General features: G+C 40.4%; 1 protein-coding gene across 2 annotated transcripts; it reads right to left on the minus strand.

Annotated features, from left to right (window-relative positions):
* Positions 1–7,247: 7,247 nt before the first annotated feature.
* PMEPA1 (prostate transmembrane protein, androgen induced 1) lies at positions 7,248–92,344 on the minus strand. Of its 2 annotated transcripts, none has more exons than XM_023494500.2 (4): positions 91,725–92,344; positions 22,136–22,290; positions 12,128–12,181; positions 7,248–12,011 (listed from the first exon to the last, which is right to left on the minus strand). In XM_023494500.2, the coding sequence occupies exons 1-4, from the start codon at positions 91,825–91,827 to the stop codon at positions 11,475–11,477; spliced, it is 849 nt and encodes a 282-aa protein (XP_023350268.1). In that variant the 5' UTR covers positions 91,828–92,344; the 3' UTR covers positions 7,248–11,474. The 2 variants fall into 2 exon arrangements, with proteins under 2 accessions (XP_023350268.1, XP_003757711.1); XM_003757663.4 differs by having other exon boundaries at positions 7,248–12,014; positions 91,725–91,827.
* Positions 92,345–144,179: the final 51,835 nt, after the last annotated feature.

Raw genomic sequence — 144,179 nt, forward strand, 5'->3', positions numbered from 1 at the left:
GGGATTCTTTGAGATTGAGGAAAGGAGCCAGTGTATTCCAGAGATGGATATCACCCAGTTCACAGACATAGAGATAGAAGTTGGAGTTTTATTTTGTTGAAAGAATTAGACACCCACCCCCTGGGCCTTGTATAAAAGGAAATGGAGTCATAAGTCACATTAAGTCACAAGACCTCAGATTTAGATCTCAAAGGAGCCTTACAACCTTGAAGCCCAATCTCTGCTTCTACAAATCAGGGAAACAGAGACCTCAAAAGGACTCACGCAGGGTTGCATAACTGTGAGTGTCTGAGGCAGCATTTGAATTCAGGTCTTCTTAACTCCCTGAACTATCCACTGCTTCACCTACCAAGGTAGGTCATCCCTTGTTCTATGCTGACTAGAGTCTTTTAAAACTGGAACCAAAGTATCAATGACTGAACATTGCAGTGGGATAAGGCAAAAAGGTACTGGGCTGGGAGTCTGAGAAAAGGAGGCTGAGAAGGCTTAAGCCTTGTCCTAAGGCAGATCAATTATTGTTCCAAAATGGACAGCCTTAGAAAATTGCCATTTCAAATAGACTTATGATGGAAAGAGCTACCCTCATCTAGAGAGACTATGGAGACTATGGAATCAAAGCATAGTACTTTCACCTTTTGTTATTGTTGTTGTTTGTTTGCTTGTTTGTTTCTTTCTCATTTTACCCCCTTTTGATTTGATTTTTCCTGCACAGCATGATAAATATGCAAAAATGTTTAGAAGAATTGCAGGTGTTTAACCTATATCACATTGCTTGCTGTGCAGGGGAGTAAAGAGGGAGAGAAAAAATTGGAACACAAGATTTTGCAAAGGTGAATGTTGATAACTATCTTTGCAAGTATTTGAAAAATAAAATATTATTAAAGAAAAAAAACAAAAAAAAGAAGAAGAAAATTTCCAGGAGTATTGTTGAATATTAAGTGATTTGCAAATGGTTACACGCTACTAAGGGGCAGAACTGGGAATCAACCCCAGAATCTCTGTATAAAAACGTTAGAAGCCTGGTGTAATGGGAAAGATCTAGATTTGGGATGCCAAAGTCGAACTTTGGGCCTTGATTTCCTCTTCAGTAAAATGGAGAAAAGATGATTAGATGAGAAAGTAGAGTCTGAGGTTTCTTCATTCTATGATCCAAAGGCCAGATCATAACAAACACCAAGAGCAGCCTAGGTGGAGAAGTAGGGTAGGGCTGAGGAGAAGTCCTCAAAGGAGAGCTTGAATAAAGAAAGGGGAACATTAGTCTTAGTGGATTTGTCTAGATGGGTAAGGACAATTCATGGGGCCGATGGGTGCTCCTTGGAGAAGCCTTGAGATACTGATACTGTTCAGGTATCCTGAGCTGTGAGCTCTGTTTCAAGGTCAATTTGATAACTATAAAGACCTTAGTAGCATCCCCACTCCACAAAATGTAATAGTTGGGGGAGAGGAAAGGAGGAAATTCAAAACTTCTGAATTATCCTGTCAAATTAAGACCAGGATAAAGGCCCAAAGTCCCTTTTCTGAAGGGGAGTTTGGGTAACAACTAACAGCCAATTCTTGAGGACTTTTTTTGTGCCCCAAACATTTTGTTCCTCCATGGATCAATATCAGTCCCTGGGCCAGAGCTCCTTTCCCTAATGCCCAGAACTTTCAAGACCTAGATAAAAACTTTGCAAAAATCCACCAAACTTATTTGGTTTGGAGTGGCTACTTCCACCCGGGTCCCGAAAATCTAACCTGTTTCCATCCTTTCTGACTGCCTTTATTATTGGTATGCCCCCTCAATAAAGCTGGCTTGCTTTACTGTCTTATGTGCTTTTTCATTGTATTAAACTTTGATAGTCTGAACCTTAAGAAAACAAACGATTTGTATTGAGACAATATCATCACGGATTTCTGGCAGTATGGTAAATAAAGTGGCAATAACATTAGACTCGGAGTTAGGAGATCAGGATTTAAAGCTTGGCTTTTTAAATAGCTTTGGGAAGATGGGCAAAGCCCTTTAATCTCTCTGAGACTCAATTTCTTCATCTGTAAAGTGATAAGAAGAATAGCTGGGTTTCATGTAGTGCTTTCAAATTTTGCAAACCACTTTACATAAGTTAATTGAATTTATCCTCACAACTTTTGGAGGTAGGAGCTATTGTTATAATGCCCATTTTACAAATGAGGAAACTGGGGCTGGTCAAAATAATTTGCCTGGGGTCATATTACAGTATTTGAATTCAGGTCTTTCTGACTCTAAGTTCAGTAAGTACTCTTCTCCCAAAACACCCAACAATCCTGTTAATGATCCATTCCGTAACTCTCCAGGTAGTGATGAAAAAGGTGCTCTAAAAACCCCAAAGTGCTATAAAAATATGAATGGCTAATATTTCTGGTTTTTGTCACCACTTCCTTCCTTTTCTCCTCCCCTACTGCCCAGAGTCATCCCAGAGGTTCTAGTAGGAACCCAGTGGTATAGTAAGAATACTGGTCTAGAATTAGAGGATTTGTTTGGGTTCAAATTCAAATGATGGGCTTGTAATAAAGAGAGTCATCAGCATCCAGAGAGAAGACTGTGAGAACTGAGTGTGGATCACAACATAGCATTTTCACTCTTTTTGTTGTTTGCTTGCATTTTGTTTTCTCATTTTTTTCCTTTTTGATCTGATTCTTCTTGTGCAGCATAATTGTGGAAATATGTCTAGAAGAATTGCACATGTTTAATATATATTGGATTATTTGGTGTCTAAGGGAGGGTGTGGGGGGGGAAGGGAGGGAAAAATTTGGAACACAAGATTTGTAAGAGTGAATGTTGAAAATTATCTATCCATATGTTTTGAAAATAAAAAAAGCTTTAATTAAAAAAAAAACAAATTGAGTTTCTGCTACTTACTACCTATGTAACCATGGGCAAATCACCACCTGTTGGGGCCTGTTTCTTCATTTGTAAAACCAGGGTTTGGACTGGATGATTTCTGTGACTCTGGAGTCTGTAAGAATGGGTGGGAGGTGGGGAGAGGAGAGGGAGGCAAGCTCTCTTTTCTGGGGTCTGTCCTCCTGATGGATGCAGGATAGTCTACATGCTCAGCCGGCTCTTCACTACAACTATGGCTGCTTTAGCCTCATTTCTCTTAGGTTAGTAGAGCCTGCTGAGATGACCTACTTCCCCAATTTAGAGATGTGGAGTAATTTGTCTTCTTCCTGGTAATTTCAAGCAATGTATCACTTCCCTGGCAAGGTGGATTTCCTTCCAAGATGCTTATAGAACAGACAGCCCATTTGTTGGCAAGTCCCAGGGCCCGCCTGGGCATGGGGAAATCATCTCTTTCCTTAAAGACTGGGATGGGGAGCCAACTCATGGGGGTGTGAGCAAATTATGATATAGTTCTGTTTTTAAGCCTACAGCAATTAGCAGTTCATGATTGTTAGTGTTCTTACTATTATGAGTAGGGATAGAGAATAAGGGCTGGACCTGTGATGGCATTGGTACAGAGAACTCCCAGGTGAGGGGAGCCCATCTACCAGTGAAGGTGAGCCCCTCCTCCTTCCCTTTTAAGTTCCAGCTAAACTCTCCCCAGGACGGCTAGATGGATTCAATAAATAGGGCAGTCAGCCTGAAGTTCTCTGGACTTTTTGAGCCCAAAGATGGTCTCAGACCTTCCTAACTGGGTGGACGTGGGCAAGTCACTCAACCCTGTTTGCCCAGCATTCTATCCACCGGGCCACCTAACTGCCATAGTCAGGCAGGCTTTAGTTCCAATCTCATTGACCCATATTGACTGCCTGAGCCTTGGCAAGCTACTTAACCACTCCTGGTTCTGTTCTGAGTAGTTGACTGTAAGGTTGTCAACTTGCATTGGTAGGGGGAGTTTCATCCTCTAAGTTTTTTTATATCAATAACCTCTTGGGTTTAGTCCTTATTCTTTGTGAGGAAATTGGGGTTAAGGGATTTGTCAGTAAGTGTCAAAAGTCTGAGGCTGGATTTGAACTCCTGACTTCAGGGCTGGTGCTCTATCCACCACACCACACACTCCCTCCTTATTCCTAATAAACATTTGTTTAAAGACTTCTATGCAAAAGAATTTCTTACTATAAAGCCTAATCTCCAAGACCTGCCAGTCTACTAGGGGAGGGTCAGACACATACAGACATAAATATGCTACAAAGTAGAATTTGATCAACAGTAGGTCCAGGAAAATGGGTTCATCATTGTTCTGGGCCAACAATCCCCTTTGGATTCGTTGTAGCTTGACCCATAGCAAGAACTAGAAAAAGACAACAGAGTTTGGGTTTTAGAATATCAGAATTTTTGAGTTGGAAAGGACCTCAGACTCCTTCCAAACACCTGCTTTGTTGGCAAATCCCAGTACTCAGGACTCAGGGAAGTTCTCTGAGAAGTTTGAGACAGGGAGCCAGGATATAGGAGTATGAGAAAATTATCAGAGATGTTTTCAAACCCATGGTAATTACCAATTTGTTGTTGTTTAATTTTCCCTCTGGCCAAACTATCCTGTATTAAATAATTCCCTCCCTACTAGCAAGTAGTTAGTTATCTGGCCTCTGCTTAAAGTCTGAGGGGGGACCCCAGCATCTCTGGGGCAGCCCTCTCTTTGGTCATCCTACCTACAAATGATGCTATGTTAAGGACTCTCTGGAAGCTGTAGGGCAGGGGACGAGCTCTGTGGGGATGAATTCTTCTCTGTGAAGGGGACAATTTCAACGGGGAGATTTGCTGGAGTGGTATGTTAAAGCTGGAGGCTCCTGAGAGTGTGAGAGAATATGAGCTAAGAGGCAGGTGAGCTGAGAGAGGTTCACTGAGTGATGGCACCCGATATCTTGGAACTCCTGGAGTTTGATTGTGTCTTGGCTGAAGTGTGTCTGGGACATTTATGGGGGGCTGTGATCTAGTCTGGTCCAGAACTTCAACATACACCAGAGTAAGGGGAGAAAATAATGAGAGAACTGTTCATTCTATAGTCGGCCATAACGTCTGAACAAACCCGAGATCACACAGGTTATCCTGTTCCTAAGTAGAAAAGACCCCTTTAACTTCCCTAGCTAGATGGTTGGTTATATAAATATGAAATGAAAGACTTCCATTGATAGGGAGCTAACTCCTGAGTGTTCTAGCTAAACTTACTCCTTCATGTAGAGAAAGACTAGTAACAGGTAGTAAGTAAGGTGTTTTAGGTCCTCCATTGCTCCCCATCTTCAGATAATGAGTGGCTTTTGGATAATTGTCAAAGAACCCCCCCCCAATCAACTTAACTAACCTCATCCATGGCTACATGAGCTTAAGGACAAACAAATTATTAAAAGAGCTACTTGACTGTGTTGGTTTTTCCCATCCCCCAGGTCAGGGGTCAGGATAAAGCATTTTCTTTGAAGGGTTTATTCAAAGGACTATCACCAGCAGTCTGGGCAACTGAAGGATCTAGGTAGAGAGCAAGACTACAGGGTTGAGCCCTGTACCCCAGGGAATAGCGGAAAGGGAGAAAAGAGAGAGAAGGAATTTGGGGGAAAAAGAGAAAGGAAGTCATCAAAAAGAATGACATTGGGGGGGTCTTGAAGAAGTAACATGCCCCCAAAGGAACGTGTTTCTATGGAAGCAGTGAGAAATAAGGTTTACCAGATCAGCTGGAGCCAAATTTTGGGAGGCCTCGAATGCCAAGGAATCTCAACAAATAGGCTTCTCTGCCTAGGAGAACTGTGTAGAATCTGAGTCACCCCATGCAATTAAGTCTGTTTTTTTTTTTTTTTTTTTTGAAATTCAAGAAAGGGCAAAATTAAGTCAAATTGCAAAGAGAGAAGTTTTAAAATACCAGAAGTTGGGCCAGAGTCAGAAGCTCTGACTAGACCATGCTTGTAAGATTCTTTTGGACTGAGTTCTTTGTGTCTAGGAGGCAGCTGAGCGGTGCGTCTTTACTGATGGTGATAGATTTTAAGCCATGGGGTCTTGACTTTGTAGAGCCACAGAGAAGGACCTATGATCAGACCCTGTGCCAGCAAATAAAGAATGCTTCCTTCTAAACTAAACTAAAATAACATGCCTCCAATAGTGCCAGACAGCATGGAAACCCTTCGAGTACAAATGCTGGAGTGGAATATGGTGCATTTTCTACTGAAATCATCTCCCCTCTGGTTATATACTTTGTCTCATCATGTTATCCCATCTGAGAAGGTCAGGATATGGAAATAATAAGTCACAGAAGACAAAAAGGATCCCTTTTGCAAATTCAGGAAAGCCGTTTGAAATGAATAATGTGGGGTTCTGATCCTGGGAACTTCAGAGCTCAAATCACAGCCTTACTAAGTACCCAGTTCATAAAGGTAGTTCTCATTTGTCCTATTTGCACGGATGAATAAGTTATGTAAAGCACTGAAATTATTTTATCTAAGTCTCTCAGACATCCTCTTTGAGTAATAGGGTGGAGCCTCATGAAAAAAAAAAATTAGTCAGCACATAAGAAGCACAGCCAGGACAGCCTGTCCTACCTTTATCATCACATATCTGCCTATACTGGAAATCTAAACACCTGCCCCTGGGGACAGTCCTAAGAAGTGCTGTGGCGCATAGGATGCTCGGAAATGAGAAATACGGTGACAATATTCCTGCGACTGCTGGAGGTGCAAAGAGATCATTCAGTGTGGCTGATTATTGCATGGGTGACAGACTCCTAAGCTATTCCCCTCCTGGGCTTGATTCCCATTCTTTGAACAACTCAGTTTACCTAGTATAGGGTAACCTGTTTTTAATGGGAGTCTGAGACTCCCAGAGAGTTTATGTATGAATCAGAGATTCATAAACTTGGAACTTTAAATATCACTATATTTCAATTTAATTGGTTTCTTTTGTAATTATATACATCTTATTTTATGCATTTAAGGACATTATTTTCATCAGACTGCCACAGTGGTCCTTGATCTGCAAAAGATTAAAAATCCCTAAACTAGAGACAAGGTTTTATGAACAATCTGTCTGTCTGTAATTAGCAACTTACCCTTCCTCCTCGGCTACCATCCTCTCCACTTTGTGTAGCCAGCTCAGTTGCTCAAAATGTTTTTCACCTGTTTTTCCTGGTCTCTGCTGGGCCCTAATTAGAGTACTATCAACAAGAAACATAAAGAGTTTGGGCACCTGGCCCAGGGTCACACGGAGTCAACAAGGTCTCCCAGAGCCCCTTGAGTACCTAATCCCTCAACCCCCACCTGAATTAATTTTACATCAATGAGTCTGAGGAATAGAGTCCAAAGAAGAGCCTCACTCCAAAGAATTGTAAAATTTATTGTATAAGTAGTGCAGTGTTTCTGAATGTCACCACTGCTGCTATTGATTACTGTTACACAATAAGCGTTTACAACAGATTTTTGTAAATTGGCATCAGAGTACATATTTATACTAAAACAGCAAAATATAGATTAGGTACTGCATTGAATGTGCTGCCAATAGTTTACAGAAGTTTACCTTGAACAGAACTCAGGATACAGGTCTGCCTATAGCTGAAGCAACATAATTGGAAGTTTCAGAAAATATTAATACAGTGAAATGTGATTATAAGGCAGGCAAATGAGGACCGTAATGTCGTCCTTCTGAGCTCTATAGTACAGCAAAGTCTGAAGCGCGGTTTCTGGAAAACATGGTTTGGTTTGGTTTTTTTTTAAATTTTTGTATCTGAGATGCACGTATAAAAATCTCCGAAATGTACAATTCACGGGGAGTAGAAATGATTTCGGTTCTTGCCTAGCACAGTTTTAGGCTACACGTCTGGATTCTGTCAATTTTAACCCTTTGTGGAAATGGGGGGGGGGCGTTTAAAAAAAATATGGTGATTAGTGCAATTTCAATATGTCCATCCAACGAGCAAAGGGGGTTTGCTGAGGAAACCCGCTCGTTCATTACCCTTCCTCCCATTTAAATAACGTGATGGACTTGGAAGGAAGTAGACTGTTCACTAGGTTAGGAAAATGTCTACTTGCCCTTGAACTCGCCAAGGAGCAGCTGAATTTCACCAGTCTCTACACCCAAAGGAATGACCCAGACTGTCCTCCTTCATCAGTCACATTCACCTTCAACACCACTAGGCTTGGGTGAGATCACCATCCCTATTTGGTCTACGAGGCAAGACCCCTCCCCATTTTACCTTATTTAAAGTGAGTGTGTTTTTCTCTAGCCCACCGTCGGATGAGGGGGAGGGCCTGTGGAGAAATAGCCGCTTTCAAGGAAAGCAGGCCCAAGATCCAAGGCAGGGGGTCCCTGCCCTCTGTCAGGGTGGCTGGATGGGTGGGAAGAGGGAGTGTTCTATGGAGACATGCTAAAGGAAACGAGAGCTATGACACACTGTGATTTGTGGGCAAAGCGCCATCCTGGGGAGATTGGGAGATTGGCTATTAGCATTTTGATTTCAAGTGCCCCATGCATGACTGCCCTGCTGTTTGCCAAGGCCAGGAGTGAGGACCGGGAGCGTTTGGATGGCATCTGTCTTCAGTTCAACTGGGAAAAAAGGGACTTTTCTTCTGTCATTTCACAAGCCCTGCTTCCTGGGTAAAGGCTCATCAGAAGGACACTAGGCGGGCAGATGGAAAATGGCCCTGAAGCCAGCTTCCTGGGGTGGTCCCAGAGATGGGGCCGGCTTTCGGTCAGCATCCTCCTCACAGACCAGCTTGCTCCCCTGTTCCCATACCCCTCTTACCCCTAGGAGTGACTCCCTCCCCCCAGGCCAGGCCCAAGGGATCCCACTTGGGCTACTGCAGAGGGGCCCGTTTTCCTTCCTTTTTTATCTCTGTGACTGTGGAATGAAAGCCCGCTGGCCAAGGAGGGCAGGGAGTCTGTGTCAGTCTTTTTGGTTGGTGTTGGGGAGGCCCGATCCGCCGGGGCTTCTCAGCAGCATGGCACCCGAGCAACAGCCCGCGGACAGAAGGGCGCACCTTGCAGGGCCAGGCACATGGCACGGGGGCTCGTGGTCGAAGGGGATGGTTTAAAGAAGCAGTATCCCTTGTCATGGGGCGGAACAAACGCCAGTCCCTCTGGTGCTTGTGACAGGAATCTTACTTCCTTGCCCCGCTTTGCTAGAGAGGGTTACTGTTTCTTTAATAAGGCACTAGATAGACATGTCACATAAAAGGAAAGATACATTTTTAAAACCTCTACAAATGCGTCCGTGTACCTTTCAGAACAAATTGGATTGGTTTCTCTACGCGATTTTTTTTTTCTGAGAGAGAAAGAGAGAGAGAGAGAGAGAGGGAGGCAGGGAGGGGAGCAAAATTTAGGTGATGGGACTAAAGTTCTGGGGATCTGAAGACATCATCGAGGGGCAGATTCAAAGATTAGGAAGGTAAAGTATTGCCAGGCAAACCAGCCGAGTGGGGAAACTTCAAGTTTGTCTATTCGTCATCTTAAAATATATGTCTGTGTGTGTATGTGTGTATATAAATATTGTTCAAATGGTCAGAACTTCAAAACTGTTCTCAAGTTTTCAAGTAATAGAAAAAAGTTGCTTAAAAACAATAGTTATTGCCTTTTTTTTTTTTTAAATATCTTTCATTTATGTTATTCTACCAGTTAGCAGAAAATGAAACACACCTCCATAGGAATAGAACTCTTCAGCCTTGGGGTTCACCCAGCTAACGCTACCTCCCAGTCCAAGGAAGCCCAGTCCTGAGCAGTCAGGACCAGTGTGGCAAAGTTAATTACCCCTGCTCAGCAGACAGCAGGAAGCTGGGCTCCTCTCTTCCCACCTCCTGGTCTCTCTGGCTCTCCCACTCGCTTTCCCTCTGGCTCCCACTCGCTCGCTCTCTCTCTGACATACAAGTACACCGCAAGGGTATCACATCTGTCTGAAATAATCAACACAATATAAAAATGTAAACAATAGCATAGTAAGACAAAAATGCGTATGTAACACAGATAAATAAACATATCAAAACGATTGTGGGGTGGGGGGCTGGGGGAGTGGGGGATGATGCTGCCTAGTGAAAACATCTCAGAAGAGGTAAAGAGTTTTGCTTCTTAAGCATCAAGCATGACTTTTTTAATTTTGTAAGCCTTAAACACATCACAGGAGCCAACCTCAGTTCTTTTTTTTTTTTTTCCCATTTGTGGTCTTTTTGTTTGTTTGTTGCTTAAGTATGGAATTCATTCACAGGGATGCAATCAGCTCCCAATCATTTTGACTGCACTAACCCTTCATGGAAGTTTTGGAATTCACCGAATCACTCTGAAGACATTTTGCACAATGACCAAAACCATCATTTGAGTCTTCAAAGTAACACCAGAGTTCTCAAAGGCAGACTAGCTATATGCAATTGACTCCTGTGGACTTTTTGGAACATTCCCAACAGGGACCTTCATCAATCTGATTAGAGAAGAAAAAAAAGGGGGTGGGAGAGGGGAGGGATGGAGAAGAGAAACTAGATTCCTTCAGTAACAGAAGTTTATTCTTAACACGGAAAAAAGGTATAGCTCATAACAGGTAATTTGGACTTCTGACAACTTTCTGAGTTTCCTTGGTAATTCAGAAGCATCTGAATTTTGTTTACTCCAATAGTCATAACTGGCCCAGAGGAGAATTTCCGTGCTCAGTATGGAATGTAAAGAACAGTAATTGTCTATCACTAAAGTATACCTTACTAGGTTGGGACATCCTAGGCCCATGCTTGGGGACCCTAGAGATGACTGTTTTATCTGGAATGCAGTCTCCTTGACTGTGCTCTTATAGAGGGGTGTTGTTTCTTCAAAGTTTGGATTTTCTACCCCTTCGGCTAGTTTAAATTCCGTTGAACATTTATCCCCTACGATTTGTGGTAGATGTGACAGAGGCTGCCATAAACACAAGCACTGACATATTTATATTAAAAAATAGTGCAAAATTTCAACATTTATATAAATAACTCTAAACCCCTGCTTTGTAGGTTTTTTTTTTACAATGTAATTAATACACACTTTTTGAGTTGGCACTCAAAAAAATTGCCATTTTTTCTTCTAGTCAGAAAACAACAAAACTTTTTTTTTAATAGGCCTCTTCTAATACAAAAATACTCCTGCTGCCGCACATACAGTTTCTCATATTTTATATATATTTATATATATATATATTGCAGATCTTTAAACAAATGTTTTTGTGCAAATATGTCTTTAAAGTTAAGTGAAATCATCATAAACAAAAAAAAAAAGCATTCACGCACACAGCTCAACTAGAAACAAAAACAAAGACTACTGTCAATTTTTTTTTCTTTTGACTTCAAGACACAGCTAACAAAGAAACGTTTTTGCAAGCTTTCTTGGCTTGAGCATTCAGACCAGACATAACAAGTAAATATTTATACACAGAGAGGTGGAGACGGGTCGGTTTTGCTCTCGCTTCCCCATCCCTCCCGTCGCCCTCCCCATCCCACCCCACCCCTGTCCATCTCTTGCTTTTTCTTTAAGAAGTGCAGAGTGTTTAATTTACTTTTTTCCGAGTGTGTGCACGCGTGTGTGTTCTCTTCTCCCGGGCTCAGAAGGGGTGCCCTTTCTGCTTCTCTTTGTCTTTGTTCCACGCGATTGTGCTCTCGAGGTGGGCCGGGTGGAGTCTGCTGCTCTCCAGGAGGGCGGGCGTGCCGGCGTGCTGTTGGTGCTGGTAAAACGCCGAGCCCGGGTAGTGGCCGATCACCTCGCTGTACGTGGGCGGCGGGCCCTCCATCCTCCCGCTGCTCCCGTAGCACGTTGCACTAATGCCAGAGTTACTGCTTGGGGGGCACGGGCCGCCGTACAGGGAATTGTCTATGAGGTCACTGTCAAAGATGGTTCTGTTGGGGGGCGCGCGCACCGACTCCCGGTTGAGCTCCATCTGCTGCTCGGGGTCCCGCAGCTGGAGGGTGCACGGGCCCTGGTAGGGGGGCGGCTCCTCCCCGTCTGAGAGGGATATGGTGGGCGGGAGGTCGATCTCGTGCTGCAGGTAGGGGTAGGTGGGCTGGAAGCGGTTGAAGCGGTCCCTCTGCAGGAAGGACGGCACCGTCAGGCGGTCTGCGGAGCGAGGGGGTGCATAGATTTGCTGCTGGAAGGAGACAAGGCAGGTCAGTGGGGCTGGCGGAGGGAGGCCAGACTTTGGGGGACGGGGCGGGAGAGAGGGGTCGGGGTGGGAGCCGAGCGAGCGGGCTCCATTCTTACCTCGGTGAGGCCGTTGCCCGACACTGTGCTTTCTGAAGGCCAGAGACTTCCTTCCTAAAGGGAGGGAAACAAAGAAAGGGATAAGTCACTGACGGAGCGGGGGCTTTATTTCTGCTAGTCCCCCTGAGTCTGGAATAACAGAAAAGCAGGAGCTTTGCTCGGCTCCCTGGGCTAGCTGTACCACCTTCAAGAAATCACTTTCCTCTCCGGGTCTCAGTTTCCTCATCTGAAAAATGGGAGGATTGGCTCCGAGTTCCCTGACCTCTTTGAAAGAAGTTTATTCCTGGGTTCTGAGGACTGAGGGATGGGATTCTGACCAAGATTCCTTCTAGCTCTGATGGTCTATAATCTGTTTTAAAGATTTTTTCCATCTGGTTATTCAAAGATTAATAAAGTTCCCAGGGGTTAGGGTCTATGGGCGTCTCTGGGAAACCTTACAGAGTAGATTCCTGCGCTGCCCCCCAGACCATCCTCCCTGTTAACCATCAAAGACAGTACTCGAGGCTTTGGAGGGGGAAACGGGGAGAGTGGCTCCCTGGTTTACAGGAGATAGCCCCAGAACACCCCGTGGAGTGTCCAAACCACACAAACCACTCTCACTCATCACAGCCAGGCAAGGTTGAGACATTCCAAACCAGATTTCATTAGGGCCCCATGGCTGCCAGAAGCGGGCCCACCCAGCCAGGCCTCTCGGGCCTAAAAGGGTGGTGTTCTTTCCTGCGGAGACCTCACATTTCCACCAATTCCCTGGGGGGACCAGCCCCCTTCCATTGGCTAATAAGGAGTAAAACCTTAGCCAATTCTCTATTAGCTGCATGTTTTTCCCCCCTACTCTATGTTAACTAAAGCAAATTTTAAACCCTCTTCTTGATCCAAACAAATATCCACTTCTAGTTATCAGCCAAGTCTTTCTACACAGAATACAAACTGATTTTAATGTTAGTCCATTATGCTTCCTTCCCCCAAACACAATAATACGAGGCATCCGATGGCAAACAGAAATGGATTTTGAATCATTTGATGTTGAGAAGGAGATAGGAGATATGATTTGTGCCCTTACTTTCCTCTCCTTCCCTCATTCCTTGCTCCCTTATAATACATTTGATTTTAAATATATTATATTAGTTTTTTCTGTTTTTATATCACCTAGATTTCTCCCAGTACCCTTTCTTTTCCCCTTCCCCAAGAGTCAGCCCTATAATAAAAAATTCACAATGCATATAATTGAATTACTCTCACTGGTTTCAGGCAGGTTCAGCCTGGGATATAGATATGTTATTACTGTTGTTTAGTCATGTCCCACTCTTGGTGACTCTGTCGACCATACTCCTTAGTATTTTTGCCAGGAAACCTCCATGGAGTGGTTTGCCATTTCCTTCTCCAGCTTATTTTACAGGTGAGCAAACTAAGGCAAACAGAAGTTAAATGTCTTTGCAAGATCAAAAACTAGTAAGTGTCTGAACAGATTGGATCTCAGGTCTTCCCAACTTCAGGTCCAGAGCTCTACCTACGGCACTCCTGATACAGGTGTGGATGCCAGCAAAGAAAGGCTACTCTGCCCCCAGTGGGGTTCTTAGAGGAGGAACACTGGGGTACATCAGAAAAATGACTGCTTTTTGGATCAGGAGACCTAGTTTCACACCCTAGCTCTGTTGCTTCCTCGCTGGCTGACCTCCAGGCTGTCACTTATTTACATGCTGAGCCTTAGTTTCCATAACTGGGCCTAGATCCTCTTTGAGGGCCTCTCCAGCTCTACAAATGTTGGAGGAACAGGATGATAATCCCTTTAGACTTTTCAAAACATTTCCAAATTCTTCCTGTGAACCCACCTTTAAGATGGGCCGGGCATTTAACAGAGTTTGCCTTTTAGCGGCAGGATACCCTAGGCCTAGGGGCATGTGGCATATAAATGGTTCATGTAGGACTATAATTTTTAAGTGGTGGGTAGGAGCCCTCTTGCCTGAAAAACAGCTCCCCCATCCTGCTCCCGAATACCTGCAACTGCTTTACCCGGTGACAGAGCCTTGAGAGATGAAACTTGACTTGCAAATGATCCTCGGAGAGGGAACTTAGTGACTGACATAATGATGGCATAAATGATGGCTCTCAGAATCTTTACTAAAAACAGATTTTCATCGAGGGGTTAGAAGCATGGAGGGTCTTAGTGCAAAAATAGTGACAAAGGGAAAGAGGGCACCTCAGGGTGAGACTTCGCCTAATTTACAGTTCAGGCAGCTAGGAGGGCAAGGATAGTGTGTGGGGCCTGGAGTCAGGAAGGCACTCATCTTCCCAAGTTCAATGGCCTCAGATACTTACTAGTGTGACCCTGGGCACTAAGTCACTTTATCCTGTTTGTCTCAATTTCCTCATCGGTAAAATGAGCTGGAGAAGGAAATGGCAAAACACTCCAGTATCTTTGCCAAGAAAACCCCAGAGAGGGTCATGATTTGGAATCAGAAGGTCTGGGTTCGAATTTGTATCTGTGTAACACTGATCCAGTCACTTAATTCCCTGGGCGTCAGTCTTTCCGGAATAATTAGAAAATGGGCCTTGTTGATCTCTAAGGTATAAAACGAATGAATACAATTATAATTCACACTTTCATAGTGCTTAATAAACTACAAACTGCTTTCCAGGCACTAATTCTTTTGCTCTACATCAGCTTTATATGGAAAGCAGGAAGCATGTTATCATCTCCTTTTTACAAAGCACTAAAACAAAAATAAACAATTTTATTTCAATCATATGAATTTTTATTTTGGTAAAAAAAATAATTAAGAACAAAGATGCAAATGCACCGGGGTAGATGGAGGGAAATCTCCACATGAAATCACTTTTATTTGTTTAAAATTAAAATATCCTATCTCCAGTGAATATACAGGTTCATTAAAGGTGAGTAGTTTTGCTTTTTGAATGATAAGACCCTCTTCCTAATTGTAGAAGCTTTTCAGGAATTATATCACTCTTGTGATACTTCATTAATCTCTATCATATATGCCAAACATGACATATTTGACAGTGAGAATAATATGACTTGCTCTTTTTAAAATCTACATAAAATACATGTTTCACGTGTACTACATAAAATATACGTACACGTAATAACATTTGACAAAAACAAAACAACAACAAAACCCAGAGGCTGGTTGACTAGCCCTACATCAAGGGTTCAGGTTCAGAATATAGCACTTCAGTCACCCGTGGACCCCGGGGGTCTGGGAAGGCCAGCAGCCAAAAAGCAGGTCTCAAAGCCCAGGAAGCTTCAAAGGCATCCCAGACAGATAGCCAGGGCTGTCATTCCCTGCTGACCCACTAGAGGGGACTTTCAAGTTACACGAGCCAATGTGGGGCAATGCAGGCTCTGCTGCAGAAAGCTGGACCGCTCCCCACTCCCCTTCCAAGGGATCCCCAGAGCTTCTCCATCACACAGGCCAGAAAAGGAGCGGCCTTTTGGCTGGGCTACGTGCTATGTGTACAGGCCCTGGCAACGGGCAGACACTGAGGTGGAGGGAAAACGTGCAGTCAGGAGTTCCTGACCTCTGTTTGCTCCCAGCTAAAGGAAGGGGGGACAGGAGAGGTTCTTCCTTTCCACAGCATCCTGTGGGATTCCTGTGTAGACAATCCTGAGGGATTCCTGGGAACTCAGAGTTCCTGCCACCTGGATCAGTTTTCTGATGACTCTCTGGATTAGGGAGAAGAGTCCATTCTTCACCTCCCAGTGGTCACCGCAGGGAATGGGGTTAGTGGGAAGAGCACTAGGATTGGGAATCAGAAACTCTGCCTCTGCCACTCTGTATCTACATATTTTGGGGCCAGTCACTTACCATGCTGGGCTTCAGTCTGATCTGAATAACTAGAAAGTCGGCCTTATTTATCTTGAAAGTTCTTTTCAGCTCTAGATTTCATGACCCCAAGCTAACTTGGAGCTGTTTAGTCACTTTTCAGTTGTGTTCCACTCTTAGTGACTCCTTTTGGGGTTTCTTGGAAGAAGATACTGAACTGGTTTCCCATCTCTTTCTAAAGCTTATTTTACAGATAAGGAAATTTAGGCAAACAGGATTCATGGACTTGCCCAGGGTCACACAGCTAATAAGTGTCTAAGACTGGATTTGAACTCACAAAGACAGATCTTTCTGGTTCCAAGTCCAGTGCTCTATGCACTGTGCCATCTATCTGCTCTAGGAATTGCTCTTAAGACTGGGAAAAGTCCTGAGGATGGTATGTTAGAAAGTACTGAACTGAGAGTCAGTGACTAGTTAAATAAACTAGGTTAAGCATAAGTCACTCAACTTAGTCAGTCCTTAGCTTCCGCATCTTTAAGATGTAGCTAATTATAACCTCTCTGCTTCTGCAGGGTCATGATGGCCAAAAACTGATGGTGAATACTATGTAATAGCTTAAAATAGCCCTGCACTTAAAGCCAGGGGTCCTGAGTTCGAGTTCTGATCCATCTACTTATTAGCTGTGTGACCTCAGCCAAGCCACTGGTGTGGGTTTTTCCAGCTCACATAGTGAGGGGCCATGAGTGATCCAGAACTTCTCACATTTCTAAGACAGGAAGAAGGAAGCGGGTATGATCGGGGCCCTTTAGTCTCTGCTCCATGGGACAATCCAGAAGAACATCAAGGACAATTTCATTTTTCTCTCTGTATCCCCCTCCACTGCCCAGCACAGTCCCTAGCACAAAGTAAGTAAAGTGCTTAATATAAATGCTTGTTGAATTGAATGTAACTGGCTCTTCCTTGGGGAAGATCATCCTACTTTGTCCTGTCTTTCCTGCCTGTCTGGGGAGGGGATGAGGAGAACACTTCTCCCTCAGGCTCAGACTTTTTATCTGAAAGCTGGGGGAATGGCTAGCTTGGGTTCCTTCCCCAGGACAATCTGTATTTACAAGGACAAGCGATTTCAGAGACAGGCGCTGATGGGGGCAGCTGTCTTGGCTTGAGACCATGCTCATGTCAGAGGCCAGACCTTAACCTCCAGGCCCCAGATTCCCAATATCCGCCGACAGGTGGGCATGAGTTATGCTCGGAAGCAGAAGGCGGCTTTTGCCATCCTCCCCAGGTCTGATCAAAAACCCAGCGTATTCCAAGGGAATCACTGATGAAGTGGCTATCATCATTCAAGATGCATAAACATTTGCAAAAAAATAATTAAAGGTTGCATAAGGAGAGGAAATTAAAAATAGGAATGATTTGGCTAAATTGTTTCATGAAAGCAAAGCTCGGAGCTTCAGCAACGGCACAGAAACAAACATGGGGCTTCCCTGGCAAAATATCCCCCCAAGCTGTGGCAATCGGACGGCTCCTCTCCCCATCCCCGACATGCGTCGTCTGAGTTTCCAAGTTGAACCTTTGCTCAGGCCATGAAAATGGGCACCCCTCTCTCCTCCTTGGCTCCCCTGAGCATTCATTATCCCTAAAGACCCATCTCAAATCTCCTCTCCTTCATAAATCCTTCCCCTATTCCTAACTACTCCAGTCACCCACCTACAGTATTTATTTTCTATTTAATCTATTATTTCTTTGGGCTGTTCATTGACTTTCCTGCTGGAAGAGATGTCAGAAAGGGTAGGTCTTAATGCTGGTTCTGTCACTCATTAGCTGTGTGACCTTGGGCAAATAATTTAAATTTTTCTGGATCTCAGCCTGTTTTTCAATAAAATGGGCTTGGATTAGATAAGTTTCTAAGGTCGAATGTAACTTTAAAATTCTGTGAACCTTTGTAGGTTATATTGTGTCTCCCTTTTTGAAGACCCAATCCTTGGCTTTAAATCAAGCAACAAGTTTTCATTTGGCATTTGTCATGTTAAGGCAGTAATGGGGGTAATGGACTCTAAGTTAAGAAAAGCAGACTTTAAATCCCACCTCAAATACTTACTAACTATATGATTATGACTTAACCTCACCATGCTTCTGTTGCCTTATCTGTAAAATGAAGGAATTAGACATAAATGGCCTCTAAAGTCCTCCTAGTTCTAAATCCATGACTCTCTACCTGACCCTATGCTCAGTGTTGTGAGGGATAACAGAATAAGTGTAAGGACCTTTAAGGAGATCACATTCTAACGGACAAAATAAGATATTCAAAAGGAAACAATAATGAACCATATAAAACAATGTAAAATTAGGGTTCAATTATGTGACCAAGATTATAAATAGGCTAGGAGGTGAGCTGTCTGAATCAGCCAGTCAATATATTCCTACAAAATGTCAGTTATGGGCCAGGCACTGTGCTAAGCTCTGGGGAGACTAAAAAGGGACAAAGAAATTCCCTGTCCTTAGGGAGCACACAGACTAACGAAGGAGACAACAAGCAAACAAATAAGTACAAATAAACTATATACAAGAATACTGGAAATAATTAACTGAGGGAAGGCAGTGAAAGATGATTCTGGCAGTGCACACAGGACTGTCTGGAAAAGGACTAACTGGCAGCAGGGGGAATAGGCAGAAGCTATTATAGAAGACTAGTGTAGGAGGGCATGACAGGTGTGCTAGAGGGGAAGGGATAGGGTATGGGGACCTGTCAGTCAGGAGGATCATGAAGAGGAAGGAAAATGCTTTCAGGTCTGGGGTCCGGGGCGATAGCAGGGCAGTAACCAAGGACCGAGGTGAGGTGATGGGGGGCTAGCTCAGGAGGTAACTAAGAACAAGACAAGGAAGCGGAAATGAGAGACACCTTGACGAGAAACTGATAGGAGAAGCTGGTGACTGATTGGACGTGGCGGGTAAAAGGTAGTCTCAGAGTTGTGAGGCTGGCTGGAGGCTGGGAAGGTGAAGGAGAGGTAACATGATACAATTAACTTTAGTGTCTGACACTCACCACCTGTATGCCCCAGGGCAAGGTTCCGGTGGGCTTCACTTTGCTCCAGGATGGGGGATGGATATGAAGGCCTCTGGGGTGGCCAAGGGCGACAGACAGGGAAGATCCTCCAGTTAGAGAACAAGGCAGGGCATCTGAGCAGAGATGTCCACCAAGAGGAAGGAGGTAGAAGATGGCAGGATTGGGGATGGGCATTGGTCTTGGAGTTCACAGGAACAGGGCAGCTTCTCCACGGCCAGCCAGGGCGACCTTGTTTAGGGAGATCCCTGGGTTTGTGAGGGCCTAAGTCTGCTCACTTTCTGGGGGCTTCTCATGCTGGGAAGATGCCCCCCCATCCTCCTTCCCTGCCCTCCTGCCACAGGCGCCTGATTTAATGAGGCTCCATGTTTACACAATGGTGGCCCTCCCCCGGGGCCAGGGGCTGGCTCAGCTTTGGCAGGAACCTGGGTAAAGGGACTCCTAAACTGACTTATTATCATAATAATGATAATGAAGGAGGGAAAGCAGAGACCACAGGAGAAGGATACCCCTCATGGCCTAGTCTTAGGCTCAACCTCAGAAATCATAGCACAACCCATGCATTTTGCAGACGGGGAAACTGAAGCCCAGAAGAAAGAAGCAATTTACTCAGCTAGAACATAACCGAGACAGATTAGACCACAATCCTCTGAGCCCTGATCTAGTTCCTTGTTTCTTCTTTAAAAAATTTTTTTTTCTTTTTTAGTATAAGCTGAAAAATCATTAAGGATACGTTTAAATTCACAGATAATAACAAATAGGAGGATTCTAAGTAAAATAGTGCATTGTTTAAGCAGTTTGTTTTTTAAAGGAGCATATTAAATTTAACAAGGTAGTTAACAAAATTGCTCTGGCTGTGCCTCTTTTTGAACTTTGTTTCCTTTTGTGTGTATTTTAGAAAATGCTTTATTGATGCTCTTCTCTTCCTTATTTTGTACCTCTATCTAGTGTTCTTCTTACCCCTGCAACTTACTTCCTACTTGCTCCCTTATCTTCCCACTTCCAAACTCTGCCAAGTTACAGGGAGGAGACACTCTGAGTTTCTCTCCTGGTGGCAGACAGGAGAGTCAGGCTGGGTTTCTGCAAGTTTTCTTTTCACATGTGGTAAATCCTGGCTAGATTCTTTGCTCTCTCCGTGCCTCATTTTTTCTCATCCATTAAATGGGAAGGACACTATGAAAATGGACAGTGCTACTGGTCACTCTAGTGGGGAATGGGTTTCCTTCCCCCCACCAGAATGAGTTAAGCCATAACATAAAAGAGAATGAGTTTTTTTTTTTTTTAGTCTGGGAGACACAGGGTACATAACAATGTATGTCAGCTGCACCTTCTCCTGGAAGAATAACCACTTTGTGGGAGGGAGAGTCAAAGAAAGAACTACCCAAAGCTCAGGAACTTCAAAGCAGAATATGGCTTTTTCCTAAGTAGCACAAAAAGCTGATTCTGAATTCCAGAAGAATGACAGGGCCAGGGATTTCAAAGTGTCTTTTGCTCTTCTGCCTAGACACTAACTACTCCCATTTTCAATGAGGGCACCTTCTTCCCTGCCAATCTCTGCCTGGCCCCTCAGTGCTGACGTAGTAGCCTCCAGGTCTGGAGGTGCCCCAACCTGCCAGGAGAAAGCCTGTTTGCTCAGTGCCCTTTGCCAAATGAACCTTATACCCGCTGCCATCGACTCCTCTCCTGCCTGGAACCCCAGCTTGTATGGACCTCTCTGGGAAGGGGCTTTCCTAGAACAATCCAATTTAGAAATTTGTGAGGTCACTCAGCACAAGAATCCCTTACAGAAAGATAATACGAAACCTGCTCTTTCCTCCAAAACGCTCTTGTGTGCTCTTCTCTTAGATGCGGTGTGTGTTTGTGTGTGTGTCTTTAGGGACAGGGGGTTAAAGTTCTGCCTTATTGTACTCTAAGCAATCTGAAGCAAGGGCTGTGTCTTGTCTAAATTTTTGTATCTCCCTTTGTCCCTGGTACAGTGATTTGCACACAGCAAGTGCTCATTTGTTGAATAATAATAACTCATAATTATATGATGCCTTAAGGTTTACAAAATGCTTTTCTCACACAACCTTGAGAACAGAGTAATATGAACATTATTATCTCCATTTTACAGATAAAGAAACTGAGGATGAGAGAGATTAAACCCTTTGCCTCCAGTCACACAGGGAGTACATGTCAAAATTGAGATTCTCTCCTAATTCCAAGATCCATGTTCTTTCTCATCCTATGTCACTCTACTAGTCCTTGCCTGCCAGCCTGCCTGAATGGCCTGGTGTTAATTTTGGTAATTTAGCTGAGCTGCTGTATGATTAGCTACTGAACACCCAGGAGTGTGTACTTCACCAAGGTGTTCAGCTCAGACAAGGACATGGCTCTTGCCCCTAGGACCTAAGGTCCTTCTCAATTCTCCTCTATAATTTCAATTAGACACATTATACAGCAGCACTTCCTGCCTTAAATTATTAAATTACAGATCACAGAGACTTAAGAGGGAAGAGATCTAGGAATTTGTCTGGTTATACCCTCTTTTCTTTCCAGTCTCCCAGCTCCCCACTGAGTGCCAACAGTTAGGTGGGGCAAAGGATAAAGGACATGGGATAAAGCAACTATGAATTTGCTTTTCAAAGAAGCCAAGGACATACCATCCTCCCTGGAGGGAGTGCTTCCTGAAGAAGCTGAGGACATCCCATCCTACCTGGAGGGAGTACTTCCTGAAGAAGCTGAGGTATCCTATCCTACCTGAAAGGAGTACTTCCTGAAGAAGCTGAGGGCATGCCATCCTCCCTGGAGGGAGTGCTTCCTGAAGAAGCTGAGGGCATCCCACTTTGACCTGGAGGGAGTGCTTTCTGAAGAAGCTAAAGATATCCCATCCTACCTGGTAGATGGTATATTTCCAACACTAGGCAAAAGCTGATTCATCCTGCCCTGCCTGTGTCTACATTACTCTGGGAGGCATTTTAAGAAAATATAGAGAAGAGAAAAATACTCTAAGAATCCCTTATACCTGGATGTCTCTTCATTCCTTTCAGTATGCTTCTCTGTTATCTCACTGGGTCCACCATAGGGGATGGGTAGATTGAATCTGCCCAGTGTGAGAAAGTAACATGCCCCCAAAGTCCCAACAGCTGAGGGCTGGGGAAGAGATGAACAAAGAAAATTGCTTACCGAAGAGAGATTTTCTTCTCTTCGCCGCCCTTGGCTGTGCCGGTGGATGAAGGAACGGGCAGAGAGCTTATAGTGATTCAACAGGCATGTAATCACTACCACCATCACCATCATGACCACCACAATGATGATTATCTGCACGAACTCCAATTCCGCTGTCAAGACAGAAACAAAGAAGGGCTGAGACCTTGGGGATGCAAAAGATGGATTACAATATAGTAGAAATTTTATTGGAATGGGAATGAGAGGGCCTGGGTTTGAAATCTATCATTGCCACTTTACCCCCTGTGTTTCAATCTGTAACAGGAAGAAATGTGACCTATATTAACAAAAAGATACCCCTTTAATTCTTAGGGCAAAGATGGGAGACAGGTACTGAGTCTTGCTTTTCTTTATGGGTATTCAAATATTTTCTGACTTGTTCTTTGTTTCACTAAAGAATGAGAAAAATATTGTACCAATTAATGCTATTATACTAGTAAAAATAATTATAATAACACATAATGAAGTTGAAAGAGGGCTGACTTTTGAGTTAAAGGAATTGGGTTCGGTATCCATCTCTATCACAAACTGCCTTCTGTGACTTTGAACAAGTCTTTTTGTGCTTTTGGGAAGGCATTTTTAATTTCTGCAGTTAGAGACGTGGTAAAGGATGGAATACCACTGATCTCATAGATGCATGTATATATGTACATTCATATTTATATTTTTTGTGAGTTTTTTCCTAAGATCCAGGACCCTTAAAAAAAGAAACTTGGAAGAGGGATGAGTCAGATCCATTTTAAATGGACCCAGCTGGGTGGGAGGGGTAAAGAGTTACTAAGGAACAGGCAGTGATTCAAATGGGAGAAGAGAAGTCTATTTCTTGCTGCTATCTAGGCAAACCTGCCTTAATCAAAAGACCCAGAGAAAAAGGAGATCAGGAGGGAATGAGACCTTATCCCCTTGGCTTTCCCTTTTAGACTATCAAAAAATTAAATCAAAAATGGAAAAGGAGAAGAGATGGTTTCAGAGTCATCTAACAAGAAAAATGATGGAGCCACCTACTCATTGGTAAATGATAGAGCCTCTTTTCTCTGTACAAACTTAATGAGCTTAATTCAACAAATATTTTAGATAAAACTGTTCTCCAAAGGCCGCCCCAAATGGCACTCTTTCTATGAAATCTTAATGCCTGCCACAAGGATCCCTCATTTCTCAAATCTTTTATATCATCTCTCCAGTCAGAATGGAAGTTCCCCAAGGGCAGGAATCAGAATGTATTAGTCCAGCCACTTTTGCAGTATGATGCTCATTTACTGAGTATTCCTGTTAGAGGAAAACTGACAATAATGAAGAAGACAATTGGGTTGGTTCAAATGCCTCCTTGTCATGTCATTAATGCTGTAAGAGAGTCAGATGAAAGAAGTATATTTGTTTATTCTAGTGAAAAAAGACGCAAGGGAGATATCATCATCACAATCAACCATCACTTACATAGCACTTTATAGTTTGCAATGTGATACACATATATGTATATATATACATGTGTGTGTATTAAATTATTTGATCCTCACAATAACCCTGGGAAATAGATGCTTTTATTATCCCCATTTTATAGATGAGTAAAATTAAAGAAAATCTTGAAAAAAGTTAAATGATTTATTCAGGATCACATAGCTAGTATGTATCTAAAGTAGGATTTGAACTGAGATCTACCTGACTTTAAGCCTTTTCCCTGATTTCCTGACACTCATACTGGTTTTTTCCATTACACTACACTATGTTTCTCCCATTCTGTGAATGATCAATAAATATTTGTTGGGAAGAAGGAGCAGGGTTCTTTCTCTATTTGGAGCTTCAGACTTGCCTTTGAATTAGACACAAAATCTTTGGAAGGAACCTCAAAGGTCATTTGGCCTGATCTGTATTTGAACAAAAATCCCCTCTACAAAATACCCAATGAGCAGTCATCTAGCCTCTACTTGACCCATCCTTTCCACCCCCATTTTCCCTGATGAAAATCATAACACTTTTCAAGGCAGCCAATTTCATATTTAGACAGTTCTAATTGCTAGGAATTTTTTTCCCCTTACGTTGAGCCAAAATCTGTTTCTCTGCAACTTGCCCCCATTGTTTTTAGTTGTGTCCTCTGAGGCCAAAAGAAACCCCCCAAAACCAAATCAAATCCCCCTTTCCAATGACAGCTATTCAAATGGATGTCTTTATTAAGTCTTCTTCAGGCTAAACACCCCAATTTCCTTCAACCATTTTTCCCATTGCAATACTTACGATCCCTTCACTATAGGACAGCTCTGTAGCTGGTCAAGATCATTTCTAAAATATGATGTAGATGGTATATAGAAGGCACCTCAGTGAAATTATTACCGCCATCATTCTGGATACTATGACTGTCAATGCAGCCCAAAATTGCATTATCATGTTTGAGTGCCATGTGTGCTCTCTCTCTCTCTTTCTCTCTCTCTCTCTCATACATTAATGAGCACTCTTTGGAATTAGTTGCTCAGGAAGTTTTGAATCCCACCTAACTGTACTATTAAATACCCCACACTTTTCAAAACTTCGGTATGAACATTTACATCTTAGGAATGGACAAATATCACAAATCAAGTCTTAATTTACTGTGTTGTTGATTTTATAGTCTTAAGAAAATGATGGTGAAAATGTTAATAACGCAGATTAAACTTAAAAGTGGGTCACACAGATTTCTGAGTCATATGAGCAACAATATGGAAGATTAGACCTTTTCTCTAATCCCTATGACCTTGAAAACTCTTCAAATATCATGCACCAAAGATAAAGTAATTTGCACTATCTCCATGATCTAATATCTCCAGAATCCAAAAGAAAGTTATCCACACAAACCTGAACTGAAAAAACCTGAACTAAAAATCTGAAAAAAAAAATGCAAGAAATAATTCCAAAGAGCAATAGAACATAGAATGCAGTTTGGGGTGACCAATCCTACAAATCTGAGCTTAATCATAAATGGGAAAAAAAAAGATGTTCAATAATAAAGAAACCTTCAAAACATTTTTGGAAAGAAAATCAGAACTTAAGAGAGATTGTTTGCTTCCAGAAAAATGGGTTGCATGACACTTTTCTCCCAAAAAAGCAGATTGTTAAACATTTACTAGCGGAACACTGAGTCTCCGCTTTTCTATCTTGCCCAAGGGAATACCTTGAGAGAATTAAGTCAAAGACTGTTGAAATTTAGTTATACTATGGCTCAACCATATTCCTGACTTACCAGTCAAGGAATCCTGTTAACAGAAGGAAATGAAACAAGGAAATGAGTTTAGGTGTCTCCCCATATCGGAAGGGCTGTATCATGTGCATGACGGATTAGATTTGATCTGCATAAACTTCAGAGTTTAGACCTAGGACCAGTGGGTAAGACTGCTGGATAGAGCAGAAACACAGCTAGATCGTAAATGTTTGATTTGTGTCCCTATTTTGATATACCTATATACTGAGGGTCAAGTAAAAAATTCTCAGTAGAAACGGGGTCCTGAGTGCAAAAAGTTTCAGACTAGAAACTAGTCTGAACTAGATGAATGAAAAGCATTTGTTAAGCAATATTCAGAGCATCATGTTATATGCTATGAAATGGAAAGGCAAGACAGTGGCTATCTTTAAGGACCTCATTTTTCTAAGGAGGAAGGAAATACAGGGTAGAAGGGAGTTTGGGTCTGGAAGTCACAGAGTGAATGGAGGGAAAGGTCAGCTGATTAGGGCTCTTCCAGAAGTGATGGCAGTGTTACTTACTGTCACCAGAGCCAGAATCAGGGAAAAAGAAAATCTAAACAGGAAAAGAGATACGTATCAGTACAGAGTATGGCAAAAAGATGGCAGAGGTTGATCCTTGGGTGGGATGTAAAGTGGGGCATGATCTGGGACAAGCTGTACAGATTTGGGCTTACCTACGACCTGTAACTCAGGAGGGGCAGGGGGAGGGGAGAGGCAGAGCCAGCTCCCTTGATTGGTGAGTGAGCAAGCATAAATCTAACTGTTTTACACCCTATCAGCTGCTGCTCAGCTGTCCATTTTGTCTTCTAGCCTTAGAACTATGGTTCTTGCCCCTACCCCAGGGCCTGGCCATTTTTAAGCCCTCAATGAGCTTTCTTTAAGAAATCCTAGGTCACTCTCAGACACCCAAACGGAACTGGCTTCTGGAACCACAAGCATTTCCTAACAGGGGCAAAAAATATCAGAAAATTGAAAAAGGTGGAAGGGAAGGGAGGGGGGCCTCCCTAACTTAAAAAAAAAAAAAGACAAACGAGGCGAAAGCTTGTGAGAAATGGGAACTAAACTCCGAGGAAGCATGTCCTTCTCCCTTCCCGGCTCCAACCACAGCTGGCAGGAGATGAATGGAGTTTCACACTGGAGATGGCCCATCATAGTTTGATAAATATTTCCGCGCCTTCTTTGGGCCCAAGGATGTCTTCAGCATTCAGGAAGAGGCTGGAAGCCACCCCTTATGCCTCGGCTTCCTGTCAGCTGGCCAAGAAATGCTGTGTAATTTGTCTGTGAGGAGAGACAGAAGGCTTTCTCACCTGTCTGGAGAGGACTGAGGAAGGAGGGGCGGTGGGGAGAGAGGAAACAATTCCTTTGTGTGTGAGAGGAGATAGTGGTGGAAGGGAAGGGGGAAGGGCTGGCAGTGCCGCTGGTGTCTCCATTCAGTCAAAAGGGCCTCTCATGAGTTGGGAGCCTTCCAAGAGGAAAAAAAAAGGGGGAAGTACATACACACACACACGGCAGGTTGGTGATTTATAAGTAACCAGCTTTCCACCGAGGAGGCCGCAGAAACCACGCTCAGAGAGGCCGGCTTCTCAAATAACGCAGATGTTGCAATTTCCATTAAAAAAAATATCCAGGGGGAAAAAAGGGAAGAATGTTATTTTGATCCTGCATGAGATGGGACAGTTTTTGCTGACTAAGGCGGGTTTTCAACTGCGAGATCTCCTGACAGCTGGTAGTTGTTAAGTGCCAGTAAACGCATAAGACGGTTCCGGATGGCGGTTCCTGCCAGTTACCTTGGAGTTAATTCTGCTAAACAGCCACCACCCTGCAAAGACCCAAAGGGGAACCGCCAAGGTTCCTAAAGGCCCATTCTTCAGAGCCGAGGTATCCAAAGGAGAAGGGGAGCCCATCTAGCAGATCTGGCAGGACAGTGAGCCCACTTTGTTCTCCCCCCTACGCCCACCAAGGAAGGAAGCAGAAATGTCTAGTCAGGCTCTCCTCCTTAATTGCTGCTTAAAGGGACTGGCTCACATGATCTGGGAGACTTGGGGCTCTGGGACTCCCCAGAGTCACAAGTTCAAGTCTCAGCTCTATTGACTCAGCTCCTCACCCTCCCAAGATGGAAAAGCCCAATGAGGAATAGACAGTTTTCAGGAGGGAACTAGATGCAAGGAAAACGGGACCATAAAAACTGAAATCCAAGGATCTTCCAGCTCACAAGAATGCCCAGCAATTATGCCCAAGAGACAGCAGGCTAGGCTTTTAGTACAATAGAACACCCCCTTGGGCAAGTCCTTTTCCTTCCTGATAGGCTTTCTCATCTGTCAAATAAAGGGATAGACTAGGTGGTATCTAAGGGGGGGGGGGGGGGCTTTTTGATTTCTATTCATTCAAACCTCCTCCAAGGTATATTCTATACTATTAAAGCCTTATTATTTAGTAAGTTCTTCAGGGTGTCTCACCTGAAACTCTCTTTCTACAATAAAACTCTTGCCCTAATTTTTAAAAAATAAAAACAAAGTGTTAGTTCAATGGAACAATGTTAATAATCCCACACAGGTTTAGGTGCCTAATGATCTTGAGGGTGCCTTTGTATGTTTTTTCTCTCCACTTCCCACCATCAACAGTCATCCTGTGAGGTAGACAACATTTTCCTTATTTTCCAGATGAAAGATTTTTCCCTGGGATTGAAATGAGATCCAAGACTCAGGAACCCTTACGGTCTATTCTCTAGACAGACGATGGTCAAACTTTCTGAAATAGCACACCAAGTGGCCAATCATCCATGTTCTTATAGATGTGTGTGTGTGGAATTGCTGAAATATATGTAAAAATTACTACATGTCAGGTACCAGGCTACTATACAATTATAATTTCATTTGATCTTCACAACAATCCTGTAAGGTAGGGGCTGTTTTTATTCACATTTTACAGATGAGGAAACTGAGGGAAACAGAGGTTTAAGTCATTTCCTAAGGTCTGAAGCAAGATTTGAATTCAGTCTCCCCGACTCCAAGCTCAACAATGTTGTTGTTACTAATTTGGGCCTAGAGTATACTTGAGAACAGCCATTCTATGGCCAAGTGCCAGTACTTAGAGCACTTAGCACTTTGAGTTCTTCAGTGGTATAAAAACAATCAAACTTAAAACCCGGGGAGGGTTAGGGACTATTATTTTTGACTTCATAAGTGGAGGACACTCCCAGCCGTGGTAACTCCTCTATGAATCAAGTTGGCATCTTCTGGGGAAATTATAATCTTCAACTATGGCCTATGGCACAGAGAGGTCATGACTTGCGTGGGTCCCACAGCCAGTCTGGATTAGAGGCAAGATTGGACACAGGTCTCTTGGCTCCCAGGGTCAGCTCTATCCCTATGCAATGATAATTCTCCACTAAAAATAATTAATGAGTTGAGGGCACGTTTTATGTCATTCACCCTGGGCACAGAAATGTTTAATTACTCCTCTCCTCTCCAGGTCTGAGACTGGCAAAGCCAGCCTCCCACAACCTGTATGGCAACGGTTGGGTATTTGACACTTCAACATGTGCCATTTCAGACTTTCTTCTATCTTCTCTTTTGTTTATCTTTTCCTAGTATTAGGTATTAGTCATGTCTCCCAAAAAGAGTGTAAGCTTCTTGAGGTCAGGAATCATGTCTAATATTACACTACACCCTGGATCTCTTAGTTTCAAAGTATTAGAGCTGGCAGGTGTTTTGGAAATAATTTCATTTAACTGCCACATTTTATAGTGGAGGAAATTGAAGCTTGGAAGGGTTGAAGTCCTGGGTCTTGGGTCCTGGGTTGGATATATATTCTTCCCCTGTAACACTGCAGGGTGACCTTAGATGATCCCTAAGGCTTTTTTTCTAGTTCTAAATCCCATGATACTGGACTAGAAAATCCTCCTGGGAGTTATCAGCAGAGTCAGGAGGAGAAGCTACATCTCTTAACTCCCAATCTGATTATCTCCCCACTAAATGATCTTGATTCTTTGATTAATGATAATAATGATAGTTGACACACTGTGTACCTTATTTCATTGGACTTGCAAACCCATGAAGCATAAATTACAGACAGGTTTTTCCCCTCCATTTTATAGATGAGGAAACCCAAATTTTAAAAGTTCAATTGACTTTCCCAGGATGATACAGTTTATAAGAATGAAAGGGAGCATCTAGCTGGCTCTCTCCTAACTCCAAATCTAAAGCTCTTTCCACTACATGGTGCTCAGCAGTAGATATTCGAAAAGATTTGTAGAACTCAATGAGTAGGTAGAGCCTGGGTTCTTCATAACTCCTTTCCTTATCACTGATCCTGGGACCTCAGTCTTGAAACTAAACTCCAAATTCCCTCTATTCAACAAATCCTTCTTCCTTGGGAGGGGGGGTTAATTTAATCAGGGATGGAAGGACTTAGAAATGATTAATTGCATTAATGTTCCTGTTATGATTATTCAGGGAGGACTTGGTAAAAAGCCTCCAAGGGAACAACTCCACCCCACTGTAAAACACTATTTATTTTCTTTTGAAACTACCTGGGAAACAGTTCTGGCAGAAGCAGATGCCAGGGATCAAGAGTTTGCTCCTGCAAGGGCCTGAGATTCAGGTCACAGACAAGATACCACCAGTCCCTCTGTCCTTATGTAACAAAGACCTATGGGGTCCCAGAACTGGGGGGCACAGGAATTGGGATGGGAGAGAGTAAGTTAAATTTTGAAAGCTAAAACCATTCCATAGCCATAGAAGCAGACACACAAAATTTGCCCAGCAACAGCAAGGTGGGGGGGCTTATTTCTGTCCCCTGGATGGTTCTTTCAACATCTCAAATAATACACTCCATTCAGTGGGTGTCATACAGTATGTATATTGTTCCTAACACCCACAGCCTCTGTCTCAGACTGTCTCAGGGGAAGGTGGGGGGTGGGGGGGCCTCTCTAAACAGGGGCTTTTAAACTGACTTGGAAAAAAAAGGGAGGGGGAGAGGGAGGGAATAGTGGGCGAGGGTGCACTTTTCACCTCAATGAGGAGGGATAGAGGCCCTCAGACATTCACAGGCCTTGGCCCTTATTTAAATGGATGTGTGTGTGTGTGTGTTTCTCCATTCCATTTAGGACTCAAGGCTCTTTGTGGAAAGTTTTTGCCTTGGTGACCAAGAAGGCGAGCTTTGAACCCATTGCTGAGGCCTGGGAGTGAGTGGATGGGTGGGTCTGTTTTTCTCCTTTTCTCTAGGCTGGGAAAGTTAAAGGTAGCAGGAGTTGGACCACACTTGGCTGCTTCCCTAGACTTGTTTGGGCCAGGCTAGGCAGCTGAGGTTATGGGGCGGAGCTTGGGAGGACTGGACATTTGGCAGTCCCCTCATGGACACCGCAAGCCTTTGGATGGGGGTGGGGGGAGAAGCTGGGGAATGAGGAATGAGGGATGAGGGCAGGAATGGAGGCTAGGGAGGAGAGCCAAGAACACAGGAAGACATGGATTTTGCTAGTTGAATTTCCAGCTAGCTGTGTGCACTGGGAGACACTGACCCTCTATTGTCTTATCCTGGGCAAGGATGACTATAGTTTTCTCTGTGTGTGTAAGGGGAGAGGGGAATGGCAGGAAGGGGAGATGGACAAAGGCATGGGTTTCTCACGGACCACAGGGATTTGAAGCCATATTGTTCATTTTCTAGAGTGGAAAAGGGCCTCTTAGAGTGGTTAAATGACTTATCCAAAGTCACATAGCTAGGAAATAGCAAAGCTGGGATATGAATGGGAACTGGATGATGGTAAAAGGGAAATGAATGTAATGCTTCATAGAGTGTTAGAATGTGAGCTATTATTATGATAAAAGATATTATCATATATCTTATTCACTGGGAAACTGACCCCATTAAGAAACTACCCTGAGAAATTCAGATTCAAGGAGGCAGGCAGGAAGAGAGAAAGGAAGAGTAAATTAGTAAGTAATTTACTAAGTAAATTAGTCCCTATTCTTTCCTGAAAGCTGTTGAAAGCTTTTTGCTGGGCTCTCCCAACACACAGCATTATATGCTTGAAACATTCTATGAGCCAGAAAACTTGGGTCACAGGTCTTCGCCTTGTGGGTCCCCTTGACAAATCCCTTTCTCTCTCTTGCCCTTAGTTTCCTCCGCTGTAAAATGAGAGGGTGAGACTCCATGCTCCTTTAAGTTCTTTGTCAGCTCCAGCAAGGGCTGCTTTAGGTTTTAATGTCCCTGCTTGTTCCAACATTCTAGACCTCTCTGAGTCCTTCAGCCACTGTGCGAGTTCTGACATAGTGGTCCCCTCAGAACCTTTGCCTCTAATTCCATCACCCCTTGTTGTTCGTGATCTAGCAGAAACCCCCTTCCACGGCTTGACACTGTGAGCAGGTCACGCGGGATCCCGGGATGCTACTGTGACATTTGTAGCACGTGTGGGTAATGTTAAAGGTTGTCCTACTTCTCTGGGTTTGATGGCATCGGCCCAAAAGGGAATTATGGCATTGGAGGCTTAGCCACGGCAAAGCTTACTCTGCTGCAGGCAGGGTGAGACCCCGGCCCGCATTTTACAATGCAGTCTGGATTCGCTTTCCAAGGTCGCATTGAACTTCCCTTATAGTCCCCCCTTGTCTCCTGTGACTGCTCCCCCTCCCCAAATGCTATTGAGCATAAACAGTTAAGTGTTTATTCTGTAACTAACACTTGGCACGGGCTGACTAGTGCACTGATGAAGTACATTCCAGTTCTAATTACTCTGCCCTTGTCAAGATGCCCAAATTACTCAATGATTCCATTTTGGCAGATGCAATGAGCAGCCCTTTAAAACATGGCGCAGGGATCTCTGATTCTGATAATAATGTCCTTTCTGAAACCCATGCACTCAGATTCCCTTTGCTAAATGCCTACTGTGTGCAGGGCCCCTCCAAACCACACTGTCTTATCCTTAAGATGTTATAAAATAGCATATTCTGACTTCTGAAAAAGCTCAGCCCTCTGGGCTACTGAAGTGACTATTCAGAGGAGGACCCTACCCCAGAAATCCTGGGCCCTGATTTCCTCAGTTTGGTCTCTAAGGTCCTTGTAGCTCTAACATCCCAGGGACGCTTCCATAGAACCTGGCTTGTTCTAGATACAGTGGGAGAAATATAAGACATAATATCCAAGTGTTCTCAATTTGCTTAGTTTCATAATTGGGGATAAGTAAAACTATCAAGGATGAAATTCAGAACATATAAGATGGTTTAGGATCAAGACTGTCAATAATAGAAGGCCAGAGGGACCACTGGGGATGGGTAATTCCTGCAAGAAAGCTTGGATGGGGGAAGAAGGGAAGGGACATGACGCTACTTCTCCACCTGCTATTCTAATGTGACCCCTTTCTGTTCAGGAACTTTTAATCCTGCTTATGAGAGAAGCAGGGCTCTGATGAAGGAGGAAACAAATTCATTCAAGAATTGAAAAGTCAACTTTGTTGGTCCAAAAGTGAGCGGAGAGACATACTAGAATATTTGGTCAAATTGGTTTAAATTTCCTCTCTTTCAGAGAGGGCCATTCTTAACCACTGGTACCTACCCTTCAGCCTCATATTTAAGACAATGTGATGAAACTTGGAGTCAGAAGAGACTTGGGTTCAAATTCTGGCCTGAACACCTAATAGTTATGTGACACTGGGCAAGACTCTTCACCCCATTTTCAAGTCTTTAAGGCAGTAGAACTCCCAAGAGTTGTTCTATGGATCAGATGGAATCATAAATATAAAAAGCATTTTGCAAAACTCAAAAATGCTAAATAAAAGTCAGCTTTGATTGTTATTCTCTGTTTCAATAATCTGTAATCTCAACCATGGACAATCCCTCCACCAGTTCAGACTGATAACTTATACCTTGTCCCTTTTTTCTCTGTCATTTTTATCCACCTCTTTCCATAAATTCTCTGTAGAGAAGACCTAGACTAACGTGCATGGGAAATGCTGCAGCTGAACTAAGCTATTAAATAAGAGTAACAAATGTTCTCCTGGAAATAAGCTTTCCCACAATCTTGTTGCTGGGTCCTTGTTTTGAAGGAAATAGCATACAGTGGGCCAGGGAAATTAGAGCAGCATCCACCAACCAATAGTGCAAACTCTGGAGCTCTTGGTCCCAAGGCCCATCTGTGCAAACAGGAGTCTTTTAAAAAATGAAATTTCATTTTCACATTTGGGTATTCTGGATTCAGATATTTGTCACTTTTAAGCTGGGTAATAAGTAAGCAGTAGGCAGGAAGAGGGAAAAAAAAATCCTTATTTAACTTCTCCCTAAGGAATTTGACTTTTATGAGATAGCCAAGCTCCTTTTTCTCAAATACAAAGTAAGGTCACACTAATTTAATTTGGCGTCATTTTTACTCATGAATAATTTCAAATTAACAGGTTCATATGTCACATTTGAATAGCTTAATACTGCCTCCCCCACCCCTAAGTTCACATTTTTCTCCTAAAAAAAACCCAAAAAAACAATTAGTTCTAGATATGTGTTAATCTCACTGTTCATTCCCAGGATGCATTCTGAACAAATATACCAAAGACTGCCCACTGTACTTCTTAGCTAATGAATTGGTGCAACGACCAGAAAGCTGGATTTGGAGAAAGTGACTGGAAAATTTTTAAATTCTTTTGTTGATCAAGGAAAGTTTTAATGCAGACCTAAAATGAGAGTTGGGTTCAACAAGAGATGCTCCAAACCTTCCCACAGCCCCTTGCTTTTGCAATATATGATTACCCTGCAAATGCAAAGTGAGTCACTTCTTCACTTAGTTTTTCATTAGTAAAATAAGGTGGGCAGGGGGCTTGGGCAAGGGGTATAATGCTTAAATTATCTTTTCATGTTCATTTCAGTAGACAGAGTACTAAGCTTGGAATCAGGAAAAATCATCTTCATGAGTTGAAATCTGATGTGAGATCTAGCTGTGTGATCCTGGGTAAGTCACTTAACTGTTAAGTGTTATGTATTTCCCTGTTAAGAAAATGGCAAGTCATTCCTTGTCTCTGCCAAGAAAATCCCCAAATGCAGAATAAGATACAGCTGAAACAACTAAACAACAATCAGATCTAATGCAATGAAAACAGATGATTGGGAATGGCCTGTAATGATAAATGAATTGAAGGCAATTCCTGGTTACCAATTTGGGCAAGAATCAAGGAATCAACAATAGGCTATTCTTTTTCACATGTAATTTTAGATTTCAAAACCATGTCAAATGTACAGCCAGGTTGGCCACTGCCGCCTGGCTCTGGTGAATTGATCAAGACCCAAGGGGTCCCAGGATTTCCCTCCCAGCTCCTTTTGTCTCCTTCATCCCACAAAGCCCCAACTGCAAAACCAGCCTCCCTTAGTGGAAATTAGAAAGAGTCAGAGAGGGGCAAAGCAAGTCCTTTCTGGTTAACAAGCAAAACGCACGCATTTAGCCTTGTCTGGACCTCCGGCTGCCCACTAAGGTATTAGGAATTGGAACTGTCTGAAATTTATGAAAATCTAATCTTGTTAGCTGCTGTTGGGATGTGACAAGGCAGGGGGAAGGCTCATTGTCATTCCAACTAGCCAGGCCCCTGGTGAATGACTTTCAACTTGCTTGCCATTTCATTTATCTGGATTGGGGAAAGCAGCAGAGCTCTGCTAGGCCCCTCATTTGAATGAGAACCTGGCTCTTTAGAATTTTAAATCAAATTGAACCAGACGTCAAAGGAATAACTTCTTGATCGCTCCTACAGCAATTTCAAATGCTCAGCCTTTGGAGCATTTATTTCCTTCAGTGAAAACTTGCCTGGGTAAGAAGTTGGTGTGTATGTTCCTCCAGGCTTTTTTGGGCGAGGGGGGGATTTTGGGAAGGGGGCAGGTTTGTAAGCAAACCCTTGACAGCTTCCCTCAGAGGGCATTACCCATTTCAAACAGATGCTACAAGCTTTTCAGCCTGAGAAATCATTCAGCTAGAAAACCTAGGATCTGGAGAAAATCTGCAGCAAAGAGAGCTCGCTCCCCAATCTTTACTGGTTAGTAGTTATCATGTAAAGGGGTCTTCATTTGGGACTTTAGCTTGTTGCCTACCATTCTGACCCCTGTGTACATGCAGACCAGATCCCATAGCTAGTCTAGAGTCATGGGGACTTCTGAGATTAGGGAAGGAAGTTTAGAGTTTAGGTGAACACTATTGGTAGAAAGGTTTCTTAAAGATCACCTGATCCTACAGTCATCAAATCTAAGAACTCTCTGATTATTTCTTAATGAATTAGCAAAACTCTGCCTATATCATGACCACCCTATATGTTTTTAAGGGGTTCTTCACCTTCTGGACTCCTATCTTGTGCAGAGAATACTGCATAACTACTAATTAAAGCATGACCACGATTGCCCTTAAATTTACTCTTGGAAAGGTGTATGAAACACAGCTACTCTTTTCTCTGCCCTGACCTCATTCAGAAATAAGTACTGGACTGCAGGGAGAACTTTCAAGGCAGGGCTTATGAAATCATTCTTCAAGTCCCAAGGAGCCCGGAGCTTGCTGATTGCCATGGCTGCAGTTTTTGTACCTCTCCCTCCCACCCAACTTTTCTTTTCTCTCCCTTCAGTGGTATCCAGAAACCCAGAGGTCAGACTGCTCTGTTATCCTCACCTACCCACGACCTTCAATCATGACACAGAATGAAATTACATTGATACAATAGAAGAAAATGACAGTGGCAAGCAGATCACTCAAAGAGATAATGATGTCATTAGATTTGATTCTGCTGTCATTAGTCCCCACTGGAAATAAAGAGATGGTTTTGACGGGAGTGTACCACTGGTGTCCTGCAAAGTGTGCTGTATTTAGAATCAGAGGAACTGAATTCAAGCCCTGGCTCTTACTACATGTATGACCTAGGGCAAGGCCTGAAATGTCTCAGGACATCAGTTTTTCCATCTATAAAATAAGAGAATCAGGATAGCTGATATTCTCCATTCCTTCTAACTATATTCTATACAGGTGGGGGGGCAATCATACTTCTAACAAAGAGAGAAGAAAGGAAGGAAGGAAGGAAGGGAAGGAGGAAGGAAGGAAAAGAGGGAAGGGAGAGAAGAAGGGAGGGAGGAAAGGGAGGGAGGGAGGGAGGGAAAAAGGAAGAGAGGGAAGGGAGAGAAGAAGGAAGGAAGGAAGGGAGGAAGGGAGGGAGGAAGAGAGGGAGGGAACGAAGGAGGGGGAGGGAGGGAAGAACATTTCCCAAATAAGGGGCTATTTTTTGCCTCTATTGCTACCTAGCTTTAATCACTGAATGGACAGGGGCCTCAGTCAGACCTATTAAAGATCTTAGCTTAAAATGATCAAGGTCTCTCACTGTACCTAGGTCTATCTCCAGTAGTCCTGATCTATATCAGGACCCAGACAACTCTAGAGGAGAAAGTGAGGCAGGTGATATAATAGTAATAGAGCTAGAATTTGAAGTCAAGAACCCAGCAAGTTCAATGCTTTTTCCTACTAGGCAAACTGCCTCTCTGAAACTCAATTTCCTTATTAACAAACTGGAAATAATACTGCTATTCCCTCTCTCAACTATTTCCTTTTTTTTTTTTGTACACAATGTGTATGATTATGAGCTCCCTGTTTTTTGCCTTTTTCCCTATCCTTAACACTCAGCACATTGCCTGGCACATAAGTGATTGATAAATTCATACTGATCGATTGACTGACAATGAGATAATGGATATGAAGATACTTATTACAAAACCATACCCAAACATTAGGGGTTCATTAGCATATCACATAACATTTCTACATTTGGAATGTCCCATTCCTAGGGATGCACAAAACAAGTTCTCCACTACCCAGCCACTCCAAGTGGAGTTACTTGATTCCACAGCAACTCCTTCTTCCACTGGTAAGTACACATACAGCTGGATATCTCTTAAAGGGAAAAGGTTGTTGAAATATACAAACTCCTGGGGACGGCATAATTGGGCTAGACTTTAATGATTAAATGCTCCTTCAATAAGGAAAGACAAAGAAGGGGCTTTTATCTTTCCCTCTATTATCCAAATGGAGAGGACTAATGGTTTTTTGGCATATTTTTTTCTTCCCTCTGTCACCAGCAGTGAACATCTTTAAATACACTGTCGGCAAAATATCAATCTTCACTCAATAGCTATTGGCAGAATGAAGTGAATTCTCTGTATGAAATCAGCTAGCTTGTGGTCAATGGACAGCTAGACCAGTCACAGAAAATTATTGAAAAGAATGCACTTTATTAATTGAGGAAAGTAATAGGCAAGCTAAGTGTAGGGCTTTGATTTTACTTTATACTAACATGGTATTGTAAGTTTGGCTTTAGAAAGTCAATTTTAATGTGTCCTTTTTGGTCTACATGGAAGGTGGCTTTGTACTCTCTTCCCCAATAGCTGAGTGAGATGTTCTTAAGTGAAAGAATTTTTAAGAGGTGAGTTTCTTGAAAGAGAACACAATTGGGTCTATCTTAGAGAAACAGCACAAGGTTATATTTCTAAGACATTGAGAATCTATGAAGGTGGGGAAGGATGAGATCTCTCTCTCTCTCTATGTATGTATGTGTGTGTGTATATGTGTATATATATATATACATACACACACATACACACACACACACATACACACACATATATATATATATATATATACACACACACACATAGGCAGCATTTAGGTGTTTCTCTGTCAATTCAGTTCAATAGTTTCTGAAAACCTGTCAGCTGTGTCAACATTCAAAGGAAGATGGGATTTAGTTATTAGGAGAGACCTTATAAATCATCCATTCTAACTCTTTTTAAAAAGTAGGGAAACTGAGGCCTAAAGATGAGATGATTTGCCTGCACACATTGAGAAGTGAGAGAGCTGGGATACGAACTCATCTCCAGATACAAAACTCTTTCCAAAATATACTCATTGATCCACTTAACAACAATTTGACTATATCTATTCAATCTTAAAAGTTCACATGTTCTAGGACTTTATAAAGCTATGTGATCCAAAATTTGGCCCAATGTGAGGGAAACAAACTCCTAACAACTAGAGCTATCCATCAATGGAATGAGCTGCCCCTGGTTAGATAATGAACAGGTTAGATAGTGAATTTCCCGTTACTGGAGTAATATAAGCAAAGGCGAGGTGACTCTTTGTCAGAGGTATTGCAGATGTGATTTAAATATGAAATGAACCTAATGAACCTTTAAGGTCCCTTCCAAATCTGAGATTCTGCTTTAATTCTCCTAAAATATAACGGTCAGCTCATAGTTGCTCAATAAATACCTTTTAATTTTAAATTTACAACTGCATTACAAATCTCCATTTACAGATGCAGACAAGAAATAGAAATGAGTGAAATCCTCAGGATCCTGACTGCGTTGTGTATATTCACAGGTTAAACATACCATGCCTATCATCAGAGTTTAGTAAAGAGCACTCCATTCCATTATAGAACTGGAAGGGATCTTAGAAATCATTTAGGACAATCTGCTCAGATTTTGGAGAAGGAACATTAGACTGTAAGCTCCTTAAGGACAAGGACTGTCTTTTGTCTCTTCTTATATTCTTGGACTTAGCAATACCTGGCTTGTAGTAAGGGCTTAATAAATATTTATTGAAAAAAAAAAAGAATGAATGAAACTGAGGTTTAAAAAGAGAAAGCAATGGATGATATTGTCAGTATATAGAATATATTGAGTATTTACCAAATATCTTGCTGAAGGGACATGCACAGGGTCACACAGCTCAATCATATGAGCACTAATAGTGACTGAGGCAGGTCTCCTGACTTCCAGTTTAGTTCCCTGTCCACTGCACTAACATTACCAATAAAAGGAAGAGTGAGCTTGAATGTTAAGACTTCATAAATGACAGGAAGTTTATCCTGTGAAGAAAAGTGAAGCAGCATGTGTACACAGAGTTCTGAATCCTTTAAAAATGTCAATTGTCCTGACAATTAAAGTACAGACATCCATTCACTAGCTTGTGGAAAAAAACTATGGTTATTCCAAGTCCCATAATTCAGAGATATCACTGTCATATGAGAGCCCAAAAGGCTGCCAGGATCTTGGAAATTCGCAGACCATCATAATGAGGGAAGGGAGGGTCCCACCGTATCCTGCCTTAGTTAAAACAGACTTAGAGTGCTGTGTTTGGTTCTGGACGCCACATTTTAGGAAAGACATCAGCAAGCTGATGGAAGTATAGAGGAGCCAAACAGAACAATGAGAGAACTGGATAAAATATCACACAAAGTTTGATGGAGGTTCTGAGAATGTTTAGCCTGGAGAGAAAACTCAGGTGGGCCATGCACGATTGCCGATTAGACTTGTCTGTTTACCCACTAAAGGTCAAAACTAGGACCAATGAGGAAAAGCTGAAGAGGAACAGATTTTGGCTCAAAAGAAGAAAAATCAAACTTGCCAAGAATAGAGAAAGTTCCCCATCTAACAAATGCTACATAATTATTTTTCAGGGCTGCTTCACATGCATAGAATCCTAGCATCCTTCTAGTCTCTCTACAGGTGCCACGGCCAACAAAAAGCCTATCTTGATATTTCCAGGTGCTGGTACATTCCCCCAGGATATATTTTGTACTGAATTTTCGATGTCCATGTTGTTTTCTCCTGATGGAACGTGAGCTTCTTGAGGGCAGGTACTACCTTTTTGCTTTGTCTTGTATCTATACTGCCTGGCACAGTGCACAGCACAATATAGACACTTATACATGCTTCTTGGTGAATGAATAAATAATGTAAGGGAAATTTCCTGTACAGAAGAAACTAGATCCCATTGAAATTCTAACAAGAATCTATAAATCAGAATAAATCTATTGAAACATTCTGTACAACTCTGATGTCTTTAAAAAACAACAACAACAACATGTATTTCCTTGTCTGCAAACCTAACCCTTTCTTTCCAGGTATTTTGAAATCCTGGGCAAACTATCCTTTTTAGAGCGTAGGATATGTATTTATTTTGCATTTTGCATTCTGTAGTTTAGAGACATTGAAGATAAAAATCTGGCTTGAAAAGCAGGAAGAAACCGGGTTCAAATCCTGCTCATGTGATCTTTGGCAAATCCCTTAACTTCTCAGGGCTTCTAATCAACACTCTGGGATGAATCATTTGCAGAGCTGTTGAATCAGTTGTCAGTCTGCACTTGTAGAGGACATTTCCTCACTTGGGATTTCCCTCTCTCCTGGAAACACAAATCTAATCCTACTTCCTAGGTTGCCAGGGCATAAATTTCACTTGGATTCCATCTGCATTCAGTCCTAAAGGCCACCAGAGTCTTTCTGAATGCCCATCCCAACATCTGAATACTTACTAGTTCTCATAATTAGACTGAAGAGCAAACCAACCAACCCTTGAACCTCTATTTGCAGCCCTAATTTCTAATCCCATATTGATCTTTCTTTTTCTTTTCCTGCTTCCTCTGATCCCTGGCTCGCAGCCTCTTTACCAAGGAGAGCTGACTGTTAAAGGAAACAGCTGTATGGGAAAGGAAGTCAGACAGGAGTGGCTCTCCCATGTCTAAGAAGCACTCAATTTGCTTAAGATCCAGGCTCTGGCAACTGCGTATCTGAATGAATCTGTGTCGAGCAGAAGTGGTTTTGTTCAGGGCACAGGCGATAATCAGGTTTACATGTGACTTTGGACCAAATCCTGAAGAACAGGATTGTTATGTATATTAGGCATTTCTTGCTGTGAGTTTGTTTTGTAATCTCTCTGAAGAAAGGCAATTCAGAAGGAAGAACAAGTGACACATTTGCATTCGTCTCCAAAATCGGGCCCCACAACAAGGCTAAGCGCAGAAGATGTTTAGTCATGGCAAAGGGGAGGCTCAGGTGGCCTCCTGAAGATGATCTCATTACTGCTATTGTCTTGAAGAGCTTCTCAACCTCACTAAGCTGGTCATGAGTGCTAACTTCTAGCAGCTTCCCTGTTGCACTGCCAGGGTAATCTCTCTTACCCACAGATTTGTTCAGGCCATTCACTCTAACTCTCAAAGAAATTTAGTCGCTCCCTGTTTCTCCAATGAGAAATTCCAACTCCTTTTTGTAATCTTCCAGGGCCTCTGTAATTTGGAACTATGCACATTTTCAATCTTATCTCACATTTCCCCTCTTTGTGCATTATAAGCTATAAACAAATCAGAGTTCTCACAGTAAATTGGAAAGAATACCTTTGGAATCAGAAAATATGGGTTCAAATCCCAGCACTATAAATGAAGTTATCAGATTCCCCAAAACTGCTTCTTTCTACTGTTTAAATGAGTTTTTTTTTTTTTTTAAGTCCTTAAGTTCTTATGATCCAGGAAAAAAAAGTAATTTATAAACTCTAATCAAAGTTTGAAAATTGTGCCATCTCTGTGTTACTGTTGACCCTGTTATTCTATGGACAGGTGCCTAAAAGTTTTCACTCTTAACACATACAACCTGATTGGTTTCTTACAAAATAATAGCAATAATAATAATAATAGCCCATGCTTTTAAAGAAGGAATTTTTCAAGAATTAAATTATGTAATTTATTTTTTAAAAAGATTTGTCCCTTTTATAATATATATATATATATATATATATAAAGTTGTCCCTTTTATACTCTGATTCCTCCTAAACATTGTGCCCTAATAACTACCTCCCTTGCCCATTGCTAGTTCTGGATTGTAGTTTTCAAATTATTTCTCTCTTGAAATAGCCTCTTCTTTAGGAATACCAAAGGGTAAAAACCTCGCATTTGGCAAAGAAGCTGAACCATAAAGGGCTGATGAAAAAGCCAAGAATCTGATGGGATAAGCCTATAGTTTGACTATGTAAACAAAGCTGGAAATGGTGATTGTTGGGTCATTGCTTTTCATGTTCGTTGGCACTTCGTGGATATCACAGTGAGTGCCAACCATTTCAGACATAGATGGGTAAAGACCAATCCACTAAACATCTGATATAGGAAATATATCAATATGGGGTGATACCAACATTCTGTGAGCTCTAGATTGCCTCTCAAAGGGCAGCGAGGGATAAAAGATGGGTATGATGGGCTCACAATCACAGAAATATAATCCTGATAAATCCTAAGCAATTGCTACCAAGTGATCCATTTATTAGATAAACATACCCCCTCCCCCCCACATCAGGGCTGCCTGCTTATTGGAAGATTAAGTTGTACCTGAGTGGAGCTGGGGATTGTCAAAATCAAGGGGAAGACCATGGGAACTAGGAATGGACCTCATTACCATATTTTACTTAATTATAACTTCAAATAATATGAATTTGAAAGCATGTATGCATTTATAGCATTCGTTATTTGTACAAATTGGGACCTGGCTATAGGCATTTGAGTATTAAAGATTTGGATCCACATCTCTTGACTTTGATTCCTTTCACTTCACCCTTATGACCACAATCATTTTGTCCTTAGAATGTGCAATAAATTTCAAGACACTTCCATGCCCTTTATCTCATCTGATCCATGTGGTAGGTAGAGCAAAAATTGTTGTCCCTATTTTACAGATGAGAAAATCGAGTCAGTTGGAGATAAAGTGGCTTAATCCCAAAACAATATATAATAGATAGATTAAAAGAAACAGAGAGGGAGAGAGGGAGAGGGAGAGAGAATGAGAATGGCTTTTTGGTATGGACTGCTATTAAGGACTGAGATGTCTTCAAACCCACTTTCTTCAGAGTTCCTCTAACTCCCAAAGGATTCAATTCATTCATCTCAGTCTAACACTGACTGCTGTTGCTAGTCTCATGTTTAAACACTGACAGTGCTTGCTAGAAGGGAGTCCCTTTCAGCTGTCTTCAAGATTATTGTTAATTTTGTGGTGTTTCTACCCTTCCACTATATCCATTGTCCCAAGTTGGTGCAGTATGATATCTGCCTTTCCTAACCCTGAGGATAGGAGGGTGAATGCAATACTGGATGGGAAAGAGAGAAATTTTATAAAAAGAAACAGAGGGAAACAGAGGTAAAAAGGAAGTAATATGGGAAGGGAAGGGAAGGGAAGGAGAGTACATGTGCTAGGAAGCTGAGGAAGTCTGTTTACTCCTCTTCTTCCTGAGATAACCCTCATTGCTTTCAGAAATACCCTACTTGGGGCTCATCCAAAAATAAGGTTTTTCCTAGGAAAGATTCCTTAGTATGGCTTCATGGCACAAGAAAAAGGAGAAAAGTCATCTCCCTTCTCTCTCTTTCCCTCACTCTCTCTGCATTTACCATCTGGCTATCAATTCCAGCCAAAAAATATTAGTCACTCTTTCTGCTGTCATCCTTCGTCTTTTATAGTGGCTCACTTTACACACAAGTTAGGGTTTGGGCAATGAAATTCTAAACTTCCCCTTTGAAAAGAATAACAATAAACCAAAAACATTTGAATTGGACTCCACTATATTCCCTCCTTTCCCCATCTCCCTATCGATCATTCTTAAAGAAAACCATATACCTTCCTCAGGATAGCTGTACAAGAAGGGAATGTTCAGAGAACCTGGTCAGACAATTTCCCATCTCCGTTTGGAGTGGCAATTCTAAGTCACAGAAAGGGCTGAAGCACTTCGGAGATGTCTTTGAACAACACTAAGCTCTCTTCCAAGACTCGAGACTCCTTTAAGTCAAATAGCATCTATCGGGAGTCGGAGGATAAGACATGAGAATTAGGACTTAGTCTCACACCCAACAGTACTTTGGTGGTAACAAATACTGCCCCTTCACAGGGTGGAGATACTGAGGCAGGTGTTTAAACACTAAATTTGGGAAATTTGTGAAGAATCTAACAAAAACCTGAATTCCTTGGGAAACATTCTCTTCATTTCCCACACAATTATATTACTCTGAATTCTGCTATTATGTCTCCATGGCTGGACAACTCTACCCATCCCCTATCACCTCTTGTTTTCTTTTTGTATTGTCTTTCTACATTACATTATAAGGTCAGGAACTGTTCTTTCTTTTCTTCTTTTCCTTGTTCTTTTCCTTCCTCCTTTCTTTCTTCCTTTCTATCCTTCCATCCCTCCTTCCCTTCCTCCATTCTTATTAATGTGTAGCAAAGCTCCTACCACATAGTAAGTGCTTAACAAATGTTGACTGACTGTCCAACTGAATAAACAATGTCTAGTTCGCTGTTTAGTGGCAACACAGGCATTTCTGAGCCTACTACAACTGATAGAGACAGCATGGTCCAGTTGGAAAACTTGGATTTGAATCCCAGCTCTATTATTTATGAGCTTGGACAAATCAAATCTCCCTAGTTCTTAGTGCCCTTATCTCCAAAATAAGAAGAATGGAATGGATCATTTCTAAGATTCCTTCTCACTCCAAATTTATGATCCTATGAATGATAGAATTAGAAAAAAATCTTAAGAGCCTTTTAGATCTTATATTGGAGCTGGAAAGGACCATAGACATTTCCTAGGTCTATTTCCTTCATTTTAGAGATAATTGCTCCAAGTCATACACTTAGTAAGTTTCAATAGAAACACCCAAACTCTGGTTTTCTGTCCCTATAATCAGTCAAGTAACAAGTTGGGGAGCAACACAGCCTAGTGAAAAATATAGCAGAATGGATGTCAAAATCTCAACGCCGCCACCTAAGTGACTGTGTAAATTATTTCTCTTCTCTGATTTTTTTTTTCATCTGATTGGATTTGTTGGTTTTGAAAGTCTCTTTAAGCTCTAAATCTTGTGATCATAAAAGTACTGAAATCTGAAATCATTTAGAGGTAAACACTGTGGTTACATGAAGATGAGTCCTGGTGAGGCTTCCTTTACAATATTCTTCACACCCATTCTCTACTCTACCACCCTGAATAATCCATTATTACCACCCACTTGGACAATGGCAATAGGATATTCCTGCTTCTTCTCTCTTCCTTCTAACCATCCTTCACAATACTAACAGAATGCTCTTTCTTTTAAATAGCCCTGGTCATGTCATTCTTCTGAAAAATATTCATCGGATTTTTACCACCTGCTAACTCAGACTCCTTTCCATGGCATTCAAGGCCCTCAGCTCTACCTTTCTAGTCTTTCCTCACATTACTTTCCTCCATACACTTTGTCCTCCAAATAAATTGGACTGCTCTCTATCCCCACAAAGTCATCTATACTCTAATTTTTTAGCCTATTTCCAAACATTCACTATGCTTGGAATATTCTCCCTTCCCTACCTCACTTACACTTTATGGATCAATTCAAATGTTATTTTCTCTACCTTCTCCAGAAAACTTTTTCTTGATTTTTCACAGTGAACAATCTTTCCCCTTGGTTACTTTACCAACCTTCTAAGGAAGTTATTAATGGCATGATGTAATAGACCAAATTATCATGTATTATTGTGTATCAGTTACCTTTCTGATCCTTCTACTAGATTGTAAGTTTTTTGAGGACAAGGATGGCCTCTTTCTTCAACTTATTATATTCTTTCAGAGCCTAGAAATGCTTTGCATACGGTAAGTATCTAACAAATCACAGATGAATGAATGGGTATAAGATATGAGAAGATACCTCCACAGGTATGATGATAACAGATACCTTCCAATATCCCTTTTTGAATGGGAGATGTAAGAGCCAGTCAACTTGATCAAGACAATTCTGGAAATTTGGGGGCTATTCTGAACTGGATCATGAGTTCTAAAGAGGAACCTGGCTCCTGTTCCATCATTTACCCTAAATCAGACATCTTTGAACCTATCAGAGAAAAAAAAAAGATCCAGAGATAATGGTGAATAAAAGATGCTGTTGACAAGGAATTGTTTTCATAATGGCTAAAGTTCCTCCAAAGGAAAGTCTAAGAGTTAGAAAACTCTATATCCCTAGTAGTTAACATAGTAATTAGCACACAGTAAGCACTTAATAAATGTTTATTGTTTATTGACTGCCTAGAGGAAATAGAACATATAGATCAATGTGAAGCAGCAGCGTCTTTAGGCATTCTCCTATTCTGCTCAGGTATTAGCTCAGGTAGTATAGGGAATTTTGAATAAATGGGGAATGTGTATGTATACACAAACACACACACACACACACACATATATATATATATATATTTATACCATATCACTAAAGGTCCCCCCAAATTGTCTTCAACTTCCCTTAAAGATTCATTAACCCAGCTTTTTAAGCAGTGATTGTCAGAGTTGAGTGAAGTATACAGGTTCAACTCAAATCTCACTTCTCCTAAGGAAGTGATCTTTAACCTAGTCAGTCCACCGTGATCTCCCTTTTCTCCAAATTCTGATCATACTTCTAGTCAAGATTATAGTTTAGCACCAAAATAGCCTCTAACAGCTTCATCTGCCTTGGTCTTAATTAGCCAGCAAGGCAAGGACTGTGAGTCCTTGGAGGACACAGCACGTGGCTGTGTCAGATCCCCTGACGTAGTGGAAAGAGCACTGGACTTGAGAAGCAGGTGATCTGGGTTCTAAGGTAATCTCAATTTCACATTCAGTTTCTGGGTGACCTCAGGCAATCACTTTTGATTTTTTCATCTGTAGAATGATGAGAGTTGAATTAGATCAGCAGTCCACACCAAAAAAAAAAGGGTTCAGTTCCCCATGTTTAATTCAACCCCTCACTGTACACATCAGAAAAGTAAGACCCTTAAAAGATATGTGATTAACTGATTATCCAGAAAGTGGCAAAACCACCCCTGTAGAAATATGGTAAGGTCTATGGTAAGTATGTATCTTTTGGACACAAAAGGAAGTCAATTATATTAAAATACAATTAAATTATCAAAATATTTTCTAAAACCCAAGTTTACCGATTTTGAATTAAGAATCTGGACTGGATGAACTATAAGGTCCTTTTGAGTGAAAGACAAAATATAATGCTAACTTCCTTTGGATCCCTCATAGAGCTGAGCCCAAGGCTGGACTCCCAGGTTGTATCTGCTTTGGCCCAGACATGATTTTGAGGATGTTAATTGAAATGAAATTTGGCCTTGAATGCCCACACATACTGCCTGGTGCCCTGTACTCCTTCCTCTTCCCCATCTCACTGGCGCATCAATTTGGGCTGGGTCACAGGTCTGTCAGCCAAGTGGTCTTTTTCTCTGTTGGTTACTATGAAACATGACAAGTCCAAGCCTCAGGTGTCAACAGTCCAGACAACCAACCAATCAGCCTGTCACATCAGACAAAGTCTTCCGGCCAAAGAAGGGAAGTCATTGGAGAGAAAGGAAATAATAATTAAAAAAAAAAAAAAAAAAAAAAGCTCTCACTATATTTATTCTCAACAGAACAAATCTCCTAGTCGAGGCTGCTGCAGTGTCCCAGATAGCAGTGAGTGGACTATGGAAATGAGATTTGAAAAATAATCACTGACTCCAAGAATCACCCGAAATAAAACCGTTCTTTCTTTTTTAAATGTCAACCTTACAAGTGGGAAAGGAGTCCACTATGGTCACGCATTCAGTCCTGTACACAGAGGGAAGGCAAGAATGAAAGATCACTCATTAATGTACCAGCCCTGTGCCAGTCTGGATGATATTCCTGCTAGGTTTGAAATCAAAGACATATGTGGAGACATAGTTTCACATTTCCAAAGTGCTTTTCTGACAATAACTCTGTAAGATAAGCAGTGTAAAAATTAGTAGCTCCATTTTACAGATTAAGAAATCAAATTACTCCCTCATGGTCACAATTAATCAACAAGCATTGATTAAATATCTCATATTTCTCATAGCACAGAACTAGTGTCTGAGTTGGGTCTCAAATTCATCTTTCCTATCTCCTTGGCCACTGCTTTTGCTAATCAATTCAATCAACTGATAAACATTTGTCAAGTACCTACTATGTACCAGACACTGTGCTAAATGCTGGAGATACACAAAGAAGCAAAAAAAAAAAACCAAAAACAAAACACCATTCTTTGATCTCAAGACCCTATCTAGAAAATCTGATGGGTACAAACAAATAAATTAGAGGGTAATAATTTATATTATAGAGAAATTGTTTTTATTCCAAAAAGGATTACTCAGTGTCTTATACTGGGGACCCAGGTTTAAGTCTCAGCTTTTTCATTATCTAACAGTGTAATTCTGGGTAAGTCAATCTCCCTCCTGGGCCAGCCTCTTTTAGAAAAGCAATAAATTAGAAAAGTTCGTAGTTAGAGCTTGAAGGGATTTCAGAGGAGGTCTTTTAGTCCATTTTTCTCATTTTATAGTAGACTGGGGCTGACTTAAATGATTTGGCCTAGCTCATAAAAGTAAATAGGAAGGAAGGAAAGCCAGAATTTGAACCCAAGTTCTCTTATTCCAGCTCTATAAGGGTGGCTCTAGCTCTAACCTGGCGAAGATTACTTTAAAGTAACATCTAAGCTTCCCCTTACAAGTCGTTTCTTGGAGAAAAGAGAGAAAGATGTGAAGTTCTAGTAATCTTCAAAGAAAAATCAATCAGGGACAAAAAAATCTTCCCACAGGTCTAGAGCTGGAAGAGAACCTAATCAATCTGTCTGGTTCAACTCTTATTTTATAGAGAAGGAAACTGAAACTCTGAGGGGTTAAAAGACTTGCTGGAAGCTACACAAAGAATAAGTAGCTGAGCCACGTTCTCAACTCTAAATTTAGTATTCCTCTCATTGTACCATGCTGTCTGAGTCCTCAAAAAACTCTAGTCATAGACACCAAGGGGAAACTATAATTTATCAATAACTTTCCGGAAAAATGCCTATTCTAGCATCAGTATCTGACAGAGAAACAATTAAAACATTCATTCCACAATCATTTATTAAGCACTTACTGTATGATGTTTTGGGCTAAATTCTGCCTTCCTTATTGTTTTTTGACTTCAGACCCTTTCACTGTTCGTCCCCCATGTTTGGAATGCTGTCCCTCTGCACCTGCACCTCTTGGCTTTCCTGACTTCCTTCAAGTCTCAGTTAAAATACCATCTTCTGAAATATGTCTTTCTCGATTCTTCTTAATTCTAGTGACTTCTCTCCAATAAGGGAATTTATTAAAAAGTTTGAGGTCATTGTTCCAGAAGAAAATGACAAAAACATTTACTGGCCGGAAAATTGAAATATTATTAGCCTCCAAATCTGTTTTTGAAGAACCTTTGCAAAGAACCTTGTTGCTAATGGTCAATATTGTTCACCTTGACAATGAATGACTGGGTAACTTTGGGTGAATCTCTTTATCTCTTTGTATCATGCACTTCCTTGTTTCTAAAGTGAGGATATAAGGCATATAAAAAATGTTCTAAATCATTATTGATCAGAGAAATGCAAATTAAGACAATTTTGAGGTACCACTACACACCTCTCAGATTGGCTAAGATGACAGGAAAAGATGATGAATGTTGGAGGGGATGTGGGAAAACTGGGACACTGATCCATTGTTGGTGGAGTTGTGAATGGATCCAACCATTCTGGAAAGCAGTTTGGCACTATGCCCGAAGGGCTATTTGGAATTATGCCCAAAGAGCTTTGATCCTTCAGTGTCTCTACTGAACCTGTATCCCAAAGAGATCATTAAAAACGGGAATTTGTGATGGAGAGCCATCTGCATCCAGAGAAAAGACTATGGGGATAGAATATGGATCACAACATACTATTTTCATTTTTTTGCTTGCTTTTTATTTTTCCCCTCCTTTTGATCTGATTTTTCTTGTATAGATTGGTAAATGTGGAAATATGTTTAGGAAAAAAAAATAAAATGAGACTGGATTGGAAGTCAGGCCACTTGAGTTCTCAGCTGGTGAGAAACTCCTGGCCCATCCACTACACCAATTAGTGAAACCTTCACTAGGTTGCAGGATGGAAAGAACATTGGCTCTGGAGCAGATTTCCTTGAGTCTGAATTCTTGCTCAACTGTTGGGATTTGAGTTTATCCATCTCTAAAAGCAGAAATTAAAATACTTAATAGCCTAAGTATCTTCTATCCCTCAATCATGGGGGTAAAGGGGGTTGAGTAGACCAGATGACTTTCCAGATTTCTTTTGGCTGGGTTTGCTTTATTTTGTGTTATGTTTTTCTTTAAGGTCCTTTTCAGTATTCTAGGGAATCTATGAGATATTCAGAGTGGACTTGGATTTGGATTTGGAATCAAAAGACCTCAGTTCCAATGTTAGCTCTTGTGCAAGTTACATAATCTCCTTCAACCTCACTTTCCCCATCTATAAAAGGAGACAGTTAGACTAAATAGATAAAGATACCTTCCAGATCTAGATTCTGAACTTATGATTCCCCAAGAGTCTAGGTGATCAGTTTAGGAGCAGTTAAGTGGCTCAGGGGTAGAATTCTGGGCCTGGAATCAATTAGATTCATCTTCCTGAATTCAAATCTGACTTCAGACACCTCCTAGCTGTGTGATCCTGAGCAAGAAACTTAGCTCTCTTTGCCTTAGTTTCTATAAAATGAGCTGGAGAAGGAAATGGCAAACCAATCCTGCATTTTTGCCAAGAAAACCCCAAATGGGGTTATGCCATTCAACAACAACAAAGAGCAACCCATTTAGGTTTCCTCAGACTCATTAAGATTTTTCTAAATTTAGATAAAAAGAAAGGACACTAGCCTCCCCCTTCTGATTGAATAATGATCAAATGAATGGATGTACCTCCCCCCCCCCAAATCCTGAATCTGATCTCCTAACCTATATATTGACACTAACAGGGCATGTACAGTATGTCTTATTATCCCAAAGTAGCCTGAAAGGTCCCTAAGAACCAGGACTTGATTTTATTCATCCTTCTAGTGCACCCCAGCACCTGGCCCACTGTTCTTCTCACAATAGGCACTTAATAAATGTTCATTCAATTGAATGGAATTAAGCAAATACATCACTTCTTGAGGGAGCTCCCCAAGGACTCTATACAATCCACAACCAGGAAGGTGAAAAACATCTGCTTTTCCTGCCCAGATAATGGGGCAAAGGCTTTGTTTGGCCACAAAGACTTTTTCCGTTTCTATTTTTAAAACAGTCCAGTCTAGCCTCCAACAACTCTCCATAAACAAAGCGTCTGTATTCAGAGCCTTTTCCCACCAGAAGAAACCAACTCATGAGAGAAGAAAACATGTTCAACAGAGGAGCTATAAATATTTTTTGCTAAATGCTGTTTTGGAGTTTACTTTCTGCATGAACAGGCCCTGCTGAAAAGAAGGCACTAACCAAATTTGTTTCGAATTATGAAAATAGATGTTGTTGCTGCCCACATCTGCTTTGCCTGACAAATGATCAGCTTTTCGCCTCCTAAATAAGGCAACACTGAAAAGTAAACTTCTTCAAATTCCAGCTTCTCTAACTTCTCAGGGGAAAAAAAAAGAGGAAGAAAAAAAAAGGGGGGGGGGAAGAAGGTGGGGAAGAGACCCAATGCATCCAAGATCTGAAGCTTCCTAAGACTTCTTTTCAGCCTCACCTCTCAGCTGCCTGACTAGAAGCATTTGTGCTGTGAAGCTCCTTAAGTAGAATTTGGAAAGCTCAGATCCTCCCATGTGAGTGAAGACTGTTCACATTACAGGGAACAAAAAAATAAGTCTCCTGCTGCTACTAGAAATTAAAGAAAAAAAAAAAAAACACACAAAACCAGGGGATGTCTGATCAGTTACAAGCAATGAAAAAAATTCAGCTAAAGATGATGTCTTGATGTGCTGAAAATTTCTATTTTCTGAAAAAAAGGCAAAGAAGTTACTGATATCACCTCTGTGCACAGTGGTCTGAAGACCATATTAATGTAATTATTTTCCTTTAATTACAGCAGTTCAGAGCCAATTACCAGGCAGACATATCTGCCAGCTCAAAAATTCAATGTTTAATAGTCCATCAAGGATTCATCTTAAAGAATATCACATCTTCATAAGGTTTCAGTGTAGTGCTACAGAAGGGATACCTATTTCTGGGGACCACAAATTAGGAAACTTTGCAAAGTTTTTTTCCTGAGAACAAGGTATTTTTTGTTGTTTTTAATCTACCCTCTGCTGATTCCTATTCATTTTGTTAGATACATTAATCCTTTTCTAGCCATCACAAAAACTGTACTAAAAACCACTAACAGTTCTTAATTATTCCATTTCCTGTATTATTTGACACCTCTCCTTATAGAGTGACTCAGTTATTTCAAAGAAAAAAAAATCAATAAAAATCATTTAACCTTAAATATTACAAAATAAATTACCCTAACTTTCCTCTCCTTCACAAATTCAGAGAAATATAGTTTATAAGACCCAGGTTCAAAGAGCTTCTCTCACCAATCTGTATATTACCTCCAAGAACCTGGTCTCTCCATCTGAAAAAAAGAGGGGGGGACAGAGGGGCGAGGGTACTAATCACATTTGCACTACCCACTAACCAAGACTGCTTTTAAATAAAGCATGTTTATAAGCTTTTAGTGTTAGAGAAAGGAAAGCTAGTATTATTATCTTGACATAAAAAATGAAAACAGGTCTGTAAACCTGGAGGCAATCTTAAAACCACTCCAAACATCCCCAAATTGCTTTCAATCCCAGTAACCCATACTGTCCGAATAGCTTTTAAAACACTAGTAATAAAATATATTTCCATTACAATTGGGAGTAGCAGTTTAACAGGTCAACTCCAGCTTGCAGATTTGGCAGAGGGGGGTAGGGGGTGGGATGGGGGGGAAATCTACACAGGAAACCTGGAGCTTTCTGCTATATCCATTTCCTTTTCCATACTCCTGCAGTGGGGGGAAATTTCAAATTACTTAGGGGAAAAAAAAGGAAAGTAGATTTATATTTAGTCTCGTCTTCCTTGGCACAATAAGATATGGGAAGCATTTTAGAAATCCCAAGAGACATCTGCTGTGTGCCCCCTGCTTCCCCCTTGCTCCCCCCAGCCCAGGGGTGCTTCCCTCCCCCACCCTCCCGGAGTCTCACCCCCAGCATGTAAAAACCAGAAGGCAGATTGATGACTGTGCTGGGGTTGAAAATTTATGGCTATTCAGTAAGGTCAACAGCAGTAACAATAGTTTTAAATGGGGGGGGGTGTCGGGGTAGAGATGGGGGGGTTAGGGGGAGGGCCAGGCAAGGTCCCTTTCTAGAAAGGTTTAGATTCTATCCCTCCCAAGAAGAGTACTAAGGCTCTTCACTTCTCACTGGCTTTGAAGAAACCTCCCAGCCACGGCTTATTTGCAAACTCATTTTCCTAAGTTCACAGTGCTTTGGGAGGCTGAATACTCGTCCCCCTTCTCCCTCTTCTTCCCCTCCCCAGTCACACGGCAGCAGTCTAGCTAAACCCGGGAAGGCTGAGCCTGCGGCAGAGGGTCATTCTTAGGGCTTTGAGAGTGGGGCAGGGAAATATTTGACTTCACAGTTCACCTCCCAAGGGGGTTGGAAAGGGGTATGTATGTGGGGGGGGAGGGGGGTCTGGGGAGATTATCCACAAACACAGCTTGTCCCCTTTTCACTCTGTTTAACAATCACCCAGTAGCTATGGCAACGGGGTTAATTAATGCATCTAATTCGCATAACTAAAAAAAAACCCCGGACCCATTCAAATCAGGGTGATATTTTCATTCTTAAACCCAACTAAAGGTGCAGTATTAGTTTATTCTTATCACAATATGAATTGGAAAGGATGGGGAAGGGAATCTTATCACAATATGAATTGAAGGGGGCGGGGAAAAATCGCGCTCCCCCATCCCCCAATAAAAAAGGGGGAGTAGAGAAACCCCCAAGGAAGAACTTTGTGTGAGAGAAAATCAGCAGCCAGGCAAATGTGTTACAAACACAAAGGGAGCCACAACAAACAAGCTACACACCTTTCTTTTTCATTTTTTTTTTAAATATCAAGGGACATTCGGAGGGCACCGTCAAGACCAATGGAGGGGGTGAAGGGAGGCAGTGAGACTGAAACCATTCCATTTACTCTCCTATAACTAGAGGGAAAAGTCATTTCACCACAAACATGCATCTGCAGGCTGTCTAGACAGTCGTAAAAGGAGCAAAGAACTTCGAGCCGCAATAAGCTCCCGTCTCCCCTTTCCCCCACATAAGCAGCTTAAAACACGGTACCAGCTCGCTCTCCAAGAACTAGGGGGATGGTCCAGGGAGAGAGAAGACAGTTCAAGAGAAAAAGCCCCCCCCCCTTTTTTTTTTTACAAAGCTGGTAAATGAATTCAACCTTGTCAAATCTCTCCCTTCTACATACCAAATATTCCGCCAGCGTCCTGTCTAGACAGAGATAACAAAGGACTTTTACAGCGCCCAGAGACGCACTGACAAAGTGCCCATTTAAAGATGCAGTATTGCTTTCTCAGTCTAAAACGATTTGTCAGATGGAGTTAAATGAAAATGATAAGTTATCTGTCTGGTTCTTGATTCACAAGGAAGAGGGAGGTATGGGAGAAGGGGGAAATAGGGGAGAGAATTATAAAATAGGTAATCATTCTGATTGGTCTTCTTTCCTAGTTGCTCTTTAAAAAGAAAAAAAGGAGGGGGGCGGGAGTGGAGAGGAGCAAAGGAGATCGCTGTCCAGCAAGAGCCTGACTCCGAGAAGCTCATCACACATTTATTTTCCTAACACCTGTCTAAGAAGGCTCAAGGTTTCTGGACCTTGGCTTAGAAGTCCCATGATGACCAATTTTTGTTGTGGTTGTTTTGAAAACCCAATTAAAAGGGCTGAGGACAAAAAGGGAGGGGAAGGGGCTTCACATCACATTCTCATATGCCCCTGAAGGATAAATGAAATTGAGTGTCACCTCTAACTTTTTTTTTCATTACCAGGCTTGACCTGGATAATAACTATCTTTCTCCTGCAGTGAATGAAAGTTGAAATATATCAGCCAGTGTCTAGACCAGACTGGATAACAAAGGGTGTTTTTCTGGGACATTCACAAGGTGGCTTCAAAGCACAACTCACACCAGAAACAGATTTCCCCCTTTACAGCCTGATCAGGTGTTTTAAAGGAACTGAAATATTTATAAAGTGGATGTGAGTGATAGGATCTTGCCTCTTCGAACTGGAGGACTTAACAGAGGATCTGATGCAAATAAAGGAAATTTAGGTCACACAATTAAAGGGCTATGGATTGTCTCTCCCTTCCCCATTTTAAATCACAGCATAAGCTGAAGACACTTTTTGTGGAAAGTGTACCACCAGAATAGGAGCAGGAGATACAGGTTCTAGTTCTGAGACTGTCTACCACTAATTTGCTCCTTTCCCTCCCCTCCATCCCAACTCTGGCCTTCAGATTCCTACATATTTATATACATACATATATACATATACATATATATATATATATATATATATATATATATATATAAAATTTGAGGGAAGCTTTGAACTAGCTTTTACTATGGCTCTAGGAAACTCATATATTTATTAGAGTGTCAGCTCCTTGAAGGCAGGTATGGAGTTTTTTCACCTTTGTACCTCCAAAGCAAGTAGTAAGCACTCAGTCAGGAAAGAGTTAATGTTTATTGAGATGACCTTAATATCAGCTCATAGAGACTAACCAATTCAGTTACTGTCTCAAATTGTTCATTTTCTGGTGGCAAAAAGAACATTTATCTACAACTTCTAGGATGGTCTACACTTCCAATTACACCAGCCTACCTTTTTATTTTGTTTCTTTCCTCATTTTTTAATGATTATTTTAATAACGCTGCTCCCAACTTCACTGTTCATACTGTTATCACCCAGGGGCTACAACTGTTCATTAGGCAGAATTTCTGTTTTAATTGCAGTGACACAGATGTATAGGTTATTTGGAAGAAATTACTAAAATGGGCAATAAAAAATGGAGACTTGGATGATTTTCTCCCTTTATAAAGGCTTTAATTTAGGATATATTCTCTAGATACAAGAACAGCAGGCTACAGACTTCTCAGTCAAGTTGTAATGAGCCAATACCTGTTTCCTCTGTCAAGTTCTATTCAAGGTCCCTGAATCCTTTTCAGAAAACAAGTAATGAGCTCTTTGGAGTAAATGGATGATTGAGCAAATGACCCAAATGTAATAAGAACCACGAAATGTCAGAGAAGAAACAGGGAAATTTAGACAGTGCCAGTCACATTCGCGCCCATAGCATCCCTCACCCCACCTCCACCCAGATACCACCTCTGCAAGATACTACTGGCTGGAAGGTGTGTATGTGTGTGGAAATACTAGATGACTTCTAAGTTTCCTTCCACTTATAATTATAATTAATTTTATGATACTATTGTCCTCATACCTGGGGAAGCCAACTATTGTTTTTCCTACCCTTCAAGGAATAAGGGCTGGGCTGTGATTTCACTAGATAGGGCACTCTCGAGAAATTTTCTTTACTAATTCAAGTCAACATCTTTGCAACTGGAAAATACTGAGGAGAATTTCCTAAAGTCGCATCTAGGGTTGTATGCCTCAGAAGGATTTGAACCTTGTCCTGTTATCACTACATCATATTGCCCCATGTCCTGTTTAAGTCCCATGTCCTCCAAGGAACTTCCATTGACTATTCCACACCCATATTTATTACTTTGTTAGGTTAGTTTCCTTGTCATATGGATATGTCTAATAATGAGGGGGTAGAGTAGGTCTCGGATCTTAGATAAGATACTTGCTTAGGAATCAAGTCTTGCCTTTGACATAGACTGGCTGTGTGACTCCTGGCAATTCCCTTACTCTTTCCCTTACTCAACACATTAAGATCATCAGTGTCAGGAGAATTGTTACTGAAGGTCCCTAAAAAAGCTGAAACCACAGATATAGACCAAGAGACCAAGATGAGACCAAGCATTTAATAATAATAATAATAATGCTTCCTGTGGACCTGTAGAAGAAAGTCCTCACTCTTTTATACAATGATAAAAAGCAGTCATTTTATCCATCTATGACCAATGAATATTAAACCTAATATCTTCTCCCAGGATCATTTTTATCCAAAAGCCATCAAATAAGATGAGAACTGTATGAGCCTTGTAGAAGAGAAAAGTCAGACCCACAAAAAATGATAATAATACAATAATTCAAAAGTGAATAAAGGAAGTACAAAGTGTTATGACAGATTAGAGGATGGACAAGTCACTTTTAGCTGGAGAGACCAAATAGTAGGGGCAATAAATATTTCTGGACCAAGTGAACTACTTTTTGAAAACCAAAAAGTAAAAAAGGCAGAAAGAAGAAACCCCTAGTTTTCCTCCAATGTAATATAATTTACTAAGAGGCTGGCAATCATAGTATAATTTGGGAAGATATGACTAACATCTAAAACATTCAGAAAACGAAATAACAAATAAGTGCTAGAATTGACATAGCTAAAATGTCAGTCACTCAGTGAATAAACATTTACTAAATGCCTAAAATGTATAGACTGTGAGAGAAATGAATTATCAGGACATACTTAATGGAGGGGAAGCCTTGGAAAGGCCAGGAAGAATATTCATTTGTTCATTCATTCAATGAATATTTGTTAAGTGTGTACTAAGATAAGAATGTGGATAAGTGGACTTCAGAGACTGGCCTAATGCTAATAATGATTTATTTAACTTTGAACACCCAGAATAGAGGAAATAATTGTCCCACTGTAATCTGTGCTAGTCAGACTACATTTGCATTATTTTGTCCAGTTCTAGATGTCACATTTTAAGAATCACATTGACAAGTGGGCAGAAACTCTAAACCTTATTTGATTCTTCTAGATATGGAAGGACTGAGAGGTCCTAGGTGGGGTGTTTAGGTTGGAAAAGAAACTTAAGGTATATAGGATTACTGTCTTCAGGTAGTCTAAGAACTGTTACTTGGAAGAAAGATAAAGGTTGATCTGCTAGACCTTGAAGTGTAGAATTTGGACCTATAATAGGCCCTAATATTAGATTTTTGCTTCAATATAAAAACTCATTAATAATCATAGTTGTTCCACAATGAAAGGTTGCTTGCTTAGATAGTAAGTGCCTGGGCACTTTAGGCAGAGGCAGGAAGGACTACATATTAGGGATACTTCAGAGGATTTTTCTGTACAAGTTAGAGAGTTGGATTAAATTACTTCTATGGTCCCTTCCAACTCTGAGGGGTCTAACACTCTTTGGGAGAACTCCAGGTCCAGGATAAATCCTTCTGTGTCCTACAAGGTAGCTAGGTTGGTCACGATGGAGTTACTGGGGATAGTCGTGGTAAAGGGATGCTCTAGCTTGACAGCATCCGGTGCTTGGGTCCTAGGTTTCATTTTTTGAAAAGACAGCTGCTTGATTCAAAACAGAAAGTATCACCATTTCTGTGGGAGTCTGCCAATGAGCTCCAACTCTTTTTGCCAAGCCCTTCCCACAAAGGAAACCAGCTGGGTGGATATATGCCCCAGACCTAAAGTGACGTTGCTGTAGTAACAATCACACAAGAAGGGGTTTGGGGGAGGTGAAGCCAGAGTCACTTCAGTCTCATTTTCTGCAACATTAATTTTGGGCTTTTGGGCCCAAGGAGGAGGAGATGACCTGTGTCTAAAGATCTCAGAGGCTGGAATGTGGCGGTATGAGTGCCAGCGTCCAAGTGGCTGCCCCAGGAAGATAGTTCATGTTTTAAAAAACTGGAGGGTGGGGAAGAGGCAGATGTTTAATGTTAAAATAGAATCACAGAGTTCCAGGCTGAAAAACCGTTAAGTAGCCATTTGATACAGGTATGAAACTTTTATGCTCTGGAGAGATCTCTATGAAGAGCAACTGGGGCATTAGCTTGCCAAATCCAGCATTTTGGGTGAGCAACATTAGCAAGGGGAAGAAGTGGGCTAGAGTCAGATCCTTCACCCTCCTCCCATTGTAACTCATCAATCCCAGACCAGAAGGGTGGAAACAGCTTCCCTTCTTTATTAAAGATCAGGTCTGCTTCCAACTATAGATGGACAAATAACTGACACAGCATCAGAGCCAGCCACAAGATCCTTGAATTTTAAAGGTGGAAAGGACCTCACAACATGGAATGAATATCTAAATATTAGAACTGGACTTGGAGATCGTACAGCTTCCAATATTAGTGCTAGAAGGCTTTCAGAAGAGACTCTGGATGTTTTAACTAGCTCTTTTCCATCCGTGCCTAGAATGCTTTCCTTCCTCATTGCTTGCTTGCTGGCTTCCTCCAAGGAATATATATTCCTTCCATATATAATCCTGGGGATTATATATCCCAGGGAAAATCTCACCTTAAGGAAGTCTTTCCCAGGGCCTCTTAATTCTAGTGCCCCCTCTATTGACTATGTCCAAATTATCCTGTTTATACTTGGCTTTTTCTCTGAGATTGTAAGACTGAGGGAGCAGGGACAGTCTTTTTTATCTCACTTTAAAACCCCAGCCCCGAGCACAGGACCTGGCACACAGCAGGCACTTAATAAATGCTTACTGACCGACTGAGAATGGGAGAGCTGGAACAGATCACCCATGCTCGTCCAGCAAATAACAGAATCCAAACTTAAATCCGGGTCTCCTGACTCTCCAATCTAATGCTCTTTTCACTAGCAGAAAGGATTCCTTAGACTTCCTCCCTGAGTTATTCTGGCAAAGGCCAGAGTCCTGACTGCTTGAGCTATGTGTGCAAATACCTGAGACTGGTATTTCTATTTATAATGTTCAGTTGCAGTTTTACAACTGCCTCCTGCCCTCCTCGGTACAGTCCAGCCTGGTATATTTGAATGGTTCAGAATTAAGTGTGGTGGTGGCTTTGGACTTTTTTATTTGTTTGTTTGGCTGCTTTAGTGTTTTATTCCTCATATTTCCAGGTTTTCTTGTTGAAGAGCGACTCCAAATTTATTTTCAATTTAGCTTAGGAAAGTAATGACTCTTGAGATTCTGTTAAATGCCCATGCTAAATGACGGTGTTTCAGAGTCATTCAAAGTGTCTGGCACTGGAGTCTGGAGCTAAGTGCCTGCAGAAAGGCTAAGAGAAGAGATATTCCAGTTGCCTCTGCCAGTGTCTTTTGTTCCTATTGCATTCTACAAACTGCTCTTTGTCACAGAAATCTGTAGTTAAAAGTCCGTTTGAGAGCAGGGAATTTATTCCTTCTGCATCTGCTGAGAACATTTCCGCTCAGCCAGGGCCCTCTGCTTTCTCCTGAATATTGGGAGCCTCTTGTGGAGGCAAAGCCTGGGAGAGAAGCGTGTCCGTGGCAGCTCTGGGCACCCGGGCCTGGCTGGGCCAGTCCTGCGGCTGGGCCTGGGCTCCTGCTTGGCAGTCGGCTGCAGACTTATTGGCACGGGCTGCCAGGGTTTTATTTAGCCGGTGTCAGCTGAGCATCTGTGCATGCAAGAACCAGAGTGGGAGTTGGCGCGAGTGTTTCCAAGGCACAGGACTGTTTGCGAGCTTCCTCAGTTGCAAGGCTCAATCCAAGCATGCTTACAGAGTGGGGTTGCTCCCCAGCGAGGAGTGCCCCTCTCTTTTCCAAAGAAAAGTACCTCCCCCACCCCACCCCCTTTGGGGAAAGCCCTTCTTTGCTCAAGCAAAAAGCCCACGGCTGGGAACACTTCCCAACCTATGACCCCGGTGAACAAAAGGTAGAAAAGGCGTCTAGACCTTACGTCTGAACGTGAGAAGACAAGCATTGTGAGGGTCGCTGGCGACGCGGGGAGGGGCCGCCCAGCCGGCCCAGGATCCTGGCTGTGGGGCGGTCCCAATCTGCTGCAGGCTGAGGGGGAGGGCAGCTCTCTGGGGATGACAAAAGCTTCCCTCCCTGGGGAAGTTCATCCTCCGGCTGGGGCAGGTGCTGCCAGAGCCCAAGCAGACCAGAGAGGCAGGCCAGAGCCCAGGCAGCCACGCAGGGCAGGCGCTGGCCCGGGGCCAGAGGGGGGAAGCCCCCCTCGCGGCCTCTGAGGGGAAGTGCGACCCCAGGAGTCCCCTGTCTTGCCTGGATGCGCAAGGCCAGTCGGGCGCCCCAGAACGTGTGGGGGTGTAGGCAGGGGAGAAGAGACTGCAATGGGATCGAACTCGACCCCAGAGATTTCCCCAACTTTTGCATAAGATGGTGCATTAAAAGGCTGGCCCTCAAAGACAATCATCAAGGAACAGTGGGACCCGGACCAGGTCCCCATTATTAGATCTGATACAGAGCCGGAAGCAATGTCCGTTTTGCACTCTAAAATAAAGAGGCTGGACAAGATGATCTCTGAGAATCCGTCTAACATTCTGGGGGACTCTGTGGGACTCTGCCATGCCAATGAGAAAAGAAACTAAGTCGGGCCTGAAAGACCCCAGAATAGGGTTAAGGATAAGGTAAGGGGGTTTGAGCCCTCCTGGGGGTCAATTACATTTGCAAAGAAAAATTCCCGCGGTCTGGAAATGGATTAAAGCCCTAATCTCTGGCAGATCTATACCCAAAGTGATTCCAAAGAAGCCTGTGCAGGAGATGTGGGTGGTTCTATTCAGCCCACGACACTCTTAATGGGGGGAAAAAAGGTCAAAGAGCATGCATTCCCATTGGAGAGTCTGAGTCTATAAAGAAAGGATGGCTCATGTTTCTGGCTCTCTCCCGCTTCTTCCTACCTCCCCACCCCCTACCCACCCAGATCCATTGTCTGGGAAGTGGGTACTGGACTCCCTCCACTCAATTCCTCCACCCAACCTAGCCACAGGGGGATGACCCTCAGGTCCTTTGGCAAGGAGTTAAGGAAGCTCAGCATTCTCATCCTGCAGCTGATCTCCAGAGGAGAGAAGGGAAAAGGGTCAGAAATGAAATAACATCCCAGCAGAAGCCAGAGGATAAAATAATCTCAGGAACCACAAATTCTATAATATATGGGCACAAGCTGCTGTGGCAGATAGGGGCCCAGGCACAAAGGCCCCAGGGATAGCATCTGATAGGGGGATTTCTCTCTGGAAGGACGCAGCTTTTAAATGTCCCAGAAGTCAAGCCTCTTCTTTTTTTCTTTCTTTTTTTTTTTTCTGCTGTACAATAGTCTCTTCCTGCACCCTCCACCCCCATTCTCCCACATCAGACAAAACCTATTTAAATACATGGGGAAATTTGAACAAGAAGGTGCCTTTTGATTGCAAGTCTGAACTCCAAAATAGAAACCATTTTTAATGACTTGAGCATTTACTCTACCTCAAGAAAGAAAGGGGCAATATAATGTCCTCCCTGAAGCAGGCAGCCAATGAAAAAAATGGAGAGAATTTTCATGAGCCCCTAGTTTCAGTTAGTTTTGCCAACAGACAAGCTGGAAGCCTTATAAACATACCCTTAGGAAGAGGAGTGGACTAAGGAGGAAGCCGAGGAGGAGGTGAAGTGCATTTTCTAAACCACAGGAGGAAAATAATGATTATGAGTGTTACAAAATGAAAGAACCACATGTGTCTGCCCTCTCAGAAGAACGGTTCTGTGTTCCCTACATCCCAGGTTCTCCTCCAGGTTTAAACTGCACTCTCCAGGCCATTCAGAAGGCTCTTTCTCTTCCCTCAGACATAGTGAAGTCTTTTACCCACATCAAAAACAAATGCCATAGCGTTCACTAAGAATTTTTTAGGATAAATTCCTCAATCCAAAGGAGCATGTTTGTTTCAACTCAACTATTCTATGAGTCTTTGACTATATCACAATTTCAAAGCATATTAGTTTCTTAATATTCAGCATCTTAGAGATGGGAAGAGCACTGGGCTTAAAACCCAAAAAGATTCATCTTCATGAGTTCAAATCCAGTTCAGACTTTGACAAGCTGTGTCCCTGGGCAAGTACACTTTATACTGACTCCGTTTCTCATCCATAAAACGAAACAAAAACTGGAAAACACAAGGCAACCTCTTCTATTTTTTGATGCTGAATCACTATGATGATGACGATTTCATTTTTATACTTCACCTTCATTCTCAATAAACTCTAGTGGCTTCCAGGATCATATACAAACTTCCCCATTGGGCTTTTAAAGCCCTTCACATCCTACTTTTTCAAGTCTTCTTGCACCTTATTACGACCATCACCACCACCATCACAGCCTGCCTTCTTGCATCTTGCAAACCTCCATCTCCTACTATGGACCTGCTTTCATTGATGGTCCCCAAGGCCTGGAATTCTCTCTCTGCTGTCCTGCCTCTGGTTTCCCTGACTTCCTTCAAGGCTCAGCTAAAACCCTACCTGCTATAGAAATCTTTCTTAATTCCCCTCCATTGAGGATTTCCCATTTATCCTGTTTACAGCTTTTATATATATATATATATATATATATATATATATATATATATATATATATATATATATTTGTTTTATTTTCTCTGCCATTAGACTGAGATCTTTGAGAGGAAGGACTGACTTGAGGCTCTCTTTATAGCCCCAGCACTTAACACATTGCCTGACACACAGTAGGTGCTTAATAAATGGTTAAACTGACTGGTTTTATGATTTACAAAGCTCTTTTCTCACGACAATCCTATGAGTCAGAGCAAGGAAATGGAGGTTGAGAAAAGTTAAGTTATTTTCCCAGGGTCACGTTGTTAATGAGTGTTAGAGTCAAAACTTTTACCCAGATCTCTTGACTCTGGCTAAGAACCAGATGGAGGAAACCACATTGCTTTGTGCATAATGTGTGCAGACTGCTCACCAAAGGGCTTCCTGGTTAGGCAAAGCCCCAAAGAGGGAGATCAGCTCTGCATGCTCCTCCCTTCCAGGGTGTGGTGCATCCAGGGCAGGTGAGTAAGAAGGATATAAGAACATCTAAGAGGGTGGATCTTTTGGAGGTTTTATCAATGCATGCAATATGTTCCCAAGTGCAGTTTAAAAAATTGCTTTTGGATATCATGAAGAATACAGAGAGAGGGGTCTTTTCTTCCTAAGTAAAGATGAGAAGTCAGAGGTAAAAGTGTGGGACAATGAGTGGAGCTTTGGACTTGGAAGCAGCAGCCTTGGCTTCTCTATGCAAGTTACTGCATTTTTATGAATATCAAATAGGTGCACTCATCTTTGCAGAAGCACTTTGTAAACCTCAAAGGGTTTAGAAACTCAAGTTGCCCCAGCACATTGCCACCAAGGATGACTTTTAAGGTGCCCTGCGTTGTAAGTAGTTCCAGCACTAATGCCAGACAAATCTCTAAGTGGGGAAATAATTAGAATCTTCAAGTGTCTGATCTGGGAGGGATGTTGGAATGGTCCTGCAGAGGAGGAAGCAGTAAGGAGATAGGAACTGCCCAAGTTAAGGATAGGCCAGGCAAAAACATGGGTGACATGTCTGCCAGTCTGGCAGGCTGTCACTGGCCCAAGCTGCCTGGGAAAGGAGGCAGTTTTAGCAAAGCGATGATCGCTGTACTTTCTTCTTTTTATGGGGGAAATGAGATGAAGAAAGAGTAAAATCTCTCTCTCTCTCTCTCTTCATGCTCATTTGTGTTTCTGTGATTTAATGTCATTTAAAAATTCATACTATTAAAGAATGTGTCATGAATAGAACTGGGGTTTTCTCTTCCATCCAGAGAATCCCATGCCAATTTATTGTCGCTCAAGGTGAACACTCAACCCACCTGAGCGGTGGGGATGGGGGTGGTGATGGGGGGATGAAGGGTGGGGGAGGGTGGGAGACAGGGAATAGGGAAGCCCTACTGACCAACCCCCCCCCCCAAGTGCCCCAACGTGCCAGACAAACACGCTGAACTTGGGCGGCTCATGGCGAGAGACGCTTGGCTCTCTGAGTGTGCAGAGACTGGCTGCGAGCACAGCACGGCGTGCCTGCAAACCTGCCCATGGGGAGCTGCTTTTCTGGCATGGTCTGGAAGGGGGGAAGAAGGGTGCCCCTGCCTCTGCCGAGGTGCTCCGCAGCAGGGGCGCTCCTCGGGAGCGATCGGAAGGCAATAGCCAAAACATTCGTGTCATCTGGGACCTGGCAGCTGTGGGAGTGGGGCAGGGGGCCGGCCAGTGCTTAGGTCTGGTGGGAATCGGGGAGGGGTCCCTGGAAGCCTTCCCATCTCTGCATGGATGGTCCCACGAGAGCTCACAGGAACTACTACCATGTCCCCTAAAAGTTCTAAATCCATCTTGTTACGAACCCCTCTCACCGCCTGTGCTCCCTCAATGTTAAATTGTAGCAAGAACAAAAGCAGATTTTATAGAAAGAGGTACAATATAGCTGTACTGCCTCCAATAACCACCTTCCCTTGTACATCCTCAATTTGGATACAGCACGGAGCCTGCCATCGGGAGGAGCCGAGCTCAAATCCAGCCTCAGACACTGACCAGCTGTGTGACCCTGAGCAAGTCACCTCACCCTGTCTGATCTTTGAGAGAAGGAAATGGCCAATCACTCCCAATCAGAAAGGCGCTCCCGGAGGGCGCAACCTCTTCTTCAAACAAAAAGCCTCCATTCTGTAGCGCTGCACGACACAATTCCTCTTACCCATAACCCGTGAAGCAGTTATGGCCCCAGCTACAACCTCCAGAAGCTTAAGGAGGAGAGTAACGGGCCCAAGGACCCGATCAGGACACTCCGGTTCAGGGCGAGCGTGGCAAAGCATGGCCCCGTCCCGGGGCTGGTCATCAGCGACTGCAAACCACCCAGGGCACCAAGGAGCAAAAAAAGAGGCCGGTCTTCTACGAGTGGCCGGGCACAGAGAAGGCACAGTTTGAGCAGAGTGGAGAAGGGAGCGAGATTGGTCAAGAGTTATGAGAGTGTCAGGGGAGTTTGAGGGAAGAACAACCCGTGAGAGAGTAGCGCCAAATATCTAAGCTTTAATCCATTTAGTGATTCCAATAACACGTATTTTTTGTGTTTTTAGTTTTACAAAGCACTTTAGAAACACTCTATTATTTGATCCTCATACTCTTTCAAGGTTGGTATTATTATTATATTTACAGATGAGGAAACTGAGGGCTGGAAGTGGTCTGCCCAGATGAATAGGAGGCAGGATTCAAACCCTGATGTCTCTGGTACAAAGGCAAGCACAATATCCCCATAATATTGGTGATCCCATTCTCAGTCCCACACCCCGCACAGAGATTCAGATTCAGGCTAGCACTGTTTTTCTGAACCTGCAACCTCAGCTTGGGCCCCAAGCCCCTTCAGATTCCAGCAGCACCTTTTGATTGCTGCTCCTGATTCAGGAACAAATTCCCAAATTCTAGACCTTTAAATGATGGTTCTCAGGGATGTCTAACTAAGCCAGATTTGCCAATGTCGTATCCAGCTCCAAAGTCAAAGTGGCATCAAATGCCAGCTAACGTACTGCCATCTCAGCACCAGTCTTCACCTGTGGTAGCAATGAACTTTTCCTGTTTGTGAGATGCCATGTTTAACCTGTTGGTGATGGCCTGGAGCCTTGGGCGATTTCCTCCTGAAAGTGTTAAAGGGACTCATACTATCCATGGAGAAAGTCCCAAGGATATCACCCTGGAGCATGCATCAAATATATGTGCGTCTGAAGCTGAGATTTATTTATAGCAAATAGAAACTACACATTCTGCAGGCTGGGCTTAAAGAAAAGGGACTAGGGGCACAATGCATAGCCGGAGTCAGAAATGGAGCAAAGCGTGCTCTTACCAGGAACAGGGAATAAGCTGGGTACAGTGACCAGAGGAATCGGAGAAAATAAAGTGAACCCTGGAGAGTAAGATTAGGGAAAGGCAGATTAGGGAATTATATGGCACACACCTCCTTGATCCTTGCTAATGTGACCTTCAGTAGGCCACTTAACCTTCATTGATTCTTATATTCCTCCTCTATAAAAGGAGTAGTAATAATATACCACCTACATGTTAACAGGGTTGTTAGGGGAAAAGTGCCTTGTAAACCTTAAAAGGCTATAGAGATATGAATTATCATCTTTTTACAGATCAGTTTTTTGTTGAAACAGCATTTGTCCGGAAATTTCTTCCTTCTTAAATTCATTCACTCATTCTTTCTTTCAAATACTATGAGATGATTTATATTGAGTCTTTACCAGGTTATGATTGGGAAGGTATCAAAGGACATAGAAAAAAGGGTCTATAATATACATAATGGGCTAGGAACCTATTTTGGAGCCCTATCTTAACATGATCAATGTCCAAGAATCCAATCAGACACTTAGCAAAAGAATTCCCAGATGTGCTCTGCTTGGACACTTGGGGAGAGAAATCTAGCTTTAGATGCTAAATTGATTGCTATAATTAGACTTCTTTTTTTAAGTTAAAAAATAAATTTTAAGGGTGATATTAGCTTCTTCAACTATCTGTGGAAGATTGAATTCAGCAAGTATTAAGATATTATGTGCAAAATATTGTGGTCTATGTTGGAGACATTATACGTGTGTGTGTGTGTGTGTGTGTGTGTGTGTGTGTGTGTGTGTAAGAAAAGTCTCTCCAAAAGAGTAAAACTTATTCTGGGCCTTGAAGGAACAAAAAAATTTCTATAAGACAGAGATGAGTTGAGTGTTCCAGGAAAGAGGGACAGTTTGTACAAATGTTCAGAGACATGGGATGGAAAGTGGAGGTCAGGTAATAGCCAATTTGGCAACCTCTACTTTGGCTGGAGTATAGAGCTTATGAAGGAGAGTAATGGGGAATAAGGCTGCAAAGTTAGGTGGGAATCTGAATGAGGAAGGATTTAGTGCCAGGCTAAGGGGGGAGAGGAGTTATATTGTATTCTATTAGTTTGGGGGGTTTTGAAGGTTTTAGGAACAAGGAAGTGATATGATCAGAGTAGGGATGATTACTTATGCTGTATGACTTCCAGAGTACAAAAGTTGGATCAGACAACAGAAACAGGGACATGATGGTAAATGTTTACAACTGGCTTTCTAAAAGAAAAGAGTATAACCTCAGTATATTTTTACATTTTATCAGTATCATTAATGTTTTCTTCATCACTTTTCTAAGTCTAGATATCAACAAAGCACCAAAACAAATTGATTTGCTGCATTTATCTATTTCTGAGGGACAAATGTTCACCTTGAAAATTTAACAATTAACTTTGCTCCAACACCATCCTGGAGGAGGAAGATTTCAGCTGTATATAGGGAATGGCTTCCTAACAACTAGAATTATCCAAAAATAATAGTCAGTGGGCATGTACTTATTAGTGAGCTCCCTGCTATCAGATTAGGAGGAGTGAAGGAAAAGTGTGCTATAATACAAAATAAAACTGACCCGTGCCAAAGAAATAGAAGAAAAATTAGATGCCTATTAATTGGGGAATGGCTAAAGAAACAGTAACCTATGTCATGTTTTTCCTGTGTTATAAGAAAAGTTGATTATAGAGAAGCATGAGATGGCTTATGTGAACTGATGAAAAGCAAAACAAGCAGAATCAGAAGGAAAATGTAAATGGAAAGAACTAGAAGAAAAAAAGGAAATAGCATTCTGAGTAATGATAATGACCAAGCTTAACACCAGAACTTTGTTGAGAAGATCTACCTCCCTCCCTTTTTTGCTGAGAGAGAAAAACATCACTGATGTGTTGGCTGGTTTTGCTAAACTGCTTTTTTCCCCCTTTTCCATTTTTATTCTTTGTTATAAGATATGGCTCAGTTGGTAGGGAAGGAAAGAGAGGTGTATTTAGAATAAAGATTAGCAATAAAAGTTTAAGAAATTAAATCGATTGGATGAAATTATGGCATGAAAAATGAGTATTTGCAGTGACAAGAGTTCAGTACCTGAGTGGGACAGCTCTTTGTCACTGTTGGTTATCTCTGATGGTTAAGCCTTTCCTAGGCCTTTCCCTAGGTGTGATGAAGGGAAATCTGCCTCCTCTGGTCCTGTGAGCAGCCATCCTGTACTTCCCCAGTGTTTCTGCCTGTGGGCCATCATTAGTGTCCTCCGAGTGCCGTACCTCACCACTCCCATGCTAAGAATCTTCACCTTTCTCGCTGGTCTTGCAGGGAGTGTGTGCCAGCCATAAAAATTCCCAGACAGCTAGTCAGGAAAGAGATACATACACGGGGAATGGGGGTGGGGTAGGGATGGAGTGAAGAGGCAGGTAGGGAGAGAGAGCCTGGAGAAAGGTGGGGAGACAGAGACAAAGCTCGGGGATAGAAACACAGAGATAGAAAGGAAAAGAGAGACAGAAACAGAACAGGGGCAAAGACACAGAGATAGAGACAAAAATACACGGAGATAGAGGGAGACAGAGACAAAGGCAGAGAAAGAGACAGAGACAGAACAGGGGCAGAGACAAAGAGATAGAGGCAGAAATACACGGAGATAGAGAGACAAAGAAAAAGAGAAAGAGACAGAAAGAAAAAGAGACAGAGATAGAGGCTGAAAGCGAGAGAAGAGAAAAAGGTAGAGAAAGATACAGAGACAGACAAAATGCAAGAATTCAAAAGAAAACAGAGGCAGAGAGGATGAGAAATACAAGAGACCCAGAAAGTCAGAAAGAGAGACCAGTGCACATGTAGAATCGGAGAAAGACACAGAGGAAGTGTGGGAGTGACTGTGAAAGAGAATATGAGTCAGAGACAGAGAAGTGAGAAGATAGAGACAGAGAATGACATTAAGACTTAATAGAAAGCAGCTTTGCTCTTACTTGCCTCATCAGCAAAAAGGCTGGTAGGAGGCTGGCAGTTAGGTTTCTTTCCTCTCCAGCAGATCCCAATTCAGTTGTGACTAAAATGCCTATGTGGGCCCATGGGTCTGGGGTCCTGAGAGCACCCCAGTGCTTTGGTACATGGCTTGATTTCAATATGACCTCTTCTTTCCATTGTCCCACATTCCTCTCATCTTCTCAGGGCTCATTTCTCTTCCACTTGCCAGAAATTTAACATCGTTAAAGAGCTTTCATTCCCAGCCATAATTACAGAGTCTTCAGAGAGGAGGAAAAAAAAAAGAAAAAAAGCTTTTTCTTTTCTTTTTTTCCTTCGTCTCCAACCAGAACTGGTTTAAAAATAGCAAAAATAAACGTGGCTCTATCCAAACCCCTGCCAGCTAGCATGCCCGATTGGCCACACGGAATGTATACCCAATGACTTCTTTTCTACTTTCCCAAGCAATCCCCAAATAATGGGGAGCAATGGCCACGTGAGCCCTTGACTAGGATGAAGGTGTGCAGAGGAAACCTGGAGAATTGCAGAAACCCCAAAATCTGGAGTTCCCAGGAACAATAAGACACTTGTGTCTGGTGTATTTCCTAAGTGTCCTTGTCTTTATGGAGCTGGAAAGTTGTTATTGCTTCACAAAAATCCAAACCAACCGGAGGAAAAGAGCACCCATTTCTAGGTGCTCACAAGCTTATGAAAAATGACAGCATATTAGGAGGGGAGGATGACAATTGGGCATAAGAGAGAGTGAAGGAGTAGAGGTATGATATGAAGATTCATTTTTATGATTTATGACTTGCCCAGTCATATGCAATGTGGAACACTAGACCCGGAGTCAGGGATTTAATTTCCACTGTGACATTTACTAATGATATGACTTTGTCCAAAGTTGAGCTTCAGTTTCCTCAAAACTTCAAAAATAAATTGAGATGATAATACTTGCAATACATATCTCACAGGGTTCCTGGGGCTTAGTTCAGTACCTAGAACATAGTGGTGCTTAATAAATATTTGTTCATTTGATTTGACAGGGCTTTCTTGAGGAAAGCATAGAAAACTGAGTAATTACTATTGTCAAACCAACTGCTTGAAGTGGAGGTTGAATATTTAAATCTTGAAATTTAAAAAGAATTGGCTCCATTTAGATAAAGATGCTACTGGTTCCCCAAAAGTAGGACCTGTGTTTCCTTCAGGGAGCAGAGACAGATTGCACCAAACCATCCATACTCTTGGCTAATGCCAGCTGTAAAAATCGGAATGGAAGCATCAGACAATTAGCCAAGGGTACAAATCCGTGGAAAAAGGCTTCCTTTTTCTCTTTTCTGTGTCCCAGATGAGGTACAAGACCTCGACCTCATTAGCACAGTGCTCACCCTGACCTAAAAAGCCTGGGTGATCTGAGAAGTACAAACTGCTAAATACTTTCTTGAACTCGGCATGAGGGACAGGATCTGTAATTATTTATTAAAGCACACACACAGAGAAAAGATTCTGCATCCCTGCCTATTTAGGATCTGGATAGAAAAAGAAATAAACAAGTTAAAAGAAATCAAAGATTAAATGGGGGGTGGATACCACAAGAATAGTTTGTCAGGATTAGGTGATAATGTGTGCCTGTGTTCCCAAATAGATATGAACATTTTACAAGGAATCCAAGCATGACAAATTACCCAAACCACAAAGGACTCTAGTTAAGGGATTTTGAAACTGGGAGGCCTGTGAATTAAAAAAAATAAAAAAAAAATTGATGCCTCTATTTTAATATGATTGGTTTTCTTTGTAATTCTATGTATTTCATTTTGTGAATTTAATAAGAGTATTCTGAGAAGGGGTCCATAAAATGTCCCAGAGGGCCAAGGGGTTCCATGACAAAAAAAGGTAAGGGATCTCTAATCTACCCCAACTCCTCCATTTTCTAGGTAAAGAACTGTGCTTTCACTACTCTCTGATACACTTATGTAACAGTATCATTTTTGTGTTTGTATCTCTTCTGCCCAGTGCACAGGAAGGATGTGCAGGAGCCAGCTCTAACAAGCTCATGAGAGCTGAATGTTAAATTTCCAGTGTGAGCCTTATACTTCATAAATAAGTACCTATAAATCACAAGTTGATTTATTATATGATTGAAAGTCCAAAGTTCAGAAAGTCATGGAGAAAATGTCAATAAAACAAATTAAACTTAAGGGTATGTTATGTGTACATTTATTTTTTGAGAGCTGTTGTTAAACATTTACCATCACACACTATAGATGCTGAATACGTCTATTGAATTAAATTATAGTTATCTATACTTGTACATTATCCTCACATTAGATCATGAGCTATATGAGGGCAAAGATGGTATCTCATCTCAATTCTGTATCTCTCCTAGAACCTAGTATCTGGGGGTCTGCACAAAGACCTTGCTGAAGAATGAATGACTGAATAGAAGGATGGAAGCTGAAGCACAGAGAAGGGAAGCCCCTAGAAACAGACAACCTTAGAACCACGGTCATTTTGCTTTGTTTTTGCTTAGCCTACTGCACATCCCTCAATATGCCCCTTGAATACTCAAAGATGGAGTGAGCATTTTCAGGTGGGATCCCAATCACAAGAAATGTGCAGCAATGGGCTCACTGCCTCTGGAGAACTAACTCCTCGAGACATTATTCATCCCTGTCTGGGATCCCCCAAATCTTTGTCACCCATGGAAGAGGGAATGCAGATCAGGGTGAGATGCACAATGAGAAGGCTCCCAGGGGAAGGGCGGCATGTATGGCTGCAGAGCCAGAAGGGAGAGGAAGAGGAATATGGGCCAGCCACTTCTGAGCCCCCAGATGAAGATAGGATACAGCCTTGGAACTGTGTTTAACTTCAGAAAAAGTTAAGGGACTGAAGGCACAAACAGATGACCTCTAGGTTAAGAGCCAGTCTGACCTTCTGAGTCAGGAGAGGGGTATCACCCTCACCATGTTTGGCAGATGCTCTTTCAAAAGCATCTAAGTATTTCATTTGACAAATATTTATTAAGCATCTTCTTTCTGTTGCAAAACTCAGTGCTAGGCCCCAGGGATGTATAAAGACAGATGTGACACAGAACCTTTCCAAGAAACTTAGAATATGGTGAAAAAGACACGACACAAGTAACTATGATGCAAGGAGGAGATAAGTCCAAATGTGGGATCTGGGAAAATTGCTATAAGAAATTTTGGAGGCAGAGGAGAGACTCGGGGCAAGCTTCACTGTGGAGATGAGATGTTATCCAAGCTGAGTCTTGAAGGAATGGAGAGAATTTAATAGACAAGAGATCCTAGATGTCTGTTCAAGCGATGGGGCACATCTTGATCAACAAAATCAAGACAGGTGGAGAAAGAATGTGAATGGCAGGTGGATGGCAGTCTAATCTGACTAGAACATAGAAAATATCAAAGAGAGTGACGCAAGATGAGCCTGACTGGGGAGGATCTTGATTGCAAGGACTCTGTGTCAATATGAAACCACTGAAGGGATTTTGAATAGTTGTTTTTGAGTCATTTTAGTCATATCTGACTCTCTCCCATCCCATGTTCTTGGCAAAGATACTGGAATGGTTTGCCATTTTCTTCTCCGAGCTCATTTTACAAAGAAGGAAACCGAGGTGGACAGGGTTATAAATGACTTGCTCAGGATCACACTGCTAGTAAATGTCTGAGGCCAAATTTGAACTCAGATCCCGCTGACTTGCAGGGCTAGACTCTTGTCTATCCACTGTATTATCTAGTTGTCCCATTTTTGAGCAGAGAAAGTGACATAATCAAAGTTTTACTTTTGACTAGAAGACTTTTGAAAAAAAAAAAAATAGTATGAAACACAGATGGATGAGGAAGCAGTGGAGCCAAGGAAATTAATTAGGAAACTAATATGGATAGTTCTTGAGAACTATGAGGGTTGAAACACTGGGTTCAATAGTGTCCAAAATTTGACTATTAGAGATTGACTCTTGGGTTAAACATTGCTTTCTCCATCATCTTAAAAACATTACTCATTCCTGATAAAAGAAAAATATCAAAGTATTAATAGTTTGGTATAAATGGGTTTTTTTTTTGGTTCTAGAATGGTAGGCACCTTAAAGGCACAGAATGTATGAAAAAAGCTTGGGAGTAGAGGGAAGGCACAGAGAAAAACTTCCTTGATTTCCCTATTTTGCCAATTCTGCCCTTTTTAAAAATCTGAGACAAACACTCACATGTAGTTGCGAGTTTAGACTGTTGACAAAAAGAGACCATTCCTGAGTTAGGGTCTGATCAGAAAAAAACTAACTGGAGGCTTTACCGCTGGGCAAGCTGGAGAATTCCTGGGAGGAATTGGAGAGGGAGAAGGAACCTCAAACAGAGGGCAGAAGACCTTTGTAGAACCCAGGAAGCTCTGCCCCTGTCAGTCTGAAAGGCTCTGTCCCACTGGGCTTGGCAGCCCAGACCAACACACTGGTACGCTTTTCATGATCACAGCCCATGGAGAATGTTTGTCGGGGACCTGGATGCCCCAGTGTAGCCCCGAGATATTTTTTAAAACCCCACTCTATTCCAGCAAACACACCACTTTGTGGAGTAAGTTCCCTGCATGCTATGACACAAAATAAAAAGGAAAAAGGACAGCGGAGGGCCAGTCTCCGGGAAATGAACAGGCCCACCTCACAAGAGGCACCCTGCTTCTGTTGCAGTTACTGTTACTGGGCAGAAAATATGCTCATTTTAAGTCTTGCCCATGACTAAGCGCTTACTTAACAGTGACGTCTGTCATATAGTTGGTGCTTCATAAATGCCTCCTGACTAAATGACTACAATAAACTGAGCATTCCTTGATGGAATTGCTATTTCTTTTCTCGAGGCCTTGTTAGCAGCGCGGCCTCGGACAGGGCCCCTCAGCCCAGCATGAGCCTTGCCTCTGCGGCTGCTGGCTGGCTCTTCCCATGTGGGAGCCGCAGGGCCTTGTGGGGGGACAGCCAGTCAGCCACAGACCCAAAGCTCGGGGGAGTCTGGTTACCTGGGTGGCCTTCCCCGCGCTCGGCAGCCCTGCTCCCCTGGGGCTCATCAGGCCCGGCAGAAGTTGCAGGCTCTGGGCTGGCTGCCGCCGGCTGGATATCTCTGGCTCGGGGAGCTCGGAGGGCACAGGGAGCGCCGAGGGCCCGGGGCCCACCGTTTGGTCCGGCACCCGGCCAGAAGCAGCCCAGGGCTGGATGCGGAGGGAGGCCCATAACCTAAAACAAATGGCCTCCGTTCTCCAACTGTCTCCTCGGTAGTGAAAGTGGGGAGAAGGGGGAGAGAATCTCTGGCAAGTGTCTCCACCTGGGGCTTCAGCAGCAGCGGCTCCTCCAGGGCACGGGCTGCTGGCCTTGGCCCAGGGAGGCTGGAGCAGACATTTAACAAACACTGACTGACCCTCATAAACTTGTGGTTACGGCCGTGGATCCCTGCTAAGCCAGGTAAAGAAGGCAGGCCGCCATCATTTTCATTTTCCCCTAACAGCTTTCACCTGTGACCTAAAGCAAATCTGGGTGGTGTGACTTCAGCAGACTAATTGCCTCGATAAGCAGCGGAGACCTGGCCTTGGTGTAAACCTTTGACCTGCAAAACTGACAGAAGCAGATCCCATGAAGGAATGTGAGTGCCATCAACTCGTCTGGTTCGTTCCTAAACCAGAAAAGGAACCAGGGGATCGAATGAGTCATTTATGAAGCACCTACTATGTGCTGGGCACTCTGCAAAGCCCTTTAAAATGAATGGTCTTGTCATTTGATCCTCACAAAAACCCCGACAGGTGAAAGCTATTACCCCTGAGTCTTATTGTTAACCACATTTTACAAATGAAGAAACTGAGGCACCATGAGGTTAAGAGACTTTGCCCAGAGTCGCACAACCTTTTCACCTGAGAAATTTTTACACTATTCTGGGGATATGGGTATATAAATTAGATATGCAAGTCAAACATTGACAGATAATAAATCATAATTTCATAATCCTCACATTCCATTACAAGACTTCAAATGGGATCTTGAACCACAGTTTAAGAAGCTGAGTCTTAAAGGACACAAAAACCTTAAATGAAGAGCCAAAAGACCTGGGTTTTATTCCTGGTGATATTAAATAGCTGAGCAACTTTAATCAACTCATTTCTACCGTCTGAGCTTTCATTTTCTCACAATGAATGATGAAAAGTCTAGAATTATTTCTGAGGTCCCTCTCAGCTCTGACATTCAATGTTTACGTTCCAAGGCTCCTTCCAGATCTGACATTCTGTGTTCTAGGTTCCAAAGCTTCTAGTTCTAACATCAACTTTATGTTCAGTTTTCTTTATAGATTATCTTGCTCAACCTTCCTCTAACCCTTATAGCGCTGCTCTCCTGGTCCTTTTAATAAGATTCCTTCATGCACAGAGCTTGGATGCCCACCTATTTTTCTCTTACATGATAACTGAATTCATGATAATGTAAATATCATGATATTCTAAAATTCCTCCTTCTCTGTGACTTGGCCATCACCGCACCTGAAATCCTTCTAGGAGGATTGTAACTACTATATTAGTTGTTTTTTTTTTTTTTTTTTCCCCTGCCTAGTGAAATATGGTGGTCCTCATTCAGAAATTTTTTTTACCTTTAAGCTCAATCAATTACAAAGTGCTTTGAGACTTACATATATATTAGCTCATTTAATTCTAGGAACACTAGGAGATAGGTATGATGAGCACTCTTTACTTCTTCAGATGAGGAAAACTGAGGTGGCCAGAGGCCCTTGTTCAAGGCCGTATGGCTAGTGAGTGATAGAGCTGCAATTGGAACCTGGGTCTTTGGATTGATTACAGGGCTCTTTTCATCAGATCACACTACCTTTATAAAGGCCAAAAGCATCAGATGAATTAGCACAAACCAGAAAGTGAATCAAGTGATTGGATTCTGTTGCTTGGACTCTAGGGTCTAGAGTGATTATTAGGTGCATCCAAACTTGACATAAAAAAAAAAGGGTTGGGAAGGTCACTAGAGCTAGCTGAGACAAAACTTGAAAGCGACAGAATTTGACTTTGTTTAGACATTCAGCTTCCTCCAACTTTCTTTCTTCTCTGCCAAACCCAGGACCCCAGTGTTCTCTTCCCCTATTAGAACCTGCTTTCAGAAAAGAATTTCAAACTCATTTGCTCTACAGATTGATAACAGTTCAAAAAGTTAGTCCTTCCCAGGATTTTTACCCTTTTAAACTAAAGGTGTTAAGGCCATTATGGCAAAAATGTCAGGCACTAGCCAAGAGTTCCTAGAGGTACTGTGAGGGGAAAAGGGATGGCAGCCTTTCTTTCCTGGCCCTGGAAGTCATTTTAAACTAGGATTGTATGACAAAGATACCTTACAAATTACCTAGTCTAGACTTTCCCATTTTATGGGTGAGCAACTGAGGCCTAGATGAGTAAATAATTTCCCCAAAGCCTCATAGTAGGAATACAAGGAAGAAAGATTTAAATTCAGGTCCTCTCATTTCAGATTGAGTTTCCTTTCTATTACATAAGGCTGAAAATTATAGAATAAAAGAATTAAGTAAAATGAAGAGTTGCTAAACTATAAGAAAAATTATGTACTCTGTTCAAGGAAATTTCCAAATTTCTGGAAGAAAGCTAGCATTACTATACCATTATTTCAGAAGATCTTGTTTTATCAAACATTTTGGGTAATGCTTTTCGCACTAACAGTTCTTAGATTGAAATTAGAGTTTGTCAAGTTCTGAACTGAACCCAATTCTGTTCTACTAAAGCTGATATAAAGTAGGATTGATGATGATCTAGTAGACAGAAGGCCAGGAGGAAAACCTTTCAGTTATTCTTAAAGGAGAACAGTGGGGAGTATTGGAGACCCTGGAGACAAAAAATAGGAATTCAAATCTCCTGTTCTCTATTACTCATTAGTGGTGTGAACTTGGACAACCCACTTAATTTCTCTAGACTTCAGTTTTCCATTTATGAAACAATGCAATTGGACTAGATTAGGGATTCTAAAGAATCTTTTTTTGTGTGCATATTAAAGTGGTCATCTGAAAGATGACTGAATTTTGTAGGTAGGACATAGAATAGGACCTAGGTTCAAAAATTCTGCCTTTCTCAGTACTTATTTTGTTGTCCAGTCCTTCAGTCATATCCAATTCACCAAGATCCCATTTCTCAGTTTTCTTGGCAAAGGTATTTTAGGGGTTTGCCATTTCCTTTTCCAGCTCATTTTACAGATGAGGAAACTGAGGAAAACAGAACTGAATAACTTGCCAAAGAGTCAGATATGAACTCAGAAAGATGAATCGCCTACCTTATGTGATTGTGAGCAAATCATCCCACCTCTTATCAGTGACCACTTCTGGGAAATGAGTATAATGACATCTGCAATCTCTATTCTGCAGAATTGTTTTTAGAAAAGTGCTTAGTAAACTTGAAAGTATCAGAGAAACGTGAGTTATCATTATCATCATCAATCACCATCTTCTTCATCCTCATCCTCATTCATCATCACCTTCTCTGGATAAAGAGGAAATAAACTTTAATCCCTTCAAAGCCAAGGAAGTCAGCAGCCATTTCAACCAGAGCAGAAACTGACTACTATAATTAAATTAAATCAGCACCACTATGTGAGTTTATACTGCTTTGCAGTATTATGCAAATAGCTAATAATTGCCATTGTTAGTGAAATGGGTGGAAAATGAGGAGTCTTTCTTGGAGACAAATGCCTGGGCCTGAAAGTCTTGCAAACCTTCCTGCAACTGCTTTCCTCCAATATTCTCCAGAGATACACTTGATATGTTAAGAAATCAACAACAGCAAATTGAAGCTCTTGCTTGTATCTGTCTGCAGGGCTGACTGGCAAAGGCCACTTTGAGCTCACCTCTGGGTCTTGTGGGGACAGAGGAGTTCCTGGGGAGCATGTCTGTCTGCTGGAGAAACCGCCATGCATAAACACACAAGGCTGATACACTAAACAGATATGAGCGCATTTAGCCGTGATCTATTGGAGCGATCACCAGCAGTGGACAGAAAGCGGTTTTTAAGTGATGGTTAGTGTTACTTAATCGGTTCTATGCACCAATGTAATTGACACCTCTTCCATCATCCTTAATACACCCACTTCTTTCTCCCATACCATAAATAGATTAGAAAAGTTTCTGCAGATGGCCGTGACCCCATTTGCTCGTATGCTTAGCCATGTATGAATCACCCTTGGCTTGCCGAGGCACTCTGGAACTCCTGAATGATAACTAGGCGGCACAGACACCAATAAATGAATCATGCTTTCCACAAGACCAAACCTTCGGGGCTTCTGCAGACACCAATTACAAAGTAAAAAAGAAAAGAACAAAGAAATTACTCAGGGTGTTTGCGCAAAGTTGATTCATCAGTTTACAGAATTATTACTGACTAAATTGTTTTAGGCGATAGAGTAACGAACCTGCTACAACAGATCAGCAAGAAGAAAATGAGAGCAAAAAAAAGGGGGGGGGGCACAAGAAAGATTCTTTCCAGTGAGGGATCATTTCATTTTCTCCATCTTTGGAAAATATAGTTTTTGAGGCTTTCTTTTCCAAGGCCGCAATTACACAGGAAAAGCATTGTTAATGAGGTGTGTACCTGTGTGTTCTCTGAAAATGGAGAATAAATAGTCACCTAGTGTTAGCCAATGTCTAAGTAATAACAAATTCTTACTGATTCATTCAACATAGTTCCTCCTCATCCCTCTACCCCTCCAAACCAACAACTTTACACCAAGAAAGATCAACTGGCTCTGTGGTAGAACAGTAACAAAGATTTCCTTCTGTTCTGGGGATTAGGATGCATATCAAACAAAAAGTTTCCCACAGCTTTTTAACTTCCTTCTAGTGGATATATTTGAGATCAAATGCTTTATATTCTATTTTTAAAAAATATGCAAACTCAAAAGTGGTATGTGCTCTGACCATACAGAATCCTAAGGAAAAAAACGTGCCTTCCAAATTAGGCCTGTAAGTCTGGCTTGCCCCCCCTCCCAGCCCAGGTAAATCCATTTTGAATGCGTGCCACCTGGCTCAGGTGGGGCCCTCTGAAGGCATATGGCCCTCAAAGAGTAGATGTCAGGAACAGTTTCTATTGTACTTGATCCCGTTCTTCAGTTGTCTGTCAGCTGAACGCTTATTGAATTAAAAGCTCTTGGGGGTGGAGGTGGGGTGTAAAGCCAGGGTTCACCTCGAAGATTTGGGCTGTGTTTCCACAGGCCAGGTGACAGGGAAGGAGGATTATGCAACACACCTGGGAATTTAATCAAAACGGGCAAGCCATCTTCTAGATCATTTGGGCTGAAAATCCTTCTGCCTAAAGGGCAAGATTGGTTTGACAAAATGAGATATAAAGAAAAAAAGTCTAACCAAAACCCTACCACAATTGTCTCTGCCTGCAAAGCCTCCCCCTTGGAGAGCCAATTCAAGAAGCCTTTGGATCCCAAGGCAGGAGAAGGTTCATGGCTTTAAGCTGACTCCTAAGCTGGCACACCTGTCTGAACTGCCACGTCACCACTTATTGATACAGACAGTCTTTTCTCAAAGGAGCTCCCAAGCAAGGAGAGCTAGAAAGGTTCCTCCATGAACTATGGTGAACTGGAAAACCTTAGCCAGGGCAGGCAATACATGCAAGCTCAGAGACGGCCCAGGCTATATAGACTCAGACCTTTGACTGAAGTTGTCACTTTTCATAATGTTTTTGTAGCTTTATATAGACATTGGGGGTATTGGTTTTATGTTTTGAAGATGCATTTGGGAGGTTGGGGATTGTGCTGGTTAAAGATCCCTCTTGCCATGTCCACATATCTACTTTAAAATTCTGTGTTAAGGAGCAAAGAATCTCTGCAATCAAAAGAGATACAAATTTTCTAATAACGTCCTCAATGATTAACTTTGCAACAACAAGAAATCTCTTGTAGGGTGGTGTTGCTTCTTCTTTTTTTTTTTAATGAAAAATAAATTCCATTTATATACATACTTGTTCCTTCTACTTTTCAGAATTGAATTGAAATTTGGCAGGGGCTTAGTTAGCCTTTTCAAAGGACAAAAAGCTGATCTGAATAGGTCTTTTGTTATTCAGTTGATAAGATAACCTTTAATCTTTTCCCTGATAAATTCAGGTGTGGTTAAAAAAAATGTCAAATAAAAACAATATCTAAAAATGGTTGTCTGAATGAACTCTTACTTCAGATGCTGACAAGTGACATTTTAGGAAAGCTATGGAAATCATCTAGGGAGGGAAGGAAAATGTTCATCTCCAATCTTAGATTATTTGTCATTTGTCACTAATATCACCCACAAAATCTCCTTTTTCTATTATAGGAATGTGCCAAATAGGAGAGAAACTAACTTCAATCCTAGCCAGAAGGGGCTGCAGGAATAACCAGGAAGGATGTGAGCCAGAGACATTGCAATTTGTCAGAGACCTAAAGGAAATTGAGGCTGGTAGAAGTTAGAAACAAATGTTCAGACTCCCTGATTACTATGTCCAAGGTGGCCATTCTCGACTTTGTGGCAACTGATAATTTGTCCAAACTATACCCAGTGTAGAAGGGCAAAGGAAAGACTTTTTTGGTTTATCTAGCTAAGAGTAAAGGATTCTTTAAGGAGAAGAGAATTAGTACAATGTTGACTTGAAGGGATTTAAAAGAAAGAACCAAAAAAAAAAAAAAAACCCACAAAAATTCTACTACAGAAAAAATGCCACCCAAAAAAAAAAAATCATATCATAAAGTTGTCTGGGAATTGTGCTTGTTACCAATAATTAAAGCCTTTTTTTCTTAGTAAAAAGTAGTTCCCCAAGCCTACTGATATATAATAATGATAAATAGTTACTGCTGAAATATGTCTGGAAAGAAAGTCTTTCTCTGTGAATTGCCCAATATGTCTGAAATCTGCAGCAGTTCATTTGAAACACTTTGTGGGATTCTAAACCAATTTATCTCTCCCACCCAAAGCCTTTATCACTCCCTGCTCCCTCCAAAAACTCCCCCAAATTTGCAATTCTTTGAAAAGAGTGAGACTCTGAACAGGAACAGACTGATATATTCTTAAGTCCGCAGGCCCTTCAAATGTGTCAGTTTTAGTCTGGTAACTGTGAAAACAAGCTAAAATTCATTCAAATATGTGTGTCACACATTAACTCCTTGAAAGCCTCAGGGTATTGCAGGCTGGAGTGTCCTTTTCAAGTCTATGTGCTACGCCCTAGATAGAAAAGAGATAAGATTAATAGGAATGTATCCAAGTCATTTCTAAAAGGAACAACTGCACACATGGGAGAATTTTCATTTGGTGAAGTCAAAGCCTAGAGTCATATAATCTACATCCTGTTGCTTCCTGCAGGGAGGTTGGTTTTCTTGTCACCATAAATATCATTTGCAAAGTCCAGTGCCAAGAAATTAGCCCTAATGGATTGGTGGGTGGTTGCATATGTAGAGACCTGAAACCCTTAAGAGTGTCAAAAGGAATACAGTTTTCCTGCTGCAAGACCACTTTTTATTGATTTCTGTTACCCAGAGAGCCATAAATAAATGCGAATTTTTCCCAAACATTTAAACCTACCCATTTTGGTGAAGTGCAGTAACACTGGGGAAAGGAGGGGATATGCTTAATTTCATAAGAAATGTTTAATGAGGACCAGGACCCTAGATCCTCTATATAGACACTGCTCCCCATCTCCTATCCCCAGCCTCAGCCCAAAATTTCCCTCAAAGGACCAGCATCTAATGACTGATTGTTATGTTTCAAGGTAGGAAAAATTTTATTAGTATTATTTTCTCATCTCCCTCAACACAGAAAAATAGGAATTTACATAGGAATTTACATATTCAGATCTAGGCTGTACCAGAACAATTAGTATGGCTCAGTGGAAAGAATACAAGAGAGAGAATCAGAGAACCTGAATTCTGGTTCTTTCTCCCATGTGTTACCTAGTGACCATGTCTAGTCATTTCATTTCCCTGAGCCCCAGTTTCCACATCTCTATAAGGAAGGAGTTTGGACTAGTGGATCTCTAAAATGCTTTGTAGCCCTAACTCTACAAGCAAGGTAAAAGGCAAAGTCAAACATGGCTGTCAAGTCAACATACTTCTGTATGTAAGGCCCCAAAATTGTAATAACCCCTCAAGAAATTTACTATCTAATCAAACAGAATCAATCCCAGTTTCTCAAAGAAAATTTTAACCTGCCAGTGGAAACAAGACTCATACACACAACAAAGGCAAGTACCAAGTGAATGGAAAACCCTTCAAATGATTTTTTTACATGTCTAGGACAAGTACTGATGGTTGGATTCTCTCTCCTCTTCCCTCCCCATCTCCAAACCCTGCACTGGAGTGAACCAAATGCTGGATTTGGAGTTAGGCAACTTAGGTCCTAATCTTGGCTTGATCACTTACTACCTTTCTGGGCCTCAGTTTCCCCATCTATAAAAAAAGAAGTCTTGGACTAGATGACCTCTGCATTTGTTCCATGGCAGCTTTAACTCTGCTATCTCTGATCTAATTAGCAGGTAGTTTTAAGGTAGAACTTAAATTACTTTCTAATGATCCTGACAAGGAAAAATGTAAAGATCATACCTTTGGAGACTGGGAAACTGGTGCACTCTACCACTTGAGTGTAAGGACACCCCCAAAACTTTTAATTCAAATGTACAGGGGGCTAATTTTCAGCATCAGCCCATGTTGGCAAGCTAATTCCAAAGGCTTCACAATAACCCATGGTAACTTCTCCGAAATGACATATTCTGGTTGATAACAAACACCTCTGTGCTACGGGCTGACAAGAAATGAGGTGTCAAAAAATCTGCTTATTAATGTCACCTTAACTCCTCACTGAAGGGAAGAGTTAGCTATAAACCGTCAAGTGGTTTGCACTGAAAAATCATTTCAGGCATTGAATGTTTTAGTCCATAATCTCAAGATTAGGATATGGTGCTGCAAGACACACAATAACAATGTATATAAGGGAGGATTTGTCTAAGCAGACTAATAATAAGTTAACATTTACATAGAGAATTAAAATTTACAAACCACCTTATGTCCACTGTTTCATTGGAACCTTACAATACTTGAAGTGCTACCAATAATGATATTACTTCTCTTTTCCTGGTCAAGAAACTGAGACACAGCAAGAGTAACTTGGCACCCAGTCACACATCTAGTACCAGAGACAATTTATTTCAACCTGGCTCTTTCTGATGCCCTGTGCCTTGGGGTCTGTCAGAGAAAGCGCCAGTCCCTATACTACCAGACTCCTATAATCCTGGGCTTTGAGATTTGAAAGCCTTCTTCCTTTTCAAGCCATAGATGACTGTCAGATGGAATGTCTGCTCATTTTCCTGCATTATCTTTGGCCATCTATGGGAGGACCCTCAACATAGAGGGGCACTGACACTGGAATAAATCAGGATCAGAGGCTCTCCTTCCACCCTGTGGGGTTCTACCTTTGCTTCCCATACTGTTACAGTCAAATTAAGTGAAAAATCCTAGAAACAACCGTAATGACATCCTCCTGAAGGGCTGAGCCAAACACAGGCCAAACAAATTCTCCATTTCTCTGGTTTGTGCTAGTTAACTGAAGAGTTAGCGCATGGTACTAAGAGAATTGAGACCACAGGGAAAAGGTAGCTTTGTAGTCCTAATCACTCATCTCCAGCAGCTGCAGCGACTGAGTACCTGACATGTGGGGGGCACATATGTGGTCTGTCACAAGGGACACCAGGGGAGAGAACAGATTGGTCACTGTAGCCTATCTTGACTACTGGGGAAAACCCCCACAAACCTAATCGACAGCAGGTGGAAGATGTCATCATCATTCACACCTGTGAGCACACCAACTGACTTGACAACAGCTCTAAAAATGGCCTGTCAGTTCAGGCTCATTCTTCCCCCTGAATGCAGCACAAGGAAAGGTAAAAGACTGGCAAGGGACTGGAATTAAAAAATCCATTTGTAAGAGTGTCTTCTCTTTCTTTGGCACGACTCTAGTCTCAGAGTTACCTGTAAATCTTTTTTCCCCTCAAAATAATGCGCTTGAAAACGGGCAGAAATGAAAAAAACTTCTCTATGCAAAACCCTCCATGCAAGGGGAGAGTTCTTGGGGGTTGAAAACCAGTAACCTTTACAAAAACAAAACAAAACAACAATTCCAATGCCCCCCTCAACTGCAGAAGGACACGGGATATCTTTTTTTCCATCAATAAAAGGATTATAGATAATTCTCAACATTTCAGGTGTTGTTCTGAAAAAGACCTAATATGATGTTTTTCCTTTGGTGACTTGTCCCTGGAGTTGGGCTTCGGGACGCTTTTGCAGTCAGAGCCTTGGAGCAGCTCCCCCACTCCCCCCCACTCCCCCCCACTCCCACAAGAGCGGCTTTGGCACAAGAGAAGCCTTACTTCAGGAACAACTTAGCAAGACTCTTTCATTTAGAAAGGCTATTGCATAAATTTACACAACTCACCCAGGAGCCATTTGTTGTAGGGGTTTTTTTTCTTCTCTTCCCTTCATCAAAAAGAGGTTTTAACCATTTCCAGAGAACTGGGAAGCTGGCCACCAAAGTGAGAAGGGTATAGCATGACTGTGTTTGTTGAGAGGAATAATTAGTTATTTACAGACTTGGCAAATATTGAGCTCACCCCTGACCTATTACCCTGAACCCTTTAACTGGCTTAACCAGGACAGTGGGGGTGGGGGGAAATGGTGGCTGGAGAGACTGGTATGGCTACAGGAAGATTCATCCCCTGAGTAAGAAAGCCAGACTTGAACCTGCAATAATTCAACAGTTGCTTTTGTATCCTTAAACCTTATTCCTTCACAGAAACCACTTGCCTTATTTGCCCAGAACTGAAATCCATTTGAAATCAAGATGGCCTCAAAATGACTAACCCCTTCTCCCCCCTACAATATATGTGTATTGGGAGAGAGATTCACAGGCATGATTTTATTTTTACGTAAATACTAAAATCACAGATCCTTTCTCATCAGCACCAGGGCTTCCTCAACCTAGGCAGATGGCAAACCCTTCAAGCCTGAGTTGATTTTTGTTTATGTGAATTTGAAGTAGCAGAAGCCCTTGTGGTCAGCCGTTCAGCAGTGAATACTGGATATTATACTATGTACACCATTACTGAACAAATCAAATCCCAAATCCAAAATCACCAGGTTTTTTTTTTTTAAAGATATAATAATTTAACAATATAATCTCATTCTCCTTTAACCAATCAAACGAATCTTCCCTTCTCCCCAGAAAATACTTGGTAAATGCATCCCCTGGGATAGGAGGGTGTGAATTAATCTGAAGGTTTAATAAAAGTAACCTGACCAGACATTTTTAATGGCAAAATAGAAACTGCAAAACCTTCATACTGTTAGGAAAGCAAATGTTTGATTTGTGGAGATCAGCAAATTACAATTGGCTAGCAGGATTTGGTTCACAGGCCATATTTTGCCAGTCCTTGTATTATTATGCTAAAAGTACGGTATAGGGGAAATTAGGATACATTGGAATTGGTGCCAGAGGACTGGATTCAAATCCCAGCTCTGCCCTGAATTTGTAGTCAAAAGCCATGAGTTTGAATCCTGGCTTTGTATAATAATTAGTAATTAATTGTATAGCTTTGGAGAAGTCATTCAACTTCTTTCTAGGACTCAGTTTCTTTACTTATAAGATAAAGGTTTTGGACGGGATAACCTCTAAGATTCTTTCTACTTCCAAATCTATGATTCTATGGAACTACGATCCAGATGAATCACTGACAATAAAGTCATTTAGTGCTACTTTGGAAAGACAATCCAAAATGGCAAAATTCTGGCCAGCAGATGATTTTTTGAAGAATTGGATTTATATACCTGACATTTATATAGCAATTCAAATGCAAAGTGAAATGACCTGTGTAAGGTCACACAGCTGAGTAGGTTACAGAGCCAAGATTCAAATTTCCCATTTTCTGATTATAAATTCAGAGATTTTACCACTCCACTCTAGTTGTCCCAACTGTCCCTATTGTAAAGCAATACATATTCAAGTGAGAATTCAGCTTACATGAGCCAAATCACATAGTAGGTGCTTAAGAAATACTTGTTGAATAAACAGATATATATGTGTCAAAATACTCCCTAGGATCTACAGCCCTCAGATTTTTCTTGTCATTTGTCTGATCAGAAATATTAATAAGCCAGTGGGTTCTTTTTCTAGAACACAAGGAGAAGTCAAACAGAGTCCCCCTCCCCACCTCCCCCAATCCAAAACAAAACACAAACTTGCCAGGAAAACAGCTCTTTCCTCAAAAGTATACAATTTAAACATCTGTCTTTTGATCTAAAGTCTGTTAGCACTTGGCAGCTTTTAATCCCAGGGACCACCACCCCCCATTTCTTAAAAAAAAAAAAAAAAAAAAAAAAAAAAAAAAAAAAAAAAAAAAAAAAAAAAAAAAGATGTGTTCCATTGCAATCTGTTTTCAGGGTAGCAAACTATTTTAAATGAAATTTTGTATTTTCTGACTCAAACTACCCCATTGGCTAGTCAAAGAATTCTAATGGCTTACTCAGGCACCCTGGAATTACATAAACAGGGCAATCCAGTTTAGTTTTTGTCTAAATGGTAGCCAGATTAAGTGTACATATATTGCAAAGGACATATTCAAATCTAGGATATTCCTCATAAAGGGTCAACCCGATTGTTTTAAAGTCATGGCAAAGTAACACAATACAAAGAACTAGAGGGTGAACCTCAGGCAATTGTACTTGAGGATTTGCTTTTCTGTACAGCTTTGGAGAAGTCACTTTACTTCTCTGGGACTCAGTTTCCTCATTTGATTATCTCTAAGGTTCTTTCCGGTTCTAACATTCTGTAATTCTATGATCTAACCAAAGCATGCCAGTAGTACCAGTTAGGAGAGCATGCAGCCAGGAATTCATCCCCAAGGTAGGGATAAGGTCTGACCCTATTGTGTATGAGTCAGCTCCTTCTAATGGCTTTTAGCAGGGTTTGTATGTGGAATATAAAATCACCTGGAGAAAAGGGATCTAAGAACACAGAATGACAAGGCTACAAGAGATTTTTAGAAGATACTCAGTTAAGATATAGAAATTTCTGTTTCTTGAGGGCAAGAACTGTTTTGCATTTGGATATCTAGATTTTGGCACAATGCTGGATATTTGGCAGATGCTTTATAAATTATTGTTGATTGAATGATTGATTTGAAGAGATCATATGGTCCAACTCCTTTATTTTATTGATGAGGAAATTTAAAGACAGAGAGGGGAAAAAACCGAGCCACAATCTAGATAAAATGGCTTGTCCAGTACCTCTATCAACCACATTACTTGTAAATGTTAACTGAAAACAAAAATTACAAGCCTGATCCATTTCAAGTGCCTTGTTCTTAAATCCAACTGCAAACTATTATTTGAAAATATATTTGAGAAGTTTTGGTTAGTACTCTCCAAATTTTTTTCCCCCTAGCATAAAAAGGAACCTGAACACAGACTTGAATGAACATCTTAGCTCAGGCCAAACACAACCTTTTAGGAAAATCTGATTAATATTTGTAACAGATAACCATTTTTAAGATGATCCCTTGCCTTTCCAGCTTTCTCTCCTCAAATAATTAAGGGCTGTGTTTAAAAAATATATTGAATGCAGGAACTAATTAGAACACCTAAAAGACAGGCAAAAGTGTGAGCCATGCTAACCTTGTAGGTCAGCCTCCCCAGAGCCTCACTTCATCAGAAGTGAGAAATGAAGTCTATTTGGAAGAGCAGACAGTTAGGGCAGACAACTAAATTAACAAGACTGTCTCCGTGTCAGCCAAAACATCATTATGGCTGATTAGTTGAGAGGAAGGGACAGAAATAAAAATGATGAATTAAAAAAAAAAAAAGTAAGATGCAAGACCCTGAAAGGATATTCGAGGAAAAGAAAGATGATAAAGCTCTGGAACACAGAATCACAAGGTTAACATATCATTTAATGCTAACAGCAGTTTGTGGCCCTCCAGCATAATGTTTTATGGCAAAATGAAATAAAATGTAACTAGCCCTTTAAAATTGGTGAGATTTTTGTTTCCAAACACATGTGAACATATTTTAATAATATTCACAGGCATTTAATTATGTCTCAGGAGTTTACAAAGGCCCTTTGGAGAACTAAGTGGGCTATTTTGCCACTTGAACTGCCCTGACTTTGAAAAATATTAAAGGCCAAGGGAGGGAAGGACTCTGCCCAGCGCCCTTAGTAAGGACTTTAATTATTTGGAGGGAACGGAGTGGGATGTCTGGAGTCTCGTAACCAAAGCAAACCAACATCTCTTGACAGCAGCTCCACTTTCTCTTCTGTCTGGGAAGGCAGGGCCCCTTGTTATTTTTACCTTTTGCATAGTACTGTACAGTGAGGTTGCAATCTTGGCCAAGCATTCTGTCTAATATGTAGCAACACTATGTTGATCTGGCTAATGAATGCGGTACTCCCATGACCCTGCAAGCACCACTTGGATCTATATCCCAAAGCAGGTTCCTGACCTGAGTAAATGGGGACACACATTTCGGGACAAACTTCCACCTTCCTTTCCTCAACTTCCCCCAAAATATAACACCCCAAACAGAATTTTCACCTGCTATTAGTGTACACTGATAGGCAAAGGAAGTCACTGGAAAGATAATCTGGTATGGTGACTATAAGAAAGGATTGAAGTCGAGACGGATGTTTGGAGTTCTGTTTGGACTGTGTGGCTCTCCAAGTCACAATCTCTCCCAACGTCCTTTTAAAATGGGGATAATACCAATCCTATCTATTTTATAATGTTGTTCTGAGGAAAAGAGTAGCTTAGTGGGAAAAAAAGGTACATGTGTTGTCAGAAAACCTAGGGGCGAATCTCAGCTTTACTGTTTACTATCTTGTGTGACCTTTAGCAAGTCATTTTAAATGTTCTGTGCCTTAATTTCCTCATCTGTAAAGTAAGAGTATTGAATTATATGAAGTTTAAGGCCCCTTCCAGCTCTAAATCTATGACCTTAAAGTGATATAAAAATGGTAGTTACCATTGTCAGGAGAATGAAATATGAAAATGTTTATGTGAAGTGATCTTCCCTGACTAACCTGGAAAAGAGGAGGGCAAAAGTGCGCCTATGTATTCACATACACATATGTATTTCAGGCAGGAATTCTATACAAATAAAATACCCCAAATACTTAAGGGACCCATAAAAATACAAAGTACCGGAGGAGGGGAAAGGGATTGCTAAGTGGAATGTCTAGGGGCTCCTACGAAGGGGGAGGGGCTCTTAACCACTCTATGATGGATATTTTCTAATTGTCTTGAACTCCTTTCTGACATTTCAATCGCAAGTTGAAAGCAGAATAGCTTTGGCCCTTGTCCTTTCCCAAAAGGGCACTACCAGCATCAACAAAAGGTGCCCTAAACTTGGGCTCGCGTAGCCATTGTCCTGGCTAGACATTGCCAATCTGCCCAGACCTGAGCTATTTATAGAAGCGCACCGGCAGGGCGCACACACACACACACACACACACACACACACACACACACACACAGTCTCTCTCAAACGTCTGTCTGGAAGGACATTTTTACCAGCTAAGTTGATAAGGAGGACGTTTAATTGCTCCATCATTATTGCCCCTTAGGGAAGTAAAATGGAAACTTCATTGATTCCCCCCTCCTCCCCGACACATACAGCGCTCCCCAGGGCACTCACAGCTGCAGAAGAAGGCACCCCCTCACCCAGGCGGCAGGGGTAAGGGGGCGGAGGGTGATGACGGGGGGGGGGGGGGGGGGGGGGGGAGAATCGCAGCAAACCAGACAGTCCCAGGGGAATGGGGAAGAGGGACACTTTCCCAATGAAATAACCCTCCTCCAGGTAGATCCACAAAGTCTCCTAGGTTCAGAGTCCGATACCCATAGAAGGGGCTTTGGGGGGTAGAAGTGGAAGTCGTGGCCGACTGCTCACGGTAGGGGCTGGGGCTTTAATGGGCTCTTGGGCCTGGCTATCGCCGCCCCATTCCCTCCTCTCCTTACACCCCGCTGAGTTCGCTCAGGGACCGTGGGGACAAAGCCGGGAATCGCGCCAGCTGGAGACCTGCGGCGGCGGCGGCAGCGCGCGCCTTCCCGCCGAGCTTCACTCCCTCCCCACAGCAGCCCCCAGGCCAGAGCCTCCGAAGTCTGGACACCCCAGCTCCTCGGCGTCCCCAGTCAGGGACCCCGCAGGAGGTGACAATCCAAGGAGCGCTGGGAGGGAGAAGCGGCTTGACCCGAGCGGGGAAAAGCTGCCTCCAGGGCTGAAGAACCGGGAGGAAAAGGGAGACTCAGGTGGCAGCGGATAAGCCCTGACCCGGGCCCCCATTTCCGAAGTAGATCTGGAAACAGGAAGCACCAGGGAGAGCAACTCGACTACAGTGACCTCCCACACCACCTGCCCGGTGGCCCTTCTTCCTTCGCCTCTCCAAAAGTCAGACTCCTGAGCTCCTACCCGGAGCTGCGAGGAGGAGAAGCCGGAACAGAAAGCACTTTCAGGCTCAGAGAACATCCCAGACACAGATAAACGGGACGGACAGACAGGCAGGCAGACAGACAGATCCTGCGTCTCTGGTGGGAAAGGGGAGATAGAAGCGAGAGGAAAGAGGACTGGCGGGTGAGAGCTTAGAGGAGAAAAGAGGTGAGGAGAGATGAGGTAAGAAGAACCCGGAGGTGTGAAGAAGTGAGAAGAGATAGGTTTTGGGTAAGAGAGTAAAGATGAGAAGAGAATGAGGCGAGGAAAAAAGTAGGATGAATAGAAAAGAGAGGAGAAGAAGGAGAGAAAAGGGAGCAAAAGAAAAGAGATGAGAGGAAACTGGGGAGGAAAGAGGGAGGAGAGAAAAGCGTTAAGGGGAGAAGAGAGAACACCGGATAGAGCGCAGTAGAAGAAAGGCTACCAGACAAGGGGTCCTCTAGGAAATAAGCCAGGAAGGCTGCTGCGGGATCAGGACCAGGGGGAACCCGAGCGAGAAGGGAAGGGAGATAGGATACTCACTGATCTCCATGCTCTGGAACAAAGACCTTTTGCAGTTGCATGTGCAGGACACATTGGGCTGCCCGGCGGCCGCGGTGCTGTTGAGACCCATTAAGTTATACATTTAAAAAGGAGGGAGAGGAAAACGGGGGACTTGGAGAAGAGCGAGGGGGGCTCCGGGAGGCACCACATAAAGGAGGATCCTGCGGCTACCGCTGCTTCAGCCCGGGAAGGGAAGAGAAGGCAATGCGCTTTTCTCTCTTAAAAAAAAATACAATTCTAGAAAAATTAAGTTAAAAAACAAAACAAAACCAAAAAACGGTGTGTGTGGGGGGGAAGAAACAGTAAAACAGGGGGGAGGACTTCGCTGCTCTTTCTTCCCTCCCCCCGGCTTCCCTTCTCTCCAGCCTCTCGGTAAGTTTCCCTTGCCCCAGCGCTGGCGGAAAGCGCCTAGCTACTACTCTGTTTCTGCGCTGGCCGGACCGAGCGACGGACTCCCGGCGGCGGCTTCCCCAGCCACTCCGCCTCCTCCGCCTCCTCCTTCAAGTCCAAGGAGATTGGGTTTCATATGGAGATACGGGACTGAGGCAGGCAGACGGCCTGACGTCAGCGCTAGACGGAACTGCCCTTTTCCACCGCACTGGCGAAGGGGGGGGGGGGGGGGGGGGTCTAGGAGGGGGCGGAGGAGCCCCCCTCTAGCCTTGGCGGCTGCACCAATCCCTACCGAGGTTCCCCCGCACCCCCTCCTTTCTCCCTCCCAGCGCGAGAAAGAAGAGGGGGGGCGCGGAATGAATGGGGGGGGGGGGGAGAAAAACTGTCTCTTAAAGAGACAGAATGCATTCCCGAATGCAGCAAAGCCACCACCATACGCCACCCGCAGACTTGAGACACAGACACAGACATGCTCACAGACTCGAAAGGAAGAAAATACATCCAGTGATGGTGGCGGTGGCGGTGGCGGTGACTTCATTAACTTATGTAGTAGTTGCTTAATGAATGTCATTCTGAGTTATGGAATTTCCAAGGGTCCCTGTCCCCGTCTTTTGGAAGAGGGTGGCGAAAATGGGGAAGAATGGGGAAAGGAGAGGTGATTTTATCAATGGCAGGCTCTTTTATTCCACGCTCTTTCCCCTTTCCCCTCAGGCTTATCCTATTAGGAAACTTCCTTCGCTCTAGTATCCAAGCTGGGGTGCTGGGGTGGGATGTGTGTGTGTGTGTGTCTGTGTGTGTGTGTGTGAATACTGGGCTAGCTGAGCGGGCGCAAGAGGAGTGGAGTAGGAGTGCTCCTCACCTTGCGTGCAGTTATCAGTCTTAGGTAGGACTCCATGGAGGAAAAGACTAGGAAAAGCTCAGAATACCCTCCTCACCACTTCATCCACAGACTCCCCTCAACCTCCCTCCTCTCCCCCAGCATTCCAAGTACCAATTTGAAATGGAGAAAGCACCTCTTGTCTCCATCCACGGTGCTTTTTAGCCATTTCTTCAAATAAAACACGGTGGGACTCAAATTTTAGCGGATGCCTCTGGCACCGCCTGACTTACCCCCGGTCACCGTGAGGTAAAAAAAGGACTTCATTCTTCACTTATTCTTTAAAGGAACAAAAGAAATGGACCCCAAGGAAGCCACATTTTAGAAGGCATTAATTTTTTTTACGGGTCTAAGCAATTTTATGAAGTGCAGAAATCCTGAAAAAGACTATTGGCATGTAAATATGTTTTGGAGACTGTGGCCTAAACCTTCCCTCGTTCTTTCTACTTAAGTTTTATTTGAAAGCTTTAGTCTTGTGTTGAGAGGGGAGAGAGATCCGCGCACACACACACACACACACACACACACACACACAGGGGGGGAAGGGAGGGAGAGGGAATAAAAAAATTCTGAGACAGGGCAAGATCAGTAACTAATATGGATTTGAAATGTTGATTTTGTTGTTGTTTGTTTCCTACAGCTATCAAGGCTGTAGATTGATATGGGGGATAGAAAGTTGAATATTTAGGAGAGGAATAGTGAAGAGATAGGAAATGGATGTTTAGAAGAAGAAAAGTAAGAATTTATGCTCCAAAGTTTGGGGCACTGTGAATTTTGTGCTAATTCTTCATCGAGTAAAAATATTTTACTCCGAATTTATTACACAGCACTCCCAATTTTAGAAAAGAAAAAGATCCCTCCCTCCCCAAAAGTCATTGTTTTGAGAAGAATTTAAATTTGGTAGCTAGTTAAAATTAGCTCATGATGTAAAATGAGTGAACCTCAAAAGATATAAAGTTTAGAGCAGATTAATTCAAAGATAATACACTATGAACATTCAAATTGCATGTATACGTGCACAGAAACTACTACTGTCTCTTTAAGAAGGAGAGAAGCCAAGGGGATGACAATTGTAACTGTCATTCTATGAGATACTTCTCCCTCTGGAGTCTGGGAGAGTATGTGTGTGTTAGAGATAGTTTAACTTTGATCTGAGATAAACTATAGGGAAAACAGAAAGAAGGTGAGGAGACATTTCTTTCTTTTTAGAACTGTCAGCTATTATTTTATAAAGAAACATTATAAAGAACATTTTATTAAGATTAATTCTGGAGGGAGACTATTAAGAGTGAGGACTTGAGAGATGTGATTATTTTTCAGTCATGATTAGAGATAAGTTGGAGAAGACAGAAAGGAGAAACAATGTTTATTTGTTATCTTGAGTGAACTAAATGGTGTAGAAATGAGTTCTCAGATGTTGAGAAGTCATCTGCAGTTACAATGAAGGTTTGATGGGATAACCTGCTGTGATCTTTTTCCCAACTAAAATACTATAAAGAATTATCTGCATATATTTTATTATTGATTTCATTGTTAAACTAGATGCAGCAATTTTAATGTTTAGTTTGAAGAAATTAGGCTCCAGTAAAAATAGAGTTTGAGTAACTACTCTTGGGAAAGGAGTTTTTTCCCATTTTATTAAATGAATATTACCTTGATGAACTGGAGTAGAGGCTCTGAGATTAGTTGATTAATTTAGAAATATGTAAAATTTTTATTAACTATCAAGTAAGTATATAAACATGCTCTTGGATTATTCAAGAGTTTGAGATGATAAAATTAATTATGCAAATAAGCCAAGTAGCAATTGAGGGATGACAAACAAGTATGGTTGGAGGCAGTTGATGGTCCAGTGGAGTGTTGGGCCTGAGTTCAAATTTAGTCTCACATACTTCCTAGCTGTGTGACCCCGGGCAAGTCACCTAGCCATTGACTCAGTTTCCTCAACTTAAAAATGAGGATAATAATAGCACTTTCTTCCCAAGGTTATTATAAGGAACACATGAGATAATATTTCTAAAAAGCAGTTAGCACATTACCTGGAACAAAGTTGGCACTATATAAATGATTGTTCCCTTCCCCCTTTCCTTGTAACTCTGTTACATTCAGGGGATTGTTATTCCTAATCCTGTTAAACAGACATATCTATCTATCTAATACACACACCTCAATACACATTTACCAAATTCCTACTTTGAAGTCTCATTTTGGCATAGAGGTGACACAGGCAGTGTTAGTATATCACAATTTCTGACAAGTGTTATCAAGTGGGAAAGGTTTGGAATACTTAACTCAGAAATTATATGCAGGGGGTATGATAAAAGCTTACTCCTATAGAACTGAACTATGAAATTTTTCACCTCATAAGTTTGCAATCACTACAAATCAAGGCTTGATTTATTATTTTATTGATTGTTTAGATTCAAGAAAGTAATAGGAGAAAATATCCATGTTGATTAAACTGAAAAGTGTGTCTTGTGTATATGTTTGTTTGGATTTTTTCTAGAGAGCTGGTTGTTAAACATTTATTGATGCAACCCTTGTTTATATGTCTTTTTACTAAAGACCAACAAAGCTAAACTTGGAGAAATTTAATACTAGAAGACTGGTCAAGAGATCTGTTACTTACATTTCTATATTGTTTTCTTGCAGCTTGTGAGGTAAGCAGTGCATTTTACAGATGAAGATGAGACTCAGGAATAAAGTGATTTATCCATGTCATACAACTACTAAATGTCAAAACAGGAATTCAAACCCAAATCTTCTGAAGCTAAATAGACAAAACTCAGCTTTTTAGTTCATTGTTCCAAACAAGAACATTTTCTTCCTTTCCTTTCTTCTCTTTTTTCTTCTCTCTTTTCCTCTCTCTTTTCCTCTCCTTTCTTTCTTTTTTCTTTTTCTTTTTTCTTCTTCCTATCTCCTAAGAAAGTATTGCTTCCTATTCTTATTGCTAAGAGTTAAAATTCTGTATAAGACCTTTGTTTTTTGGAAATGCTGCCATGAATATAGAGCTACTACCAAAGCTAAGACTCTGCCTAATATGGAAATAGCTTGCTTGGCTCTGGAGTTCTAATTCCCATATAGCCAGCACAGAACAAGCTAGGAATGCTAGTACTTTATCAATGGTAACTTCAATTCCTTTTAATTCACAGCTATTTGGGAAACAGATTAAAATGGGGACTGTGGTCTAGTCTATATGATGCTAAAACAATTGACTTAGTAGGAAGAAATCATTCTAGTTTTTGCAGCAAGTTTTAGAAGCTTATATGAAAACTTCATTATTCTTAATACTAATAGGAAGAGCAGGGTATTGAATTCTTTCAGCATCACAGTTGATCATTTATTTGTTAATATAAGTATTGGGGGAAAACAAATGTATAGAATCACAGAATTTTGGAGTAAGAAGAGACCTTAGAGCATAGGATGCCAAAGCTTCAAAGAATCTTAAAAACTAGAATATAGAATATCTGAGTTAGAAGAAACCTTAGAACTAGGTGCTTTGGAAGGCATCTTGCAACATAGTATAACAATAGATTGAGATAGAAGGGACCTTAAAGGCCATCTGATTTGATGTCATTTTACAGATGGGGAAACTTCAAAAAGAACAGATACTTAGTAAAAAGTAATCTTACAGTTGTAAGTTTCATTCAGAAAGGATCTTGGTTACTAGGAAGGTAAGAATTAAAGTGCTCTTTGTTTCTAGATGGTTAAATGTTTCTTACCACCATTTACCCTACACAATTAGAGTCCAAATGTTCTTTCTTTTAACTTTAAATTAGGAATAGCCCCTTATCATTTTCCAGTCCTAAGAAGCACTGTTTAGAAAAGTAGATGAATAATTCACAGGTCAAAGATAAATTCTGTAGATTTTTTTTCCCCCTGAAACCTTGATATGGAAGCTTGAGAATAGTTTTCCAGTAGGATTTCAGCCAGACTCATTTGTGAAACTCATTTCTGTCCCAGCTCAACAACTTGGTTAACAAGTGGTTTTCAGAACCTGACTGTGGAAAACTGAGCTTCAACACGAATTGTGTATGTGTTGTCAGTGGGTATCATCCATAGTAAAGTGATTTTAAAGAGAAAAGGCCCTGTTCAAGCTGACAGGGAAACTGTGCTACCAACTGCACAACTGATTTGGATCAGTGTTGCCAAGCATGGTTTTGACAGCCAGTTTTGAACACGATAGAAGCCAACGGGGCTTTTGGCTACAGCTGAGTGGCTGCATCATCATTCCTTCTAGTAGGTGCTGAGCCTTGTGGGAAAGACTGGCTGACTGTCTATATAGATGAAATTCTTTGATGACTGGTGATAATATGAAATACTAAGAAAAGGCCCACTGTTTTCTTTTTTAATGACATTCATCATTATTTATCTCACTCCCCCCCCCCCCAAAAAAAAAAAAAAGTATTGCTAAGCCTTGTGAAAGAAAAAGAAAGTTTTATTTTTGGAAGCAGGCTCTTACAAGTTTGTACTTTTTATCTACTCCCTTGGGGGAAAATACCAATGTTTGTAAAGTGATTCTAGTTAAATAACAACAACAGAAATAACATAACTTGTGACCCAAAGAGCCCTCTAAACAAGAAATCAGAAGATAGGTTCTCAAAACCAACTGCCAATAACTCACTGTGTGTTCTCTATCAAATTTGCTTCCTCTTCAGAGGCCTTAATTTCCTCATCCTTAGAATCAGAGGCTTTTGGATTAGAATCCATAGTCCTTCTAATCTTCAAGGTTTTTATTATAAATATGAACTATTTCATGTAGATTTCAGACTATTTTTCAGAAGGATGGATCTTAATATAACTTCATTTTCCTTGTCTATTTTTCTAAATGATTAGAATAAAGCAATCAATCAAAAAGTACTGAATCTACTAAATCCCAAGGGGCAGTTAGGTGATGCAGTGGTTAGGTGAGGAAGATCTGAATTCAAATACAACCTCAAACAGTTGCTAGCTGTGTGATCCTGGCCAAGTCACTTTAACCCTATTTCACTCATCTGTAAAATGCGGGTACAGTAGGGAAATGGCAAACCACTCCAGCATTCTCGCCAACAAAAACCTACGGACAAGTCCATGGTATTAGAAAGAGCCAGATAGATACCATGAAAAACCCAGGCATTGTGATAAGCGCTGGGGATACAAGTACAAAAGAATGAAATGATCCTGCTTGCAGAGAGAACCACAGAATGTTAGAATGAAAAGGGACCTTAGAACATAGAAAGGAGAATATTAAAACTGCCAGGGAACGTAGAAATCATTCAGTTGGATCTCACCATTTTACACACTGAAGATAAAAATCCTGATTAGAAAAGTTATTTTCATAATGGCACATAGTAAACTATTGGTAAAAGCTGAATATAAAAGCAGGAATAAAGAAGGAATAAAGCTCTCACTTCCTAATATTTATCATAATCTATTCAGGATGCCAAATGTATCCTGATATAAATTGGATATAAAAAAGGTGGGAGGACTAATTTTAAAATAGTTCACTTAATACTTCAAAACCCGTGTGTGTGTGTGTGTGTGTGTGTGTGTGTGTGTGTGTGTATTTTGGAGGGGTGATTAGCGAGACCGAGGAAGAAGCTACACTAGTGATCCTACGGTTGCAAGAGTACCGCAATTCCCAGGGCTCTTGCAGGGCCAGCCCTGCCATTTCATCTTGTAACTGAATTGCTGGAGTTAGGAGGCTTTAGTGCTTGCCTACGTTTATGCAGTCCTGGGTTTGGGAGGCTGGTAATCTACTAAGCAGAGCTGCTGCTTGTGCAGGTGTTACTGATTCCAATTTAGAAACGCGGAACCGGGGCTCAGAGTTGCTATGACGCGCCTTTAGCCACACAGCTCGTCTATTTCAGTCGCTGCACCTCCCTGCAGGAAAGTGGATTGCAGGGCGTCGTTACGAGTCTCTCGGGTTTCCTACGCCCGCCGAAATGGCCCAGCACCGTCTCCTCCAGAGCAGGACACTGTGGATTCTGTATCTCGCATCAGTGTCTGAGACGTGAACCTGCTGTGTCTTTCCTCCCTAAGCCGTAGCGACCGCTGCATAAGGGCATTAAGCCGCATCTAGTTAAAGGTCCGTGGAAATGAATTTTAAAACACGTCCTTGAAGCTGCGGCTTCATCATTGCTTAGCTTCAGCAATAAATCAAACCGGCCCCTTTAAATGTGTCTAGACCTACCCCCGTCTCCAACCCCAACGGGAGGGGGGGGGGCGGTCCAGACAGTTGTTACGTCATAGGCATCACCTCCTCCCCCCGAGACTGCAACTTTAAGTGACATGTAATAGTGATCAATCCTAAGTTTGGATTCCAGAAGAAGCAAATTTAATTGGTTCTCAGTGGCTACGGGGAAAGCCAATGGCAGCAGAGGGGGAAGGAGCTCTGCGCTCCATGTGGGTTTTAAATCCACGTGGTGGCGGGAGGGCGGAGCTGGCGGGCGTTGTTGTCTGGAGCCTCAGACAATTCATTACCCGGGCAATTAGGGCCGCGGAGGAAGGGGGTTCACCTCGGCCTGACCCGGGGCTATCACCCAGGCACAAACAGCGTCTCCTCCGCCTGCCGCCAGACGCGTTAAAGGCACAGAGCCCTCCTTGTTGCCGTCTCCAGCTGGGCTGAGACAGATGGCAGGGGAACGAGGCTGGGGGCCGGCGTCCCCAGAGCGGCGGGGCCGGCGTCTCCGCGAGCGCGCGCGGGGCCGGCGCAGCATCCGCCGCTGCTCGGCGGGGGCGGGCCGACGGGAGCGTCAGGGGGAACTCCAGGCCGCAGATGGCGGGAAGCGGGCCGCCCGGGGACGGGCTCAGCTTGGCTGCTGGGAGACCCCGCGTACCCTCTGCAGTCGGGCTTGGGGACGGCGCCCCCCGGGAGTGGCCGGCCCGCCGCGTCCGATGCCGGCCCCGCGGAGCTCCCTCGCTCCCGTTCTCCGGGCCGTTTCTCAGAAATCCTTCCCATCCAAGACCCCGTCTCACCTGATTTTCGCCATTCCTTTAAACTTTGAACACAGCATTATAATTCCTTAATGCCTCCTGTGTACCGAGCACACCGGGATAGACAAGAACCTTGCCGTTTAGAGGGGCAAAAAAAAAATATATATATATATATATATATATATATAATACAAAATTATACAAAAAATATACAAAATTATACCAAAAAAAGGCAATGAGATAATAAGAGAAGCAGAAGTGTAAAGAACACTGGATTTAAGAGAAAAAGATGGGTGCTTGCATCTATGTGACTTAATACTTGTGTCTGAGCAAATCAACTCAAACTTTCCGGATCTCAGGCCTATCCAGTAGAATGAGGGGGTTGAACTAAATGATCCCTAAACAGCATAGTGGTTTCGTAGAAAGAACTCAACTTGAAGCGGGAAAGATCTAGACTTAAATCCTGCCTCTGACCTTGAGCCAGCCACTTAACCCCTGGGAGCCTCAGTTTCCTCATCTGCAAATGGGATAATAACACTACTAAAAACCTCATAAGGTTGTTAGGAACACATCAAAGGTTCACATCAAAGGACAATGTACGTAAAGTGGTTTGTAAACCTTAAAGCTATGTAAATGTAAGCTATTATTACTCTCAACAATCTTTTTTTCTTCTAAACTTTTAACCTGTGGGTGAAAGAGCTTGATATTATCTTGTAGTTGTCCCGTGGAAGGGGTTAAATTTCTTTTTGGTTCTAGAACAAAACTAAGAACATTGGGAGGAGTTAGAAGGTGGGAAACTGATTAGGAGGCCAACAATAAATTGATCCTATCTTCTCTAAGCAAGTGGAGGTATTCACAGAAGATAAGGAGCAGTCAAATGGGGCAATTAAATGGTGGGGGTCAAAGGGAAATGGAAAAAAAGGGCTTATACTTTAATTATGGAAAAAATTCTGTGGCAGAAAAAAAAAAAAACATCTAGACATTGGATGGTCAAGGATCAAACAAGCCCTCACTGTCCTTTTAAAAACAAGATGTACTCTCTAAGATAGGAGTCAAGGCAGGTGAGAATTCTTAAGGAGCTTGACCTCCATCAAGTGAGAAGAATTATATGGAAGAATCCAGGTCTTGAGGGGGAGCAGATTCTCAACCTTGAGGGAAGGAGTGGCCTGAAGAAGCATTATTTCTTCAGTTTAGTCCTCCTTCCCCCCCCCTGCCAAGGCATTTTGTAATACAGGTACTCCCCCAGTAGTGAACCTGGGCTGGTGAATTGAGGCAGGAGAGAACTCTGAAAAGTGTGATTTCCAATAGTCAATAAGAGAGGCAGATCTGGTTGTCGGGATGGAGTTGTAGAGAGCAACAGATCCAGGGAGCCCAGATGAGTATTCTGTCCTGAATGCTGGGGAAATGATGCTGGGGAGATCTGAGGATCTCCCCAGAGATCTGGGGAAAACTTGAGAATGCAGTCAAAAGGGAAAAGACATTGAAATGCTGTAGTGCTGGAAGAATGAATCATTCACACATGTTTCTCACTCGAGTGCCTCCTTCTATTGATATTCTATTGATATGTTCACTGTATCTACTCTTCTGCTTCATGTGTGTAGCTCTGAAAGAATGTGTTTATAGAGGGAGGAGACTATTTGTCACTATTTCTCTTGAGATGCCATCTCAGTAATGCCTTTGCTTTGAGCTAATTATGACTATTATAAAGACAAAAATGGAACTCATTATCTTTCCTCCAAGCCCTCCCCTATTCTTTTTTTTTTTTTTAATTTAATAGCCTTTTATTTACAGGTTATATGCATGGATAACTTTACAGCGTTAACAATTGCCAAATCTCTTGTTCCAATTTTTCACCTCTTACCCCTCCATCCCCTCCCCCAGATGGCAGGATGACTAGTCGATGTTAAATATATTAAAATATAAATTAGATACACAATAAGTATACATGACCAAAACGTTATTTTGCTGTATAAAAAGAGCTGTATAAAAAGAATCAGACTCTGAAATATTGTACAATTAGCTTGTGAAGGAATTCAAAAATGCAGGTTGGGCATAAATATAGGGATTGGGAATTCAATGTAATGGTTTTTAGTCATCTCCCAGAGTTCTTTTTCTGGGCGTAGCTGGTTCAGTTCATTACTGCTCCATTGGAAATGATTTGGTTGATCTCGTTGCTGAGGATGGCCAGGTCCATCAGAACTGGTCATCATATAGTATTGTTGTTGAAGTATATAATGATCTCTTGGTCCTGCTCATTTCACTAAGCATCAGTTTGTGTAAGTCTCTCCAGGCCTTTCTGAAATCATCCTGTTGATCATTTCTTACAGAACAGTAATATTCCATAATATTCATATACCACAATTTATTCAGCCATTCTCCAACTGATGGACATCCATTCAGTTTCCAGTTTCTAGCCACTACAAAAAGGGCTGCCACAAACATTCGTGCACATACAGGTCCCTTTCCCTTCTTTATAATCTCTTTGGGATATAAGCCCAGTAGTAACACTGCTGGATCGAAGGGTATGCACAGTTTGATAACTTTTTGAGCATAGTTCCAAACTACTCTCCAAAATGGTTGGATTCGTTCACAACTCCACCAACAATGAATCAATGTCCCAGTTTTCCCACATCCCCTCCAACAATCATCATTATTTTTTCCTGTCATCTTAGCCAATCTGACAGGTGTGTAGTGGTATCTTAGAGTTGTCTTAATTTGCATTTCTCTGATTAATAATGACTTGGAGCATCTTTTCATATGACTAGAAATAGTTTCAATTTCTTCATCTGAGAATTGTCTGTTCATATCCTTTGACCATTTTTCAATTGGAGAATGGCTTGATTTTTTATAAATTAGAGTTAATTCTCTATATATTTTGGAAATGAGGCCTTTATCAGAACCTTTGACTGTAAAAATATTTTCCCAGTTTATTGCTTCCCTTCTAATCTTGTCTGCATTAGTTTTGTTTGTACAAAAACTTTTCAGTTTGGTATAATCGAAATTTTCTATTTTGTGATCAGTAATGATCTCTAGTTCTGCTTTGGTCATAAAGACCTTCCCCTTCCACAGGTCTGAGAGGTAAACTATCCTATGTTCCTCTAATTTATTAATAATTTCATTCTTTATGCGTAGGTCATGAACCCATTTTGACCTTATCTTGGTGTACGGTGTTAAGTGTGGATCAATGCCTAGTTTCTGCCATATTAGTTTCCAATTTTCCCAGCAATTTTTATCAAACAGTAAGTTCTTATCCCAAAAGCTGGGGGGCTTTGGGTTTGTCAAAGACTAGGTTGCTATATTTGTTGACTGTTTTATCCCTTGAACCTAACCTATTCCACTGATCAACTAATCTATTCCTTAGCCAATACCAAATGGTTTTGGTAACTGCTGCTCTATAATATAGTTTTAGATGAGGAAACCAAATTATCACTCTTTGCCGACGACATGATGGTATATTTAGAGAACCCCAGAGATTCTACTAAAAAGTTATTAGAAATAATCCACAACTTTAGCAAAGTTGCTGGTTATAAAATAAACCCACATAAGTCATCAGCATTCTTATATATCACTAACAAAATCCAACAGTCAGAGTTACAAAGAGAAATTCCATTTAAAGTAACTACTGATAATATAAAATATTTAGGAATCTATCTGACAAGGGAACATCAGAAACTTTATGAGCAAAATTACAGACCACTTTTCACACAAATTAAGTCTGATCTAACCAATTGGAAAAATATTAAATGTTCTTGGATAGGGCAAGCAAATATAATAAAGATGACAATATTACCTAAACTAATCTATTTATTTAGCGCTATACCAATCAGACTCCCAAAAAACTATTTTAATGACCTAGAAAAAATAACAACAAAATTCATATGGAAAAACAAAAGGCCCTCCCCTATTCTTAACTTCTCTATTACTGTAGAGGGTAATGGAATCCTCCCAGTCCCTCCCTTAGGTGTACAATCTGTGGCCAAGGGCTTGTGGTTGTCTCCTTTGCAACATCTCTCAAATATACCCTCTTTTCTCTGACACAGCCATCACTCTGGTACAGACCCTTATCACTTTGTATCTGGACTATTGAAATAGCCTGTTGGTTGGCTCTTAGTCCAATCCATCCTCCTTGAGGGCAAGGGCTGTTTCTGCTGCTTTGGAAGTTCCCAGTGCTTGGCTGGTGTCTAGTACATAGCAGGTGCTTAATACATGTTTATTGCCTGACTGGTAGAGACTCATGGCATGGGAAACTCCAGATACCTTAAATCAAGTAGAGAATGTAAGTGGAGTGGGTTAACACTGAAAGAGCTGCTACAGAGAGAGAAGCAGATTGAAGCTTGATGGAAACTTTTTCAGTAATGAAGTTACCTTAAAGTGGAATGAATGACCTTAGCAGGTCATGTGTTGCTCTTAGAGATCTTGGTAATATCCTTATCAGAGAGAATTCCTTTACAAAGTGAGATTAAACTAGGTAACCTCTAAAGTCCCATTCAACTATGAGAATACATAATTCTGTGAACTGTGCCTTTAAGGAATGGTTAAGGGGTCAGCAGGCAGAGAGCTGGAAGAAATACCACTGCAAATTTAAGGAAAAATATGAATAAGAATACAGAAAATGGCAGAAAATGTGAGGTGTGTTCCAGGGTTGATCAGTTGTCTAATTTGGCTGGAATATAGCATAAGTAGAGAAGAGTTATGTGATAATAAGAACATTTAATCCATTTTGTATTGGAGGATACTACTAACCCATAAAGGAAAATGACTGCTTAAAGTGACATGACTAGTGGTAACAGAGCAAAAGTTTGAACCCAAGTCTACTGACAGCAAATAGTGTTTTTTTCATTGTAGCAAATCACCTCCAGTTTGGAGTTTTATTGTGGGAACCTTTAGTACTAGGTAGGTATTAGGGAGCACTCACAAATTTTTGAGCAGTGCCTACACAGTCATATATTGATAATCTGCTCAATATATGGCACTATGACAAAGGCTGAAGTGAATTGAAAACCTGAACAGGATGAAAGCGATAATGGAGAAATCCAGGAAATAGGAATTGGGAATCTTAAATTCTCATTTTAGCTCTTTCTTTGTCTTAGAGGATTTCAAAGGTAGAAAGAAGTTATGGTTTCTTGAATCCATATAACCAACCATTTAAAGAATTTTAAAATAACATTTTAAATAAAATTTTAAAATAACCTCAAGAAATGGTTGGGAAGGAAATAAAAGTTGATAATCAGGAACTGGCCTAAAGTTAAAGAGGATTTTCTAACCCTGAGTCAGACAGAGTCTTGAGACAGGGTGTTGGATCATGCTAGCAGAAATTAGTTCAAAAGTCAAACTTGAATTAACTGGTTGACTTCTTTGTGTTTCAAAAGAGCTTGGTTCTGACAGACTTGTCTCTCAAAACTGAAGTTTTACTGTAGTTGAATGGAGGCCTGATTTTCTCAATAAAGAGTTGAGACTTATACATTTTGTTTTCTTTCTCATTTTTCCCTTTTTTGAACTGATTTTTCTTGTGCAGCAATATTATTGTATAAATATATATATACATATATTGAATTTAATATATTTTAACATATTTAACATATATTGGATTACTTGCCATCTAGGTGAGAGACTTGGGGAAAGGAGGGGAAAATTTGGAACATAAGATTTTGTAAGGGTCGGTGTTGAAAAATTATCCATGCATATGTTTTGAAAATAAAAAGCTTTAAAAAAAAGAATTAAACCTTAGTTGCTGCTCTATAAAATTCCAATAAATAGAAATGGAAGAGTCAGATCACCCTTTATGGTAAAGAGGTAGCACCTTAGCTGAAGACTATAACTGAGCTCAATAGGTGGCAACAGTGAGAATAAAACAGACAGGAAGAGAAAGCCCCAGGTAGCAGCAGACATGCAATGTGGTGCCCACTGGTGACACAGACCTAGTGAGAATTGCAAAATGACATCACCAGAAGATATGGTCACTTTGGCAGCATTGGAGACATTGGCTATGCTTCCATGTGTGTGTTTTATACATGTGTGTGTCCTGGGTACATATATTTCATATTTGTGTGATCCCTAACATGTATGTTTATTTGTGGGAATATGTGTTTCTGATTTATGGGAAGAAACTCTACAGCTACTTTTCTTAATATGTTATCTCAATAAATGCTTTTGCTTTGAACTAATTCTGTCTTCTGACTCATTAGTAAAGTAAACCTAAAAGGAGGATTACACTGATGAAGGTGTATAAATTATGGTGTTAGTAGTACCCATCAAATCATACTCTATAACCTTGAAGGAACAGCTGCTCTCTAGGGACTTAACCTATCATTGTTGAATGAGAAATTTTAGAATAACTCAGTGGGATATTAGACTTATTAATCTTAGCTTTTTTTTTTTTTTTTTCTTCTTAAAAGAGTCATAGCCCATTATGGGCATCTATTGAACTTGTAGCTAACTAAAACCTTAGGTCTTTTCTACAATACATTAATACTGTAGTGAGAAAATTGGTTAATAAATAAATCTCCTGAAACTCATTCTAGAAGTTGGAAGACACCAACCTGTTAATCTAGGGAAAAGATCGTTATTTATGCTGCAAAAAGAAGACCAGGGTCTATTGAAATTTTAATCTTAAAAATCCACAGAGTCAATCTGGACAATTTGGAGAGATGACCAATCAAAACTGTATGGTAAGAGTTTTAATAGATCCTCTTTATCTTATTAAAAAAAAAACACATTTCTGCCTCTACATTTCCATTCAGTTAGGTAGAAACTTAAACAGAAGCCATCTTGTACTTAGGATTATGAGATTTAGGGATGAGACCATAGAGACCAACTTCATCAAATAACCTCTTTGTTTTACAAATGAAGGAATTTAGCTTCAGAGAGACAATCTTATTTTTTCCCTACCTCAAATTTATTATTTATTTATTTTTTAACATTCTTTTAAAACTTTTTTTGAGTTCTGAATTCTTTCCCTCCATTCCATCCCTTTCCTACCCAGTGAGAAGGCAAAAAAAAAAAAAAAAAAAAAAAAAAAAAAAAAAGATGTCAAATTATATTAGTGAAATCATGCAAAGAAAAAAAGGCAAGAAAATAAAAATAATGCTTCAATCTACACTCAGATTCCATTTTTTTCCCCTGGAGGTAGATAGCATTTTTCATAATATGTCCATCAAAATCGTATAGGATCATTTTATTGACCAGAAAGGTGAAGTCATTCACATTGATCATTATACAATATTGCTATTACTATGTAAAATGCTCTCCTAATTTTGCCTCCTTCATTTTGCATCATTTTGTATATGTTTTCCCTAGTTTTTCTGAGACTATCCTGTTTATTATTTCTTATACCACAATAATATTTCAGTACAATCATATACCACAACTTGTTTAGCTACTCCCTATTTGATGAACATCTTAATTTCCAAATTTTTACTGCTACAAAAAAAGTTCTGGTTTCTCTAATCAATTTAATTTAAAATTAAATTTAAATAAAGTAATTTAAAATACTTTTTAATGTATTGATAGCTTTGATTTCTTCTAAAAATTGGTTGTTCATATCCTTTATTTTTCATTTGGGGAATGGCTTATATGGGGAACTGAGTCAAATTTATAAAAAATATATTTGAGAAAGGAGGACTTTATTAGAAAAACTTGCTGTAAAAAAATTCCCCCCCCCCAGTTTTGTTTTTCTTCTAATTCTGGCTGCATTGATTTTGTTTATGTCAAAATCTTTTTAATTCCTTTTCTTCTTCTTCTTCTTTTTTTTTTTTAAAGAAGTTTGACTTTATTTTTTAAAATTTTATTATAGCTTTTTATTTACAAAACATATGCATGGGTAATTTTTCAACACTGACCCTTGTAAAACCTTCTGTTCCAAATTATCCCCTCCTTACCCCACCCTCTCCCCTAGATGGAAGGTATTCCAATACATGTTAAAATATATGTTAAATCCAATATATATATATATACATATCCATGTGGTTATCTTGCTGCACACACACAAAAAAATCAGATCTAAAAAATAAAACAAACAAACCTGAGAAGGAAAACAAAAATGCAAGCAAACAACATCAGAAAGAATGAAAATGATATGCTGTGGTCTACACTCAGTTTCCACAGTCCTCTCCCTGGGTGTAGATGGCCCTCTTCATTCTTGAACAATTGAAACTGGTCCGAATCAATTCATTGTTGAAGAGAATCATGTCTATCAGAATTGATCATCATATAATCTTGTTGTTGGCTTGTATAATGATCTCCTGGTTCTGCTCATTTCACTCAGCATCAGTTTATGTAAGTCTTTCCAGGCCTTTCTGAAATCATCCTGTTGGTCATTTCTTACAGAACAACAATATTCTATAACTTTCATATACTATAATTTATTCAGCCATTCTCCAACTGATGGGCATCCACTCAGTTTCCAGTTTCTTGCCACTACAAAAATGACTACCACAAACAGTTTTGCACATGTGGGCCCCTTTCTCTTCTTTAAGATCTCTTTGGGATATAAGCCCAGTAGTAACACTGCTGGGTCAAAGGATATGCACAGTTTGATAACTTTTTAAGCATAGTTCCAAATTGCTCTCCAGAATGATTGGATCCATTCACAGTTCCACCAACAATATATCAGTGTCCCGGTTTTTCCACATCCCATCCAACATTCGTTATCTTTTTCTGTCATCTTAGCCAATCTAATAGATGTGTATTAAAATCTTTTTCATTTCATGAAATCAAAATGATCTATTTTTACTTCATGTGATTCTATCTCACAAAAAGTCTTCTTTTATCTATAGATCTAACAGGCAAACTATTCCATGCTCTCATAATTTGCTTTATGTCTAAGTAATGTATCCATTTTGACCTTATCTTGGTATATGGTATGAGATTTTGATCTACCTATAATAATTATTTTTTCAAATAGTTCTTATCCCAAGAGCTTAGAAATTTAGTTTATCAAACACTAAAATATTATCGTCCTTTACTATTGAGTGCCTAATTTATTCCACTGATCTACCACTCTATTTCTTAGGCAGTATCAGGTTGGATTTTTTGTTTTTAATTATCACTTTGTATTACAGTTTGAAATCTGGTACTACTGGCTATCTTCCTTTACATTTTTTTGCTTTTAGTCCCTTAATATCCTCGACCTTTTGTTCTTCTTGAATTTTATAATAATTTTTTTTCCTGCTAGATCTACAAAATAATTTTTGGTAGCTTGATTGATATAGTATGAATAAGAAAGTTAATTTAGGTAGAATAAACATTTTTTATTATTTTGATTCAGGTTCAATTAATATTTCTCCTTTTACATTTGTCTTTATTTGTGTAAAAAAGTGTTTTGTGATTGTGTTCATATTGTTCCTGGGTTTGTCTTGGCAGGTAGACTCCCAAATATTATATATTGTCTGCAGCCATTTTAAATGGAATTTATCATCCTATCTCTTCCTGCTAAACTTGTTTGGCAACATATAGAAATGATGATGATTTGTGTGAGTTTATTTTACATTAAGAATTTTGCTGAAGTTGTTAATTGTTATTATTCTAGTTTATTCTCTGGGATTATCTAAGTATGTCATTTGCAAAGAGCAATAGTTTTGTTTTCTCACTACCTACTGTAATTCCTTCAATCTCTTTTTCTTGTTTTATTTGCTCTAACGTTTCTAATATAACATTAAATAATAACACTGATAATGGACATTCTGATCTTCTTGGGAAGACTTCTAGTTTATCCCCATTATAGATAATGCTTGCTGATGATTTCACATAGATATTACTTATCATTTTAAAGAAAAGCTCCATTTGTTCCTGTGCTTTCTAATGTTTTTTTAAAAAGGAATTGTATTTTATGAAAAACATTTCTGTATCTATTGAGATAAATATATGATTTTTGTTGTTCTTGTGATTGACATGATCAATTATGCTAATAATTTTCCTGGTATTGAACTAGCCCTGCATTCCTGGAAAAATCCCACCTGTTTTAGTTTACAATCTTTGTGATATGTTGTTATAATCTCCTTCCTAGTATTTTATTTAGAGGTTTTGCATTGATATTCATTAGGGATATTGGTCTATAGTTCTTTTTTTTTCTTCCTTCTTCTGTTTTTGTTCTCCTTGGTTTAGATATCAGTAAATTATCTTGAGAAAAGAATTAGGAATTTGGTAAGACTTCTTCTTTGCCTATTTTTTTTTTCTTTTCTTCCTTCCTTTCTTCCTTTCTTTCCTCTCTTTTTTTTTCCGAAGGCAATTGGGGTTAAGTGACTTGCCCAGAGTCACACAGCTAGGAAGTGTTAAGTGTCTGAGACCAGATTTGAACTCAGGTCCTCCTGACTTCAGGGTTGGTGCTCTATGTACTGTGCCATTTAGCTGCCCCATTTTGTTTAGTTTTCAAAACAGTTTATATAGTATTGGAATTAATTGTTCTTTAAATATATATGAATCTATGTAGTCCTGAGGATTTTTTCTTAGGGAGCTCATTGATGACTTATTCATTTCTTTTTCTAAGATAGGGTTATTTATATATTCTATTTCTTCTTCTGTTAATCTGGTCAATTAATATTTTTATATAAATATAAAACATATTAAATATAAATACTATTAAAGTGTGAAATAAATATGAATATATGAGTATGTAATTATTCATTCACTTTAGTTAGATTGTCATTTTTTGTTGGCATATAATTAGGGAAAGTAGCTCCCAATTATTGCTTTAATTTTATTTTCATTGGTGGTGAATTCATTGTCTTAATTTTTAATATTGATAATTTGATTTTCTTTCTTTGTTATTTTGCTGAGGCAATTGAGGTTAAGTGATTTGCCCAGGGTCACGCATCTAGGAAGTGTTAAGTGTCTGAGATCAGCTTTGAACTCATATCCTCTTGACTTCAGGGCTGGTGCTCTATCTACTGTGTCACCTAGCTGCCCCTTTCTTTTTTTATTTTTTTATTTAATAGCCTTTTATTTACAGGATATTGCCCCTTTCTTTTTTAAAAAATAAATTAACCAGATGATTTATCTGTTTTATCTTATTTTTTATAAAACCATCTTCTATTTTTATTAGTTCAATGAATTTTTTACTTTCAACTTTATTAATCTTTCCTTTGATTCAGAATTCCTATTTTGTTACTTGGGGATTTAAATTTTTGTTCTTTTTCTAGTGGTTTTTTTTTTAAACTGCACCCCCAATTCATTGATCTACACTTTCTCTTTTTTACTGATGTGTTTAGAGATTTGAATTTTACCCTAATTACTGCTTTGACTGCTTCTCACAAATTTTGGAATGTTGCATCATTATTCTCTTTGATGAAATTGATTGTTCCTATGATTTATTTATTTCACCTAATCATTCTTTGAAGTTAATTTATTTTATTTTCAAATTAATATTTAATCTATGTTTCCATTATTTTTATTGAATGTAATTTTTATTGCATTATGGTTTGGAAAGGATGTATTTAATATTTTTGCTTTTTTGCATTTGTTTGTGAGGTTTTAATGCTCTTAGACATGGTCAATTTTTATGAAGATGCCATTCCCAACTGAGAAAAAAAAACTATATTCCTTTTGATTCCCAGTCATTTTTCTCCAGAGGACTATCTATTTAACCTTTCTTAAATTCTATTCATTTCCTCAACTTCTTTCTTACTTATTTTATGGTTAGATTTATCCAGTTATTCGAAGAGGAGAAAGTTGAGGTCCTATTAGATTTGCTATTTCCTCCTGCAATTCATTTAACTTTTCCTTTAAGAATTTGGATGCTATGCCATTTCACTTATATATGTTTAGTAATGATATTATTTCATTATCTATAGTATTTTTATCAGAATATAATTTCCTTGCTTATCTTTTAAAATTAGGTCTATTTTTGCTTTTGCTTTCTTTGAAATCATGATTGTCTTTTTTTTTTTTAACCTCAGCTGAAACATAATAAATTTTGTCTCTATCTCTTATTTTTTCCTCTGTGTGTGACTTTCATTTTTACATGTATTTCTTATAAACATAACATTGTTGGATTATGGTTTCTAATCCAGTCTTCTATCTGTTTCTGTTTTAAAAGATGAGTTTACAATTTTGATTACTCTGTATTTTTCTTCTATTTTTTCCAGTTTCTTCTCCTCTTCTTTTCCTCTTCCTCTTTCTCCTCTTCTTCCTCCTTCTTCTTTTCCTTCTCCTTTGAGAGTATCACTTCTCCAAAATTTGATTTGAGGAACTATTTTAAAGTTGTTTGGAGGGGAATATTGGGAGAGTTCAGCAAAGTTGCTGCCTGTATTCCAGCATTGTATTCTGGGAAAGACAGTCACTTTCCAAGACTGGTTAAGTGAGTAACAGAGGGAGGATTTGAGCCTAAATTCTGACTCCAAATCTCATTATACCAGGGCTTCTTACACAGACCCACAAATGGTGCATGGATTTTATAAAGTTTTTTGACATCTACATATATATACACAAAACATATATGTGTTTGTATGTGTTTCTGTGTGTATGTATATATGTGTATATACATTTGTGTGCATGTGTGTATATATGTATACTTTAATTAATGTTTCTCCATCCAGACAACTGGAAAGAGAATAGTCAGAGTTCTGTGAAAAGGAGTTGAGCTGGAGCCGCCTTCATCAATTCACTACTTTGCCTCTTTACATTTCAAATAAAAAGATCTAGACTTTGGGAAATGGTTCAGTTGCCATATGTTCATGCCTCCTTTCCAAGTGCCATGTCTGGAATGCATTATGAGACCTGGGCCTGTGGTATAGCATTGACACTCTATTTTTATGGAGTCATTTCCCTCTCACCCATTTGGTGACATCTCGAGGTTTAAAGTAGGCAGGAGTCTCTGAGATACATGGACTGCTGAAGCTTCTGCCCTTGGCAGGGAGGTTGGGAGAGCCAGTCCTTCATTCTGGTTAGATCTCTGAAAACAACCTTGACTTTTAAAGGAGTATGATTTAAATCCTGGGACATATGTAATATCTTATGTTGTTTTGGGGGGTTCTTTGAAATTTGATTTGACTTAGAAGAAATGCACCCTTTTCTAGAAGTTTTAAAGGGAGAGGGGTTTTGGGGGTGGGGTGGGGAGAGGAGCAATAGTTATGGAACATGAGGAAGACCAAGGTCACTGGTTCAGACGGATGGTCTTTTTTAGCTTCTGCCTCTCTGTGACCACACCATATCTTTAGAGCTCCATCTCTGCCTGACCTGGACTTTCACCTTCAGTGGCTTCTCAGTCTTAATTCAAATAAACAACACCATCTTATAGTGACATAGCATTTGAAAAGTTTCATTACATTCCCCCATCTTATTATCTCTATGTTCTTATGTTAAATGAAAGATCCTTGGATTTGAAGCCAGAAAACATGGCTTTACAAAATGAGCTGGTTGGACTTGGTGGGAGGTTCCAATTCTAAATACTAGGAATCTTGGAAGGTGAAAATAGCTTGATGGGGTGAAATTGAGTATGTAGTGGTAAAGAGGACATTTCATAGATTCATGGATTTAGAGCCCATTGAATTCAATCCCCTTGTTTTATGGATGAGGATGTAGAGAATCAGAGAGGGACAGTCACTTGCTCAGAAACACACAGCTGGGAAGTAAGTCCAGCCATCTCTGACCCACATAACTTGATAATATTTCATGCTTTTCAAAGTGCTATCACATACATTATATCCCTCCAATCTCCCAACAATGCTGTGAAGTTGGCAGGACAGATAATATTGATATTAATTATTGACATTTATTATTTATCATCCCAGGTGCCTTATAATATCTCATATCATTTAATATTAAACAAGGTTTTGTGGAGATTGAATGAAATGTCTGCCAAAGTGCTTTGAAGATGGTAAAACCTGCTATCTTAAGGGATTATGGGAGTGTCAATGCTACACCACAAGCCTGGGTCTCATAATGCTTTGCAGACATGGCACTTGGGGAGGAGGTGGGGATACATGGCAACTCAGTGGGTAAGGGACTGGAAAAAACATATTTCTGTGCAGTGTGGCTGGTCAAAAGTCATGTCTCCTTTCTGAAATTTAGTTTCCTTTTTATCAAGATGGGACAATAATTTTGCCCCACCTAGCTCAATGGGTGGTAGATATATATGTAAGGCTATTTTTCAAGGTGTAAAAGCTGTATAAATATAAGAAACTACTAGTGTACTTACCTGACCAATGAGGAAATTGAGTTCCAGATCAACTGAACTACATGCTCAGTTATGTAAGCTAATTGGTGACATAATCAGGACTAGACTTCACGTCTCAGTTCCCATCTGTGAACTCAACAGATATTTAATAAATACTCACTGAGGAAAGTACTTTGTAGACTTTAAAAATCTAGCTAAATGTGAATTATCAGAGGAGTTACAAAGTTAGATCAGATAGTATATTTTTATTATATTATATTGCTCATTGAATGCTAACATAATGGCAGAATGTCAGAGCTGGAAATGACCCGAGAAATCACCTAAATCCTTGTCCTCATTTCACTTTTAAGGGAATTGAGGCCCAGAGAAGAAAAGTGATTTTTAAAAAGTAACAATCAATAGATAATGGAAAGAGTATCCAAGTCTGACTCCAAATCCAGTGAGCTTTACATTTTACCACAATGCCTCTGTCATATTTTGAATGTTTCAATAAACGTTTCATATTTTGGAGAATTGGGTATCTGTATTCATTCATTCAGCAAGCATTTATTGTCTACTATGTGCTATGCTCTGAGCTAAGGATATTAAGAAAAAAAAAGCTGCAAGGAACTGGAAATTGAGTGGATCCCCATTCAGTTGGGGAATGACTGAGTAAGTTATGGTATATGAATGTTATGGAATATTATTGTTCCATAGGAAATTATCAGGAGGATGATTTCAGAAAGGCCCAGAGAGACTTACATGAATTGATGCTGAGTGAAATGAACAGAATTATGAGATCGTTGTACATGGCAACAACAAGATTATATGATGATCAATTCTGATAGACTTGACTCTTCTGAAATAAATTATTTTTAAACTAAAAAGACCCAAGTAAATACAGAGTGATAGATGGAATGATATTTAGAGCAGGTGGAGAAAGGAGGCTCTAATAACCATGGGAATCCTTAAATGTGTACACCTCATGTAGGTGACCCTGAAGCTGAATCTAAAGAAGGCTAGGTATTCTAAAAGGGAGGGAATTCTGGGAATGGAGGCCAATCTGTGCAAAGATGTAATCTATAGTGAATAATAAGTGGACTATGAATAATATAGTGAATAATAAGTCTGGCTGATGTGGACAGTAGTGGAAGGGAATGAGGCACACCAAGCTTCCACAGGTAGGCTGGAGCCAGGTGGTTAAGGGATTTTAATGTCAAACAGAAGATTTTTGTACTTTATCCTCAAGACAATAGGAATGACAAACAGAACATTTTTGTATATTATCCTTTAGACAGTAGAGAGCCACTTCACTGTTGTTTTCTAGAATTGGGGAGTGATACAGTCAGTTCCATGCTTTAGGAATATCCATTTGACAGCTATGCAGAGAATGGCCAGGAGAGGAAATTGGAGGCTGGAAGACCAATTAGGAAGCTGTGACAGTGGTCCAGGGCAGAAACTCTGAGGGCCTGAAATAGGGTGATCACCTGGTGAGTGGAGAGGAGGAGAGGGAAGTGAGAGATGTGGAGGTAGAGTGGCAAAGCCCCGGCAGGAGGTGAGGGAGGTTACAGACCTGGATGCAACTATGTCAAAGCTCAATGGGGTCTCTAGGATTCTGCTGATTCTGTCTTCTCTTAATTCCTTTTAAGTGACATGGTATTGGCCCCTTTAAAAATGATCAGATTTGACAAGCTAGCAAAAAGAATAGAAGCTAGGGCTAGGGAGAAGAGAAACCTCCTAGTTCCCCCAGAGCTTCGAATTTTCATAATGACAAGTTACAGCATCAGCTAAGTCCTGCGGCTTCACTTTTGCAAATCTTTTATTTTAGATTTTGTGCCGCTAATACATGGCCAATGTTTCCTAGGTAACCAACATGCCTGGTGCAGGCTGTACCACATCTTAATGTTAAAACAATTAGAAATCTAATTTGGGCCCCTTCACTTTTTTTTTTAAAGGTCTTTGTATCATTTTAAACATTTAATTAAAGATTGGGATACCCATCCAGGGTGTATACACCATGTACTGCTTTTTATATATTGGGGAACAGACACCACCCCCCAGCACATCGTTCCTCAATAATAGAAATGCATTTCTAAAAGCTTTAAGAAACAAGTCATTCAGTTCACAGAGGACATGACAAATCAATTACATCCATGGGTGGGTCCCTGAGGACTTCTAGCCATCTGCTGGTAATGAGATTAAAACTCAGTGCTAGGTGTGAAAAAGAAAAAAAAAAACAAAAAACCCAGACAGGGTAGCCAGGCTAAGTTTCTGGGATTCAGGAAAAGGGCTGTATTCAAGACGGGCTAACTGGTTAATAGCATGCTTCACACGTCTTTCCTGGACCTTTGGAATTGCTTCCTAACCTGCCTCTTGGTTTCCAGGCTTTCTCCCATCTCACCCATCTCACTATTGACCCAATCACTGCTTTGTGATATCAGACTCCTCTGTCTCACATCTCTCCAATGATTCCCTGTTATTGACCTCTCCTTATTTGGAGAAAGTTAAAACTCCTGAGTCTGACACTTAAGTCTGCCCACAATAAAAATATTCTAGCTCACGGGTCTCTTGCCCTCTCAAGCTTACAAAGCACTTTTCTTGCCACAGCTCTTCAAGGTAATTAGGGCAAATATTAGCCCCATTTTACAAAGGAGGAAGTTGAAGCTCAGAGATAAATTGACTTGCCTTTGGTTAAAAAGATAACTGAATTCAGGTCTCCTGACTCTTCACTCTTCAGTTTTTCTACTATGCTACGTTGGGCATCTTGACTATGGCCAGTTAAGTGGTAAATGTTGAGATACAGAACTATATGTTCCCCTTTACTTCTCTGAGACTCATTTCATTCTATGATATAAATGGAGTCCATTATCTTTCCCTATGAACCCTATTTCTCATCCTATCTTTCATATTATTGAGGGCACCAACATCTTCCCAGTCATCTAGGCTTAACATTTATGTGTCATCCTAGACTCCTCACACTCTCTCTCCTAAATCCTACATATAATCTATAAACAAGGTTTGTTGATTTTACTTTTCTAAAATATCTTCTTTTTGCCTTTGTAACATTTCACTCCATATTGTCTTCTCTGTTTGACATCCCCCTCCTACAAGGTCCTTATCACTTCATGCTAGACTACTGCAATAGCAGAGTTGCTTGATCTCCCTGCTTCAAGTGTTTCTATTCCATTCCAGTCCATTCTCCATCCAAGTGGCAAATTGCTCTCTCTCAAATATAGATTTGATCACATCACCCTATGTCATCATGGTTATTATTCAATAAACTTAAAGTGGTTCCCTATACCCGCCCCCCAGCATCAAATATAAACTTCTGTTTGACTTTCAAAGACCCCATTAACCTGCCCCCCCCAACTACCTTCCCAGTCTTCTTATACCTTGTTCCCTATCCACTCTCCTTGTCCTTTCGAAGTCATCTTTCACCTTCCCATCTGACCAATGCTCTGCCATCCTGTAACATTGTTGTTCTGGCTATCCCTGGAATAAGACTCTCCACTAATTTTCTCTGGCTTCCCTGGTTCTTTCAAGTCCCACCTTGTGTCAGTTCCCTTTAATGCTAATACCTTCCCTATCTTAATTGTTTCTAGTTGACTCTGTGTATATTTTCTTTGCACATACTTGTTCATATATTGTTTTCTCCCATTAGACTGTAAGCTCTTTGAAAGCAGAGACTATCTTCTGGCACAAAATAAGAGCTTAATAAATGTTTTTTGACTTCATTTGCTCCTTGACAGTAGAGACTTGCTTTTCTTCTTTTTTTTTTCTTTCCATCTCCAGAATCTCTCATAATGCCCAGGATATAGTTGGCACTTTATAAATGCTTGCTGATTGATTACTGATTGTCTGTACCATGGTAGGTGCTTAAAAAATGCTTGTTGAATTAAATCAAGTCCTATGTTGAATAATAGAATTGAACCACATCATCTCCAGGGTGCCCCACCCTGCTTTGCTGTATGTTTTCCAACTCTAACATTCTATGTTCCCTTCTGGCTTGGCATCCTATTTTCTAAGGTCTCTTCTTCATATATTTTATTTATATTTTTATATATTTTATATTTATTTATTTATCTATTTGCTCACAAAATTTATTTATTTATATTTATAAAATATATATATTTATATATTTTATAAATTTAGGAATCTGTGATCCTCATACAGACTGAAATGGATACTCTCTCCCCATGGACATCAAGTTGTATAGGTCCAAAAGAGAAAGGTGACCTTGCCTGTTTACAGATTCAGGAGATGAAGTGATTAAGAATATATGAAAGAAACCAGAAAGCAAGATTCATGCTGTCCCTAGCTGTACACTTATGTACACAAGTATGTGTATGGGGATGAATGTGTGTGTATGTGTGTTTGTGTATGTGCTTGCAATGGTACCATATTTAGTTCTGTTTTATTTCCTGGATCCTGGAAATCACCCTCACTATGAAAACTGTTTTGCAAAATCATCTACTTTCCCAGTAGGGCTCACAAGTGCCTTTAAAAGAGACTTAGACTCTGGAGCATATGCATAGCGTGAGAACATTTATAGGCAAAGCAATTTCCTGCCTGGTTGTCCTCAGCATTCCCACTGCTATTACAGAAAGTATTTATGCTTGAATAAGAATGTTCTCTCCTGGTGTCAACTCTTTGGCTTTCCCCTGCATTTTGCATCCCTATGGTTCCCTTCCTAAGATATAATAACTGAAAATTGTGTAGCCTTTTATGGTTACAAAGAGCTTAGCATGCATCTTCTCATTAGATTACCCACAACTAACCTGTGAGATAGGTAAAATTGGTATTATTATGGGCATCTTTCAAATGTGAATAGAAGTATGGAAGAGGTTCAGTATTTACTGAAAGTCACACCCAGTGTAATCTGATTCAATAAATAATTACAAGCACCTACTTTTTGCGAAGCACTGAACAAGGGACTAGGATTACAAGGACAAAAATGACATTCCCTCTCCTCCGAGAGCTCACATTCTTCTTCAGGGCCAGAATGTGCACACAGGTGGCAGATGAGGAAGTCCATGATTTTCATAGCTAACAAGCGGCAGGGTAGGCTTGTAGTCCCAGTTCTTTTGACTAGTGCTCTTTCTACCCTATCATAATATCTTTCTAGCAATATATTCTCTTAAGCAATATCAAATGCAATAGAAAAACCAAGTCTTTCTTCAAAAATTATTAGTTAATATTGTGATAACACATCCACACTTAAAATAATAAAGTAGAATAATAGAGTTCAGACTGGTGTGTGCTGGAACCAGCTCAAACCAGCTACAAAAAGAGCTGATTGGTAAAATTTCATTGGAAATATTACACCTGAGAAAACAAGTCTTACAGATCAGGACTTGTTTTATTGTTTTGCTAATTGTCTAGACTTAAAAAAATCATAGGGAAAATGTTAATAATGCAGATTAAACTTGAAAAGGTGTTACAATTTCTTCTGTAAATTGGTTGTTAACTTTACTACCACACCACTAGATACAGTGAAAAGAACATTGGATTTGGAGTCAAAAAAACTGGTTTCAAATTCCACTCTATGTAACTTAATTTTGACCTTAATTTCCTTGCCTGTAAAGTGAGGAATTAATTGTACTAGGTGGCCTCAAAGATCTCTTCCAGCTAGAAAACTATGATCCTATGAACTTTATTAATTTTAGATAGTGAGAGGGTTGTTTATCTCTATTTTGATGATGAGGAAACTGAGTCTCAAAATATGCCTGAAATAATACAATTAATGAATATTGATTGAAACAGCATTATCTTTATTTTAGGCAAAAGCCTAAAAAAGTATTAAAATTGCTTATCTGATTTTCTTCCTTTTTGCACTTGCACAAGAGAAAATGTAAACAGGAGATTGTGACTCATAAAAGACTTGAAGGGGGCAGCTAGGTTGTGCAGTGTATAGTGTATCAGCTCTCAAGTCAGGAGGACTTGGGTTTAATTCTGACATGTAACATTTATAAGCTGTATGACCCTGCCCAAGTCACTTAACCCTAATTGCCTCTCAAAAAAACCCCAACCCCCTTACCCCCCAAATCCCTTCCCCCAAAGACCTGAAGAGAGGCAGAGAGGAGGTGAGGAAAACTCAGTAAATCAATGCTCTTTATGGCAATGGTCTCAGGAGTCAGGAGATTTGAGTTCTAGTCCCAACTCTGATCCACCTAACTGTGTATCCTAGGATAAAAACCTCCCCTCCCTCAGTTTTAATTTCATTTTTTATTTTTTTTTTGATGATAAAGTGAGAGAGTCAGGTTATTGGATTGCCCAGAACTCTTCTAGTTTTTCATGTTCTGTGAGGCTGTTTTAAACCCTCAAATCTAACTAGTTGGTTTTAGTCAGAAGACAAGGGTCTCATGGTGAAACCATTGCCAGTGAAATGGGACGCAGATGTTTTCTCTTTTTGTAGGAGACACTGTCATCATTCATATTGGTGACAAATTAGACTGATCTCCACAAAAGGACACAACTGTCTTTTAAGCATAGGAATGCTGCTCTCCCTGCTTCTAACAAAGTCTGAAGGTTTGAGATGGCATTTTGGAATTAGATTGTCCCTTTTGGGGGGAAAGATGCCCCCATACTCCATACCCTTGAGTCTTTTGGGAGAAACAAAGAATTTTAGAATCTTGAGAAGGACTTGAGACAGTATCTAGTTCAGCTTGCACCTGTACAAATATTCCCTTCTTCTACCTCCCCATCAAAAAGTGATCTAGATTTGACTTGAAGAATCCAGAAACAAGGGAACCCCAAAGAGCCTTTTCTATTCTGGAATTGCTTTGATTTTCTCTTGTCTTTTTTTTTTTTTTTTTTACTATTTCAACCTACTATTGCTAAATGGGTCTTTGGGGACCAAGCAGAATAAGTCTAATTATTTTTCTAATGACAGTGATTTAGGAGTTAAAGATACTTGTCAGGTCCTCCTAAATCTCCGCTTCTTCAGATTAAAAATCCCTATTCCACTGACGTTCAAATGCAAGTGTACATACATGTACATATGCACATCTAAGACTATTTTTCATGAAAATGTACTCACCTCTGCAAAAGAACTCACAAACTTTTTAATAGAACTGTGATCATAATATGAAGGAAAGTCAATGAAAAATGACAATATGTGCAATTAAACTTGTCTAAGAAACTTAAGAAAACAATTAAATAACCAAGTCCAAAATGGTCCAGGATCCCAGTGCTAACATAGAAATAAGTCTCATGGCACTTCTCAAGAAAGATGTGGTCCCTAGGAGGTCAGAGTGTGGTTTTAAACATGCTATAAATAGTTTAAGAAAATCTTGGGGTTTGAAGAACAAACATATATCTATGAGTTTTTAGAGACATAAAAGAGACAGTGAGCCCTGAGTGGTTAGTGCCTTAAAGTCAAGAAATATCTGTTGATTTGTTCATATTTAAATGTTTCTCTCCCCCCCCCTTTTCCTTCTTTCCTCCCTTCCTTCCTTCCTCCTTTCTTTTCTTCCTTCCTTCTTTCTTTCCCTTCCTTTGTTTCTCCATTTTTTCCTTTGTTCCTTCTCTCTCTGTCTCTGTCTGCCTCTATCTCTGCCTCTGTCCCTCTAACTTTGTCTCTGTCTGTCCCTGTCTGTCTCTCTTTCTCTGACTCTCTTTCTTCTCTCTGTCTCTCTCTGTCTCTCTTTTCTCTGACTCTCTTTCTTCTCTCTGTCTCTGTTTCTCTTCCTCTCTGCCTGTCTCTCTGTTTCTCTGTCTCTCTGTTTCTGTCTCTCTCTCCTCTTTTTGTCTCAGGGTCTGTCTCTCTGTATCTCTCTGTGTCTGTGACTCTGTCTCTCTTTCTCCTCCCCAACTTGGTTTTGATATTTAATAACTGTGGTGGTGGGCAGGTTACTTTGGATTTTCTATTTTTCTGTCTGTCAAATGGAATAGCAATACTTAAAGCTCTAGATAAATGTGAGCTGTTATTACTGTCTACTAAATAGTGGGGCATGGCAAACTTTATATAATAATATAGGGGTCAATACTTGAATTTTCTTTCAGATTTCCTTTTTCAAAAGAGAAAAAATAACCCACATTTTTATCAGTAAGAGCAAATGCAATTTTATTTTCAAATCTATAATCCTCTATCTGTAAGTTTCCTTAAATATTTTTAGATGGGCTCCTCTTCTCCTTTCCTTTGTATCCTTCTCCTCCTTTGCCATTCTCTCTCTTCCCATTCTTCCCTCATTTATGTGAGCTCAGAATTCAAATATGATATTAATATGTGGTTTTCTAAGTTACTGTGTGGCCTCTAAAGATCTCTATGGATGTATAGTAACTTTATGTTACTTTATGTCTATCTAATTTTGACACACAGCTCCAGACCATTCTCTTTCTATAAATTAAGGTTTCATAGCAACGTTTGAGTTCCCTCTTAGCACGGAAGTCAAAGGCCTTGGGTTCTAGATCTGTCTATACTGCAACTTATAAAAGTCATCTTAGGAAAAAAAATAGCTTCTCCTCTCTGTGTCTTAGTTTTCCCTGTAGTAAAAGATGGCATTAATCTTCTTTTATGTGTACATGGAGGGACAAGGCTAAGTCTCATAGTGAATACTTCCTCCACTTTACATCTGCTGCTATGCCCCTTTTAGCTTCAATGTTCTATATTCTAAAGTTCCTTTCAACTCTGAATTCTATTATTTTGTGACTTTCCTGCTATATTCCAAGGTTATTCTTTAGTCACACATTTTCTGGATAATATGGAGTAGCTTGGAAAACCCAATAGTACACTCATATCTAATGGAAGTAATGATATCTCTAGTACCTTGCTCATAGGATTATTGTAAGGATCAAACAGAATAATTTATATAAAGTTTTTTGTTTGCCCTAAAATTCTGTATAATTGTCAGGAAAACAATAAGTACAATGGTTATTGCAATGACAGTGAAAAAAATAGCCACATACATGAATTAAGAGTAAATATAGCAAAATTGTAAAGATTAAGCATGACTGGAATTAAGCATAGGAGAGGGTTCCCCTATCTGCTTCTTTGTAGAGGTGAGAGGTTTATAGGCATTATACATTAATATGTTTTCTGATTTTTTCAATGTATTGACTGATTGTGCTATTTTCTTCCTTATCTTTTTCTTTTTTGTCTTTAAAGAATTTGACTTTTTTGATGAGATGGCTTTCTGGGAGGGGCAAAGGTAAGGATACTGGAGAACACTATGATGTTGTAAAAGCAAAAAGAGATATCAATTAAAGCTTATTTTTTTAAATGTAAATTTTTCTTATTATCGTAAGACCTTGATTCTAGATCTCTGGTATTGATCACTCCCATGGGAGGTTGTTATAGAACAGGTTTTTATAATCGATCAGTATTAAGTTGAGAAGTTGCAATTAGCTTGCCATTTGCTGAGTGTGTGTGTGTGTGTGTGTGTGTGTGTGATTTAAATCAGCCTCAGCTCCTCATTCAGGCATGATTTTATTGGCCCCTCCATAAATGTATCCATTTCCTGTCTAGCCTCTCCTTGGCCAGTCTCTTGGACAACAGCACAGACCAACTAAATTCAGATGTTAAGGGTAATAAGAATTCTTCTGGGATATGAAGGGAAAGTCCAAACTCCTTTAGCTGGAATTCAAGTCTTTCTCTCATTTGACCCTAACCCTACCTTTTGATAATAACAACAATAACCCCCACAAGAGTAACAATAATTTTAACTAACATTTTTTTAAAAAATTATAGCTTTTTATTGACAGAACCCATGCCAGGGTAATTTTTTACAACATTGTCCCTTGTGCTCACTTCTCTTCCAACTTTTCCCTTCACTCCCTCCACCCCCTCCCCTAGATGGCAAGCAGTCTCATACATGTCAAACATGTTAAAGTATATCCTAGATACAATATATGTGTGCAGAACCGAACAGTTCTCTTGTTTCACAGGACGAATTGGATTCAGAAGGTAAAAATAATCTGGGAAGAAAAAACAAAAATGCAAACAGTTTATATTCATTTCCCAGTGTTCCTTCTTTGGGTGTAGCTGATTCTGTCCATCACTGATCAATTGGAACTGAATTGAATCTTCTCTGTTGAAGAAATCCACTTCCATCAGAATACATCCTCATAGAGTATTGTTGTTGAAGTGTATAATAATCTCCTGTTAACTAACATTTATATACCACTTTTAGGTTTACAGAAAGTTTTACTTATTTGATTTTCACAAGAATCCTGTGAGGAAGATGTCATAATTATACCCATTTTATAGATGAGGACACTGAAGCTTGAGAGAGGTTAAGTGACATGTCCAGGGACACATAGCTAGTAAAAATCTGAGGTAAGATTTGGTGTCTTGACTTTTTTTTACTTGAGATCTGATACATTGTCCATTATGCTACTTAGCTGTGTGCCTCATTGCAACTAGAAAGGAACTGTTACTCCATATGTACTGTTTGATACAGTATCTTCTTGACCTATTTTACAGAATCTATAGTAAGAAGGGAACTTATCTCATTCTTGAATGCCTAGATTTTCCCCTATCTATACTTAGACAGGAATCTGCCCTAGAACATCTCTGACAAAAATTATCCAGGTTTTACTTGAAGACCTACAAAAGAAGGGGAATCCAACATACCTATTCATTTAGGGGACATTTAAATTGTTCTTTATATCAGTCTAGAATCTGTTTTATGGCAACCTTCCTCCCATTGCTCCTTGATCTGTCCTTCAAGACCAAGCAGAAGAAGCCTAATCCTTCTTCCACATCATAATCATTCCAATATAATCATCAAATTCTACTCCTCCCATTACCATCCTCAATTTTGTTCCTCTCCAGGTTAAATAAATCCAAGTTCCTTCAACTGATCATCCAGTGAAATAGTATCTGATGTTGGCAATAACTTGGAAGTTATCCTCTGATTTCTTTACCTTGTCAACATTCTTCCTAGATTAGAGTTTAGAACTAAACAGAATTCTGGACCTGTTCTGACCAAGGCATAGAATAGTCAAAACTTTCCTTCTGGATATTATACTGTTATTGTTATTTGCTGTTGAATCATTTCAGGCATGTCTGATTCTTCATGACCCAATGTGGGATTGACAAAGATACTGGAATGGTTTGCCATTTCCTTCTCTGGCTCATTTTCCAGATGAGGAAACTGAGGCAGATGGGATGAAGTGATTTGCACTGTCACACAGCTAGGAAGTGTCTGAGGCTGGATTTGAATGAAAATTCATGAAAAGGAGTCTTCTTGACTCCAGGCCTGGCACTCTATCCATTGTGCCATGTAACTGCCCTAAAAATTATTGTTGTTTATTATTTATTATTAGCATCATTAATGTAATTGCTAATCTCACAATCAACAAGCAGTTATTAAGTACCTACTTGCTACGCACTGCAGTAAGTACTGGGCATAGAAATGGGGGTTATTATTCAAAACTCTTTGAATAATAACTCCTATTTCTATGGCATTTTAAAGTTTACACAGCACTTTCTTCACAATAACCTTGTGGTTAGATGCCATAAGTAATGTGCTCATTTTTCAGATTAGAAAATTGAGGCTTAGAGAGATGAAGGGATTTTCTGGTCACACAGCAAAAGGATGGAATATTTGAACCCAGACCTTCTAAATTCAAGTTCAGTGTTTTCACTGAACAACAATCACAGACATTTATAGTGCATGGGTCCCATACACTAAAATAACTGCATGCATTGACAGAAGAGAGCAAAGGAGCTGGGTGAGAAAACTTTGTGGAAGACACAATGCAACTCTGAGGGGGCTGGTTACCTGGGTGATTTCCCCTGTGTTCCCCAATAGTATTTGTATTCTTGGAAAACCTTGTGCAATGGTGTGTGGGGTGAGCATTCTGAAGTCTCAGGATTAAATAACACCAGCATGACAGGGTTTATGTTTCCTTTTGTCATGAGGTTATGACTACTTTATCCTTGACCTTACGCCTCTGACCCTTTCCTTGTTCCCTGTTCTCTTGAACAAAGGACCTGTGTCAGAGGACCAAACTTGAGAAGTACTCTCTTCTTAACCACTACCTACCTGCTTAATTCCTAGTTTCTAAAGAAGAAACTGACAATATTAAATCCTGGAGGGGCTGCTGGGTGGCAAAGTGAATAGATCATAGACCCTGGAGTTAGAAGAATCTGAATTCAAATATGACTTCAAGACAATTGACATTTATTAGCTGTGTGACCCTGGGAAAGTCACTTAACTCTAATTGCTTTGCAAATAAATAAATCCTGGAAAAGGTTCTGGTAAGTTGGAAGGAGCAAAGCAAGAACCTAAAACCAATACTAGGAAGATTTTGAAATTAAATTTTTTTTCAATTAATAAAAATCTGTTTTCTCTCTCTTCTATACCCACCTCTACACTGCAAGAAAAAGAAAAAAAAAATTGTAACACATTTATACAAATAAGACAAATTTTCCATATTGGCCATGTCCAAAAAAATTATATGTCTCAGCTTGCACCCTGAGTTCATCATTTCTTTGTCAGGAGGAGTTGGACTGTTTCTTAAAGGGTCCTCTGGAATCATGTTTGTTCATTGCATTGACCAGTTCAAAGTTGTTTGAACAATGCTATTATTATATAATTATTTTTTCTGGTTCTACTCATTTCACTATATATGTAAGTTTATAAAATTCTTCCCAGATTTCTCTGAAATCATCTCCTTCATGATTCATATGCCTTAATTTGTTCAATCATTCTTTATGGACATCTTTCCAATTTTTTGTACCACAAAGAGAAACATTAAAAACATATTTGTATTTATGGATCCTTTTCCTCTTTCTTTGATCTCTTTGGGCTAAAAGCCTAATAGTCATATTACTAGATAAGGTTAATATAGGTTAACATAGGTTCTATAGGTTAAAGGTATGTACAATTTAATAACTTGTTGACCAAATTCCTCCCAAAGTCACTGTATTATTTCATGGCTCCATCAACATTGCATCAATGTTCCTGTTTTTCCACAAACCCTCCAACATTTGTCATTTTCTATTTTTGTCAACTTTGCCAGTCTGACAGATCATAAGATAGAACCTCAGAATTGCTTTAAATTTTACTTCTGTAGTTATTAGTCTTTTGTGGAATTTCCCTCCCCCCCACCCCAGCATGTTCTTTCTAGCTCTTCCAATTTGTTTATGATGGCAGCTTTTATATCTAAGAGTCCATTTATCCATTTAGATACCAGTCCAGGTATCCATTTGGAGGTTATTTTAGCATTTGGTGTGAGATGGTGAGGTGCTGATTTACACCTAGTTTCTTCTAGATTACTTTCCAGTTTTCCCAGCAATTTTTGTAAGATAACAAGTACTTACCATAGTAGTGAGTTTTTTAATTGATCGAACACAAAGCTACTATGTTTATTTGTTTATTTATGTTGTGTATCAAATAAATCAGTGCCATGGATCATCTTTCCATTTCTCGACCAGTTCCAAATTATTTTGATAATTATTGCTTTGTATATATATATTTTGAGATCTAGTTCTGCTAGGCAATCCTCACACCCAATTTTTTTTTTATGACTTCCCCTGATTTTCTTGACCTTTGGTTTCTCCATTTGAATTATTATTTTTCTAACTCTATAAAGTAATTCTTTGATAGTTTGACATGACATTGAACAAATATAATGATTTTTATTATGCTGACTTGGCCTACCCATGAGCAATGAATATTTTTCAAATTATTTAGGCTTATATTTGTATAAAGAGCATTTTGCAGGAGTAGTAAGATAGTCAATCTTTCACATTCACTATTATGATCTCACATTTGTGCAATTTTACTAATAATACCATTTTAATTTTCACATTGGTAACCATGCACATTTGTGGCTATGGGCAGTAGAGAAAAAAATGAGAGGCAGGAACACAAGCGAATTTATATCCACAAAAATGAGGAAAGTATTTGAAGTGTTTGTGAATCCTCTCCAGAAACTGCTAGAGTAACTTGTCGAGTGTTTAATGAGGGAATTAAAAAAAAATGGAAAAGCAGCTGAGTTTGTGGCTAAATGAGATGGTTGTCACCCTTAACAAAAATGATTACTGCTTATGCTGGAGTTGGAGTCTCACCCCAAGGCATGTGATTTTCATCGGGGAACAGTGCAGCCACAGGGATATTAGAGATGGCAGGTTGTCCTTTTTCTTTTTTACCTGGGAGTTATTCTATCTCCACTCCTGGTACTCTCTATCCCAATCAATATTACCTCTTCTCTTTCCTGCATTTTATAGATCATTTCATGATTACTGCATTAGGAAAAGTACCTATTTCAAAATTAATGTTTTGTCATAAAATTATATGCAGACATGTATAATAAACGATATCAGATTGTTTGGTGTCTTAGGTAGGGGAAAAGGGAAGGGGGGATAGAATTTAGAAATGAAAACTTTTAAAAATGTTTCCAAATTGTTTTAACATGTAATTGGGAAAAATATAAAATGAGAAAAAAAAGAAATGCAGCAAGTGTATTGTCAGTAAAATCTAGTGAAAGATTATAGGTCAAGGAACCTAATGCCCTATTTCCCATAGGTTCAATGTAACAACATTTGTATTTTTGACTTTTGTCCCATTTCTAGGAGCATGATCCTCACAAAAGTTGAAGATTGATTATAGTCCCAGTGTGTTTCTTGTCTGGTAGACTCCAAATATTTTATACTTTATATAGTTATCTTAAGTGTAGTTTCTCTAGACAATTTTATAATCGTCTCTGTGGAATTTGATCTTGCTTAGACTATACATTATTCCCTATATGTTCTGCACATCCCTTAAGATTCTCAAAATTTCCTGTTAACTCTCTTGATGAGGTCACGTAAGACTTAAGGACCCTGTGGTTGAAGATTGTATATACCATATATCACTGAGTGCTAGAACTAGAATAGATTTTAGAAATCAGTCACCTTAGTTCTATCATTATTTTGTTAACATAGACTGAGTCTCCCTATCTTGCTCAGAATGGAAGGGCAATAGTTATTCAAGGGTCTAGTCCCACTGATAAGAAAGAGGAATTTTGACCTGTTCTGTTTCTATCCTGAGCTGTTTCACCCCACACCTCATATCCTTAATCAAAGACACATCCAAATGTTGAATTTTGTTTGGATACCCAATTGGGCTAATCCTGCTGAAACTCAGAATTGTTGAATTCAAGGGATAACATCAGCCTCAGTCTCCCTATAGCAGGGATTATAGATATGTGCTAACATCCCTAATTTTATAGAAGAGGAAACAGACTCTGAGAATTAAAATGACTTAGTTAGGATTACACATGGATTAGCAAATTTGGGAATTAAGTTCCTATCCATGCAGAGTAGTTGGAGGGGCAGGTGCCTAGGAAGGATAGATATATTTGAATTGAACCTGCCCCTGTCTTTGAGTAAGTGACATTTTAAGAGAAGAGAACATTAGAACACAATAAGGAATACATTGCATTAATAGCTCTAAGAGAACCAGGAGTATAGGATTTATAGGAGTTTCTGGAAGGAAACATTGCTTTCAAGGTTTGGGGGTGTCAGGAAACAGGAATAACTCTCATTTCTCTATAAGGTTTGCAAAGGTCTACAATGCAAATGTTGTTATCCCTCTTGTTTTGGATGAGGGAAAGTCAGGATGGAATTGTTTGGTCCCCAATCTCAGACTTCAAAGCTAGGTTTCTTGGCTCTAACTCCTATGCTTTTTCAAACACTACTTGAAATTTGAGGGAGTTAAGAATTCTGACTGCTGAGGCTCTTATGTGTGCCAATTCTCTGTATTTGTTTTTATTTTTATTTTTTTCTTGACAGTGACTCGTGATTGACTAGACCTAAATAGGCAGGGTTAAAATGGGAAAAGAGGGAAGAAGAGCTCCTGTTCTAGCTGAGCATACTGTAACAGTCTTCTGTGCTGGGAAAAGTACTGGAATCCAAAGTAGGAGACTAGAACCTGAGTTCTATCATGGGTCTGCTGGTAAATGTTTAACCACTAGCTCTCAGGGCTGTTGGAACCTCAGAAATCGGCTAGTTCAACCTCCCCAATTTTCAGAAAAGGAAACTAATTTAGCCCAAGGAAAGGAGGAAGGTGTCTAAGGTCAGATGGGTACTAAAGATGTAAAAGAGCTAAGATTTGCACCGGAGTCTTTTAACTTCAGTCACATTTCTGTTTCCCTCATATTGCTGATAGTGGATAATGACTTTGTTAGTGGTGACAGGGAAGCACTGGTTTTAAACCTAGTAGCAATAGCCATTTAGACTGAGATCCTTTTATAGTTTTACACAGTCTTAGGGAATGTTACAGTTAAAAATCCCAAGATAAAAAGGCAGCTAATTTTTCTTGTTTTTAGCTTCCCTCTCTGCAGTATCTCTTCTGAACAGACGAGATCTGACAGCTTGTCTTGTTCATCAGCTGGAAGCAAGACCCCAGCGTGACCATACCTCATCTCCCTGAGCTCAGGTGTTCCTGGACAGACGTACTGGAGTTTCCTTCCTGCCCCAGCAAACTAAGCTGTTCTCAAAGGCTGTAGCCAGGGAGAGAGGTTGGTTCAATCATTAAATGCTCAGCTGCCCGGCAGGCGACTTGGTGATGAGGCGTTCAGTTTACACTGAGGTCAAACTGCAATGTTAATTCTGGGGCAAGTCAGCTCATGGATATTGTTTTTTTAATGTTAACCAGGTGCAGACTCTGGGAAGCAGCGGCTGGGCTGTCTAATGGGAGCACAGTTGCAGGAATTCCAATGAACCTGACTCCCTTTGGCCTGCACTTACATGTTTCAAACATCCCAGTTCCCACAGTGGGAAGCTAAGAGGAGTTTGAAGCAGTCTCATTGCTGGAAATGGTTTCCACTTCAAAAAGAACAATTTGGCCCTTGAAACCTCTTCTTCTGAGCACCTATATAGCCGCAGACATTGATGAATGCAAGGAGAAAGCTTGTAGGAATCTGGTCTGCTGTCACTCACAGACCAAATGTTTGACAGAACAAGTGGGCCAAGAGACTGGCACAAGACACTCCTGGAGAGGAAACTCCCTCTACCCAGTGGCACAGTCTTAGAGAGTTGCCTGTAGCACTCAGAAATTAAGTGACTTGAGCAGGGTCACCCAGTCAGTATGTGTCAGAGACTGGACTTGAATCCATGTCTTCCTGCCTTTGAAGCCAGCTCTCCTATACACAATATCACATTGTTTCTAATGGACCAGGAGTGATAGGGAAAGAGTATAGTTTAAGAGAGAGGAAGCAGGACAGGGAATATTGAATTCTGGAGCAAGAAAGAGCCAAGGAACATAGATAACTGGTATACAGTGAAGTAAACAAGTAAGGGAACAATATACCCAAGAGACACAGTGAGAAAAAAATAATACCTACAGCCATCAGAACTCTTATTGATAGGGACAACAACCCACAAATGATGAACCACCTTTTTTTCCATAGAGAGATGGTAGATTTCAGGTATGTAGAATGGGACTTAGGAAGTCATCACTGATCTGTGTTTCAGTTTGTTTTGTTTAACTGTATTTCATTACAAAGGAGGGTTTGATGAAAGGAGAGGAATGGGAAATTTGTGTCACTCCTCTATAAACTCTAGTGGATCCCTATTACCTCTAGGAACAAATACAAACTCTTCCAGGTGGCATTCAAAGCCCTTCAAAATCTAGCCCTTTCCTGCCGTCTTACTCCCCTTCACTTATCCTGATCCAGCCTCTGGACTGTTCTCCTAATAAGATGCTCCATCTCTTCACTCTGGACATTTTCTTTCATAGTCTTCCATATATGGAACATGCCTCCTCCTCATCTCTGCCTCCTGACTTCCCTGACTTCCTTGAATCCCAGATAAAATTCCATTTTCTGTAGAAAGCCTTCTTTTGATTCTAGTTCTTTTCCTCTGTTAATTATTTTATTTTTATCCTATCTATAGCTTGATTGTGTAGCTCTTATTGTCTTCCCCATTAGACAGTGAGCTCTTTGAAGGTAGGGATTGGTTGTTTTTTGCCTTTTTTTGTTATCCCATCACTTAACATAGTAAGTAGTGCATGGTAGATGCTGGATAAATTTTGATTGATTGAAATGCTGGCAATGTTTTTTTCCCTTAATGAAATTATTTTTTGTGAATTTCAAATATTAGAGCTAAAGGGAACCTTAACAATTGTATAGTCCAAGAAGCTTATTTTATAGAATAGGAATTGAGGTTTGGAGTATCAATACTCCCTGTCAGGACTCAAGGATCTAGTAAAGTCTTAGGGGATATGATCAATTGTCATGGGGATAAACTGATCATTTGCCTTTCTGATATCTGAGGATTTTCATGCTACAGAATTTTTAGCCAAAGAAATTAATTTGTTTTTCAGTGATTTTAGCTTCACTTTCATATACAAATGAATAGAGATTAGACAACTATCCTAAGAAAACTTCTTATGTCCAGGTCCATGCCATGAAGCAGAGGGGGAAAAAAATCACTGGATTCCGAATTAAGAGAAAATGTAGCGAACAATATATTTACACAATAGAATTGGCTAAAGATGACCCAAAGAAACCAAAAGGTAAAATGTCTATTTGTGCCTTCTTGTACAAACATGCTGTGAAGACCATAAGAAAAGAAACTCTGGAGTTCTTATCAGCTTTGCAGAATTTTCAAAGAAGTGTTCAGAAAGATGGAAGCAAATATCTTAGAGTAGTGGTAGTTATCCATCTAACTTAAAGTTGTCATTTTGTATAAAGAAAAATAACAGACTGCTGACATAGTTGGATGTGAACAGAGAATATGGTTTCAATTGGCATACAAATGATTTTGGGGGGCTGTTTATAAATGGAAATTATCTTTTGCAAAAAAATGAAAAGGCAGTATAGCAATGAAATTTAAAATGCATTCTGTAACTAATATTTGGACATTTTGTTGAAGTTTTTTTTGGTATGCTTAGAATATTAAAATGTTTTCAAAGTAAAATTAACAGTATTACCATTTTTAAAAGGAGGAAACCTAAGTTCTAGACTCAGATCTATGTTCTAGGACTTTGAGCAGATTATTTTAACTTCCCAGGGTTCCTTGACTGTTGTTTCTGGAATCATAATTTCTGCCTACCCTAATTAATAGGATTGTTGCAAGAATTAAAAGAGCTGATAGATGTAGAGGTGCTTAGTCAATCAATATGTATTTATTAAATACCTACTGTGTGACAAATACATTGACAAACCCTGGGGATATAAAGATCAACAGAAAACCCCCCAGTTTTCCAGGAGTCCCATTCTGCTTTGTATACTATACTTGTGAGAAATTATAATTATTATTGTTGACATGCACTAGAATGGAAATAGTCCCCAATTACCTGTTGAATAAAGTTCAATCTCTGCCCAGCAATTGGAGAAGTTGGAGGAAAAGTGTGATATATAAGTAAATATGGTATATATATATATATATATATATATATATATATGTGTGTGTGTGTGTGTGTGTGTAAATGTGATTTATAAGTGTAATGGAAATCTCTGAGGAATGAAGGCTAAAAGGTTTCAGACAAGGCATGGGAAGATTTGTTTGAAGTGATGCACAGTAAGGAAAGCAGAACCAAGAGATCAAAGTACACAATGATGGTAGCAGCAAAGTCATCACAAAGAAATAACAAACTTTGGTCAATGCTAGTACTATGCTATTAAATTAAGGGACACAACTTTCCTTTTTTGGTTAATAATTGATTGTCTAACTTTAGTGGAGGGGGGAAATATATATTATAAAGATATTTATATGAGTTTTTGTTGAAAAATATCTGTTTAAAGAAACAATCACATGGCTCAATGGATAAAGCACTGGTCTGGGGGGCAAAAAAGCCTAAGTTCAAAACCAACTGGGTGATCCAGGGCAAGTCATTCCTTAAATGCATTGGAGAAAGAAATAACAGACCACTCCAGTATCTTTGTTAAGAAAACCACATATATACATGGTACACATGCACATACATATATATGTGCATATGTTTATATGTATGTATACAACAACAAATCTGTTTAATAAAGAAAAAAGCTCACATTTCTTAGCCTGGGATTCAATACTCATTCCAATTTGGTACCAACCCCTACCTTTCCATTCTTAAACTACAGTCAAACTAGATTTTTTTTTTTTTTTTTACTATTTCAACAAGGTCTCTATATGCCCATGACTTAGCATCCATTCCTGCACATAATAAGCACTTGCTGTAAGAGAAGGAATTAAAATTTGGAATTAGAGACCTTAGATTAGAATCTTGGATTGGCTACTTACTACATCTATGATCTCGGAGAGGTCACTTCATTTATGGGCCTCAGTGCTCTGAGGGGAATTGACTAAATGACCTCCAAGGTCCCTTCCATCTCTGAATCTATAATCCCAAATTATTCTAGTAAACATTCCTTCATTACTTCAATAAATACTTCCATTATTTTGTCTGACATCCTTCCTTCTGAAAGAGTAACAAAGAAGCACTTGAGTGGAAAGTTAAGGCAGCAAGAAAATTATTTCAGCAACAGCAGAGTCTATGACATGACAAAGAATTGCTTCCCCCCAAATTATACTAACTGCCAAAATCAGATAGAGAAATATTGTTAAGTAATCATCCCCTCTGAAATATTGATTCAAGAAATGGAAGGCCATATTTCCAGATGCAGTGGTGTTAGAGGACCTTCATGCTCCTTGTATGTAAATAGAAACCCTACCAGTAGATTTCCTGGTAAGTCATCTTCCCGACCCATTTAAATACCTCCAGTAGGTGGAAGGGGGGGATGCTATTTTCCACCTTGAGACGTGCTCACTGTTAAGGAGTTTTTCCTTATTGCATTTATTTGCCACTTATATAATGAAAGTCTAGTTAATGAGGTCTTGGTCCTAAGAATAGGTGTGGATTGCCCCTTTCTCTTGAGTTATACAGAACATGGGTAATATTCTCTGCTTCCTATAATCTAATGTGTAGCTTTGGGAAACCAGTTTCTGGCAATGCTTTTAAGTTTGAGCCCATTCTCTCTAGAGATTGTGTGTACTTGTGGGTATGTTTGCTAGGTGAGAAATGCTTTTGAACTTCAGTCTCTGCTGTACCTCCTTAGTAAATATTCCTTTGTAAAAGCTAATTGATGTCAACTGTTGATTGATTTCTTGGGAAGTGGGGATGGTCAAAATAGATGGAGATTTAATCAAGGATATATAACTTTAGAACACCACACACAACACACAACACAAGGATATATAGCTTTAGAACATCACCCAGAACACATGACAGAACAAGTTGTCAACTGCCCACTAGGGATCCAGTGCTAGAACCTTGAAAGAGGGATCCAAGAAAAAATTTTAGGTGTGTAGCCTCCGGTAGAAGATAAACTGCTTATTGCAGGGAGACCTTGATTTTTGTCTTTACATCTCTCTCCAGTGCACTTGTGCACATGCAGTTTCACAGTCAGTCCTTCATTCTTCCCAAGGCTGATTTATTTTTGCCCTATCTATTCAAGTTGATCTGCATGATAATTGTAACACAATAAAAAAAAAAACAAAACAAACAAACAAACAAAAAAACCCCTGCATTTCCCAAAGGGCTATGTCTTTATTTCCTGAAGTTTGGCTGAGGGCTGGGGTAGGTTATGGGTGGGAGTCTATCAAGTGTTACTTGCTTCTGGCAATAATCATAAAAAATGCTTGGTGAATAATAATGCTTGGTGAATTAAATTGAATTTCATTGTTGTTGAGCTCAACAAAGGATTTTTAAAATAAAATTTAATGTTTTTTGACTCAAAGAAAGTGCCCTTTAAATCTGCTTCATTGCTTATTTATGTCTCAATCTAGATTTTCTCTGTATTTGGGCTAGTCCAATATGCAGATTTGCAACTGGGTCAATTCATTTGCAAAGTAGCCAGACTTTCTATGTGTCATTATTAACATATCTTTTTAAAAATTTTTTAAAGGGTGTCTCCTCAGCGTGCAACTGATTTGAAGTGAATATTCTAAGCCTAGAATGCTCCTAATTACATTAGAACTGCCTTGAGCCCCTGAAGTTATTGAAGCTTTTATTCTTTGGTTGGGATAATCAGGAAAACATCTCAAATAACACTTCTCGCTTGATTAACATGAAGTTCCATTGAGTGCATTTTTTTAAATTTTTTTAAATGAAGACTGATAAAGGGTTCATGAAATAAAATAGACTTCATGGTAGCCCAGTCCAAGGCAACTGCTATGAAGATCCAACCAAGGAATGTCCTCAGTGTGTAAGAATTATTAGCCTAAAATGACCCAGTGCATTTTTCTTAAAAAAAAAAACAGAAACAAAAAACAAACAAACAAACAAACAAACAAAAAAAAAAAACCAATATACAGAAAGCAGAGCAGAGAATTGTTTGCTTTAGGTTTTGGTACTTAATTGGTCATCAGCTCATCTGGTCTTCTCTTTTCCTCATCCTAAAGTTTACTATGAACCTTAGAAGCGGAGAACTATTTCTATGTAAGAGATATATACATGTTTGTTTCTCTCTTTTTCTGTCCCAGTATCTTTTGATACAGAGTATTTATTTTCTCTTCTTTCTATCGGGTTCTGTGTCTCTGTTTTGCTCTTTCCCCATTCAAAAATAAGTGCCTTTAATGGCACATACATAGATGATGAAGGAGCTGAAGGGCTAAAAGACTGTGATTGAAAATTTCTTGAACTGCCTGTCTGAATAGGCAATCGTTTCACTTCCTATTTCTCTTCACACTGCAAATTATTACATTTCCTTCTCTGGCTGTTGCACTCTCTCTCTCTCTCTCTCTCTCTCTCTCTCTCTCTGTTTCTCTGTGTGTGTGTGTGTGTGTTTTCTCTGTCTCTCTCTGTCTTTCTCTCTCTCTCCCCCTGCTTCTCTGTCTCTTTCTCTGTCTGTCTCTGTTTCTCTTTCTTTCCTTTTCTCTCTCAACACCATCACCAGCATCCGAGTCCAGGATCCCAGGCCCTCCCCTGTTTTATACCAGTATTTTGCCAAGAAGAAAGGGACAAAAGCCATATTCTGGTTTGTCCCTAGAAACAGTGCCAATAAAGAAACCTACTACATGCAAAGGCATTGTGCAAGTGCTAGAAATTAAAATAAAAAATTTTAGTTTTTTATTTATTTAGTTTTTAAAATTCCTCCCCTCTAACTCCCAGGTAGATGGTTCCTGGTTGAGAGGCCTTATTATTAAGACATATGACAAGGTTAGGAAGCATCATGCAAATAATGACTGTAGAAAGTACTAAGGGTCTAGTTACCGTGTCCTTAGCACGGAAAACATTCTCTGTTACTTTCAAGTTCTCAGGGTACCATTTCTGTTGTTGATGATTGCAGGGTAAAGTCCAGGTGAGGATAGTCTGATGAAAAGATAGAAATGGACGCAATATGTTGCAGAGGAAAGAGCAGTGGTTTGAAAAGTAAAGTAACCAGGGATCTAGTTTTGGGTCTTCAGTATAGAATAGTATATCATGTTGCTGTGGTTATTATTATTATTATTTTTTAACCAAAAACCCATTTGTCTGTGGAGAGTAAAAACATAAATCAGAGAAAGTATTTTTAGGAGAATATATGCCAGACAATACATAGTGAAGGATTTTTCTCTCTGAGATCTTACTAATTCAGCCTAACACAAAGTCCTAGATCTCACCCAAGGGGAAATTTTCTGAAGTCTCTTCACTGCTTCAGTCTTCTCATCTGCAAATTGGAGATAATAATCCCAGTCCTGCCTCCTTTCAGTGAATCTCTAATCAAATGGAATTTGAAAAGGGTTTTGACATAATAAAAAACTCAATTAAGTCAAAATATTATTATGATGTTTGAAAAGTCATTTATTAATTAATCAAATATTAAGCATCTATTATTTGCAATTCATCGTGCTTGGGCATAGAATTTAGGAAAGTCAAGATCAATAAGCTATGTGAAAAATTTCCCCAGGCCTGGATAAAGGAAAGCTACACAGAGCTGCTTTTTAGTTCAAGGAAGAGCCTTCAGAGAAATGGTTAAAGATCTCGAGTGGTCAGTGCTACATAGAAAAGCCAGTATTTCCTTGTTTCAAAACATCTGGTCTGAACATGTTTCCCTGGCAGTCTGGGAAGGAGGGCCTCTCATTCACAAATGCACAGCTAACTGAATTGCTGAAGCTTAGCTTCTTGTGGTTGCAGTTTACCTGGGCTAACCTCTGAGTTGGCAGCCTCTCCATTGCATCTTCCTATACACTGGTTGCCATCTCCAAAGGTTTGCACTTCTGGACCTATGAGAGACCCCACTCCTTTCTGTATGAATGGTACATTCTGTCCCTTTCTTCTGTGGATGGTGTGGCTCTTGGAGGGAATTATATGGATGATCTTTCAAGTGTTTGGAGATATTCAGATGAAACTTCCTTTAAAATATGGAATGTTACTAGGATTGCTGCACTCTCCCTTCCCCCCCCCCCCCCCCCCCCCCCCAGTTCTAAATTACTTCATAGACATTAACTACTGAATCAGGCTCAAATTCCTATGGGGAATTATTATTTATATTGTATCTTATTTTATGCATTTGGAACCATCTGTGATTGTAACGCAAAAGGTACTTGAAATGTGGCTGGAAAACCCCCATTCTGATCTCCTCTAAACTAGTGTTTGAGTTGGGGGATACTGGAAGTGGAGTGGGATACTAATTTTCCATCTTCTTACTTTAGGATGAACACAACTTTCTTCTCCTCTCCCTTCCCCCTCAGTCTGTTTTCTTTCCCTCCTTTTGACTTTTCTAATCCAATCTACCCTATTTCCTCTCTTCCCTTCTGTCTTCATTTCTCCACTCACTATTTCTTTTTCTTCCTTTTCTTTCTCCTAATCTTCCCTTCTCTTTCCTCCCATCCCTTTAAAAGAAAGCACCTCAGTTTTTAAATTTAAAGTTCTAAAGCTTAAATGTTGTCTTTGTATAGACAGTTAATATTCCCTGGGTGATGTAGAAGATCTAGATGAAACCTTTTTTTCCCTTTTTTCTTCTACTTCCAGCTTCTGTTTTGTCCCCTCCCCCTACCCAATTCCCCCTTCTCCTTCTCCTCATTCCCCTTCCTGTTGACGCTATTCTACATCCACCACCTCACCCAAGAAGGGGTAAAAGGACTCTAGCTGTTTGTGTTTATAAGTAATAGTACTGAATCTGAAACACTTGGATTTGACATCCAGTTTTTCGTTAGTGCTGGTGTGAACTTAGAAAAATAATTTCCTTTTTCTAGGGCTCAGTTTCCTAATCTATAAAATCAGAGGACTGGACTATATGACCTCTATTCCTTCTATTCTTGTAATTTACAATACTAGTAAGTAAAGTTAAATAGCATTCTCAGCTTCTTCCTTCCACTTCCCACCCCCTACCTAGTGAGAAGAGGCAGACAAATAGGTAACAGACGGGGCTCATTTGCAAGGTGTCTAGTCTGGGCTCCTTCTGTTTATTCCCTGGAGAGCCTTAACCAGAGACAGTCTCTGGTTTTTTATTTCTTACCTTAAGAGATCAGTCACCTTGGGAAGGTGATTTCAGAACTGAGTGAGGATTGTAAATATTTGTAGTATCCAGGCTTCTGTTGTGGTTTGGGATAGGAGAGTGCAGAGAGAATTAAAAGGAAGGAAAAGATTTGACAGGATTGTGTGTGTGTGTATTTTAAATCAGAAACACCCCAGGTTTATTAAACAATTTGGGTATTCAAAGTATGGACTAATTCCAAAGGACCCTGAGACTCAGGGAATGAAAGACTTGAGAGGACCCTTAGAACACAGAATATAAAATGTCAGGATCAGAAAGTACTATAGGAATAATATAATTTTACTCACATATTTAAAGAGAAGGAAACTGAAGGGTAGAAAAGATTCTTGAACCAAGTCACACGATGACTTAATGGCAGAACTGGAATTAGAACCCAGGCATCCTCATTTCTAGGCCATTGCTTCTTTCAGATCCAAAAAGATCTGTTTGGGACTATCTCAAAAAAAGCCCTAGAGCAGCTTTCATTTTAGTCAGATTAAAATGGGATTCTGGAAAGAACAGATTTTCTTTTTGTATTTAAATCATTAAGCCTGTCCATTGACCTAACAATATGAAGAGGAAAAAAAAAAATTGAAGATTTTTTTTCTTTTTCTTTTTTTTTTTGTTGTTATTGTTGTTGTTTGTTTTTTGTCTGGATTATGACAGTTTGAGTGGGAAGACCATTGAGTTAGTCTCAGTATTGGGACAAGAACAGCAAATAGATAAAGAGCTATTCCTGTTCAATCCTAAAAATGAGACAGTGTAATATAGTTAGTAGAAAGCAGCCTTGGGGCCACATACTGGCAATTACTTATCCTGTCTGTACTTTAGCCAATTTTTAAAACTACAAGTTGCTGAGAAGGTGCTGACCTGCATTGATAAAAGGAATTTCCTCACAGGGAGTTCCCCATACCGGTGAAATCACAAGAGGAAAATTTACATGATTCTTTCAATGATCTCAAATAATACCCCATGACAAAATCCTATTTTTTTTCTCTTAATAGTGATAGTTACATTGTGTGCCTATGAATCACAGAACATTATGATATCCAAAGAACTAAAATTGGGGATGCTCTAAAGCGTAATGAAAGGTCTTAGTGCCCAATGGGCATAAGTATTATTATTATTTTATCCTATTACCAAGAATTGCTTGTGTACAAGAAGTAATATAAATGATTTTTCCACCTCTGATATGTACTACCTATGTGTCCCCTGCCTTACTTTCCTCAATTATAAAATGGGATAATATTAGGAATGTTGTGAAACTCATATAAGATAATGCATTAAAAGTGTTTCATAAACTCTAAAATAGCATAAAATTCTAGTTATTATTATCAACAAGGAAGTAGACTTGCCATTTAGCAAAAAGGAAGTATGAACAGACAGCCTGAGTATTGCTATGCTGGGTACTCGCAAGGGCAAGGACTGTTTCCTCTTGGTTTTTGTGATTTCAGTGTTTCACATAATTCCTGGTATATAGTAGGCATATATTAGTTGAACACTGGTTTGTTGATCCAGGGCATGTGGTAGATGAAGGATTGCTTAGAAGGGATGGACAAGAAACATACAGGATGATATATGCAGGGATGATTTGTGAGTTATGTACCACTGGAGAGAATATCCTTATCAATGGTATTGTTATGCCAAAGTCCCCTTTTAATGAGGTGACCCAGTTCCTCCAATTGTCCAAGTTCGTAATTCTGCCTTAGGTTATAATCGTCCCCTCTTAATGTTTGAGATAAAGGTTTTGTAGACATTCCTTAATGTTTGACAAGATAAAGGTTTATCCATTTCAGATGTCATTAGAATATCAGTAATGTCATTGTTCTTGTTATTCCATAAAAAGCTTGCTGCCCAATACGCCCGGGCTAGACTCTTTGAGATGATAGTCTTGTCTAGCCCTGGGATCAACATGGATCCATTGGTCCCAGTATTTCTCTCCATTTAATAAATTATTGAATTGGTCTCTAATCTCTGTCTTGCTCAGTTTCTTCCGCATTACAGTATCATTGACCCCTTGAAATTTTGAAATATTCAATAATATTGAAATAATTAAGTACTTAAATATGGTTGTATATAGAGGATAGGGAACAGCAGGGAGCAGGGCTCCAGGGTGGATGTGGAATGCTTTGGTATCAGAGATATTTATTCTAAATATGCAAAGTAAAGATGAAAAATGAAGAGCAATGATGAAAATCATAAACAAATACTTAAGTTTGATAGCAATGGTGATCTAGCCTTAATCATCTAATAGGTATGACTTCAGACAAACTGAGACCTGTTTAAGACTTCAGTTTAAAAAGGCCAAGGTCTCCCATTATACCAGGGCCATCTCCAGCTAGCCCCTGGCTCTGGGGGAGAGAGTGAGGCTGTTGACTTTGTACAGCTCTCCCTCCTTCACTTAAATTCAATTCATTTATTTGCATGTCAAGGCATCATCTCCAGGATATCCTGGCCCTCATTGTGACTTGTGGCTATGGAAGGAGAAACACAGGACTGAAAAATCCTGAAACCTGGATACTGATCTTGGTTCTGCTGCTAACTGGCAAGAGGATACTGTCAAATGACTTTCTTTCCAAGCCTCAGTTTCCTTACTTGTAAAATAAGAATGGTAGATTAGATGTTCTCTAAGGTTTTCTCTAATGCTAACATTTGATGGTCCTATGATCTTTGCTCTTTGGAAAACCATTATGTCTAATCTGGCCAAGTAAAAAGTCACAAATGCACCTGATCTGGTAGGCCATCCTCTGCCTGCTTCCTTGTCTGGGCCACTCAATTGAATTTGTCTCTGGTGCCATAAATCCTAGTTAGGTTTCTGCCTGGTCCTGAAGCCAGTGAAAAACCGCACTGAGCTCTATGACCTAAGTTCTATGAAATGCTTAGGATCTAAGAACTCCCTGACACTTGTAATGCCTCCTTTAATAAATGCTCTTTGCCTTTGGCAGTGAACTAAACAACTTCTGGAACACGGGTAGTGATTTAAAATGGAAAAGAAAGTGAATGCATTTAACAGTCTGCATTTTAATCAGGATCCCAGCCTCAATCTACCTCCTCTTGGCTAGGAGCCCTGGGTTTCACCTTGAGCAGAATTTCCCAGCTGAAGAGGAAAACTGGCTGGCTGCAACAACCAGTTAATCAATCAAGAAGCATTTATTAAGTCCTTACTGTTTACCAGGCACTGTCCTAGGGATACAGAATAAATGAAATGGGCCCCATCTTCAATGAGTTTTCATTTTTATCAAGGAAGGCAATATATACATAGATGAGGATATACAAAATAAACACAAAGTAATATGTGGGAAAGGCACCAAAAATTGGGGAGAAGAGATCAAAAGGCTGTTCATGTAGAAGGTGGTGAACAGAGTTTTGAAGGGAACATGGGTGGAGATAAAAGCCATGAGAAGGAGTAAATGCAAAGATCTAGAGAAAGGAAATCTTTTTTTTTTTTTTTTTTTTTTTTTTTTGTAAAGAACAGTAAGGTTAGAGTGGCTTAATTGTAAAATTCAGATAGGAGAACAATGAATAATTAAGTCACATAGTAAGTATGTGACTGCCAAGGTCTTTAAAAGTCCAACAGAGAAGAGTGCATTTGATACTAGAGAAAATAGGGAGCCATTGGTGCTTAAGAGTAGAGTAGTAGGGTATATGTAAGAAGAATATGTGTCCCTGATTGGTGGAAAATATTTTATAACTATTATTCTTGTGTTAGCTTCTCAAAAATTCCCCTTTTCAAGAAGCTAATAAAGTTCTATTGTTCACTGAACCAGTAGATGGGGGCTCATGTTCAACATCATCAGATGCCATAACCCCTTGTTGCTCTAGTTGTTTGTTGTTTGTCCTTCCTTCTCGAAGAGACCCCTGGCATCAGGGAGGTGATACCATGATGTGCAAGTGAATTGTACTTAAATGAAAGAGGGCTGTGCACTCACTGCTAGAGCCTTCTGGGTCCAGTGGCCAGTTATAGATCAGGGTGACTGGAGATGGCTCTGTATGAAATGGGAGACCTTGGCTTTTTGCTAAGATCTTCAACATAAACCGTAGAACACTGAGGAGAGTAGTATTTTTTCCCCCAAGGATTTTATCTGATACTTCAGTGTGAGTAGGGAAGAGTGAAATTTGAAGGGGATTTACACATATGCATATACTTAGATATTTTTCATATGTATGTATATATGATACATATATACAGAGCCAGAGCTAACAAGTTGACCAGGGCTACAGCCCAGACAGGGACCAGGGAATGCTTCCTATCCTTTGCTCTCTCCCAGCTCCAGTTTACAAGTCAACCAGTCTTTCTCCTTGTCCTAATTGCCACCATCCATGATACTGCAGGTTGCTACACCCCTCTCTAGAGTGCTTTCCTGTGGGACAGAAGGGACTTTTTTTCCTCCAACTCTTTCTGCCTCCAGACAAGTTCCTGGCCTAAAGACCCATGCACACAGTATCAGTGTGAGGGAATTAGCGGGGAAGGAAGCCAAATTCACTGTGCCTTTCACAGGAAAATAGAGCCAAATTCTTTGTGTCTTTGACTGTAAGGATGCCAGGTTCAAGTACAAGGATTGGGGGGTGGGAGGTGGCGCACAGGGAAGTGTTGTCTAGCCTGAAGGAGGCTGCTGAGGGTTTTGACCTGGACTCTGGTGTGGCTGTTTGGTCTAAGAGCCCAGGCTCATGGAAATGAGAAGGAACTTTGGCTGGGATTGGTATCTACAAAGACAATGGGGTCTTTGAGCCGTTCTCCCCATCCCCCATCCCCTGGGCAAGACTACAGAACATTCAGTACCGAGAG

The sequence above is a fragment of the Sarcophilus harrisii genome, chromosome 2 (assembly GCF_902635505.1).
Source record: "Sarcophilus harrisii chromosome 2, mSarHar1.11, whole genome shotgun sequence".
NCBI classification, from domain to species: domain Eukaryota; kingdom Metazoa; phylum Chordata; class Mammalia; order Dasyuromorphia; family Dasyuridae; genus Sarcophilus; species Sarcophilus harrisii.

Excerpts from the sequence above, each read along its gene's own strand:
- PMEPA1 (XM_003757663.4), bottom strand. The coding sequence starts at position 91,827 with ATGTATAACTTAATGGGTCTCAACAGCACCGCGGCCGCCGGGCAGCCC. Across the intron at positions 22,291-91,724 it reads GTTCCAGAGCATGGAGATCA|CGGAATTGGAGTTCGTGCAG; the intron begins GTGAGTATCCTA and ends CTGTCTTGACAG. Across the intron at positions 12,015-12,127 it reads CGGGCAACGGCCTCACCGAG|CAGCAAATCTATGCACCCCC; the intron begins GTAAGAATGGAG and ends GTCTCCTTCCAG.